This window comes from Capricornis sumatraensis, chromosome 2 (assembly GCF_032405125.1).
Source record: "Capricornis sumatraensis isolate serow.1 chromosome 2, serow.2, whole genome shotgun sequence".
Taxonomy (NCBI): Eukaryota; Metazoa; Chordata; class Mammalia; order Artiodactyla; family Bovidae; genus Capricornis; species Capricornis sumatraensis.
In genome coordinates, this window is record NC_091070.1 from 20,797,570 (window position 1) to 20,926,723 (window position 129,154).

Consider the following 129,154-nt stretch of genomic DNA (forward strand, 5'->3'; position numbering starts at 1 on the left):
CCATCTATGTTGCTGCAAATGGCATTGCTTCATTCTTTTTTATGGCCGAGTAATATCCCATTGTGTATATATATATACTACATCTTCTTTACCCACATCTCTCTTGATGAACATTTAGGCTACTTCCATGTCTTGGCTATTGTAAATAGTGCTGCAATGAACACTGAAGTGCATGTGTCTTTTCAAATTAGGGTTTTTTCCCAAAATATATGCCCAGGAATGGGCTTGCTGGATCATACATAGCTCTATTTTTAGTTTTTTAATGAACTCTGTACTGTTCTCCATAGTGTCTGTACCAATGTACATTTCTACCAACAGTGTAGGAGGATTCCCTTTTCTCTACACTGTCTCCAGCATTTACGGTTTGTAGATTTTTTTGATGATAACCATTGTGACCAGTGTGAAATTACACCTCATTGTAGTTTTGAGTTTTATTTCTCTAATAATTATTGATGTTTAGCATTTTTTCAGGGCTTCCCTTGTGGCTCAGGTGGTAAAGAATCCTCTTGCAGCGTGGGAGACTGGGTTCGACCCATGGGTTGGGAAGATTTGCCAGAGAAGGGAAAGGCCACCCACTCCAGTATTCTGGCCTGGAGAATTCCATACATGGGGTCACAAAGAGTCAGACATGACGGAGGGACTTTCACTTTTAGCATCATTTCATATGCTTTTTAGCCATTTGTATGTCTTCTTTAGAGAAGTATTTGTTTAGATCTTCCATTCATTTTTTATTGTTACTTTTTTTTATATTGAGCTGCCCTGAAGAAAAGTTATGACCAATCTAGATAACATATTCAAAAGCAGAGACATTACTTTGCCAACTAAGGTCCGTCTAGTCAAGGCTGTGGTTTTTTCTGTGGTCATGTATGGATGTGAGAGTTGGACTGTGAAGAAGGCTGAGCGCCGAAGAATTGATGCTTTTGAACTGTGGTGTTGGAGAAGACTCTTGAGAGTCCCTTGGACTGCAAGGAGATCCAACCAATCCATTCTGAAGGAGATCAGCCCTGAGATTTCTTTGGAAGGACTGATGTAGAAGCTGAAACTCCAGTACTTTGGCCAATTCATGCGAAGAGTTGACTCACTGGAAAATACTTTGATGCTGGTAGGGGTTGGGGGCAGGAGGAGAAGGGGGCGACAGAGGATGAGATGGCTGGATGGCATCACTGACTTGATGGACATGAATCTGAGTGAACTCCAGGAGTTGGTGATGGACAGGGAGGCCTGGCGTGCTGCAATTCATGGGGTCGCGAAGAGTCGGACACTACTGAGCGACTGAACTGAACTGAACTGAACTGAGGCTGAACAAACAACCTATGTCTTATTCTGCTCATCTTGAGAGCAGGGCATAGGAAAACTCTTCAAAGTATCTTTGTCATAATCCTTGTCCTCATTATTTCTAGGACCTCATAGACCCAAACTCCTAAAAGAACATTGTTAGGCAGGGTGGTCGGCTCAATGAGGTGCATAACAGCACCGGGGACCTGAGTCATGTTTCCTGTTTTCTTGAAGAACATTCCTTAACCAAATAAGGAAAGATTTCTATATGCGATAGCATAAGGAAGGCGTTGCATGAGCTCATTCTGCCTGTCCAATCAGGTATCGCCAAGTACCCTGTAACTGAGACAAACAGCTGACTGTATATAAACCGCCATACTGCTTTGTTCGGGGCTCTCATCTGATTCTGCTGTGTCGAATGAGGCTTGAGCCCTAGCACGCTAGAAATAAAAATTCCCTTCTTGCCTTTGCATTACCACGGTGGACTTGTTCACTCTCTCGGTTGGTTTGGAGATACGGGCTCGGTGCATAACATTTGGGGGCTCGTCCGGGATCTCTGGCCTACCGGGGAGGACAACTCTCCTGGTAGAAGGGAATAATCTTGTTAGGAGTTGAGAGCTCTGAGCACCGGTGCTAGCAGTGCAGAGGCCTAGATTAAGTCTGGGGCCCAGTATCGTAGTGGGGAGGCATCTAGGTGTAAGGTGAAGAGGCAAGCCCAGCGTAAGGCTGGGTCCCTGGTAGCAAACCGGGAGGGCAGCTGGCACTGAGGATGTCCTGACGGTAAGACACTTGCAAGTAGAGAAGGGGTCTCTAGTGCTATAAAGGAGACTGAAAGTAATATTGAGAGTTGAAATCTGTTTGTTGTGTCATTTTTGTGACTCTGTGTGCTGGCACTGTCTGTGTGAGTCTTGTTGTCATTGTCCGTGTTCTCTGTACCCATGGGGCAATCTACTTCTACTCTGCTGTCTCTGATGACTGACCATTTTTCTGATTTTAAGTCTAGAGCTCAGAATCTTTCGTTACTGGTAAAGAAGAGCAAACTGGTGACTTTCTGTTCCGCCAAGTGGCCCACCTTTGACGTCGGATGGCCACAAGAGGGAACCTTCAATCCCCAAATTATCCAGGCAGTTAAAGAGAGGGTGCTTACCCCTAGTCCTGCCGGGCACCCAGACCAGACTCCCTACATTCTGGTCTGGCAGGATCTAGTGAGAAACCCGCCGGAATGGCTTAAACCCTTTGTTCTCACTCCTTCTAAACCTCCTAAACCTCCCCGTCCCTCTTCCCCAACTCCAACCTCGCTAAACCCACAGGTGCTAGTCATGAAAGCTTCTGAAGAAAAAGAAGAAAAACAGGACGAAAAACGACCTAAGCCGGTGTTCCAGGAATCTTCTTCTCTGTATCCTAATCTGATTGACCTGGAAACTGAGTTGTTCCCACCCTGTACGCGGATCCACATCCGCCCTTGCTTCCACAGGTTCCACAAGTTTCATCGGGAGAAGCCCGGAGGAGGGCCGAGCCCTCAGCTCCTCCTAGAGAAGGGGGCCCCGCCCAGGGAACTCGGGGAAGAGCAAGGGAAATGGCCAGCGCAGCGGAAGAAGAAGGCCCGGAAATTCCCTCCTCCACTGTTCACGCGTTTCCGGTCCGGGCGGGGCCAGCCAGAGAGGGCGGGGAACGGACATATCAGTATTGGCCCTTTTCCACTAGTGATTTGTACAATTGGAAGACTCAGACTCCCTCCTTCTCTGAGAAACCGCAGGGTCTTATTGATCTTTTAGAATCTATCCTCTTTACTCACAATCCCACTTGGGATGATTGTCAGCAACTGTTACAGGTGCTTTTCACTACAGAAGAGCGTGAACGGATCCTGTCAGAAGCCTGGAAAAATGTGCCAGGGGTGGATGGGAGGCCCACCATACAGCCTCACCTCATTGAAGAGGGGTTCCCCTTGGTGCGACCCAACTGGGACTTCGAATGCGCTGAAGGTAGGGAGCGTCTCCGAGTGTACCGTCAGACTCTCATGGCTGGCCTTAGAGCGGCCACCAGAAAGCCAACTAATTTGGCCAAGGTAAATTCAGTGAGGCAAGAGCCAAATGAGAGCCCGGCAGCCTTCCTTGAAAGGATAATGGAAGCTTTTAGACAGTATACTCCTATGGACCCACAGGCAGATGAGTCTCAAGCAGCAGTTTGTGAATCAGGCAGCCCCCGATATTAGCAGAAAGTTACAAAAGGTAGAGAGGCTGGGTGACCGGTCCCTGCAAGATCTAGTGAGGGCGGCAGAGAGAGTTTTCAATCATAGAGAGACCCCAGAGGGGAGAGAGGACCGCATTAGAAGGGGAGAAAGAGAATTTAGAGCTGAAGAAAACCGTAAGAACCAACAAGAGCTGGCTCAGATATTTTTCGCTGGAATTGAAAACAAAAATAGGTTCCAAAAAGGGAAAAAGCTAGACTCAAAGACTGAGGAAAAACCTGCAAGGCGCAAGCTTGGAAAAAACCAATGTGCGTTTTGTAAGGAGATTGGACATTGGAAAGATAAATGCCCCAAGGAAAACCTAAAAGAGGGGCCCCAAAATCCCAAGAACGAGACTCCCTCTCCTGACAGTCATATCCTCTACGCGGGTGAGGATAGTGACTAGGGGGGTCAGGGCTCGACGCCCCTCCCCGAGTCCTGAGTAACTATAAATGTGGAGGGGAAACCGGTTGGCTTCATGGTGGATACAGGAGCTCAATACTCAGTCTTAAACCAAAGAGATGGACCCATGTCTAAGAAAAGTAGCTGGGTGCAGGGAGAAACCAGGACTAAGCGATATGGATGGACTACAAAACGGCATGTGAACTTGGGACCCACCAAGTGACCCATTCCTTTCTGGTGATACCTGAGTGTCCAGCGCCCTTGCTGGGAAGAGATTTACTGTCTAAAGCAAATGCCCAAATTCATTTCGACCACAGGCAAGTGTCAGTTTTAGATGGAACCGGGCATCCTCTTCAGGTCTTGTCTCTGGCATTAAAGGATGAATACAGACTGTACTTGCCAGAGGCCCCAGCGACAGTAAGTCCCGAAGTACAGCCACGGGTTCGGAGATACCCTCAGGCCTGGGCTGAAACAGCAGGAATGGGACTGGCCAAACAGAGGCCCCCTATTATTGTGGAACTGAAAGCCAGTGCCACACCGGTGAGAGTGTGGCAGTATCCCATGAGTCAAGAAGCTCGGCAAGGAATTACTCCTCACATACAACACCTCATAGACGCTGGGGTCTTGAGAAAGTGCTGGTGCCCATGGAACACTCCCCTGCTTCCCATAAAGAAGCCTGGGTTAACTGATTTTAGACTGGTTCAAGACCTACGAGAAGTCAACAAATGGGTGAGTGACATTCATCTATGGTTCCTAACCCTTATACATTGCTAAGCAGCTTGCCACCAAGCTACGTTTGGTACACTGTTTTAGATTTAAAAGATGCCTTTTTCAGTCTGCCTCTTGCCCTTGCAAGCCAAGAGATCTTCGCCTTCGAATGGCAGGAAGATGGTGGTCAGACTCCTGTGCAGCTGACGTGGACTCGCTTACCACAGGGTTTCAAAAACGGGTTTCAAAAACTCACCCACGTTGTTTAACAAGGCCTTGGATGAAGACCTCCATGAGTATCGGGTTGAACACCCTACCATTGTTTTATTACAATATGTTGATGACCTTATGCTGGCAGTGACTACAGAAAAAGAGTGCCAAGAGGCAACAGGTGACCTTCTCCAAACCTTGGGGACTTTAGGTTACAGGGCCAGTGCCAAAAAGGCCCCGATTGCCAAGCAAGAGGTTACATACCTCGGTTATAAGATAAAACAGGGCCAGAAGTGGCTAACACAGGCTATGAAAGAAACCATCCTCCAGATCCCTGAGCTGGCCAACCCTAGACAAGTGAGAGAATTTCTGGGAACTGTGGGATATTGCCGATTATGGATCTTGGGGTTTGCAGAAAAGGCCAGGCCCCTGTATGAAGGGACCAAAGAAAACAAAGACTGGAAATGGACTGAGTCAATGAAAACGGCCTTTCAGGAGCTCAGGCGTGCCTTGCTGGAAGCTCCTGCCCTTGCCCTTCCTGACCCATCTAAGCCTTTCCAATTATTTATAGATGAAAGGTGAGGGATAGAAAAGGGGTACTAACACAGAAGTGGGGACCTTGGAAGCGTCCCATAGCATACCTTTCCAAGAAACTGGACCCAGGGGCAGCCGGATGGCCACCTTGCCTCCGAATCATCGCGGCCACCACGCTCCTAGTCCATGATGCTGATAAACTGACTTATGGACAGAGACTCTTGGTCTACACTCCTCATGCTATAGAGAGAGTTCTGAAACAACCCCCGGGTAAATGGATTTCCAATGCCCACCTGACACACTACCACGCCCTGCTACTTGACACCTCACAGATTCATTTTCAAACGCTCTGCACTCTAAATCCGGCTATTCTTTTGCCCAATCCGGAGGGGGATAGCCCCCTCCACTATTGCGATGAGATACTGGCCAGAGTAATGGCAATACGGAAGGACTTAACAGATACGCCACTGGATGACAGTGAGCTAATATGGTTTACAGATGGAAGCAGTTATGTAAAAGATGGACAGAGACGGGCGGGGGCCGCAGTGGTAGATGATTCTGGACGGACGATATGGGCGGAGACTCTTTCCCCAGACACCTCAGCACAAAGAGCAGGGTTAATTGCCCTGATTCAAGCATTAGAGACAGCCAAAGGAAAAAGAATAACTATTTTTACTGACAGTCGCTATGCTTTTGGCACGGTACACATCCAGGGCCCGATATATTGGGAACGGGGGTTTTTGACAGCTGAAGGAAAAGAGATTAAAAACTTGCCAGAAATCCGTCGACTTCTGGAGGCTGTGCAGTTGCCTCGGGCTGTGTCAATAGTACATGTACCTGGACGTCAAAAAGGGGACAGCCCCACGGCACGAGGAAATCATGCCGCAGATCTGGCGGCTCGAAAAGCGGCTGATGAAGATTTCATCGCTCCGGTGTTGGTGCTCAGACTTCCACCCCCAGGTATGGGAACTTTGCCCCCAACCCCGGAGTATTCATCCACAGACCTTGCCTGGATCCAGAAACGTCCCTACCTCCAACAAGGAGAGGATGGATGGTACCGAGACTCCGATGGTTACTTGATACTCCCTGCTCAGTTGGGACGGCAACTGTGTGAGCATCTACACTCGTCTACTCATCTGGGAGAGAAAAAGACTCTGATGCTTTTTCAAACTGCGCACCTGCGATTTCCCTGGCACCAAACAACTGTGAAGAACATAGTACATGCTTGTAAGGCATGTCAACAGATGAGGCCAGGAAAGAGGCAACACGCAGGACTGAGGTATCGGGGAAAAAGGCCAGGGCAGCACTGGGAAATAGATTTCACCAAGGTAAGGCCAGGCAAGTATGGTTACCGGTACTTGTTAGTGTTGGTAGATACCTTCTCAGGGTGGGTAGAAGCTTTTCCTACTAAGGGAGAAACTGCAATGGTAGTGGCTAAAAAGATTTTAGAAGAAATAGTTCCCAGGTTTGGCCTGCCGGTGACTATTGGCTCTGATAATGGACCTGCTTTTGTGAGCCAAATAGTTCAGAACCTTGCCCGGGCTCTAGGGACCAAATGGAAATTACATTGTGAATACAGCCCACAGAGCTCAGGGCAAGTTGAAAGAATGAATCGGACCCTAAAAGAAACTTTAACTAAATTGGCTATAGAGACTGGCGGGGACTGGGTGACTCTCCTTCCCTTCACCCTCTTTCGCGCACGTAATACTCCTTATCAGCTTAATCTGACCCCATTTGAAATTCTGTATGGGCGACCTCCCCCTGTATGTCCAATATTTGAAGGAAAGAAACTTCCACCTCCTACTTTGGGGCAATTCCAGGAGGCTTTGATGGCTTTGGGCAAAGTGCATTCTCGCGTCTGGAAACTGCTCCGGGAAATACATGAGGGTCAAAACAAGGGGACTATCCCCTCACATAACATCGGCCCCGGAGATTGGGTGTGGGTCAAAAGGCACCACACCAAGGCACTAGAACCTAAATGGAAGGGTCCTTATGTTGTTCTTCTTACCACCCCAACTGCCCTAAAGGTCGACGGTATCGGGCCTTGGGTGCATTGCAACCACGTACGCCCAGCTACTTCAGCAGAGCAGGAAGACGCTAAAAAAGAATGGGAAGCGTCTCTGCACCCGTCCAACCCCGAGGCTGAAGCTCTGGCGTCGTCGACAGGACCAAGGCAACTCGTCTGGACCATCTTATGTATGACCATGTTACTCTGCTCCGAAGCTGCCAGCGTGAACCTGCACAAACCCGTCAAAATCTCCTGGAAACTGCAAAATGGACTAATACGTGAGATGGTTAATGTTAACTCCACCACCGCAATACATCCAGCAAATACTTGGTGGCCAGACTTACACTTTGACCTTAAGCCAGTGGTAAATGTACCTTGGAAAAGGGGCTACCTCCGGAATCATGCATTCTGGGCATGTCCAGGTGCACCCAGGCACAACTGGAAGATCTGTGGGGGGATACAGGACTCTTATTGTAAATCTTGGGACTGTGTAACTTCTAATGATGGGTCGGAGACTCCAGGGTATAGACGGTGGGATGTAGGAAATCGGGACTTGCTTAACTTCTCATTTGTAGGACCCGTACCTCCGTACTCCAATTGGGAAAAGGATCATAACTTTGCCCAGGTAAAAATAAGGTTTAACATTGACAAAGAAAAAAATAAAAAAAAGAGAAGACCTGGGTCAACGGGATATCATGGGGACTTCAGACCAGAAATGACCTGACTACTTATAACAGAATCATTGTTGTGAGTCAAGTTTTAGAACCGGTACAAATGTATAGTATTGGTCCAAACCCCGTTGAACAGGTCCATGCAACTCTCTACCCGACAACCTCCCTACCTACATCCCAGGGACCAACAAAAGACCTAGAGGCGGGCCCCCTTGCTAAACTTGGACAAACAGATCCACTATGGAAATTAGCAAAGGCAGCTTATGCTACCTTAAATCAAACCCATCCTGAGGCAACTAAATCCTGTTGGTTATGTTACAACTTAATTCTCCCTTATTACGAGGCAGTAGGCCTCAACGCCTCTTATGACCTGGCCAACAGCACTGATCCTCCCCAATGTCGATGGGGAGAATGAAGAGTAGGCCTTACAATGAGAGAAGTGTGGGGAAAGGGACTATGTATGGGCAAAGTGCCGCCAGACAGATCCTCAGTGTGTGCCCTTACTGTTGAACTCATGAGTCTGCCTGTAGCCAGGTGGTCAGTTCCACAGATGGGAGGATGGTGGGTGTGCTCTCACACTGGGTTGACTCCCTGTGTACATAGCTCCATTTTTGATCCTAAAAAAGAATTTTGTGTTATGGTGGCTGTGATACCAAAGATACTGTATCAACCAGAAGAAGCTGTATATGATTATTGGGCCCACAAATTGACTCTTAATCAACAAGAAAGAGCTTATAAAGTTAAGAGAGAGCCCATTACTGCCATAACCATAGCAACTATGTTCGGTCTGGGAATAGCCGGGGCCGGAACTGGAATAACAGCTTTGTCCATGCAAAGTCAAGGATTTAACTCTTTAAGAGCAGCCATAGATGAAGACTCGTATAGATAAGTATATGATCACTCGTATAGAACGGTCTATTAGTCATTTAGAGTCATCTTTAACTTCCCTGTCTGAAGTAGTTTTGCAAAATAGAAGAGGGCTAGATCTGCTATTTCTGTAACAGGGGGGACTTTGTGCCACCCTAGGAGAAGAATGTTGTTTTTATGCAGACCATACTGGAACAGTTAGGGAATCCATGGCCAAAGTGAGAGAGGGGCTAGCCCAGCGTAAACGAGAGTGTGAGGCTCAACAGGGATGGTTTGAGTCCTGGTTTCAACAATCCCCCTGGCTGACTACTTTAATCTCTACCCTGCTAGGACCCCTGATAATCCTAATAATGCTTACGTTTGGCCCTTGTATTATCAATAGACTTGTAGCCTTTGTAAAAGAGCGCATTAATACAGTACAGCTGTTCGTGCTTCGGCAGCAATATCAAACAGTATCTCAGGACCCAGAGGAGGATTCCTCTGTATGATCTAAGAATAGGGGGGAATGTTAGGCAGGGTGGTCGGCTCAATGAGGTGCATAACAGCACCGGGGACCTGAGTCATGTTTCCTGTTTTCTTGAAGAACATTCCTTAACCAAGTAAGGAAAGATTTCTATATGCGATAGCATAAGGAAGGCATTGCATGGGCTCATTCTGCCTGTCCAATCAGGTATCGCCAAGTACCCTGTAACTGAGACAAAGAGCTGACTGTATATAAACCGCCATACTGCTTTGTTCGGGGCTCTCGTCTGATTCCGCTGCGTCGAATGAGGCTTGAGCCCTAGCGCGCTAGAAATAAAAATTCCCTTCTTGCCTTTGCATTACCACGGTGGACTTGTTCACTCTCTCGGTTGGTTTGGAGATACGGGCTCAGTGCATAACAAACATCATTCTGAATGTTTAATACTGTGAAGTGGTGCCATTAAAAATCCATATTCTCTATTGGAAACTTGGAGTATACAATAGCCCTCCTCCATATATTTTTATCATCTCTTAATTTTTCCCCACAGCTATTTCAAATTTCTGAAAACCTTTACCTACCCATCACTTCTCTTACTCTATTAAGCTTGAATACACATTCTGTCACTGATTCATTAGAGTCATGAAGTCAATTAAATGGTTCTTGACATGAAGTTTTTATCTTTTAGAAAATTGAGTTAAAGTATCAGAGGACATGCCTAGAAGTTCCTTAGCAATTCATACGCGAATGATGCACAAATTTTGTGGGTATTTTTATATGTGTGGCCGCTGGTTCATAATACAAAATGAATTTCTTACTCCAGAACAGAGTGAAAAAAAATATTCATACTGATGCCAAATTCAAAGACAAAATGATTTTTAGGATTTTCACTGTTACAAACCTATATGAATGCATGCCCATTTCTTTTACTTCTCTACCCTACTCCATATTCCAGTCATATTGGAAGAGTGATCCTGCCTGAGATTCAGGTATTAGCCCTTATCTTCTATTCCAGATCATATCTCCTATCTACTAAAGCAGAGAGTCTATAAATTTTTCCTACTCTCAACTTTACTTTTTCCTATTTTCCTGTTCTTTACTAGCAACTTGGGTAATCAACTTATCTTGCTTTGCCCAGTACTATCTTGTTTATAAACTGAAAGTCCCACATCACAGCAACCCCCTCAGTCTTAGGCAAACCCTAGCTGCAACATAGCCCCACCTTCTCATGCTAAAGTCTCTCGCATCTTTTAAAAGGAAAAACACCCCAAGTTAAGAATCTTTACATTATTCGACATACTATTCTGATTACCAAATTATGCTTAGAGGCAAACTTGATAAATGACTTACCAACAGAAGTAACAGTAGCTTCCATGCTTTTTTTCTTTGAGATAATTTGTACCAGACTTATCAGTGAACCAAGATAGGTAGTTGAGACCTCACATAACAAAGGGAAACATAAGCTTTGCCGCTCTTGTCTCTCAGGTGACAAAATTCTAGATTTAGCTGCTTAGCAACAAGGATCTTTCACTCTTCCAGAAACAACTGGCTCTCAAGAATGTCTTGCTCTGGCCCCACCATTTCTATACAAATTTATGTCTGATTTCACTATAATTGAAATTAGATAGCCTCTTCACCTCCAATTTGTGTAGATTCATTTCTGCTTCATCGTTTTACCCATGCTGTTGTATTGGCCAGATTGTCTAATCACTTTTCACTGTTGGGTTACATTATACTAACATTGTAGGTCAAGATATTACATATTTTCTAAATAATATAGACAACATTGATATTCTATAATTCTCCTTATAATTACCATATTCAACATATTTTTAAATTATATAATTTATAACTTTGCTATTTCGTTTTGTATACAAGTTTTAAAAGTTGCATCTCCTCTTAAACTGTAATATTTTGATAAAAAAACACATTCAAAATGATTTGGTAGATAATTTAGAGTATAAAATTTGGCAAAATAGATCATCTCTAAAATGATTTCAACTCTATAAATATTGCATAGAAAAAACTGAGTCAATAAAATACTAAATCTGGGTAGATCCTATTTTAAGAGGATTATTGGCTAAATGAGTCTTGTCACCTCCTAATTTAACTGGATTCAGAGCTCTATGAAATAATTATCAATTAGAAGCATTTTTAATGACAGTCCCCTTCTGTTTACTCTCAGGAAAAGTTCTTTCTAGCCGTGCTGATTTCCTCAGAAATCTGTTTGAGATGTTTCTTTTCATAAAACTGTTTCATTCAACCACACAGAACTGGAGATATCCCTTTCTTAGGAAGGGAAGATTAAAAAAAAGAGTTTGTCTACAGCTAAACTCAGTGGATTAAGTCTGCTCCTATGCATGAGGTAATTAACAATGAAGAAAATATAACCAAGAGATAAGAAAAGTAGGAAACTATAGACAGTCAATCATGTTTTAGTAACAAACAAGTAGGACCTGTAAGCAGAGCAAAGAAATTCAACTCAGGAAAGAAGACTAGAGCACCTGCTTCAAATAGAAAATATCCCAGATTGAGAGGTGAGAAAGAATTCAAATCTCCCAAAGTAGTTTTGACTTGGTCTTGCTTGCTTTAACAGGGAGTAATGCATTTTAAAATAGTATTAAGGACTTCTGGTTCCAGAAAAGGTAGAATAAACACTTGTCTCCCTATTGCTTATGCTCAGTGCTGGTTAAAGCACTGTACTTTACATATAAAACATACATAAGAAGGTTCAGAAAGGTGGAGCAAAGATGATGGACCAGCTAGTAACGCTGGAACCCAAGAACAGCATGGTGATGATTTCTTTCTAGTTTTTTCTGCCCTCATTGTAGTGTGGAAAAGGCTGTTAGCGCTAGACTGCAATAGACACAAACTAACCAAAGGCCCAAGCAAGCCTGTTCTCTGTAGCCAAAGAAACAAGACATGAGCAGCCTGGAAAGACAGAAACCTTCCATTAATAGAAAATAACCATCCTACTCCAGCCAAATGTAATGGGAAAAGTTGTAGTCCCACATGAATCCTCATAAGCAAAGGCCAGGTGAGGAGATTAGATATCCAGTCTCACCCAGCTCATGACGTGCCTTAGCCACCGCCCCTCATTGGGGTGATGTCAGGGAAGGTCAAATAGACTTCTGGGACTTTCATTCTCACCATGTAGTAATGAGACTCTTATATTACAGTGCTTCTGGAGGCCACTTGGGCAGTGGAAGTCTTAAATTTCCCAGTCAGGGTGCTGTCAGCAGAGACCAAGAGGGGAAATTAATGTGCTCCATACTTTTAACAATATGAGGTTCCCCTTCTCCTCAGCACATCAACAGAAACAATGAAATACTTCTCTTCTTCTGCTAGTGCACTGTCAGAGGGGTCCGGGTATTTATAGAAGATATAAAGCCTCAAAATGTAACAGCCAAAATGTTCAGAATACAATGAAAATTCACCTGTCATATAAAGAAGTATAGAAGTTTCAACTTGAAGGAGAAAAGACGATCAACAGATGCCAACTCTGAGATGATGCAGATGTTGGTATTACCTGGTAAGAATTTTAAAGTAGCCAACATAAGAATGTTCCAATGAACAATGACAAGGATGATCAAAACAATTGGAAAAAGTAGAAAATTTCAGGAAAATAAAGTCCTACCAAAGAAGTGTAGGATATTTTTAAAAAGAAAATAATGGAAATTTATAACTGAAAAATACAAAATCTGAAGGCACAAAGTCAATGGATGGGCTGGAAAATAACAGAGGAAATAAGTAGTGAAACTGAATACAGAGAAAGAATTACTACTAAATCTGAAAAGCAGAGAGGAAAAAATAAAGTGGAAAAAAATGTGTAACCTCTAGGACTATAACAAAAGATATAAGATTCATGTTATCCAAGTTGCAGAAGGAGAGAAGAATAGGGCAGGGATTCCAAGTACTCAAATAATGACTGAAGATTTCTAAAAGTTGGCAAAAGTCATAGCCTACAGATTTAAGAAGCTCAGAATCACAAACAGGATATACCCAAGGAACATGCCGGGACACATCATAATCATATTGTGAAAACTAAAAGACAAAGAAAAAAATCTTGAAAGTACTTTGAGAGAAACTTTATATTGCCTAATCTTACTTCCCAGGGGGGGAAACAATTTGAAAAATAGCAGATTTCTTGTTAGAAACCGCATAGGCCAGAAGGAAATAGCAAAATATTTCACAAGAATTAAAGTATCAATACAGAATTTTATATCCACTGAAATTACTCATCAGGAATGCTAAGGAAACCAAGACATACTCAGATGAAGGAAAATTAAGAGAATTTGTCACTAGCAGACCTGCCTGAAACAATGGCTAAAGAAAATTTTTGAAATAGAACAGAAATTATAAAACAAGACATCTTTTAATATCAGGAAGGAAGAAGGATGATGGAAGAGTTAAAATATGGGTAAATACAATGGACTTTCTTTTTCCTCTTGAATTTTATAAATTATATTTAGTAGCTAAAGCAAATATAATATTGTCTAATGTAGTTCTCAATATACAGAGAAGAAATATTTAACACAATTATACAGTAAAGGGGATGGAAAATGGCTCAAGGGAACTAAGTTTTGTAGGTTTCATTTGAGTGAGAAAATTTTTCAGAATTAAAACCACAAAAGGCAAAACAGAACAAGAGCAATAAACAGAAAACATAAATATGGTAGATATTAACCAAATGTATCAATAATCACTTTAAATGTGAATATACATTTTAAAAGAAAGAAGCTATCAGAGTATATAAAATACAAGACTCAGCTATATGTTGTCTACAAGAAACATACTTTAAGACACTGATAAAGAGTAAAAGGATGAAGAATGATACTAAGCTAACACTAATCAAAACTATGCTGGAATAGCTATATGAATTTCAAACAAAGCAGAACTCAGAGCAGGGAAAATGATCAGGTATACAAAGGAGCACTAAATAATGATAGAGTGGTCAGTTCTCCAAAAGGCATGACAATCCTTAATGTGTATGTCCCTAATAACAGGGCAGCAAAATACTTAGATGAAAAAAATGATAAACCTGCAAGAAGAAACTGACAAATGCATTATTATATTTGGAGATGTCAACTCTCTATTAGTGATTGGTAAACCCAGCAAAAGACCCTCTTGATGAGGGTGAAGCAGGAGAATGAAAGATCCGGGTTAAGATTAAATATTAAAAAAAATTAAGATCATGGCATCTCTTCCCATTACTGCATGGCAGATTAAAGGAGAAAAGGTAGAAGCAGTGGCAGATTTCCTCTTCTTGGGCTCCAAAATCACTGCAGACAGTGACTGCATCCGTGAAATCAGAAGACAATTGCTTCTTGACAGAAAAGCTATGACAAATCTAGACAGTGTGTTGAAAAGCAGAGACATCACTCTTCCAACAAAGGTCCGTATAGTCAAGGCTGTGGTCTTCCCAGGGGTCACATATGGTTGTGAGAGCTGGACCATAAAGAAGGCAGAACACCAAAGAATTGATACCTTCGAACTGTGATGCTGGAGAAGACTCCGGAAAGTCCCTAGGACAGCAAAGAAATCAAACCAGGAAGGACTGATGCTGAAGCTGAAGCTCCAGTATTTTGGTCATCTGATGTGAACAGATGATTCATTGAAAAAGTCCCTGATTCTGGGAAAGACTGAGGTGTCAGAGGATGAGCTGGCTGGATGGTATCACCAAGGCAATGAATATGAACTTGGGCAAATTTGGGGAGATGGTGAGGGACAGGGAGGCCTGGCATGCTGCAGTCCATGGGGTCACAAAGAGTCAGACAGGACTGGGCAAGTGAACAACAACAACAGACCCAGCAAGCAGAAAATTAGTAAGGAAGGATATAGATGAACTCAACTCCATCAATCAACTGGATATAACTGACATTTATAAAATATTTCAACAACAGAACACATTCTTCCAAAACTCACATGTAACATTTACCAAATAGAACACATTCTGAAACATAACAAATTCCAAAGATGGAAATCCCACAGCTTTTCAAAATTAATGGGGTGCAGTGAAAGCAGTATTTAGTATTTACAAAAATTTATAACACTGACTGCATATATTAGAAAGAAGGTCTGTACTAATCTGCTACCTAATTTAACCCAAAGTGAGCAGAAGAGAAGAAATTAAAGCAGAAAATAATGAAACTGAAAATTAATAGAGAAAAATCAATGAAACCAAAGCTGGTTCTTTGAAAATATCAGTAAAACTTATAAACTTTCCACACTAAAAACAGAGAGATATGACACAAATTACTAATAAAGACAGAGAAAACAAAGCAGTCTTTCCCAGCTACAGTATGATGCTGTACATATTTTCGTTAAGGGATCACTTCTTAGTGTCCTTGCTATAGCATATGTGGCAGGAATATGTTGTCCTTTTCTCAACTGTAGAGTTAATAATTTCAAAGGAGACCACTGGTGTGCTCTCACTGTAGCTCATGAGTTAGGCTATGGTTTTTCCAGTGCTTTTGAACTGTGGTGTTGGAGAAGACTCTTCAGAGTCCCTTGGACTGCAAGGAGATCCAACCAGTCCATTCTAAAGGAGATCAGTCCAGGGTGTTCTTTGGAAGGAATGATGCTAAAGCTGAAACTCCAATACTTTGGCCACCTCATGGGAAGAGTTGACTCATTGGAAAAGACTCTGATACTGGGAGGGGTTGGGGGCAGGAGGAGAAGGGGATGACAGAGGATGAGATGGCTGGATGGCATCACCGACTCGACGGACTGAGTTTGAGTGAACCCCGGGAGTTGGTGATGGACAGGGAGGCCTGGCGTGCTGCGATTCATGGGGTCGCAAAGAGTCCAACACGACTGAGGGACTGAACTGAACTGAACCGAACTGGGTATGCAGCATGATGAAGAATTCTGTGTGGACAAAGTGTTTGCATCATGAATGCTATCAGGTTGCCAGCAGAGAGATTCACGAATTGTAGCTATGCAGAATATACAAAGACCACTTTAAACCAGGGATCATGTCTGCACAATCTGCCAATTCCAGGGGCAGTCTTCATGCTGAAGCACTGTGGGAATGGTGTGATTGAAGAAGAGCAGTGTGACTGTGGATCAATAAAGCAGTGTGAACAAGATCCCTGTTGTCTGTTGAACTGCACTCTAAGACCTGGGGCTGCTTGTGCTTTTGGGCTTTGTTGCAAAGACTGCAAGTTCACGCCATCAGGGGAGCTCTGTAGACCTCAGATCAATGAATGTGACCTTCCGGAATGGTGCAATGGGACATCTCATCAGTGCCCAGAAGATGTCCATGTGCAGGACGGGATTCCCTGTAGTGACAGTGCCTTTTGCTATCAGAAGAGCTGCAACAGCCATGATGGGCAGTGCAGGGAGATTTTTGGTGAAGGTGCAAAGAGCGCATCTCAGAGTTGCTGTACGGAGATCAATCCCCTGGAAAGCCATTCAACACAAGTGACCCTTATCTCCCGGAAAAGAAGAGAAAATGACCTGAGGTATAGATAGGATCCAAGAGTTCCAAACTTCTACATACTCATCACATACTCATCCAGAGCAAGTCTGTTACAATGTTATGACTCAGGGGGAAAGGACCATCCCAGAGGCCCTGGACTCTCTGAACTGGGAATCAGAGACCTTGCTGAGTTGACCAAGTTACTGCCCTTCTCTGGGCCTCAGTACCCTCATCCCTGAAGTAAGAGGCAGATCCACACAATGGGTTTTCACTTCCTATACTGTCCACTTAAACAAAGGAATTGTATTATACTTTAAGAACAATAGAAAATTTGTCCATTTGTTCATTCTATAAATTAAGCTTATTGCCTTTTAGAGGGCAGGCTAATGAATATCGTCATTTTACAGCAGTCATCCTTCAAAGATAAAAACACAAGATTGGTCCCAGCTGAAAGCTTTTCAGACATGTAGAAAATACATAATTTATGACTCCTTCCATGGTTTGCTGTTGTGGTATTTGACTACCTTGTAAACCATTGGTTAAACTATATTTCAGTTACGCTGTATATAAAAACAGCACTTTTGTATGTTTTTAATATTCTGTAACTGTAGGAATTACTTTATTGGTAAAATCCCACTGACATATCCAACTTAAGTGATTTTAGCAGTCAACAATTCTTGGTGACAGACAAGGCAATGGCACCCAACTCCAGTACTCTTGCCTGGAAAATCCCATGGATGGAGGAGCCTGGTGGGCTGCAGTCCATGGAGTTGCTAAGAGTCACTGAGGGTTGGACATGACTGAACGACTTCACTTTCACTTTTCACTATCATGCACTGAAGAAGGAAATGGCAAACCACTCCAGTGTTCTTGCCTTGAGAATCCCAGGGACAGGGGAGCCTGGTGGGCTGCCATCTATGAGTTGGACACGACTGAAGCAACTTAGCAGCAGCAGCAGCTCTTGGTGAATAAAGACTTATTGTTTTCTTTTGTGATTTTTTTTTTTTTGGTTATAAACATTTTTTCTGACCAGGTAGATTATTTGTGTTCTATTTTTCCTTTTTGGCAAAATGGGAATAAAAATATCAATATTCAAATGCTGTTAGTTTTTATTTGGAAAAAATGTGGGGGTCTATTAGGAGAAAGAGGCTATAATCACAACAGTTTTACTGGAATATTCAATATGTCTCATTACAACATCCTGTCATATATAAGGTGACACAGTGCCAAACTGTAAATGCTTTATATTATTCAACAAAATACCTTCCACTCTCTGATAACAAAGTAACTTCTCTTTTTCCTCCCTTGATTACCTTGGAAGTGGAAAAGAAAATATTTTTTAAAACTGTGGGTGACTTCCCATGACTGTAGTGGGTATGTGCCTGAGTCACTGCCAGTTTGGAAATCTGATGGGGGTGCGTCATGTTATGGCCTTGGGGTCTTCTCCCGCAGCATACTTCCTGCAGTGTTTTAACAAGGGCAGCCTCAACGTGTTATGCTGCCCTCGGGTGTCTAGCCCTTACATCACATCACCACGTACAGTGTTTTACCATATGTACACATGGGAAGTCAAGAATGAGAAATCCAAGAGGAAGATTCCACTGTTAATGGAAATGAACAAGTCATACAGATAATGGTTCTCTGAAAGACACTTCCCTGTGAGAGGAGTCTACACTGTAGGATCTTCAAGGTGCAATAAATTATGGGACACACACACATGTCTCTTTAAGCCATGCAGAGATACAAGGAGGATTCGGCAGCCAGCAACCCTAAAGACAGCGTGTGTCAGAACCCGAAACATGATGGCATCCTTATCTCAGACTTTTAAGTCTCCAGAACTTTATATCACTCAAAAATAAGTGAGATGCTACACTGGACATTAGGAGATCCTGACGGGAATAGGAAGAAAAGATGATTAAAACATGACATCAATCACATAATGGCCCAGATAAATTCAAACCACCTTCTGTCAAAGCCTCAATCTTTATCTTTCAACTATATATGGATATTCCTGAATAATTTTTTCTCGGCCACTCAGCGTGGCTTGTAGGATCTCATTTCCCTGATCAGGGATTGAACCCGGGTCACAGCGGTGAAAGCCTAGAATCCTAACCACTAGGCTACCAGGGAACTTCCTGAATAATTTTTGTAAAGAGTCACCAAAATTATATGCTTCAAAAATACAATGGTGGGACAGGCATAAGATAGACACTCCCATTCCAAAAGGGAGAAACGGGAGGGAAGAAAGGAGTGATGGTTTCCACATGTGTCTAAAATCTTAAAGCAACAGAATAATTAATCCTTTTTGGTTCCATGTTCTTTCCTCCCTCCAGGCACACTGGGGATTTTGTCCCACTCCCTGACCCACTGGAGTGGAGGTCTTGCCTTCCAGACACACTGGCGTGGCAGTTCTGGGTTGGACACCCACAACTCCTGGAGGCCTACCCCATCACTTTGCAGAGCGTAGCCTACACTGTAGGCTCATGGGCTACAGCCGAACGCCCGTGGCTGAGATAATGTGCAATGGTTCTACTAGTCTGGGGTTCTGAAGTGGCCTGCCCTCATGGCTCTGCTGGGCAGTGCCCTATTGTGTATTCTCTATGGAGCCCTGCTTCTCAAGGTAATGGGCCCTTGGCTCCAATAATCTCCATCCTTCAAAATCTGGGTGGAATTTGCACATCGATGGAGACTGCCCAGTGTGGACACTGCCAAAGCCAGCTGCCTGTACCTTACGGTAGGGCGGCTACTGGTGTCTGTCCTGCTGGGAGGGTGGAGGAGCCTAGGAGTGAGGCAACTCTGACAGGGCATGACAAGATCCTGCAGGCACTAGAGACCCCTCCTCTGAAACTGATGTAATGATCCCTGGATCACCTCTGAGTCATTCTAAAAAGTGCCTCCATGTTTCAGGGAATTGCCAAAGGGTGAGGCACCAGGTTGGTTCTGGTAATCTCTTTCTCTCCTATCTTTTCCTGCCCGAGTTGCATGGTATCTTGTCTCACAGTCTGTGCCTTAGCTGCACACTCAGGAGCCACCTCTCACTGTCTGACACGATTGTTGGGATAATCGGCCATTTGTGCCATTAGTCACATGGTGTCTCAGTTTCAGGGAGGGCTCCCTGGGACAAAAGGGATTCCTTTCTATGGCTGGTGACTCTCAGCACCCCCATTCTAGGGCATATAGGCTAAGAATGGGTTCTGGAGAGGCAGGGAGACTCCCTCAGACTCACCTCTCAGCTACATTCTGCTGCTGCTGGGGAACAGGAAAAAAATTTGATGCTGGAAACCTCAAAAAAAAAGGCTCATTTTCTTTCCCTAGCCCCAACACAAATTGAGAGGCCAAAGAAAAATGGCCTCTTACTGGCACACTAAACTCCTTCATGGCGGGAAGTCAGAGTCCAAACCTGAAAGACTCATGCTGTATGCGTCTTTCTATTGCTGCCTTATCTCCCCATCCCCTATTCTGTCTGTATCAGAAGCCTGAAAAAACTCTCTGAACATTCTAAAAAAATCTCCTTCTAACTTCTCCTACCTCTCAGGGCATGTGGTGAGGAAGGAAGGGAAACCAAGCTGCCCCCACTCCTGCACGTTTTCTTACTCCTTCCGATTCTTCTGATCAGACTAAGACCCCACCTCCCCAGAGGGTCAACCCTCCGGGGACAACATCTTATCAGTCAGTCTGCACCTGTCATCTGAACCAATTTCCGCACTTTCTGATTTAAATTTTAGCTATGAGGCTATGATGCAGAAAGAAAAAGACTGGTCATAATATTCTTCAGATTCTGGAGAAAACTGGCCAAAATGAAACCTTTTTGAAATTACAAAACCGGTTCTTTTTGCATGTGCAATTAGAGAAAGCTAGCTTGTTAAAATGCTTCTTTCAGGCTTGAGAAACATGCCTAGGGAAAAACCTGAAGTTAACTGTTATCACATCCTTGACATACACGGCCCACACTGCCTGAGACTTCAGCCTTGGACAGATTAGTAGAACTTTAAGCCAAGGAAGAAAATACAAGTGCAAAGAGACAAAATCTCAAGTGGAAACTATGAGATCTCTTTCTGTGTGGAGTAATCTACGTCTCAGTGTGTGTCTTTGTCTTTGAATCCTATTGCTGAGGTTAGTTTGTAAATGAGTTCTAATTTAACGGGCCTAAAGAAAAGTGCTTACAAATCAAACAATTCTAAATACTGCGGGGGACTGCCCGTGAAGGGTTAAGTCTTGGGAGCTGCTCGGCAGGTATGCAGAGCCTTAGGCATGTTCCTAAGCTCCCTGTCCCGCCCCCCTTGAAGAATTTTTACAGCCCTTGAGGTCAGGGTGTCCTGCAACATGTCATAGAAGATAGATTACTTATTATACTCTGTACACAATGGTAAGGGTCTAGTGATCGTATCCTGAGGTTAAAAAATAATCCTGTACATGTCTTAAGTCACGTACATTATCCTATAAATACTATAGCCTAATAAAGAAAGGCATCAGCCATTTGTGGTCTGATCCTCTCAACCCCATCTTTTGTCTCTCTCTTGTTTTTCTTAGCGGGGACGCTCCGTTCTCTCCCTGTGCAGGTGCAACTCTTGCTTGTGCTGGCCGCGGCAGGTGGCGCCCAACGTGGGGCAGTTCGACAGTTTTCCTCGCCACTACTCTTATTAAGCTGAAAAGAGTGAGTATATAAGTATACAAGTGATTTAAATTAAAGAGGAGTAGTAAGGTATATAGTTGAGAGTATAAATATGGGACAGACGCATAGTCGTCAATTGTTTGCACACGTTATCTGTAATGTTAAAACACCGGGGAATTACTATTTCCAAACCTAAATTAATCAATTTTCTTTCATTTATTGAGGAAGTTTGCCCTTGGTTCCCCAGAGAAGGCACAGTAAGTTTAGAGACGTGGAAAAAGGTAGGGGAACAAATTCGGACTCATTATACTTTACATGGCCCTGAAAAGGTTCCTGTAGAAACTTTATCCTTTTGGACACTAATTCATGATTGCCTGGACTTTGATAATGATGAATTAAAACGTTTAGGAAATTTATTAAAACAGGAAGAAAATCCTCTTCATGTTCCTGATTCGGAGCCCAAGTATGCTGTTCCCGAGGGAATTGAAGGTGACCCTCCCTTTTGTAATTTATCGCGTCCGCCAGATACTGATGATTCACTTTCCTCCACAGATGAGGCGGAATTAGACGAAGAGGCTGCTAAATACCATCAAGAAGATTGGGGTTTTTGGCACAAGAAAAGGGGGCGTCAACATCTAAAGATGATTTGGTTGAATGTTTAAAAAATCTCACTGTTGCTTTACAGAACTCAGGAATCAAGCTTCCTAGTAACAACTCAAAATCTCCTTCTGCTCCGCCTCTCCCCCCTGCCTATGCTCCTTCCGTAGTTGCTGGTCTCGATCCCCCTCCAGGGCCTCCTCCTCCGCCATCTGAAAATGTGTCTCCGCTACAAAAGGCATTGAGACAAGCACAACGACTTGCATCCTCACTGTATACAGGTGTCAGCTGATATATCCTATCCTCGAGTGACTATTTCTGGCATTGATGAAAAAACCAGAAAAAGATCGCACCGTGACGGAACTGGACCTCTCGACATTCCGTTTTGTGGCAAACATCTAAGCATCCGCATAGGAATAGACACTCCTTGGACTTTATGTCGAGCCCGGGTTGCGTTGGTGTATAACATCAACAATGCCAATACCACCTTTTTATGGGATTGGGCACCTGGGGGAAAACCTGATTTTCCTGAATATCGAGGACAGCATCCACCCATTCTCTCTGTAAACACTGCTCATATATATCAAACAGAACTGTGGAAACTTTTGGCTGCTTTTGGTCATGGCAATAGTCTATATTTACAACCCAATATCAGTGGGAGTAAATATGGTAATGTAGGAGTTACGGGGTTTTTATATCCCCGAGCTTGTGTCCCTTACCCATTTATGTTGATACAAGGCCATGTGGAAATAACATTGTCATTGAATATTTATCATTTAAATTGTTCTAATTGCATACTTACCAATTGCATAAGAGGTGTTGCAAAAGGAAAACAAGTTATAATAGTAAAACAACCTGCTTTTGTAATGTTACCAGTTGAAATAACGGAAGCTTGGTATGACGAGACTGCTTTAGAATTGCTACAACGCATTAACACGGCTCTTAACCGCACTAAAAGAAGTGTGAGCCTGATTGTTCTGGGTATAGTATCTTTAATCACCCTTATAGCAACTGCTGTTACCGCTTCTGTATCTCTAGCACAATCCATTCAAGCTGCTCATACTGTAGATTCCTTGTCATATAACGTTACTAAAGTAATGGGAACACAAGAAGATATAGATAGAAAAATAGAAGATAGATTATCAGCTTTATATGATGTGGTTAGAATTCTAGGAGAACAAGTTCAGAGCACTAGCTTTCGCATGAAAATTCAATGTCATGCTAATTATAAATGGATTTGTGTTACAAAAAAGGCTTATAATGCATCTGACTTTCCGTGGGATAAGGTGAAGAAACATCTACAAGGAATTTGGTTTAATACTAATGTTTCTCTAGACCTATTGCAATTACATAATGAAATTCTTAATATTGAAAATTCTCCTAAAGCTACTCTAAACATAGCTGATACTGTTGATAATTTTTTACAGAATTTATTTTCTAACTTCCCTAGCTTCCATTCACTGTGGCGAAGCATAATTGCTGTGGGCGCGGTTTTGATTGTTGTGATTATCGTGATTTGTATGGCTCCTTGTTTTATTCGTAGTATTGTTAAAGAATTCTTACACATGAAAATTCTGATACATAAAAACATGTTGCAACACTGACACCTTATGGAGCTTTTAAAAAAAAATAAAGAGAGGGGAGCTGCGGGGGACTGCCCGTGAAGGGTTAAGTCTTGGGAGCTGCTCGGCAGGTATGCAGAGCCTTAGGCATGTTCCTAAGCTCCCTGTCCCGCCCCCCTTGAAGAATTTTTACAGCCCTTGAGGTCAGGGTGTCCTGCAACATGTCATAGAAGATAGATTACTTATTATACTCTGTACACAATGGTAAGGGTCTAGTGATCGTATCCTGAAGTTGAAAAATAATCCTGTACATGTCTTAAGTCACGTACATTATCCTATAAATACTATAGCCTAATAAAGAAAGGCATCAGCCATTTGTGGTCTGATCCTCTCAACCCCATCTTTTGTCTCTCTCTTATTTTTCTTAGCGGGGACGCTCCGTTCTCTCCCTGTGCAGGTGCAACTCTTGCTTGTGCTGGCCGCGGCACAATTCTAAATACAGGGAAATTAAACTGAATGAATTTTAGGCTCACATGAACTGGGAAATATTCAATATTAAATTAAGACCTGCTATTAATGTTTGTTAATCTAATTAATATGAACTGGTCTTAAGAATCATCAACAATAAGTATAACATTCTTCTTACATATATTGCAAATTTGTCAACAGGGAAAGTCACTTTACGTGAAGAAACTTTTAAGGAAAAAAAATGAAAATAAAATGAAGAGCTCTGGGTGATTTATGTTTACCAACCTACAGAGTGCTAATATAAAGAACAGTTCGTGGTTGCTTAAGAAAAGTTGGGTGCATGGTACAGTTTTCTTAAGATGTTGACTGCCTTTGAAATCTTTCGTTACTTTGACTAAGTGAATAACTATTGTTATCACAGTGAATATAACCTGGTATCAGACTGGAATTTGGTTTTCTCTCTCCTAAGAGAAGAAAATTTTCTTGGAATGTGGCTTTTGATAACAGACTATGTGAATTTCCTTACCTTTAAGCCATTTATATTTGTTTTTAAAATCTTTTGTTACTTTGGTAAAGTAAATAAGCATTATTTCACAATGGTCTATGAAGACTATGGCACATGTGGATAAAGTTCATTCTGCTTCTACAAAAATCAAGACTTTAGTTGTATTGATGTCTTTAAAACATGGTGACAGTCTACTCCTAAGTCAGGAATTTTAAAATGGGTAAATCAAACAGTCAGGGCTATGGGAAATCTAAGACAGCTGCTTGGCTTTTCCCAGCTTCCTGATGAACCTCATTGTTTTTTTTGTTTTTTTGTTTTTAAATTTGCCTGCACAGGGTAAATGCCCTGACGCAGAAAAAATGTTTAACAATGTGTCTTCCACTTGGGATATGCTTTCTATAATTTCCAGTAAGCAAGGCACCTACTTCTCTGGACCAATCACACAAGCCTTAACACAAACTTTACAAACTTCTTTAGACTATCATCCTCAATTATCAGGCAAGGGCGACAGCTGCTGCTGGTGCTGCTGCTGCTGCTAAGTCGCTTCAGTCGTGTCTGACTCTGTGCGACCCCATAGACAGAACAAAGATTAATTACAGGGGATTAAATGAACTGCTAAATATGGTTGCAACTTTCATGACTTTTGTCTGACATTTTACTGGCTTCTAATCTTTGTGGGTTTCTCTTTTTCTTTCAGATATAAAGAAGCTCTTCTCCTCAAGTTACTTACGGTTTAAAACAATTTGGTATTTTACACCTATGGGTAAAATTCAAACATTTTCCTTTACTCTCAGCCTTGTCCCTCCAGAAACTGGAGACACTTGGGTTCTGAACAACCTCCTCAAATAAATAAAAAGACCATCTCCTAAAAAAATACAGATATCTCAAAATATTTGGGGGACCGATAAAAGAGAAAAATGTGATGGCAGGCCTTTGGCATGACCTTCTTGGCTTTCAGACGCCTTTGGGAATTTAGTCTGAGACTCCTGAAAAATTATGACAGAGTCAATACAAAAAAAGCCTATATGGTCAGTGGACCAAACTTATTTTAAGAACAAACTAGTCGGCTATGATTAATAAAAAGGCATAATTTTAGAAATAATTATGTTTCACTAAATATTAAATTCTAGTTTTATTAATTAAGGTCTGTGCTACTAAGACTCACTTCCCAGGCAGTCCTTTGCTGTTATGTTATACTGTTAACAAGATTTAACTAAATTATTAAAGGGATACTCTAAATCGTGGTTTCTTGTGTTTTTTTCCCTAAAGCCTAACTTCATCATCAACCTTCAGGTAAAAGCAGATGCTTCACGATTTACAACCAGGAGATTAAAACCAGGCTATAGTTACTTACGCCAAAGAATTGATGCTTTTGAACTGTGGTGTTGGAGAAGACTCTTGAGAGTCCCTTGGACTGCAAGGAGATCCAACCAGTCCATCCTAAAGGAGATCAGCCCTGGGTGTTCTTTGGAAGGACTGATGCTAAAGCTGAAACTCCAGTACTTTGGTCACCTCATGTAAAGAGTTGACTCACTGCAAAAGACTCTGATGCTGGGAGGGATTGGGGGCGGGAGAAAAAGGGGACAATGGAGGATGAGATGGATGGATGGCATCACCGACTCGATGGACATGGGTTTGAGTGAACTCCGGGAGATGGTGATGGACAGGGAAGCCTGGCATTCTGCGATTCATGGGGTCACAGAGTCGGACACGACTGAGTGACTGAACTGAACTGAACTGAATAGTTACTTAACAGACTAAGTTAGATGACCTAGGGTATCCTGGACTATACCTAATAAAATTCTTAAATTATTACTCCTTACCTTACTACTACTGCTAGCTCACTTATTTTTATTGCCTGTTTTGCAAAATTGTTGCTTGCACTACCAAGTGTGTGTGACTGAGCCTCTGATAAAATGATGATGTATATATATATATATATATATATATATATATATGTATATATATATGTATATATATATATAAACACATGGCTCAGTGGTAAAGAATCTGCCTGCCAGTGCAAGAGACAAGGGTTCAATTCCTGGTTGGGAAGTTCCCTGAGAAGGAAATATCAATCCATTGCAGTATTCCCACCTGGGAAACACCATAGACAGAGGGGCCTCTGGTGGGCACAGTCTATAAGGGTCACAAAAGAGTTGGGCACAACACAGGGATTAAACAATACACATGGGTCACTGATTGTAATCATGCGAGTGCAGACATGGGAAGCAGCAGCGGAGGGAACATCCTCTTGGGCCCTGAGAGGTCGCTGGTGAGGCAGGTATGGCCCAGAACTTGTGCTGCTCCCATGGCCTCCTCCGGGAACAGCACTCTGAGCTGCCTATCAGTGGGACCTCTGCCAAACCAGCAAATGCGCATTCCTAGCACCACAGGACAAAACGGCCATAAAACGCCCCCAACCATGGTCAAATTTTTGGCCATGAAGGGGCCCTGCCAACTGGAATCTGGCACGTGCTGTCTGCCTCTAAAAGAATTAAATCATAGCCACTGCAGCTGTTAACCTTCAGCACCTCCTGAAAGGAGCTCAAAGTGGAAATCAGAAATGAGGCAGTGTGCTCTAGAAAGAAAAAAAATAAACAAAACTGGCTAACAGGCCTTCAGATGATTAGACATTTTCAGGTAAAGATTTTCATGCATGTAACCCAAAGAACATTTTCCTTTCCACTGTGGGGGCAGGCGCATGTATGCTGAGCTCACACACATGGAAAAGAGGTCTTGAGATGGGGGTAAGCTGGCTCCATATGAGTCAGAGTGGAGTGTAATTCGGGGGTTGGTGTTACCGGCTACTGGGATTCCCAGCCGGACTCCACATGGATCAGAGGCTCCCAATTTGCCCCTGTGGATGCTGGCAACAGCATAGAATTTTAAAAAGTGGGTTTTTTTGGTCCCTAGACCAGTAATTGTGCAAGAAGTGAGGAGTGACCAGAGATATTTAGTGAGACCCATCCTGTAGAAATGAAAGTATTGTCAGTATCTATGATTAAAGAGGGGTTTGTCTGGCATCTGTATTTTGAAGACCAAAAAGCTGAGATATTTCGGAGGACTGGTCTTTTTGAGTTTAACTGCTGCTTGGATAGTCTGGTTGGTGCTCTTCCAATGCTGTTCACTCACCGGGGGAAAAGTCAAGATGAAAGTATGGTTGCATGGTTGGAGATGTTACCGACAGAATACCCCCATGGGTGACTGCCCTGAAAGGAGACGGGGTATATGAAAGCCTCGGTTAGGTTCATTAGGATGCTTCTGGGTTGTGGGGTTGACAGAATGACAGGAATAAAATTTAGGCATTCTTGTAGGACCTGAAGAAAGATAGACTCTATGTGATCTAACTTAAAGCTTGTGGTCCTAGAATCAAATGATGCATCTGGGTAAGCTGAGACATTGGACTGAGTTCCTACTGGCCAGAGTAATACTGTCTGAAGGCTAGTTCCAGAGATGCATAGCCAGTAGAAGGATGGGTTGTGGGCAGTAGCTAGGGTCTATAAATACTCCTCTGGGTCTAAGGAATGTTGGGAGGGTTTAGCTTGTGTGGTGGAACAGAGGAAGGGTAAGGTGAGAGTGAGAGTGAGCTTGTTGGTGTTCAGTTGCTCAGTCATGTCCAACTCTTTGGGACCCCATGGACTGCAGCACACCAGGCTTCCCTGTCCTTCACTATCTCCCAGAGTTTGCTCAAACTCACCTCACGTCCATTGAGCCAATGATGCCATCCAACCATCTCATCTCACCCTCTGTCACCCCTTTCTCCTCCTACCCTCAATCTTCCCCAGTATCAGGGTCTCTTCCAGTGAGTCGGCTCTTCATGTCAGGTGGCCAAAGTACTGGAGCTTCAGCTTCAGCATCCTTCCAGTGACTATTCAGGGTTGACTTCCTTTAGAACTGACTGGTCTGAACAAGGGACTCTCAAGAGTCTTCTCTAGCACCACAGTTCAGAAGCATCAGGTGTTCGGCGCTCAGCCTTCTTTATGTTTCATCTCTCACATCTGTACGTGACTGATGGAGTAACCATAGCTTTGACTATACAAACTTTTGTTGGCAAAGTGATGCCTCTGCTTTTTGATACACTGTCTAGGTTTGTCATAGCTTTTCTTCCAATAAGCAAGCGTCTTTTAATTTCATGGCTGCAGTCACCATCCTCAGTGATTCTGGAGCCCAAGAGTGAGTTTGAGGGGCATTTAGTCAAGAATGATGCCTGGTGTAGGCCTCTGGAAGACCGGACAACCAAGGGTAGGTACCACAAGTGTGAGATAGGATCATCCACAGGAGGGCACGAGACTGGAAGAAAGAAAGGACAATCATGATATGAGGAGCACAACATGGGCAGTTGATCATGGATCTTTTTAAAGAGTTCGATTGTTACTTATCTTTGGTCCTTTTGAAGAGAAATTTAAGGTCTTCAAGTGGTTCAGAGGTGTAGGATGCTGGAGTGCTTGAGTCTTCAGAGGGCAGTTTCCAAGGCTACCCCCTGAAGAGGTGAATCCAGCTGAAGATTCTTGAAACTTTGATGGCTGTAGGTGAGGAAAGAAAGACTGGAAGAAGTCCCTTTCAAATAGGAACCAGCTGGGACTTGGGAGAACTGTCCATCCAAGTTCTGTTAAGGACTCTATCCCCAAGTTGATATAGTATGGCTGAATGAGGGCTACGAGGGTTGGTTTCTGGGCCAAATTCCCTAAAGGCCTGTTAGAACACTGAGAGTTTGGTTACATACTACTGTAGCCCTAGGGCTTCCCTGTCCATAAGGAGGTCTGATGCTAGAAAGAATGTATATTGACTTAATCCGAGGGATCCTTTGGAGTTATTCTACTGCTAAGGAGGGCAATAGATAACAGGGTTACCCAAACTTGTCAAGTTTCCTGGATTTGTTTTTCGAGAATGTTTTTGAGAAAATGATTGGCTCTTTCTCCCTTTCCTGAGGATTGAGGCCTCCAGGAGTAATGCAGAGCAAAACTTTTGTCAAGGGCTTTGGCAATGGGCTTCCCTGACAGCTCAGTTGGTAGAGAATCCGCGTGCAATGCGGGAGACCTGGGTTCGATCCCTGGGTTGGGAAGATCCCCTTGCAGAAGGGAAAGGCTACCCACTCCAGTATTCTTGCCTGGAGAATTCCATGGACTGTATAGTCCACAGGGTCTCAAAGAGTCAGACATGACTGAGCGACTTTTCTGTCTGTACACCAACAAGAGCATTTCCTTATCCCGTATACAAAAATAAACTCTAAATGGACTAAAGACCTAAACCAGAAACAGAAACACTTAGAAGAGAACATGGGCATAACGCTTCTTGAAATATATCACAGCAGTATTCTTTTGAATCTGTCTCCTAAGGCAAAAGAAACAAAAGCACAAATAAGTAAATGGGGCCTAATTAAACTTAAACGCTTTTGCAGAGCGCAGTAAACTATTCACAAAACTAAAAGTCAGTCTACTGAGTGGGAAAAATTATTTGGAGATGCAATGATGGATAAGGGATTACTATGCAAAGTATATAATAACTCAACATCAAATAGGAAACAAAATGACCCAATCAGAAAAGGGCAGAAGGCCCGAATAGACATTTTTCCAAGAAAGACACACAAATGGCCAATATGCAGATGAAAAGGTATTGAACATCGCTAATCTAAGGAAATTTAAATCAAAACTACAATGAGATATGACTTCATGAACCTCTCAGAAGAGCTATCATCAAAAAGACCAGGAACAACAAGTGTTAGTGAGGATACAGACGAAAGGGAACCGTTGTGCACTGTTGTTAGGAATGTAAATCGGTACACTATGGAAAACAGTAGGGAGGATTACCAGAAAATTAAAAGTAAATTCACCACATGATCCAGAAACTCCACACCTGGGTATATAGAAGAAGAAAAGGAAAACACTAATTCAAACAGCCATCAGCTGACTTTTCTGTGGAAGCTTTGGTGCCAGAAGGGAGTGGCATCTGGCATTGGATATTTAAAGGCTAGCAACTTCCAATGAATACAATCCATAAAAATACTGAATCACTATGTTGTACACCTGAAAACAGTACGATATAATAAACCAATTACACTTCAGTTAAAAAATAGGAAGTTACCTGTTCTTTTCATGGTGAATTGACTTCAAGCTGAGTTCAAGCATACTTGTATCTGTTTGAATATTCCTGCTGCTGCTGCTGCTGCTGCTGCTAAGTCACTTCAGTCATGTCCGACTCTGTGCGACCCCATAGACGGCAGCCCACCAGGCTCCCCCATCCCTGGGATTCTCCAGGCAAGAACACTGGAGTGGGTTGCCATTTCCTTCTCCAATGCATGAAAGTGAAAAGTGAAAGTGAAGTCACTGAGTTGTATCCGACTCTTAGCGACCCCATGGACTGAAGCCTCCCAGGCTCCTCCATCCAATGGGATTTTCCAGGCAAGAGAGTGCACTAATTTTTAAAAAATCCTTCAGTGTTGCATATATCACATTTATGCAATAGGACATTCTTCTTTTCTAAATGTTAATGTCCTTATTACTGGTTCCAACTTAAAGATATGATCCACAAAAAGAGAAATCAGGCGAGATAAATTGCTCATGGTAACTTCCTTAGTTTGAGTTGAGTTCATTTACAGGCAATTCAATGCAGAAATGATTTTTGAAAGCAGAAAGATGCATGAAACAGTGATGATCAGATTATGATTCATTATTCTGTAAGGAACTAAAAAAAGCTCAAGTCAGAACTTTCTAAGTAAATCAACTTTTTGAGGTATACTCAGCATATACAATAAAATATTCAGATTTAATGACGCAGCTTGTTGACGTTTGACGTGTAAGTACCATTCAGTCTTAGGGTGTTGAGAATACTATATAATAAAATACCTTAGGCTGGGTGGTTAATAAACAAAAATATTTCTCATAGTTCTGAAGGCTAGTAAGACCAAGATCAAGACGCCAGCAAATTTAGTGTCTGGAGAACCCTTTCCTGGTTCACAGATGGCACCTTCTCACTGTAAACACAGAGGGCAGAAGGGTTGAAGGATCTCTCTGAGGCCTCTTTGTAAAAGCACCAATCACCTCCTAAAGACCCCAGCTGCTAATACCATCACCTGGGGTGGGGGGTCGGATTTCAACATGTGGACTCTGGAGGGAAACGTTCATCTTGAACACACCCCAATCAAGATTCAGAAGTCTCCCATCACTCCAGGAAGTTCCCTCCATCCCTCCATTCCCTCACATCAGGAAAGCACTGATTAAAATTCTATTCCCCGTACATTATTTTGGACTATTCCAGAACATCGTACAAAGGAAGTCCTATGTAAAGCTTCTTTGGTCTGCTCTCTTTCTGTTATCATATTATCCATGAGATACATCCATGATCGTACACATACCAGAAACTTGATCAGATTTACTGAGGATTTTCCCACTGAGTGAATAGGCCCTTTGTGTGTCATCCATCTGTCCAGTACTGTTTGCTTGTTCCCAGTCTGTGGAATAAATTCAAGCATAATGCTGTTATGAATATGTATATAGAATCACTGTGGTAACTTCCTATGGCTAGAATCACCAAGACACAGGGCAGGCATCATTTTAACTTCATAAGGAACTATTATTGTCCACCCTAACATTTCTACTCATGACACTATTGTTCTGTTCCACTCATCACCCCCAACATATCCCACGTTTGTAAAGTATGAAAGAATTTGATTCTCTCCTCAAAAGTCTGACTAAAAGAAGCTTCCACTCTCCTCTCCATTTCATATTTTCATTACAAATTGAAGCCTTGTCTCATTTTGGTTTGAGGGCAAAAAGTCAATCACTGTCTCAAAATTGCACCAAACCCCCTGATTCTTCCCCTGTGGCTTTTCCGAAGGACCATGGAACCACTCAGCCCAGATATGCACTCTGTTTTCCCTCATTCCTGCTGTGTTTCATCTTCCCTAACACCCCTGTGTTAGGACCCCTAGGACCACTTGGCCCAGCCCCTCCCCTTCATGAGGACACATTGTTATGTAAGAGCTTGCGCCCCTCCCCCACCTCTCTGGGGCTGTCCAGCCTCCAGTCTGCCTCTGCTCTCCTCAGGACCAGCCTGCTGTCTAAAAGTTGCTGCTCCAGGGATAGTCTTGCCTGCCTCCCACCGCAGTGCACTTTCCTTGGTCACGCACTTCCTCACTCATGGGCCGTGCCTGGACCCAGGCCCACCTGAGAGGTGATCTCTGGCTGCCTCTGCTCTGGCTTTTCCTGTCTCCAACCTGCTGTTCCCATGACCCACCAGGATGGCGCTTCACTTCTTCTGAAATTGTGATTCCCAGGAAGGTGTCCCACAGAGTGAGTGGAATTGAGAGACAAGGCCAGCTCTCCTACAAGATTCGCTTCAGCGGCCAAAGACATGTGGTTCACTTGAGAGTCAAGAAGAACTTGCTGCCCAGACATTTTCCTGTTATCACTGATAACGACCAAGGTGCCATGCAGGAGAACTACCCTTATATCCCCCGAGACTGTTACTACTTTAGCTACCTGGAAGGGGTTCCTGGGTCCATGGGCACCCTGGACACCTGCCATGGGGGTCTGCGTGGCATGCTGCAGCTGGACGACTTCACTTACGAAATCAAACCATTGGAGGCTTCTTCCAAATTTGAGCATCTGATTTCTCAGCTTGTGACACAGAAAACAGCAGCAGAGGATGAGAAATGTGAGGCTGAAGAGAAAAATACAAATCAAGAGTATGAGGAGGCAATGATTTCTGAAATGCCTAGAGCAGGCACTGTGTATTTGTGGTGGCCACACAGGAAAGCCTTAAAAGTTCACTACACAGTTTCAAACTCATTAGTTGTTCAGAACAATAATATGACACGTATAACAGAGAATGTAGTGATTTTGAATAACATAATTCACAGCATTTATTACCAGGGTCAACTTCAGGTTTTGATACGTGTTTTATGCATATGGGATGGCGTGGATAAGATGAATTTGTATGAATTTCAATCAGCTACAAAAGCAGTAACTGATTTTGGTTTATGGAAATATTGGGGATGGTATTATCAAATTCCTCATGATACTTCATTGCTTATAACAGGACATAAGATTGGTGGGGCCTCCTATAGTAGCAGCTTTGATGGAGTGTGCAATCCCAATTGGGGAGCATCATATGTATTTGCTGCAAGATACCACCTATTTTTAACTGCAACTATTGGAGCACATGCGATGGGTCATGTATTGGGTTGTAATCATGATGTTCCAGGTTGTCAGTGTTTTCGGAGACGACACTGTCTCATGAGTCCTAACCCTGGTCTTCTAGATATGATGAGCAATTGTACTTTTGAGAAAATTCACCGACGGTTACATATGTGGGATGGTTGTTTGAGTATTCCATATATACCATACAATAATTTTCCTTATATATCAAGACGATGTGGTGACAAGAAGGTAGATCCCAATGAAGAATGTGACTGTGGCACCTTCAAAGACTGTAGTGGGGATCGATGTTGCAATTCCAATTGTGTCCTCAGCCTTGGCAGTGATTGTGACTATGGAGGTTGCTGCAGAAACTGTAAATATGCTTATCCTGGGTATATTTGCAGAGATACTCTTGGTATTTGTGATCTACCAGAATACTGTAATGGGAAGACACATGATTGTCCAGCTGATACTTATATCCAGGATGGAACCCCGTGTTCACCATCAGCTGTTTGTATGAGGGGAAACTGTAGTGACCGTGATTTACAGTGTCAAGCCCTCTTTGGGTTTAAGATAAAATCGGCTGCGTCATCATGCTACGAGGTATTGAATCTCAGGGGTGACCGATTTGGAAACTGTGGTGTGAGGGTGACTAAAGGAGGAGGAAGACCTGTTCCATGTGAACGTGATGATGTTAAGTGTGGAATGCTGCACTGTAGCAGCGTGAAGGAAATTCCTGGTGGTGGGGAGCACACTACGTTTCATCAAATAATAGTACATGATGTTACACCACAAACCTGCTTTGGGTATGATGCTCACTTCGGGACAGACGTGCCAGAAATGGGGCTTGTAGTGGATGGTGCAACATGTGGCCCAGGAGCATACTGTAAGGACCAAAACTGTACTTTTTTTCAAGACCTGGGTTTTGACTGCGATGTCAAGAAATGCAATTACAGAGGGGTGTGCAACAGCCAGAAACATTGTCACTGTCAGCGAGGTTGGAAACCACCAAATTGTACTGAGAGAGGACCAGGTGGCAGTGTAGATAGTGGTCCTCCACCTGACACAGAACTAGGCATTCGAGCCAGTCTAAGGCTGAGTCTAAACGGAGCATTAGCTCTGCTGCTTCTTCGCCTTTGCCTTCTTTCCCTTTCAGCATTTATGGGTGCCACTTTCTATGTAAAAGATAAACTTGAAGAGGGAGATGGAAGTGTTGAGGAATAATCCCTTGAACCCAAGTAAATAAAACTAGAGTTCACAAAGTGGAGAAAATCACATTGGCACTTACTGGGAGAAATGGTCAATAATCACACTAATTCCCAAGTTGTTATCTTCAAATAAAATGACTTGGCAATTTAAAAGGAGTCTGTGTGGTTAAATGCATTTACTATTTTATATCTGGTCTTAGTCTTACCACTCCTCTCAATGATAATGGGAACTGTTAGATTCCAACCAACAAGAGGACCTCTACTTATTTATGTTGTGGTTACTAATGTTTCATGGATGTGCCTGTAGCACATCTTGTTAGAACTGGTATGCATGTGTTTAGTAGTTTATTAGGATTTTGCTTAGTTGATTATGTACTAGGTTTTTGTTACCGGTTCATGTATTTGCTAGCGTTAAATAAACCTAACTTGAAGATAGCATAAAAGATACCTTAACTGATGCTGTAGGAAGATAAAAAATTCCATGTTACAGGCATGTGAATATCAACAGCAGTTCAACACTCTGCTAAGTATGATCTTGCTCAAAGCCACAGGCTTTAAGAGGATCAAGGTTATATATGACATTTTACACTGAAAGATGAAATGTACCTTTCTGGAGTTTTGTGATGGTCCAAAGAAGGGACCTAAGAGGGGCCTGGAATATGTTACCCACTTAGTAAATGCTGTGTCTGCCATTCTCATTGTTCTCTTGGGTTGTGCGAAAACAGAAGTATTCAAAGTATAATGACTTTGGCATTTGCTATCTTTAATTTAAAACCAACACACAAGGAGCCATTGATCACTGCTCTATCACTACTTGTGGTCCCCAGTTATTAATGTCATAGCATCTCATACTTAAAATCATAGGAACTGCCTAAGCACAACCTGTTTATAAAGTACAGGTGTAACTGAGTGCCTTTTGTATGTACAGATACAAAATTTACACAGAAGGAGACAGGAAGCAATGGCTTCATAAGAGATTGTTAGAAGCGGGTCTCATAAGTGATATATGTTATATTCACGGTATTTAAATGTCTCAGTCCTTGGGGAAAATCCATTTCTATAAATATAAAGTTCAGATGAGGGTAACTACCTAAGGGAAGAGGATGGATGTAGCAGTAGAGAATCAACAGGGTAGCCACCCTATGACATTTTGATTTGTCCAAATTTTTCTTTTTTTATTGAAATATAATTTTTTCATGCTGTGTTAATTATTGCTATCTGTGGAAAGCTACAGGTTCCACAGGTGAGGAGCCCTGCACCATGGTCATCGGGACGTGACTGAGTCACATAGCAAACTTTGCAAGAGCTCTCCTGATGTAAACCAGCCAGCCCTCTGACCCCATAATAGACAAAAATACCCATCCTGAGCAATTCTCTAATGCCACCCTTCTGGCAGGAATTTTCTCTGTCTTGAGACTATGACAATTGGCTACTAACCCACGAAAAGCGTTAACTTTCCCTGGTCTGGCAGGAGGCCACCCGGTGTGCTTGCAGCACCCTCGTTTTCTCTGCTCTTTTTCTTAACGAACTCATTCCTTTCTAAAATACTCTGTATTTGGAATTTTTTTTCCAGCCCAGGCACAGATCACAACATTGAGTGGCCCATATGGGGATTCTCAGGGGAGTTTTCCCCTACTCTCCTTTCTTCTCTCATTTCTTTTTCTTCAAACCCCTTGTGAATAGGCCAGTGTCTGTGGAAGCAATTGAGGAACTCTGGCCAGGGGTACTCTCTGGCATGTTCCAAAGGCCCCAAGTCCACTATGCCCCAGTAACTGCCACCTAAAAGGGTGAGGGCCCTCCTTTCCTCCTTTCCGCATTCTCCCTTAAGCTGAGGACCAGGCCAATTAAAACTGCAAGCACAGGTCAGGCACTTAAAAGCCATTAGTGCACCTGCCACTTGAATACTCCCATGACAAGATAAGGGGGTCACAAATAGACAAGGCTACTAGGACATCTGCCCCCAGATAGACAGTTTCTGTGCAATGTCAGGCACATATGGGTTCAAGCAAAACACTGAGCCCATTCACCCCTGACTGCTGCCTTCCTGGCACAGCCACAAAGCAGATTCCTCAGCCTGTCCTCCCTGTTACTTTCACTTTTCCTCCCTTGGTCTGGATTGATACACAGGAGTCTGGGAGTTGCCTCTGAGTCATTCTAAAAAGTGCCTCCATGTTTCAGGGAATTGCCAAAGGGTGAGGCACCAGGTTGGTTCTGGTAATCTCTTTCTCTCCTATCTTTTCCTGCCCGAGTTGCATGGTATCTTGTCTCACAGTCTGTGCCTTAGCTGCACACTCAGGAGCTACCTCTCACTGTCTGACACGATTGTTGGGATAATCGGCCATTTGTGCCATTAGTCACATGGTGTCTCAGTTTCAGGGAGGGCTCCCTGGGACAAAAGGGATTCCTTTCTATGGCTGGTGACTCTCAGCACCCCCATTCTATGGCATATAGGCTAAGAATGGGTTTTGGAGAGGCAGGGAGACTCCCTCAGACTCACCTCTCAGCTACATTCTGCTGCTGCTGGGGAACAGGAAAAAAATTTGATGCTGGAAACCTCAAAAAGAAAAGGCTCATTTTCTTTTCCTAGCCCCAACACAAATTGAGAGGCCAAAGAAAAATGGCCTCTTACTGGCACAATAAACTCCTTCATGGCGGGAAGTCTGAGTCCAAACCTGAAAGACTCATGCTGTATGCGTCTTTCTATTGCTGCCTTATCTCCCCATCCCCTATTCTGTCTGTATCAGAAGCCTGAAAAAACTCTCTGAACATTCTAAAAAAATCTCCTTCTAACTTCTCCTACCTCTCAGGGCATGTGGTGAGGAAGGAAGGGAAACCAAGCTGCCCCCATTCCTGCACGTTTTCTTACTCCTTCCAATTCTTCTGATCAGACTAAGACCCCACCTCCCCAGAGGGTCAACCCTCCGGGGACAACATCTTATCAGTCAGTCTGCACCTGTCATCTGAACCAATTTCCGCACTTTCTGATTTAAATTTTAGCTATGAGGCTATGATGCAGAAAGAAAAAGACTGGTCATAATATTCTTCAGACTCTGGAGAAAACTGGCCAAAATGAAACCTTTTTGAAATTACAAAACCGGTTCTTTTTGCATGTACAATTAGAGAAAGATAGCTTGTTAAAATACTTCTTTCAGACTTGAGAAACATGCCTAGGGAAAAACCTGAAGTTAACTGTTATCACATCCTTGACATACACGGCCCACACTGCCTGAGACTTCAGCCTTGGACAGATTAGTAGAACTTTAAGCCAAGGAAGAAAATACAAGTGCAAAGAGACAAAATCTCAAGTGGAAACTATGAGATCTCTTTCTGTGTGGAGTAATCTACGTCTCAATGTGTGTCTTTGTCTTTGAATCCTATTGCTGAGGTTAGTTTGTAAATGAGTTCTAATTTAACGGGCCTAAAGAAAAGTGCTTACAAATCAAACAATTCTAAATACAGGGAAATTAAACTGAATGAATTTTAGGCTCACATGAACTGAGAAATATTCAATATTAAATTAAGACCTGCTATTAATGTTTGTTAATCTAATTAATATGAACTGGTCTTAAGAATCATCAACAATAAGTATAACATTCTTCTTACATATATTGCAAATTTGTCAACAGGGAAAGTCACTTTACGTGAAGAAACTTTTAAGGAAAAAAAATGAAAATAAAATGAAGAGCTCTGGGTGATTTATGTTTACCAACTACAGAGTGCTAATATAAAGAACAGTTCATGGTTGCTTAAGAAAAGTTGGGTGCATGGTACAGTTTTCTTAAGATGTTGACTGCCTTTGAAATCTTTTGTTACTTTGACTAAGTGAATAACTATTGTTATCACAGTGAATATAACCTGGTATCAGACTGGAATTTGGTTTTCTCTCTCCTAAGAGAAGAAAATTTTCTTGGAATGTGGCTTTTGATAACAGACTATGTGAATTTCCTTACCTTTAAGCCATTTATATTTATTTTTAAAATCTTTTGTTACTTTGGTAAAGTAAATAAGCATTATTTCACAATGGTCTATGAAGACTATGGCACATGTGGATAAAGTTCATTCTGCTTCTACAAAAATCAAGACTTTAGCTGTATTGATGTCTTTAAAACATGGTGACAGTCTACTCCTAAGTCAGGAATTTTAAAATGGGTAAATCAAACAGTCAGGGCTATGGGAAATCTAAGACAGCTGCTTGGCTTTTCCCAGCTTCCTGATGAACCTCATTGTCTTTTTTGTTTTTAAATTTGCCTGCACAGGGTAAATGCCCTGATGCAGAAAAAATGTTTAACAATGTGTCTTCCACTTGGGATATGCTTTCTATAATTTCCAGTAAGCAAGGCACCTACTTCTCTGGACCAATCACACAAGCCTTAACACAAACTTTACAAACTTCTTTAGACTATCATCCTCAATTATCAGGCAAGGGCGACAGCTGCTGCTGGTGCTGCTGCTGCTGCTAAGTCGCTTCAGTCGTGTCTGACTCTGTGCGACCCCATAGACAGAACAAAGATTAATTACAGGGGATTAAATGAACTGCTAAATATGGTTGCAACTTTCATGACTTTTGTCTGACATTTTACTGGCTTCTAATCTTTGTGGGTTTCTCTTTTTCTTTCAGATATAAAGAAGCTCTTCTCCTCAAGTTACTTATGGTTTAAAACAATTTGGTATTTTACACCTATGGGTAAAATTCAAACATTTTCCTTTACTCTCAGCCTTGTCCCTCCAGAAACTGGAGACACTTGGGTTCTGAACAACCTCCTCAAATAAATAAAAAGACCATCTCCTAAAAAAATACAGATATCTCAAAATATTTGGGGGACCGATAAAAGAGAAAAATGTGATGGCAGGCCTTTGGCATGACCTTCTTGGCATTCAGACGCCTTTGGGAATTTAGTCTGAGACTCCTGAAAAATTATGACAGAGTCAATACAAAAAGAGCCTATATGGTCAGTGGACCAAACTTATTTTAACAACAAACTAGTCGGCTATGATTAATAAAAAAGCATAATTTTAGAAATAGTTACGTTTCACTAAATATTAAATTCTAGTTTTATTAATTAAGGTCTGTGCTACTAAGACTCACTTCCCAGGCAGTCCTTTGCTGTTATGTTATACTGTTAACAAGACTTAACTAAATTATTAAAGGGATACTCTAAGTCATGGTTTCTTGTGTTTTTTTCCCTAAAGCCTAACTTCATCATCAACCTTCAGGTAAAAGCAGATGCTTCACGATTTACAACCAGGAGATTAACACCAGGCTATAGTTACTTACGCCAAAGAATTGATGCTTTTGAACTGTGGTGTTGGAGAAGACTCTTGAGAGTCCCTTGGACTGCAAGGAGATCCAACCAGTCCATCCTAAAGGAGATCAGCCCTGGGTGTTCTTTGGAAGGACTGATGCTAAAGCTGAAACTCCAGTACTTTGGTCACCTCATGTAAAGAGTTGACTCACTGCAAAAGACTCTGACGCTGGGAGGGATTGGGGGCGGGAGAAAAAGGGGACAATGGAGGATGAGATGGCTGGATGGCATCACCGACTCGATGGACATGGGTTTGAGTGAACTCCGGGAGATGGTGATGGACAGGGAGGCCTGGCGTTCTGCGATTCATGGGGTCGCAGAGTTGGACACGACTGAGTGACTGAATTGAACTGAACTGAATAGTTACTTAACAGACTAAGTTAGATGACCTAGGGTATCCTGGACTATACCTAATAAAATTCTTAAATTATTACTTCTTACCTTACTACTACTGCTAGCTCACTTCTTTTTATTGCCTGTTTTGCAAAATTGTTGCCTGCACTACCAAGTGTGTGTGACTGAGCCTCTGATAAAATGATGATGTATATATAGATAGATATATATATAAACACATGGCTCAGTGGTAAAGAATCTGCCTGCCAGTGCAAGAGACAAGGGTTCAATTCCTGGTTGGGAAGTTCCCTGAGAAGGAAATATCAATCCATTGCAGTATTCCCACCTGGGAAACGCCATAGACAGAGGGGCCTCTGGTGGGCACAGTCTATAAGGGTCACAAAAGAGTTGGGCACAACACAGGGATTAAACAATACACATGGGTCACTGGTCGTAATAATGCGAGTGCAGACACGGGAAGCAGCAGCGGAGGGAGCGCCTTCTCGGGCCCTGAGAGGTCGGTGGTGAGGCAGGTATGGCCCAGAACTTGTGCTGCTCCCATGGCCTCCTCCGGGAACAGCACTCTGAGCTGCCTATCAGTGGGACCTCTGCCAAACCAGCAAATGCGCATTCCTAGCACCACAGGACAAAACGGCCATAAAACGCCCCCAACCATGGTCAAATTTTTGGCCATGAAGGGGCCCTGCCAACTGGAATCTGGCACGTGCTGTCTGCCTCTAAAAGAATTAAATCATAGCCACTGCAGCTGTTAACCTTCAGCACCTCCTGAAAGGAGCTCAAAGTGGAAATCAGAAATGAGGCAGTGTGCTCCAGAAAGAAAAAAAAAAACCAAAACTGGCTAACAGGCCTTCAGATGATTAGACATTTTCAGGTAAAGATTTTCACGCACGTAACCCAGGGAACATTTTCCTTTCCACTGTGGGGGCAGGCGCGTGTATGCTGAGCTCACACACATGGAAAAGAGGTCTTGAGATGGGGGTAAGCTGGCTCCATATGAGTCAGAGTGGAGTGTAATTCGGGGGTTGGTGTTACCGGCTACTGGGACTCCCAGCCGGACTCCACATGGATCAGAGGCTCCCAATTTGCCCCTGTGGATGCTGGCAACAGCATAGAATTTCAAAAAGTGGGGTTCTTTTGGTCCCTAGACCAGTAATTGTGCAAGAAGTGAGGAGTGACCAGAGATATTTAGTGAGACCCATCCTGTAGAAATGAAAGTATTGTCAGTATCTATGATTAAAGAGGGGTTTGTCTGGCATCTGTATTTTGAAGACCAAAAAGCTGAGATATTTCGGAGGACTGGTCTTTTTGAGTTTAACTGCTGCTTGGATAGTCTGGTTGGTGCTCTTCCAATGCTGTTCACTCACCGGGGGAAAAGTCAAGATGAAAGTATGGTTGCATGGTTGGAGATGTTACCGACAGAATACCCCCATGGGTGACTGCCCTGAAAGGAGACGGGGTATATGAAAGCCTCGGTTAGGTTCATTAGGATGCTTCTGGGTTGTGGGGTTGACAGAATGACAGGAATAAAATTTAGGCATTCTTGTAGGACCTGAAGAAAGATAGACTCTATGTGATCTAACTTAAAGCTTGTGGTCCTAGAATCAAATGATGCATCTGGGTAAGCTGAGACATTGGACTGAGTTCCTATTGGCCAGAGTAATACTGTCTGAAGGCTAGTTCCAGAGATGCATAGCCAGTAGAAGGATGGGTTGTGGGCAGTAGCTAGGGTCTATAAATACTCCTCTGGGTCTAAGGAATGTTGGGAGGGTTTAGCTTGTGTGGTGGAACAGAGGAAGGGTAAGGTGAGAGTGAGAGTGAGCTTGTTGGTGTTCAGTCGCTCAGCCATGTCCAACTCTTTGGGACCCCATGGACTGCAGCACACCAGGCTTCCCTGTCCTTCACTATCTCCCAGAGTTTGCTCAAACTCACCTCACGTCCATTGAGCCAATGATGCCATCCAACCATCTCATCTCACCCTCTGTCACCCCTTTCTCCTCCTACCCTCAATCTTCCCCAGTATCAGGGTCTTTTCCAGTGACTCGGCTCTTCATGTCAGGTGGCCAAAGGATGCTTCAGCTTCAGCATCCTTCCAGTGACTATTCAGGGTTGACTTCCTTTAGAACTGACTGGTCTGAACAAGGGACTCTCAAGAGTCTTCTCTAGCACCACAGTTCAGAAGCATCAGGCGTTCGGCGCTCAGCCTTCTTTATGTTTCATCTCTCACATCTGTACGTGACTGATGGAGTAACCATAGCTTTGACTATACAAACTTTTGTTGGCAAAGTGATGCCTCTGCTTTTTGATACACTGTCTAGGTTTGTCATAGCTTTTCTTCCAATAAGCAAGCGTCTTTTAATTTCATGGCTGCAGTCACCATCCTCAGTGATTCTGGAGCCCAAGAGTGAGTTTAAGGGGCATTTAGTCAAGAATGATGCCTGGTGCAGGCCTCTGGAAGACCGGACAACCAAGGTTAGGTACCACAGGTGTGAGACAGGATCATCCACAGGAGGGCACGAGACTGGAAGAAAGAAAGGACAAAACGATATGAGGAGCACAACATGGGCAGTTGATCATGGATCTTTTTAAAGAGTTCGATTGTTACTTATCTTTGGTCCTTTTGAAGAGAAATTTAAGGTCTTCAAGTGGTTCAGAGGTGTAGGATGCTGGGTGCTTGAGTCTTCAGAGGGCAGTTTCCAAGGCTCCCCCCTGAAGAGGTGAATCCAGCTGGAGATTCTTGAAACTTTGATGGCTGTAGGTGAGGAAAGGAAGACTGGAAGAAGTCCCTTTCAAATAGGAACCAGCTGGGACTTGGGAGAACTGTCCATCCAAGTTCTGTTAAGGACTCTATCCCCAAGTTGATATAGTATGGCTGAATGAGGGCTACGAGGGTTGGTTTCTGGGCCAAATTCCCTAAAGGCCTGTTAGAACACTGAGAGTTTGGTTACATACTACTGTAGCCCTAGGGCTTCCCTGTCCATAAGGAGGTCTGATGCTAGAAAGAATGTATATGGACTTAATCCGAGGGATCCTTTGGAGTTATTCTACTGCTAAGGAGGGCAATAGATAACAGGGTTACCCAAACTTGTCAAGTTTCCTGGATTTGTTTTTCGAGAATGTTTTTGAGAAAATGATTGGCTCTTTCTCCCTTTCCTGAGGATTGGGGCCTCCAGGAGTAATGCAGAGCAAAACTTTTGTCAAGGGCTTTGGCAATGGGCTTCCCTGACAGCTCAGTTGGTAGAGAATCCACGTGCAATGTGGGAGACCTGGGTTCGATCCCTGGGTTGGGAAGATCCCCTTGCAGAAGGGGAAGGCTACCCACTCCAGTATTCTTGCCTGGAGAATTCCATGGACTGTATAGTCCACAGGGTCTCAAAGAGTCAGACATGACTGAGCGACTTTTCTGTCTGTACACCAACAAGAGCATTTCCTTATCCTGTATACAAAAATAAACTCTAAATGGACTAAAGACCTAAACCAGAAACAGAAACACTTAGAAGAGAACATGGGCATAACGCTTCTTGAAATATATCACAGCAGTATTCTTTTGAATCTGTCTCCTAAGGCAAAAGAAACAAAAGCACAAATAAGTAAATGGGGCCTAATTAAACTTAAACGCTTTTGCAGAGCGCAGTAAACTATTCACAAAACTAAAAGTCAGTCTACTGAGTGGGAAAAATTATTTGGAGATGCAATGATGGATAAGGGATTACTATGCAAAGTATATAATAACTCAACATCAAATAGGAAACAAAATGACCCAATCAGAAAATGGGCAGAAGGCCCGAATAGACATTTTTCCAAGAAAGACACACAAATGGCCAATATGCAGATGAAAAGGTATTGAACATCGCTAATCTAAGGAAATTTAAATCAAAACTACAATGAGATATGACTTCATGAACCTCTCAGAAGAGCTATCATCAAAAAGACCAGGAACAACAAGTGTTAGTGAGGATACAGACGAAAGGGAACCGTTGTGCACTGTTGTTAGGAATGTAAATCGGTACACTATGGAAAACAGTAGGGAGGATTACCAGAAAATTAAAAGTAAATTCACCACATGATCCAGAAACTCCACACCTGGGTATATAGAAGAAGAAAAGGAAAACACTAATTCAAACGGCCATCAGCTGACTTTTCTGTGGAAGCTTTGGTGCCAGAAGGGAGTGGCATCTGGCATTGGATATTTAAAGGGTAGCAACTTCCAGTGAATACAATCCATAAAAATACTGAATCACTATGTTGTACACCTGAAAACAGTACGATATAATAAACCAATTACACTTCAGTTAAAAAATAGGAAGTTACCTATCCTTTTCATGGTGAATTGACTTCAAGCTGAGTTCAAGCATACTTGTATCTTTTTGAATATTCCTGCTGCTGCTGCTGCTGCTGCTAAGTCACTTCAGTCGTGTCCGACTCTGTGCGACCCCATAGACGGCAGCCCACCAGGCTCCCCCGTCCCTGGGATTCTCCAGGCAAGAACACTGGAGTGGGTTGCCATTTCCTTCTCCAATGCATGAAAGTGAAAAGTGAAAGTGAAGTCACTCAGTCGTATCCGACTCTTAGCGACCCCATGGACTGAAGCCTACCAGGCTCCTCCATCCAATGGGATTTTCCAGGCAAGAGAGTGCACTAATTTTTAAAAAATCCTTCAGTGTTGCATATATCACATTTATGCAATAGGACATTCTTCTTTTCTAAATGTTAATGTCCTTATTACTGGTTCCAACTTAAAGATATGATCCACAAAAAGAGAAATCAGGCGAGATAAATTGCTCATGGTAACTTCCTTAGTTTGAGTTGAGTTCATTTACAGGCAATTCAATGCAGAAATGATTTTTGAAAGCAGAAAGATGTATGAAACAGTGATGATCAGATTATGATTCATTATTCTGTAAGGAACTAAAAAAAGCTCAAGTCAGAACTTTCTAAGTAAATCAACTTTTTGAGGTATACTCAGCATATACAATAAAATATTCAGATTTAATGACGCAGCTTGTTGACGTTTGACTTGTAAGTACCATCCAGTCTTAGGGTGTTGAGAATACTATATAATAAAATACCTTAGGCTGGGTGGTTAATAAACAAAAATATTTCTCATAGTTCTGAAGGCTAGTAAGACCAAGATCAAGACGCCAGCAAATTTAGTGTCTGGAGAACCCTTTCCTGGTTCACAGATGGCACCTTCTCACTGTAAACACAGAGGGCAGAAGGGTTGAAGGATCTCTCTGAGGCCTCTTTGTAAAAGCACCAATCACCTCCTAAAGACCCCAGCTGCTAATACCATCACCTGGGGTGGGGGGTCGGATTTCAACATGTGGACTCTGGAGGGAAACGTTCATCTTGAACACACCCCAATCAAGATTCAGAAGTCTCCCATCACTCCAGGAAGTTCCCTCCATCCCTCCATTCCCTCACATCAGGAAAGCACTGATTAAAATTCTATTCCCCGTACATTATTTTGGACTATTCCAGAACATCGTACAAAGGAAGTCCTATGTAAAGCTTCTTTGGTCTGCTCTCTTTCTGTTATCATATTATCCATGAGATACATCCATGATCGTACACATACCAGAAACTTGATCAGATTTACTGAGGATTTTCCCACTGAGTGAATAGGCCCTTTGTGTGTCATCCATCTGTCCAGTACTGTTTGCTTGTTCCCAGTCTGTGGAATAAATTCAAGCATAATGCTGTTATGAATATGTATATAGAATCATTGTGGTAACTTCCTATGGCTAGAATCACCAAGACACAGAGCAGGCATCATTTTAACTTTATAAGGAACTATTATTGTCCACCCTAACATTTCTACTCATGACACTATTGTTCTGTTCCACTCATCACCCCCAACATATCCCACGTTTGTAAAGTATGAAAGAATTTGATTCTCCCCTCAAAAGTCTGACTAAAAGAAGCTTCCACTCTCTTCTCCATTTCATATTTTCATTACAGATTGAAGCCTTGTCTCATTTTGGTTTGAGGGCAAAAAGTCAATCACTGTCTCAAAATTGCACCAAACCCCCTGACTCTTCCCCTGTGGCTTTTCCGAAGGACCATGGAACCACTCAGCCCAGATATGCACTCTGTTTTCCCTCATTCCTGCTGTGTTTCATCTTCCCTAACACCCCTGTGTTAGGACCCCTAGGACCACTTGGCCCAGCCCCTCCCCTTCATGAGGACACATTGTTATGTAAGAGCTTGCGCCCCTCCCCCACCTCTCTGGGGCTGTCCAGCCTCCAGTCTGCCTCTGCTCTCCTCAGGACCAGCCTGCTGTCTAAAAGTTGCTGCTCCGGAGAGGAGCATAAAGATGGCGGAGGAATAGGACGGGAAGACCACTTTCTCCCTCACAAATTCCTCAAAAGAACATTTCAACGCTGAGCAAACTCCACAAAACAACTTCTGTAGGCTGGCAGAGGACATCAGGCAACCAGAAAAGCAGACCATTGTCTTCAAAAACAGGTAGGAAAAAATATAAAAGACGAAAAAGGAGACAAAGGAGGTTGGGGAGGGAGCTCCGTCCCGGGAAGGGAAGCCCGTCCCAGGAAGGGAATTTTAAGAAGAGAGGTTTCCAAACACCAGGAAACACTCTCCCTGCCGAGTCTGTGGCGAGTCTTGGAAACACAGAGGGCAACATAACAGGAAGGAAAAATAAAGAAATAATTAAAACCAAGAGATTACAAGCCCAACAGTAACTCCCCCAGCGGAAAAGCAGCACAGACGCCTGCATCCGCCATTGGGAAGTGGGGGCAGGGCAGGGACGCGCGGGAGGCGCGGGCTGCAGTGCTTTGTAAGAATCGGGCAGGAACGACCCACGCGCAACCAGAATGATCTAACTTGGGCTAGCAAACCAGACTGTGTGATAGCTACAGCACGAAAAGCTCGAACATAAGACACCGCCAGGACCGAGCACAGAACAAAGGACAGAATGGAAAAAGCCGGCTGCAGACCATCCCCTGCCGGGGACAGGCAGCCAGAGCCGTAAGGACTGGAAAGGGGCAATTGCAGACCCGGAGAGACTTTACTTACCTAACTGCAAGCAGGCTTCTTTGCTAAGACTTCTGGGGGTGCTGGACAGTCACAATCTGCCTCACGGGGGACGCCAGCGGTCCACCCAGAAAGCTGAGCAGCAGCGGCAGAAAAGGTGACAAGCCGCGGTGATCACACTCGCCAAACTCCTGAGCTACTCGGACCTGGGAAGGGCACAAAGCGCAGTCCCAGCCGAATCTGTGCCTCTGAGGGCTGCCTGAGCGCCAAACCTGAGCGGCTTGGACAGGGGAAGTGCACGCAGCCTAGGGCCGGCCCCAGACGGTTCCCGGCTGTGCATCATAGAGCCGGAGTGGTTTGTGCGCCGCGAGAAGGGACAGGTCAAGCGGGGCTGAGACACTGTGAGCACACGACAGTGCTATTTGTTTGCAGCATCCCCCCTCCCCACAGCGCGACTGAACTAGTGAGCCTGAAAAACCAGCAAACGGAAGAAGTTAAACAGAGGGAACCACCTTGGAAGTGATCCCACACGGCCCAAAACATCAGAGAAGGGCCAGATATATTTTTACTATTTTTAAAATCATTCCTTTTTTTTTTTCTTTTTTTTTTTTCTAACTTTTTTTAAATTGTTAAGTCTTCTATTTCTCCTCTAATTTTTTTTACTATAACCTATTATTACTATTTTTAAAAAAAAGACTTTTTTTTTTTTTAAGGCAAACACCATATATAGCCTTTGGATGGTTGTTGGTGGGTTTTTTTTGTTTGTTTTGTTTTTTTTTGTTTGTTTGTTTTTTTAATAATTCTTGTTTTTCTTTCTTTCTTTCTTTCCTCCTTTTTCCTTCTGCTTCTTTTCTTTAATATTGTATTTTTGAAAATCCAACCTCTACTCTAGATTTTTAACCTTTGCTCTTAGGTTTTTGTTGTCAATTTTGTTCATTTAAAAACCCAAACTTCACTACCCAAGTTTACCTGAGAGCGAGATTACTGGCTTGACCACTCTCTTCTCCTATGGACTCTCCTTTTTCTCCACCAGGTGGCCTCTGTCTCTTTTCTCCCCCATCTCTTCTCTATCCAACTCTGTGAATCTCTGTGTGTTCCAGACGGTGGAGAACACCTAAGGAACTGGTTACTGGCAGGATTTGTCTCTCTCCTTCTCATTCCTCTCTCTTATCCTCCTGGTCACCTCTGTCTACTTCCTCCCTCTCCTCTTCCCCGTATAACTCCGTAAATACCTCTGAGTGGGCCAGACTATAGAGCGCACATAAGGAAGTGACTACTGGCTAGCTTGCTCTCTCCTCTTTTGATCTCACCGCATCTCATTCCAGTTACCTCTAACTACCCCCTCCATCTTCTCTTCTCCTTGTAACTCAGTGAACCTCTCTGAGTGTCCCTCAATGTGGAGAAACTTTTCATCTTTAACCTAGATGTTTTATCATCGGTGCTGTATAGATGGAGAAGTCTAGAGGCTACTGTAAAAACAAAACTGAAGACCAGAAGCAGGAGGCTTAAATCCAAAGCCTGAAAACATTAGAGAACTCTTGAATTCAGGGAACATTAAGCAATAGGAGCCCATCAAATGCCTTCATACCTACACTGAAACCAAGTTCCACCCAAGGGCCAACAAGTTCCAAAACAAGACATATCACTCAAATTCTCCAGCAACACAGGAACACTCCCCTGAGCTTCAATATACAGGCAGCTCAAAATTATTCTAAAACCTTTGATGTCTCATAACCCATCACTGGTCACTCCACTGCACTCCAGTGAGAAGAAACCCAGCTCCACCCACCAGAACTCCAACACAAGCCTCCCTAACCAGGAAACCTTGACAAGCCACTGATAGAACCCCACCCACAGTGAGGAAGCTCCATAATAAAGAGAACTCCACAAATTACCAGAATATAAAAAGACCACCCCAAACGCAGCAATATAACCAAGATGAAGAGACAGAGGAATACTCAGCAGGTAAAGGAACAGGAGAGTTGCCCACCAAACCAAACAAAAGAGGAAGAAGTAGGGAATCTACCTGAGAAGGAATTCCGAATATTGATAGTGAAAATGATCCAAAATCTTGAAATCAAAATGGAATCGCAGATAAATAGCCTAGAGACAAGGATTGAGAAGATGCAAGAAAGGTTTAACAAGGACCTAGAAGAAATAAAAAAGAGTCAAAATATAATGAATAACGCAATAAATGAGATAAGAAACACTCTGGAGGCAACAAATAGTAGAATAACGGAGGCAGAAGATAGGATTAGTGAAATAGAAGATAGAATGGTAGAAATAAATGAATCAGAGAGGAAACAAGAAAAATGAATTAAAAGAAACGAGGACAATCTCAGAGACCTCCAGGACAATATGAAACGCTCCAACATTCGAATTATATAGGAGTCCCAGAAGAAGAAGACAGAAAGAAAGATCATGAGAAAATCCTTGAGGAGATAATAGTTGAAAACTTCCCTAAAATGGGGAAGGAAATAATCACCCAAGTCCAAGAAACACAGAGAGTTCCAAATAGGATAAACCCAAGGCGAAACACCCCAAGACACATATTAATTAAATTAACAAAGATCAAACACAAAGAACAAATATTAAAAGCAGCAAGGGAAAAACAACAAATAACACACAAGGGGATTCCCATAAGGATAACAGCTGATCTGTCAATAGAAACTCTTCAGGCCAGGAGGGAATGGCAAGACATACTTAAAGTGATGAAAGACAATAACCTACAGCCCAGATTACTGTACCCAGCAAGGATCTCATTCAAATACGAAGGAGAAATCAAAAACTTTACAGACAAGCAAAAGCTGAGAGAATTCAGCACCACCAAACCAGCTCTCCAACAAATTCTAAAGGATATTCTCTAGACAGGAAACACGAAAAGGGTGTATAAACCCGAACCCAAAACAATAAAGTAAATGGTAACTGGATCATACTTATCAATAATTACCTTAAACGTAAATGGGTTGAACGCCCCAACCAAAAGGCAAAGACTGGCCGAATGGATACAAAAACAAGACCCCTCTATATGCTGCTTACAAGAGACCCACCTCAAAACAAGGGACACATACAGACTGAAAGTGAAGGGCTGGAAAAAGATATACCACGCAAATAGAGACCAAAAGAAAGCAGGAGTGGCAATACTCATATCTGATAAAATAGACTTTAAAACAAAGGCTGTGAAAAGAGACAAAGAAGGCCATTACATAATGATCAAAGGATCAATCCAAGAAGAAGATATAACAATTATAAATATATATGCACCCAATATAGGAGCACCGCAATATGTAAGACAAATGCTAACAAGTATGAAAGGGGAAATCAACAATAACACAATAATAGTGGGAGACTTTAATACCCCACTCACACCTATGGACAGATCAACTAAACAGAAAATTAACAAAGAAATGCAAACTTTAAATGATACATTAGATCAATTAGACCTAATTGATATCTATAGGACATTTCACCCCAAAACAATGAATTTCACCTTTTTTTCAAGTGCTCATGGAACCTTCTCCAGGATAGATCACATCCTGGGCCATAAATCTAAACTTGATAAATTCAAAAAAATCGAAATCATTCCAAGCATCTTTTCTGACCATAATGCAGTAAGATTAGATCTCAATTACAGGAGAAAAACTACTAAAAATTCCAACATATGGAGGTTGAACAACACACTTCTGAATAACCAACAAATCACAGAAGAAATCAAAAAAGAAATCAAAATATGCATAGAAACTAATGAAAATGAAAACACAACAACCCAAAACCTGTGGGACACTATAAAAGCAGTGCTAAGAGGAAAGTTCATAGCAATACAGGCATACCTCAAGAAACAAGAAAAAAAGTCAAATAAATAACCTAACTCTACAACTAAAGCAACTAGAAAAGGAAGAATTGGAGAACCCCAGAGTTAGTAGAAGGAAAGAAATCTTAAAAATTAGGGCAGAAATAAATGCTAAAGAAACAAAAGAGACCATAGCAAAAATCAACAAGGCCAAAAGCTGGTTCTTTGAAAGGATAAATAAAATTGACAAACCACTAGCCAGACTCATCAAGAAGCAAAGAGAGAAAAATCAAATCAATAAAATTAGAAATGAAAATGGAGAGATCACAACAGACAACACGGAAATACAAAGGATCATAAGAGACTACTATCAGCAGTTGTATGCCAATAAAATGGACAACGTGGAAGAAATGGACAAATTCTTAGAAAAGTACAATTTTCCAAAACTGAACCAGGAAGAAATAGAAAATCTTAACAGACCCATCACAAGCACGGAAATTGAAACTGTAATCAGAAATCTTCCAGCAAACAAAAGCCCAGGTCCAGACGGCTTCACAGCTGAATTCTACCAAAAATTTAGAGAAGAGCTAACACCTATCCTACTCAAACTCTTCCAGAAAATTGCAGAGGAAAGTAAACTTCCAAACTCATTCTATGAGGCCACCATCACCCTAATACCAAAACCTGACAAAGATGTCACAAAAAAAGAAAACTACAGGCCAATATCACTGATGAACATAGATGCAAAAATCCTTAACAAAATTCTAGCAAACAGTATCCAACAACATATTACAAAGATCATACATCATGACCAAGTGGGCTTTATCCCAGGGATGTAAGGATTCTTCAATATCCGCAAATCAATCAATGTAATTCACCACATTAACAAATTGAAAAATAAAAACCATATGATTATCTCAATAGATGCAGAGAAGGCCTTTGACAAAATTCAACATCCATTTATGATAAAAACTCTCCAGAAAGCAGGAATAGAAGGAACATACCTCAACATAATAAAAGCTATATATGACAAACCCACAGCAAACATTATCCTCAATGGTGAAAAATTGAAAGCATTTCCCCTAAAGTCAGGAACAAGACAAGGGTGTCCACTTTCACTGCTACTATTCAACATAGTTCTGGAAGTTTTGGCCACAGCAATCAGAGCAGAGAAAGAAATAAAAGGAATCCAAACTGGAAAAGAAGAAGTAAAACTCTCACTGTTTGCAGATGACATGATCCTCTACATGGAAAACCCTAAAGACTCCACCAGAAAATTACTAGAGCTCATCAATGAATATAGTAAAGTTGCAGGATATAAAATCAACACACAGAAATCCCTTGCATTCCTATACACTAATAATGAGAAAGTAGAAAAAGAAATTAAGGAAACAATTCCATTCACCATTGCAACGAAAAGAATAAAATACTTAGGAATATATCTACCCAAAGAAACTAAAGACCTATATATAGAAAACTATAAAACACTGATGAAAGAAATCAAAGAGGACACTAATAGATGGAGAAATATACCATGTTCATGGGTTGGAAGAATCAATATAGTGAAAATGAGTATACTACCCAAAGCAATTTACAAATTCAATGCAATCCCTATCAAGCTACCAGCCATATTTTTCACAGAACTAGAACAAATAATTTCAAGATTTGTATGGAAATACAAAAAACCTCGAATTGCCAAAGCAATCTTGAGAAAGAAGAATGGAACTGGAGGAATCAACTTGCCTGACTTCAGGCTCTACTACAAAGCCACAGTCATCAAAACAGTATGGTACTGGCACAAAGACAGACATATAGATCAATGGAACAAAATAGAAAGCCCAGAGATAAATCCACACACATATGGACACCTTATCTTTGACAAAGGAGGCAAGAATATACAATGGAATAAAGACAATCTCTTTAACAAGTGGTGCTGGGAAAACTGGTCAACCACTTGTAAAAGAATGAAACTAGGTCACTTTCTAACACCGCACACAAAAATAAACTCAAAATGGATTAAAGATCTAAATGTAAGACCAGAAACTATAAAACTCCTAGAGGAGAACATAGGCAAAACACTCTCCGACATAAATCACAGCAGGATCCTCTATGATCCACCTCCCAGAATTCTGGAAATAAAAGCAAAAATAAACAAATGGGATCTAATTAAAATTAAAAGCTTCTGCACAACAAAGGAAAATATACGCAAGGTGAAAAGACAGCCTTCTGAATGGGAGAAAATAATAGCAAATGAAGCAACTGACAAACAACTAATCTCAAAAATATACAAGCAACTTATGCAGCTCAATTCCAGAAAAATAAACAACCCAATCAAAAAATGGGCCAAAGAACTAAATAGACATTTCTCCAAAGAAGACATACGGATGGCTAACAAACACATGAAAAGATGCTCATTATCAGAGAAATGCAAATCAAAACCACAATGAGGTACCACTTCACACCAGTCAGAATGGCTGCGATCCAAAAATCTGCAAGCAATAAATGCTGGAGAGGGTGTGGAGAAAAGGGAACCCTCCTACACTGTTGGTGGGAATGCAAACTAGTACAGCCACTATGGAGAACAGTGTGGAGATTCCTTAAAAAATTGCAAATAGAACTACCTTATGACCCAGCAATCCCACTGCTGGGCATACACACTGAGGAAACCAGAATTGAAAGAGACACATGTACCCCAATGTTCATCGCAGCACTGTTTATAATAGCCAGGACATGGAAACAACCTAGATGTCCATCAGCAGATGAATGGATAAGAAAGCTTTGGTACATGTACACAATGGAGTATTACTCAGCCGTTAAAAAGAATTCATTTGAATCAGTTCTGATGAGATGGATGAAACTGGAGCCGATTATACAGAGTGAAGTAAGCCAGAAAGAAAAACACCAATACAGTATACTAACACATATATATGGAATTTAGAAAGATAGCAATGACGACCCTGTATGACACATATATATGGAATTTAGAAAGATAGCAATGACGACCCTGTATGCAAAGACACAGCTGTGTATAACGGACTTTTGGACTCAGAGGGAGAGGGAGAGGGTGGGATGATTTGGGAGAATGGCATTCTATCATGTATACTATCATGTAAGAATTGAATCGCCAGTCTATGTCTGACACAGGATACAGCATGCTTGGGGCTGGCGCATGGGGATGACCCACAGAGATGTTATGGGGAGGGAGGTGGGAGGGGGGTTCATGTTTGGGAACACATGTAAGAATTAAAGATTTTAAAATTAAAAAAAAAATCTAAAATAAAATAAAATAAAATAAAAATAAAAGTTGCTGCTCCAGGGATAGTCTTGCCTGCCTCCCACCGCAGTGCACTTTCCTTGGTCACGTACTTCCTCACTCATGGGCCGTGCCTGGACCCAGGCCCACCTGAGAGGTGATCTCTGGCTGCCTCTGCTCTGGCTTTTCCTGTCTCCAACCTGCTGTTCCCATGACCCACCAGGATGGCGCTTCACTTCTTCTGAAATTGTGATTCCCAGGAAGGTGTCCCACAGAGTGAGTGGAATTGAGAGACAAGGCCAGCTCTCCTACAAGATTCGCTTCAGCGGCCAAAGACATGTGGTTCACTTGAGAGTCAAGAAGAACTTGCTGCCCAGACATTTTCCTGTTATCACCGATAACGACCAAGGTGCCATGCAGGAGAACTACCCTTATATCCCCCGAGACTGTTACTACTTTAGCTATCTGGAAGGGGTTCCTGGGTCCATGGGCACCCTGGACACCTGCCATGGGGGTCTGTGTGGCATGCTGCAGCTGGACGACTTCACTTACGAAATCAAACCATTGGAGGCTTCTTCCAAATTTGAGCATCTGATTTCTCAGCTTGTGACACAGAAAACAGCAGCAGAGCATGAGAAATGTGAGGCTGAAGAGAAAGATACAAATCAAGAGTATGAGGAGGCAATGATTTCTGAAATGCCTAGAGCAGGCGCTGTGTATTTGTGGTGGCCACACAGGAAAGCCTTAAAAGTTCACTACACAGTTTCAAACTCATTAGTTGTTCAGAAGAGTAATGAGACACGTGTAATAAGAGAATATAATGATTATAAACAACATATTGCACACCATTTATTACCAGGGTCAACTTCAGGTTTTCAATGTGCTCTGTGCATATGCAGTCAGAGGGATCAGATGAACCTCCAAAGGTTTAGAAGCACTGCAGAGGCAAAGAATCAGTTTGGTTTATGGAACTCTCAGAATTTTTATGCAAATGTACCACATGATACTCGTTGCTTTCAACAGGACATAAGATCACTGGGACCTCCTATTATAGCAGCCATAATGGAATATGCAACCCCAATTGGCGAGCATCATATTTATATGTTGTAAGATATCACATATTTTTAGCTGCTACTGTTGGAGCACATGCAATAGGTCTTATGGGTGCATTTCATGATGTTCCAGGTTGTCGGTGTTTTCGAAGATTTCAGTGCCTCATGGCTCCTAATCCTGGTCTTCTAGATATGATGAGCAATTGTACTTTTGAGGCTATTCATCAGTGGTTGCATATGTGGGATCCTTGTTTGAGCTCACTGAATATAGCATATAATAATTTTCCTTATGTAGCTAGACGGTGTGGTGACAAGATAATAGAAAATTTTGAAGAATGTGACTGTGGCACCTTAAAAGACTGTAGTAAGGTTTCATGTTGCAAAACCAGTTGTATCCTCAGCCTTGGCAGTGGTTGTGATCATGGAAATTGCTGCATGAAGTGTAAATATGCTCAACCTGGATATATGTACAGAGATACTCTTGGTATTTGTGATCTACCAGAATACTGTAATGGGAAGACACATGATTGTCCAGCTGACACTTATATACAGGAAGGAACAGCATCAGCTGTTTGTGTGAGGGGAAACTGTAGTGACTGTGATTTACACTGTCAAGCCCTCCTTTGGCTATGACATAAAAGATGCTGTCCCAGCATGCTATGACGTATTGAATGTCAGGGGTGACCAGTTCGGAAACTGTGGTGTGAGGGTGATTTGAGAAGGAGGAAAACCTGTACAATGTGAACAAGATGATGTTCTGTGTGGACTGCTACACTGTAGCAATGTGAAGGAAATTCCTGGTGGTGGGGAGCACACTGCATTTCATCAAATAATAGTAAAGGATGCTGCTGCTGCAGTCGTGTCCAACTCTGTATGACCCCATAGACGGCAGCCCACTAGGCTCCTCTGTCCCTGGGATTCTCCAGGTAAGAACACTGCAGTGGGTTGCCATTTCCTTCTCCAATGCATGAAAGTGAAAAGCGAAAGTGAAGTCTTAGCGACCCCATGGACTGCAGCCTACCAGGCTCCTCCATCTATGGGATTTTCCAGGCGAAAGTACTGGAGTGGGGTGCCATCGCCTTCTCCGATAGTAAAGGATGTTACACCACAAACCTGCTTTGGGTATGATGCTCACTTCGGGACAGACATGCCAGAAATGGGGCTTGTAGTGGATAGTGCAACATGTGGCCCAGGAGCATACTGTAAGGACCAAAACTGTGCTTTTTTTCAAGACCAGGGTTTTGACTGTGATGTCAAGAAATGCAATTACAGAGGGGTGTGCAACAGCCAAAAACATTGTCACTGTCAGCAAGGTTGGAAACCACCAAATTGTACTGAGAGAGGACCAGGCAGCAGTGTAGATAGTGGCCCTCCACCTGACACAAAACTACGTATTCGAGCCTTGGAACTACAGACTGTAAACTTAATAGATGTTCTATTGCTTTTACGCATGTTTCTTTTTTATTTTTTGCTTACAGCATTTATAGGTGTCCTTTACTATGTAAAAGATATTTTGAAAGGAGAAACTGAAGAATAAACTGTTGGAAAAATAATCCCTTGAAGCCAAATAAATACAGACTAGAGGACACAAAATGGAGAAACTCACATTGGCACCTACTAGAAGAAATGAACGATAATCACTCTAATAGTTACAAAATCCTGTAACTTTACTGAAGTTATTATTTTAAAATAAAATGACTTGGCAATTTAAAAGGGGTCTGTGTGGTTATATGCATTTAATATTTTATATCTGGTCATACTCTTACTATCCCAGTCAATGATAGTGGGAACTGTTAGAATCACCGACAAGAGGTCCTGCGCTTATTTATGTTGTGGTTGCTAATGTTTCATGGATGTGCCTGTAGCACATCTTGTTTGAACTGGTATGCACTTTTGTTTAGTAGTTTATTAGACTTTTCCTTAGTTGATTATGTACAAATTTTTGTTACTGGTTTATGTTTTTGATAGTGTTAAACAAGCCAAACATAAAAGATACCAATAAAAGACACACTGATGCAGTAGGAAGATCAAAAATTCCGTGTCATTGGCATATGAATATCAACAGCAGTTCAACAGCCTGCTAAGTAGATAATTATGCTCGTTTATTTTTGTCTGTGCTGGGTCTCCATTGCTTCACGGGCTTTTCTTGAGGTGCCGAGAGTGGGGGCTACACTCTAGCTGTGGTGCACAGGCTTCTCATTGCCGTGGCTTCTCTTGTGGTGGAGCACAGAGCGCATGGGGTCAGCAGCAGCAGCGTCAGGGCTCTATTAGAGCACAGGCTCAATAGTTTTAGTGCAAGGGCTTACGTGCTCCATGTCATGTGGGATCCTGCTAGATTAGGGATGGCACCCGGGTCTCCTGCACTGACATGCAGATTCTTTAACACTGAGCCACCACGGGAGCCCTAAGTATTTGATCTTGCCCAAAGTCATAGGCTTTCAGAGGATCAAGGTTATATCTGACATTTTACACTGAGAGGTGAAATGTACTTTCCTGGAGTTTTGTGATGGTCCAAAGAAAGGACCTAAGTGGGGCCTGGAATATGTTAGGCACTTAAAAAATGCTGACACTATCATTCTCATTGTTCTCTTGGGTTGTGCTAAAACAGAAGTGTTTCAAGTATAATGACTTCGGCATTTGATATCTCTTATTGTAAAACCATCAACCAAGAAGCCACTGATCACTGGAGAAGGAAATGGCAACCCACTCCAGTATTCTTGCCTGAAGAATCCCATGGATAGAGGAGCCCGGCAGACTCCAGTCCACAGGGTCACAAAGAGTCGGACACGACTGAGCGACTTCACACACTGTAAAACCATCAACCAAGAAGCCATTGATCACTGCTCTGTTACTTCTTGCAGCCCCTAGTTATTAATGTCATAGCATCTCACATTAAATCATAGGACTTGGCTAAGCATGACCTGTCTAAAAAGTACAGGTAGAACTGAGTGCCTGATGTATATACAGAAACAAAAATTTACATAAAAGGAAATAGGATGCAATTGCTTCATAAGAGGCTGTTAGAAGCAGGTCTCATAAGTGAGATGTGTTACATTCATGCTATTTATATATCTCAGATCTTATATCAAATCCCTTTCTGAAAATATCTGGCATCCAGATGATGTAGCTACCTAGGGGTAGAGGAAGGATGGATATAGCAGTAGAGAATCAATGGGATAGCCACCCTGTGACACTTTCATTTATCCACTTTTTTCCATTTAATTGAAGTATAGCTGATCTACAATGCTGTGTTAATTACTGCCATACAGCAAAGTGATTCAGTAATATATATACATATATATATTCTTTTAAAATATTTTTTCCATTAGGACTCATCACAGGATACTGAATATAGCTCTCTATACTATACATAGGACATTGTTGTTTAAGCATAATTTGCCAAACTTTTACAGAGTTCTCTTAGGCAGCACTTCTCATCCACAAGGTTCATCTGGTAGAGAAATCTGGATTTTAATCCATGACAGATCTGAGAATCAGTTTACTATACCCTTGTCAAACATGTGTTTGCATTTGTTCTTTGCACAGATATCTATTAAAATTGAGTTGGATAACGGTTTGCTAACCTGGTAACTTCTTGTTGATCCAAAGACACTTGATGAAAATAGGTGGGCTGGGGGTAAGCGTGTGGACAGGGTGATGTTGTTTGTAATTAGCAGTCCATTTGCCAAAACATAGTTCATCAGGCGCTCTATCTATCAGATCTAGGCCCTTAAATCTATTTCTCACTTCCACTGTATAATCATACGGGATTTGATTTAGGTCATACCTGAATGGTCTAGTGGTTTTCCCTATTTTCTTCAATTTGAGTCTGAATTTGGTAATAAGGAGTTCATGATCTGAGCCACAGTCAGCTCTTGGTCTTGTTTTTGTTGACTGTATAGAGCTTCTCCATCTTTGGCTGCAAAGAATATAATCAATCTGATTTCGGTGTTGACCATCTGGTGATGTCCATGTGTAGAGTCTTCTCTTGTGTTGTTGGAAGAGGGTGTTTGCTATGACCAGTGCATTTTCTTGGCAAAATTCTATTAGTCTTTGCCCTGCTTCATTCCGCATTCCAAGGCCAAATTTGCCTGTTACTCCAGGTGTTTCTTGACTTCCTACTTTTGCATTCCAGTCCCCTATAATGAAAAGGACATCCTTTTGGGGTGTTAGTTCTAAAAGGTCTTGTAGGTCTTCATAGAACCGCTCAACTTCAGTTTCTTCAGCGTTACTGGTTGGGGCATAGAGTTGGATAACTGTGATATTGAATGGTTTGTCTTGGAGACGAACAGAGATCATTCTGTCGTTTTTGAGATTGCATCCAAGAACTGCATTTGGGACTCTTTTGTTGACCATGATGGCTACTCCATTTCTTCTGAGGGATTCCTGCCCGCAGTAGTAGATATAATGGTCATCTGAGTTAAATTCACCCATTCTAGTCCATTTGGAGAAGGAAACGGCAACCCACTCCAGTGTTCTTGCCTGGAGAATCCCAGGGGCAGGGGAGCCTGGTGGGCTGCCGTCTATGGGGTCTCACAGAGTCAGACACAACTGAAGTGATATAGCAGCAGCAGCAGCAGCAGTCCATTTTAGTTCGCTGATTCCTAGAATGTTGAAGTTCACCCTTGCCATCTCTTGTTTGACCACCTCCAATTTGTCTTGATTCATGGACCTGACATTCCAGGTTCCTATGTAATATTGCTCTTTATAGCATCGGATCTTGCTTCTATCACCAGTCACATACACAACTGGGTACTGTTTTTGCTTTGGCTCCATCCCTTCACTGGAGACAGGGATCAAGACCATCCCCATGGAAAAGAAATGCAAAAAAGCAAAATGGCTGTCTGGGGAGGCCTTACAAATAGCTGTGAAAAGAAGAGAAGCAAAAAGCAAAGGAGAAAAGGAAAGATATAATCACCTGAATGCAGAGTTCCAGAGAATAGCAAGAAGAGATAAGAAAGCCTTCTTCAGTGATCAATGCAAAGAAATAGAGGAAAACAACAGAATGGGAAAGACTAAAGATCTCTTTAAGAAAATTAGAGATACCAAGGGAACATTTCATGCAAAGATGGGCTCGATAAAGGACAGAAATGGTATGGACCTAACAGAAGCAGAAGATATTAAGAAGAGGTGGCAAGAATACACAGAAGAACTGCAGAAAAAAGATCTTCACAATCCAGATAATCACGATGGTGTGATCACTCACCTAGAGCCAGACATCCTGGAATGTGAAGTCAAGTGGGCCTTAGAAAGCATCACTACGAACAAAGCTAGTGGAGGTGATGGAATTCCAGTTGAGCTGTTTCAAATCCTGAAAGATGATGCTGTGAAAGTGCTGCACTCAATATGTCAGCAAATTTGGAAAACTCAGCAGTGGCCACAGGACTGGAAAAGGTCAGTTTTCATTCCAATTCCAAAGAAAGGCAATGCAAAAGAATGCTCAAACTACCACACAATTGCACTCATCTCACATGCTAGTAAAGTAATGCTCAAAATTCTCCAAGATAGGTTTCAGCAATACGTGAACCGTGAACTTCTGGATGTTCAAGCTGGCTTTAGAAAAGGCAGAGGAACCAGAGATCAAATTGCCAACATCCACTGGATCATGGAAAAAGCAAGAGAGTTCCAGAAAAACATCTATTTCTGCTTTATTGACTATGCTAAAGCCTTTGACTGTGTGGATCACAAGAAACTGTGGAAAATTCCGAAAGAGATGGGAATACCAGACCACCTGACCTGCCTCTTGAGAAATCTGTATGCAAGTCAGGAAGCAACAGTTAGAACTGGACATGGAACAACAGACTGGTTCCAAATAGGAAAAGGAGTATGTCAAGGCTGTATATTGTCACCCTGCTTATTTAACTTATATGCAGAGTACATCATGAGAAACGCTGGGCTGGAAGAAATACAAGCTGGAATCAAGATTGCCGGGAGAAATACCAATAACCTCAGATATGCAGATGACACCACCCTTACGGCAGAAAGTGAAGAGGAACTAAAAAGCCTCTTAATGAAAGTGAAAGAGGAGAGTGAAAAATTTGGCTTAAAGCTCAACATTCAGAAAACTAAGATCGTGGTCTCTGGTCCCATCACTTCATGGGAAATAGATGGGGAAACAGTAGAAACAGTGTCAGACTTTATTTTGGGGGGCTCCAAAAAATCAAGAGATTTACAGCCCCCCAACTCCAAATTATAAACAAACAAACACACCAAAAAAGAAACAAGCAAAAAAATGAGAACAGGAGGAGGACTTACCTCCACACCAAAAAGAAAAAAATAGGGGTTTTTGACTGGTTCTGTTTTTTTAATTTAACTTTTTAAATTGAAGGATAATTGCTTTACAGAATTTTGTGGTTTTCTGTCATACATCAACAAGAACCAGCCATAGATACACCAATGTCCCCTACATCCCGAACCCCCCTCCCATCTCCTTCCCCATCCCACCCTTCTAGATTGTCACAGAGTCCCTGTTTGAGTTCCCTAAGTCATACAGTGAGTTCCCACAGGCTCTTTATTTTACATATGGTATTGTAAATTTCCATGTTAGTCTCTCCAAACATCTCATCCTCTCCCTCTTCCCCTCCCTCCGTGTCCATTGGTCTGTTCTCTATGTCTATTTCTCCATTGCTGCCCTGAAAATAAATTCATCAGTACTATCTTTTATGGTATATAAAATATTTCACATATATTCCACCATTCTATATATATGTGTGTGTCAGTATACGACATTTACATTTCTCTTTCTGACTTACTTCACTGTGTATAATAGGCTCTAGGTTTGTCCACCTCACTTGAACTGATTCAAATGTCTTCCTTTTATGGCTAAGTAGTATTCCATTGTACATATTTATCACAGCTTCTTTATCCATTATCTGTCAATGGACATCTAGGTTGCTTCCATGTTCTAGCTATAGTAAATAGTGCTGCAACAAACAATCGAGTACATGTGTCTTTTTCAGTTTTGGTTTCCTCAGGGTGTATGTCTAGGAGTGGAATTGCTAGATCATATGGTGGTTTTACTCCTAGCTTTTAAAGGAATCTCCACAGTGGCTGTATCAGTTTACATTCCCACCAGCAATGCAAGAGAGTTCCCTTTTCTCCATACCCTCTCTGGCATTTATTGTTTGTAGACTTTTTTTTTTTAATAGACTTTTTGATGATGACCATTCTGACTGGTGTGAGGTGGTATCTCACTGTAGTTTTGATTTGCATTTCTCTAATAATGAATGATGTTGAGCATCTTTTCATGTGTTTGTTACCCATCTGTATGTCTTCTTTGGAGAAATGTCTTTTTAGGTCTTTTTCTCACTTTTGATTGGGCTATTTGTTTTTCTGGTGTTGAGTTGTATGACCTGCTTCTATATTTTGGAAATTAATTCTTTGTCAGTTGTTTCATTTGCTATTATTTTCTCCCATTCTGAGGGTTGTTTTTTCATTTTATTTGTAGTTTCCTTTGCTGTGCAAAAGCTTTTAAGTTTAATTAGGTCCCACTTCTTTGTTTTTATTACTATTACTCTATGAGGTGGGTTATAGAAGATCTTGCTTTGATTTACATCATTAAGTGTTCTGCCTATGCTTTCCTCTAAGAGTTTTATAGTTTCTGGTCTTTCATTTAGGTCTTTAATCCATTTGGAGTTTATCTTTGTATATGGTATTAGGAAGTGTTCTAATTTCATTCTTTTGCATGTAGCTGTCCAGTTTTACCAGCACCACTTTTGAAATGACAATCTATGCCCCATTCTATATTCTTGCCTCCTTTGTCAAAAGTAAGGTACCCACAGGTGTATGGGTTTATCTCAGGGTTCTCTATCTTGTTCCATTGGTCTATGTTTCTGTTTTTGTGCCAGTACCAAACTGTCTTGATGACTGTAGCTTTGTGGTTTAACCTGAAGTCAGGAAGATTAATTCCTCCAGGTCCATTCTTTCTCAAGAAGGCTTTGGCTATTCAGGGTCTTCTGTGTTTCCATATGAACTGTGAAATTTTTTGTTCTAGTTCTGTGAAAAATGGTAGTTTGATGGGGATTTGATTGAATATATACATTGCATTTGATAGTATAATCATTTCACAATATTAATTCTTCCTACCCAGGAACATGGACTATCTCTCCATCTGTTTGTGTCATCTTTGATTTCATTCATCGGTGTCTTATAATTTTCTGTATACAAGTCTTTTGTACTGGTTCTGTTTTTGACCCTACTAGGCAGTGTTGGAAATTTTTCTACTTCTTCCAAACAATGGAATCAAAAATTTTTAAAGATTTCTGTGACTCCAACAGATGGTAAAGACTTCATTGTGTTGAGGTGTATCACAGAACATATGCAGACCAGGTCACTTTCCAGATGAAACAGGGTCAGGTTTTTGGAAGAGGAAGAATTGGAATAGCAGTTCTATGTTTAAACTTTAGCCACAGTTTCTCTTTTAACAAAAACTAATGCATGAGGCTGTTTCCTATTATCCCATACCTTGGAGGAGTCCTGATAAGCAATATAACACTACTGCTGAGAACTGTTTCTGCCAACCTTTTAGTAGTTTTAGATACCCACGGGGTATGTGTATAAGAAAGGAGAAAGTAGAGGGAGCAGAGTAGAATATATGGTGAAAAAACACAGGACTCTCCATATTGTTTGTTTAAAAATTTTGCATCTTTATCCTCAGGATTCTGAGACCCCTCAGGTGAAGATTGCTGCACAAGTCCAGTCACACCATTCCCCAAGCAAGGGAGCTCCAGGAGTCTGGCAAATGTATTACCTAGGTTCTACAGGTAATCTTCCAAGCCTCTACTGAGGATTAGTAGCCTTAACTCCCATGCTACTCAGGGTCAATGACTCCATCCAAAATGGTGACTCCTCCTCCTACAGACTAGGCTTTTACGGCACTACCTTGCAGTTCCATGGCACTCATGCTGTGTCTCTGGCAAAAGTACATTTTCTGTGGCCCACGGACTTCCTAAAGCCCTGGAGAACACCCAGTTGCTGGGAGGACAAGTAGAAAAACAACCAGTGGCTCACTAAGAGTTATGTTAAGGAGGGCCACCCAACTTCTATTCCTTGCTTTCTGATCTCATATATTCCTCATAATGGATATACAGTACCATAGGGCAGTCTTTGATTTAGTATAGACACTGTACCCTGAAGGATGGCACTCATCCTTCCAGGATATTGTTTCTGAGCTGGTTTTTCTGCTGTGTCTTCTGTAGGTTGTTGCACCACACTGTGCATGTGGTTGCTAGTGAATATTTGATACGTGATGCAAACAATGGATGCTATTGGGATGGACCTATTTCTGTGCCTCAGTCATGGAAGTCATGAAATTGTTTACATGCTAAGACACGTGGGATTTCATGGTTAAAGATCATACATTTCTAAGCAAGCCCTTAGTACAGATGTTGGCTGTGACTCTGCAGGCACAAAAGGCCACTTATCACAACTAGAATAGCTATCTATTCTTGCAAGGACCAAATGCTGGCCCTTCCAGATTAAAGGGCCCCAGAGCAGTTGACTTTCCATGGATCAGTTGCCAGGTCTTCTTGAGAAACAGTGACTTCTCAGGATCTCAGCAATGATCTCTGTTGTTGGCAAGTTGGACATTTAGAGACTGGACTTTCTTGGCAAATGAGAGTCCATGCGATTGAGCCCAGTGTAGCCACTACTTCTGCCAGCATGGCCACTCTGTTCTTGTACCCACTGTGCCAGTTCCATGATGGTCACTGGTAAAGTTTGCCTAATGTTGACTGGCCAAATCCTTTTGCCTACTTGGTTGTTCATGCCTTTTCCAGGATGGATGCTTCTTGACAAGCATGAACCTCTGCTGCAAAAATCCAACAAAAAAATGGGCAGAACACCTATATGAACATTTTTTCAAATAAGACATACTGATGGCCAACAGGCCCATGAAGAGATGCTCAGTGTCACTAAGTACTGGAGTAATGGAAATCAAAACTGCAAAAAGGTTTCACTTCACAACTGTCAAAATGGCTATCATCAGATTGTCCACAAATGATAAATGCTAGAGAAGAGGCAAGGAAAAGGGAGCCCCTGTACACTGTAAGTGGTTGCACCCACCATGGAATATACTATGAAGGTTCCTTTAAAAACTGAAATTAGAACTACCACATGATTCAGTAATTCCACCACTGGGTATTCAAACAAACACTAATTTGAAAAGATACATGCACCCCAGTGTCCATAGCAGTACTATTTTCAGTAGCCAAGACATCGAAACAACCCATGTGCTCATCAACAGATGACTGGTTTAAGAAGACATGGTAGGAGCTTAGCTCAAGCTGGTAGGGTAGAAGGATGCAGGATAATCCCCTTCTTATGAAAGCACCAAATCACAATTAATAGCTGAACAACCATCAACAAAAAAAATACTGGAACATACTAATAAAGGATACCCTATATCCAAAGACAAAGAGAGACAATAAGAAGGGCTCAATTGTGATAAACTTAAATTCCAGGACCCACAAACTGGAAAACAATTATACCACAGAAGTTTTCCCACTGGAGTGAAATTTCTAAGCCCCACATCTGGTTTCTCAGGCTAGCAGCAGGAGGAGGAGTCCCCAGAGAATCTACTTTTGAAGCCCAGCGGGTTTTGATCACAGGACACTCCCAGGACTGGGGTAAATAGAGACTCCATTCTTGGAGGGGGAGGACACAAACTCTCATGTGCGCTAGATCCCAGGGGGGAAAAGGAGTGACCCCCTTAAGAGACTCGGCCAGACCTACTTGCTAGTATTGAAGGATCTCCTGTAGAGGTGGGGATGACTAGGGCTCAGTGTGTGGTCAAGGACACTCACTGGAAGCAGCAGTTCTGGGAAGTATCCATTGGCATGAGCCCTCCCAAGAGCCTGCCATTAACCCCACCAAACAGCCTTTGGCTCCAGTGCTGAGTTGCTTTAAGTCAACCAACTAATAGGGTGGGAACACAGCCTCACCCATTAGCAGACAAGCAGATTAAAGTTTTACTGAGCACAACCCTGTCCACTAGAGGGACAAGACCCATCTCCACTCAACACTAGTCCCTCCCATTAGAAAGCCTTCACAAGCCTCTTAGATAGCCTCATTCCACCAGAATGCAGACAGCAGAAGCAAGAAAAACTACAATCCTGTAGCCTGCAGAATGGAATCCACAGTCAAAGAAAGTCAGACAGAATGAAATGGCAGGAGTATATGTCCCAGAAGAAGGAACAAGATAAAACCCCAGAAAACAAAACAAAACACTATGTTAAGTGGAGATAGGCAATCTTCCGGAAAAAGATTTCAAAATAATGACAGTGGAGATGATCCAGGATCTTGGAAAAAGAATGGAGGCAAGGACTGAGAAGATGCAAGAAATGTTTAACAAAGACCTAGAATAACTAAAGAACAAAAAGAGATGAGCAAAATAATAACTGAAAAGAAAAAATACACTGAAAGGAATCAATAGGTTCTGAGGCAGAAGATCTGATGAGTAACCAGGAAAATAGAATGGTAGAAATCATTGCCCCAGAACAGAATGAAGAAAAAGAGTGAAAAGATGAGAAGACAGTCTAAGAGACTTTTGGAACAACATTATATGCACCAACATTTCCACTATAAGGGTTCCAGATAGAGAAGAAAGAAAGAAAGGACCTGAGAAAATATTTGGAGAGATAATTGCTGGAAACTTCTATAACATGGGACAGGAAACAATCACCCAATTTCAGGAAATACAGAGAGTCCCAGGTAGGATAAATTTGTGCTGAGACAAACAGAAATCAAATTAACAAAAATTAAAGACAAAGAAAAAATATTAAAAGCAACAAGGGAAAAAATAACAAAGAACATAAAAGGGACCTCCCATAAGGTTATCAGCTGATTTTTCAGCAGAAACTCTGCACATCAGAAGAAAGTGGCACGATATTTAAAGTGATGAAAGGGAAGAATTTCCAACCAAAAATACTCTTCCCAGCAATGGTCTCATTCACATTTGATGGAGAAATCAAAAGCTTTCCAAACAAGCAAAATGTAAGAGAATTCAGCACCACCAAATCAGCTTTAGAACAAATGCTAAAAGGACTTCTCTACACAGAGAACACAAGAGAAGGAAAAGACCTACAAAACAAACCCAAAACAATTAAGAAAATGCCACTAGGAACATATACCAATTATTACTCTAAATGCAAATGGATTAAACATTCCAAGCAAAAGACACAGACTGGATGAATGGATACAAAAATAAGACCACCTGTGTATATGCTGTCTACAAGAGACCCACTTCAGACCTAGAGACACATACAGACTGAAAGAGAGGGGATGGAAAATGATATTCCATGAAAATGGGAATAAAAAGAAACCTGAAGGAACAATACTCATATCAGGCAAAATAGAATTTAAAATAAAGTTTTTCACAAGAGACAAGACAAAAAAAGGACACTGCATAATGGTCAAGGGATCTACTGAAGAAGGTAAAACAATTGTAAACATATATGTACCCAATGCTGGAGCACAACAATATACAAGGCAAATACTAATAGCCATAAAGGGAAAAACCAACAGTAAAACAGTAAGAGTAGGGGACTTTATTTTATTTATTATTATTATTTTTTTTTTAGAGTAGGGGACTTTAACACTGCACTTACATCAATGGACAGATCATCCAGACAGAAAATCAGTAAGGAAACACAGGCCTTAAATGACACATCAGACCAGATGGACTTAATTGATATTTATAGAGCATTCCATCCAAAAGGAGCAGAATACACACTCTCCTCATGTATACATGGAACATTCTTCAGGATTGATCACATGCTGGTCCACAAAGCAAGTTTCAGCACATTAAAAAAAACTGAAATCACATCAGGTATCTTTTCTAACCAAAATGCTATATGAGATTGGAAATCAACTGCAAGAAAAAAACTATTAAAAAAAACACAAAAACATGAAGAAAAAACAGTATGTTTCCAAACAGCCAATGGATCAATGAAGAAAACAAAGGAACTGAAAAACACCTAGAGACAAATGAAAACAAAAGCACAATGATCCAAGACAGTACATTAAAAGGATGAGACACCATGATCAAGTGAGATTTATCCCAGGAATGCAAGGGTTTTTCAATATTCACAAATTAATCAGTGTGATATACCACATCAACAAAATGAAGAACAGAAACCATATGATCATCTCAATAGAGAAAAAACTTGAAATTAATCAATACCTATTTATGATAAAAACTCTGCAGACAGTGGGCAGAGGCAACACACCTCAGCATAGTAAAGTCCATATATTACAAACCTACAGCTAATATCACACTCAATGGTGAAAACCTGAAAACATTTCCTCTAAGATCTGGAACAAGACAGAAAGAGTCCACTGTTGCCACTTTTATTCAATGTAATTTTGGAAATCTTAGCTATGGGTAATCAGGGAAGAAAAATAAATAAAAGGAATCCAAGTTTGAAAATAAAAAATTAAGCTGTCACTATTTGCAGATGACTTGGTGGCTCAGATGGTAAAGTGTCTGTCTACAATGTGGGAGACCTGGGTTCGATCCCTGGGTCGGGAAGATCTGCTGGAGAAGGAAACGGCAATCCACTCCAGTGCTATTGCCTGGAAAATCCCATGGACAGAGGAGCCTGATAGGTTACAGTCCATGGGGTCACAAAGAGTCGGACACGACTGAGCGACTTTACTTTACTTTGATACCATTCATAGAAAATTCTAAACACAGATAGAATTCTCTTTGACATAAATCACAGCAAAATCCTCTTTGACTGCCTCCTAGAGTATGGAAACAAAAATAAACAAATGGGAGCTAATTAAACTTAAAAGCTTTTGGACAGCAAAGGAAACTACAATATGAAAAGACAATCCTCAGAATGAAAGAAAATACTTGCAAATGAAGCAAGTGACAAAGGATTAATCTCTGAAGGATATAAGCAGTTCATGCAGCTCAGTATCAAAAAAAATAAGAAGCCATTCAAAAAATGAGCAGAAGACCTAAATAGATATTTCTCCAAAGAATACATACAAATGGCTAAGAAACACATGAAAAGATACTCCACGTCACTCATTATTAAAGAAATGCAAGTCAAAAGTACAATGAGGTATCACATCACACCAGTCAGAATGGCCACCATCAAAAAAATCTACAAACAATAAATGCTGCAGAGGATGTGGAAAAAAGCGAACCCTCTTGCACTGTTGGTGGGAATGTGAATTGATACAGCCTCTATGGAGAACAGTATGGAGAATTCTTAAAAAACTAGGAATAAAACTATAATATGACTTAACAATCCCACTTCTGGGCTTATACCCTGAGAAAACCATAATTCAAAAATACATATATCCCAATGTTAATAGCAGAACTATAGCCAGGACATGGAAGCAGCATAGATATCCATTGACAGATGAATGGATAAAGAAGTTATGAACATACATACAATTAAATATTACTCAGCCATAAACTGCAATGAATTTGAGTCAGTTGTAATGAGCTGGATGAACCTAGAGCCTATTATACAGAGTGAAGTAAGTCAGAAAGAGAAAATCAAATATAATCTATTAATACACATATATGGAATCTAGAAAATAGTATTGATGAACCTGCAGGGCAGGAGTAGAGACACATACATAGAGAAGGGACTTGTGGACACAGTGGGGGAAGGAGAGGGGGCGACAAACTGAGAGAGTAGCACTGACACATACACACTCCCATGTGTAAAACCGACAGCTAGCAGGGAGCAGCTGCGTAGCACGGGGACCAGCTCATCGCTCTCTTCAAAAGGGAGGGGATATATGGACACTGATACCAGACTCATGTTGTACATCAAAAACTAACACAACACTGTAAAGAAATTATCCTGCAATTAAAAATAAATTTTAATGTCAATGTATGGCAAAACCAATTCAGTATTGTAAAGTAAAATAAAGTAAAAATTAAAATTAAAAAAAAATAAAAATTGCATCATAGCACTGTATTTTTCAATCCATCTCTTTGTTTAATCGAAATAAAAACAAAAATAAGCAAGTGGAACCTAATTAAACTCAGAGGTTTTTGTACAACAAAGGGAACCATAAATAAAACAAAAAGACAACCCACAGACTGGGAGAAAATATTTGCCAATTGTGTGATGGACAAGGGGCTTAGTCTCCAAGATATACAAACAATGCTGAATGCAACGTGGTATCTTCAAAAAAACAAAAACAATCCAGTGAAAAGACAGGCAGAAAAGCTAACTGACATTTCTCCAAAGAAGACATACAGATGGCCATGAAAAACTGTTTAAAATTGCTAATTATTAGAGAGATGCAAATCAAAACTACAATGAGATACCTCTTCACACCAGTCAGCATGACTATCATAAAAAGAAAAAAATCCACAAATAATAAATGCTGGAATGGTTGTGGAGGGAAGGGAACCCTCCTACACTGTTGATGAAGCTGTAAGTTGGTATAGCCACTACAGAAAACAGTATGGAGGCTCCTTAAAAAACTGAAGATAGAGCTATCATATGATCCTAAAATCCAACTCTTGGGCACATACCTGGAGAAAAACATGGTACAAAGGATACATGCACTTCAGTGTTCATTGCAGCACTGTTTATTATAGTCAAGACATGGAAGCAACAGAAATGTCCATCAACAGAAGAACAGATGAAGAAGAGATGGTAAGTATATACAACAGAATTTTACTCAGCCTTTGAAAAGAAGAAACAGTGCCACTTTCAGCTACATGGATGGATCTGGAGATTGTCATACTGAGTGAAGTAAGTCAGACAGAGAAAGAGAAAGATCGTATGATATCACTTATATGCAGAATCTTTAAAAAATGATAGTCATGAGCTTATTTACAAAATAGAAACAGACTCATAGACTTAGAGAATGAATTTATAGTTGCCAGGGGCGAATGATAGGGAGGAAGAGATAGTTAGGGAGTATGGGATTGACAAGTACACAGGACATACTGCATGGCACAGGGAACTCTGCTCAATATTCCGTAACAACCTAACGGAGAAAAGAATTTGAAAAAGGATAGATACATGTATACATATAACTGAATAACTTTGCTGTATACCTAAAACTAACACAATATTGTTAATCAATTATACTCCAATATAAAATAAAAAGCTTTAAAACAAAGACGTGGTATATATACATACACTAGAATAGTACTCAGTCATAAAAGAGGAATTGTTGCCATTTGTAACAACATGGATGGAAATAAAGAATATCATACCAAATGATATTATGTAATATCTTGGCCACCTGAAATAGTCTAATTAGGGACTTTCCACATAGGGTAGACAATCAACATTACTAGCCATAAAACTGCCCGAGAATATGATTTTTTGTTATTTCTCTCCTTTTAGAATCATCTCTGAAGAGGAATATTATGCAGTAATCTTGCATGTTCGGTTTGAACTCAGATACCAAGCCTACCCATTCATATACCAAAGTCAGGCATTTTATTCCTCCTTTTGCTGACTGAGCAAACCCCACACATGGGAAGCTGAGTGAAGTGCACTGGTGTAACAATGATGAGTGGTATGATGACTTCAAATACCTGCTCATACAATTTACAGATGTCTTCTCTTGTGTGAGTTTGAGACTGGATGTTCCGTTTCGAGTTTTCTGTGAATTGCTGCCAGAACCTTTTGATTTCGTAAGTTAACACACCCAAAGAAACCTAGCTGATACTCAATGATTCAGTATATGTGCTCATATGGAGCCACATGGACCAAACTCCCATTTTGCCTGGGATCCACTATCACACTAAGAGCTATTTCTTCACAGGCAGAGGACACGGCCTTGTTTCAAACCCCAGGGCCTATATAGTGATTCTTTTCGGGGCTGCTTGTCATAGATTTCACATCATATCTACCACTACCACCAGTTTCCAACAGGGTCAAAGACATCAGCTGTGCCATACTTGACAGCTCTAATTATGGCTTCAGGTTTTCAATGGGCAAGGAAGAAACCAGGACCTTTTCTGGCCTTGCATTCTTCCTCAAAATTGGCCACTTTTATTATCATCCAGCATCATATTCACAGGTGTGAAATGTTTGCTTCAATAACCCAAAGAAGCATATATCAGACATCACCTTCTTTGTGGTAGGGAAGGCATCGTGAAGCAATTTGCCTTTACTCTTCGGCTATTTCCCAACATGAGCTACATCCTGTAATCTGAAGTACTCCAATAATACGAATTGTCCCTGAATCTTTGTAAGGTTTGTCTCCTAACCTTAGAATGTATATCTCCTCATAAGACCTCCAATGAACTAACCAACTCACGTTTGCCTGGGCCCATCCTCATGATGCTGTAGATATAATGATTCAGTTCAATGTCTTCTGCAATGTCCAGACAGTCTAAACCTGTTCAGATAATATGCCAGATGCAGGAAGGTGAACACGACTCTGGAGGCAAATATACAAAATATACATGGTTATCCATGACATATGAATGCTACACTCTTTTTGGATGCTCTTTTCTGATCAAAATAGAAATTAACAAGTTTAGCAAATCAATGACTGATGCACCTGATGCCACCATGCACCTGATACCATTTAATATCCTCTGGCAATGGCAACCCACTTCAGTACTCTTGCCTGGAAAATCCCATGGACGGAGGAGCCTGGTAGGCTGCAGTCCATGGGGTCACTAAGAGTCGGGCATGACTGAGCGACTTCACTTTCACACATTGAAGAAGGAAATGGCAACCCACTCCAGTGTTCTTGCCTGGAGAATCCCAGGGACGGTGGAGCCTGGTGGGCTGCCGTCTATGGGGTCACACAGAGTCGGACACGACTGAAGCAACTTAGCAGCAGCAGCAGCAATAAGACATTCTGAGAGTTGGTTATCTACAATCACTCACTAGGATCAATACAGTTTCTGTAACGGCTGGATTGGTGATTTCTATGGAGATGTGATAAATACAACTGCTGCTGTTTCTTTTAGGCTTGAATAGTGCACTTGTGTCTACCTTCTCACCATGAACATAGTATTGACTTTGATTCACTATCCTGGCCAGAGGCAGAGGCATCCACCTGCATAGTAATGATGATAGCTCTTATTCCACATGCCAACTTTATATGGACATTATTCCCACTACTTAAGATACCAATCCCAATTACATACCTGAGGACTCAGACATGTAACCACTAGGTTGGCCTGCAGGGCACAGAACCCATTGTAAAACGTATGCCAGCTAGAACTCCACTTTTTTCCTGATGTCATAAGCTCCCACTATTTCAGGGTCCACAATAATGCTTTGGAATCTGAGCATCAATATCAATGCAGGTACTGTGTCCAATAATCTTCTCAATTCTACTCATTTCTCTATCCCTACCACAGTGTCTCCTAAGGAAATGGTTTTAGGTTTCTTGGGTAAAGGACTGAGAGAATCACTACATGATATATTTGTCATAATGTTGATATATCCTTCCTCCTAGGGACCCAGCAGTCTCTTTATTCAACAGATTCTGTATTTGAAAATCTGCTTTGCTCTAAGAACTGAATAGGCATCATGACTTTTTTTTGAGTGCAACCTTTCTCAGTTTCCTGCTCCTCCAGTTTTGCCTTCTTCTGATTGTAGATGCTAAGTAGCACTCTTTTGGGATATTCATCTGTTTTCCTTCAGTTCAGTTCAGTCACTCAGTCGTGTCCGACTCTTTGCAACCCCATGGATTGCAACACGCCAGGCCTCCCTGTCCATCACCATCTCCCAGAGTTCACTCAAACTCACGTCCGAGTCAGTGATGCCATCCAGCCATCTCATCCTCGGTCATCCCCTTCTCCTCCTGCCCCCAATCCCTCCCAGCATCAGAGTCTTTTCCAATGAGTCAACTCTTCGCATGAGGTGGCCAAAGTATTGGAGTTTCAGCTTGAGCATCAATCCTTCCAAAGAACACCCAAGGCTGAAATCCTTTAGAATGGACTGGTTGGATCTCCTTGTAGTCCAAGGGACTCTCAAGAGCCTTCTCCAACACCACAGTTCAAAAGCATCAATTCTTCAGTGCTCAGCTTTCTTCACAGTCCAACTCTCACATCCATACATGACCACTGGAAAGACCATAGCCTTGACTAGATGGACCTTTGTTGGCAAAGTAATATCTCTGCTTTTCAATATGCTATCTAGGCTGGTCATAACTTTTCTTCCAAGGAGTAAGCGTCTTTTAATTTCATGGCTGCAGTCACCATCTGCAGTGATTTTGAAGCCCAGAAAAATAAAGTCTGACACTGTTTCCACTGTTTCCCCATCTATTTCCCATGAAGTGATGGGACCGGATGCCATGATATTAGTTTCTGAATGTTGAGCTTTAAGCCAACTTTTTCACTCTCCTCTTTCACTTTCATCAAGAGGCTTTTGAGTTCCTCTTCACTTTCTGCCATAAGGGTGGTGTCATCTGCATATCTGAGGTGATTGATATTTCTCCTGGCAATCTTGATTCCAGCTTGTGCTTCTTCCAGCCCAGCGTTTCTCATGATGTACTCTGCACAGAAGTTAAATAAGCAGGGTGACAATATACAGCCTTGACGTACTCCTTTTCCTATTTGGAATCAGTCTGTTGTTCCATGTCCAGTTCTAACTATTGCTTCCTGACCTGCATATTGGTTTCTTAAGAGGCAGGTCAGGTGGTCTGGTATTCCCATCTTTTTCAGAATTTTCCACAGTTTATTGTGATCCACACTGTCAGCGATACCATTATCTGTTAACACCTCAAAATCCTTAGGTAAAAGGTAAATCCCTTCAGTCATCTCTCCAGCCTTGGCAATTTTGATGCTAATTCTGATCCCCTAGATTCTGGTTCTTACATTCAGCCCCTGACCTCTGTTACTTGAGAGAACTCATTATCCTCACAGCTCTTAAGAAACACTGGTCTGTAACAATGTGTCATCAAACTGTTTTATAGATGAAAGACACAACTGAACTTAGAGATGATATTGACCCTTGTACCAGCAGCATATTTTAAATAATTTTTATTGATGCATAATTGACATATAACAGTCTATTAGTTTCAGGTGTATAACATCATTAATCATTCAGTTCAGTTCAGTTCAGTCGCTCAGTCGTGTCCAACTCTTTGCGACCCCATGAATCGCAGCATGCCAGGCCTCCCTGTCCATCACCAACTCCCGGAGTTCACTCAGACTCACGTCCATCAAGTCAGTGATGCCATCCAGCCATCTCATCCTCTGTCGTCCCCTTCTCCTCCTGCCCCCAATCCCTCCCAGCATCAGAGTCTTTTCCAATGAGTCAACTCTTTGCACGAGGTGGCCAAAGTACTGGAGTTTCAGCTTTAGCATCATTCCTTCCAAAGAAATCCCAGGTATCATTAGGGATATTCAAATCAAACCCTCAATGAGATATCACCTCACATTTGTCAGAATGGCTGTCATCAAAAAGACAACAAATAACAAGTGTTGGCAGGATGTGGAGAAAAGGGAACACTTATGCATTGTTGGGAATGTATTAATAAATTGGTGCATCCACAAGGAAAACATTATAGTGGTTCTTCAAAAAATTAAAAATAAAACTACCAAACAACTCAGCAGTTCCTTTCCTGAGTACTTATCCAAAGAAAGAAAATGAAAATACTAATTGAAAAGATATATGCAAAAAAAAAAAAAGAAAAGAAAAGATATATGCACTTCAGTGTTCACTGCAGCATTATTTACAACAGCCAAGATATGGGCGCAACCTGAGTCCATCCATAGATGAATAGTTAAAGAAGATGTGGTATGTATATATGGTGATATATATATATATACCACCTATATGTATGTTGTATATATATTGTATCCATATATATATAATACAATATAGCTATAAACTAAAATATTACTCAGCCATAAAAAAAGGACATCTTGTCATTTGTGGCAACATGAATGGGCCTAGAGAGTATTATGCTAAGTGAAATAAGTCAGATAGGGAAATACAAATACTATATGATTTCACTTTTATGTGAAATCTAAAAATCAAGACAAATGAACAAACATAACAAAACAGAAACATCATCATGTATACAGAGATCAAACAGATTGTTGCGAGAGGGGAGGTAAGAAAGAAGTGATTATGAAGTGGAAACTTCCAGTTACAAAATAAATGAGTCATGGGTATGACACGCATGGAGTATCTAGTCAACAGCCATGTAATGTCTTTGTATGGTGACAGATGGTAAGTAGACTTAACAGGTTGATCATATAGAACAGCACAGACATTCAGAATCACTGTGCTGTACACCAGGAACTAATATTGTGTGTTGGTCAACTATACCTCAAAACAGACAAACTCATAGAAAAAAAGAGATCAGATTTGTGGTTAACAGAAGTATGGTTTGGGGGAGGGATGAAGGTAGTTAAAAGGTACAAATTTCCAGTTTTACAGTAAATAAAAACAGAGATGCAATGTACAACAGGATAAATATAATTAGCATTGCTGTGTGGTTTATATGGAAGTTGTTAGATAAATCCTAAGAGTTCCTATCACAAGCAAAATATATCTTTTTCTGATTGTCTAATTTTGTATCTTAACACAATGGATGTTTACTAAACCTATTGTGGTAATCATTTCTTGATGTGTACATGTTACATCATTATGCTATACACTTATACAGTACTGTAAGTCAAATATATCTCTTTAAAACTACAAGAAAATTTTTCATTGAAAAAAATACAAAGTCAGATTTCCCTGGTGGCCCAGTGGTTAAGACCCTTATCAAGAGGCTCTTTAGTTCCTCTTCACTTTCTGCCACTAGAATGGTATCAATCTGCATACTTGTGGTTGTTGATATATTTTTCCTAGCAATCTTGATTCCAGCTTGTCAGTCATCCATCCCTGCATTTCTCAAGATGTACTCTGAATATAAGTTAAATATGTAGGATGACAGTATATGACCCCTTACAGGAGCCCTATTTGCCCTCTTAAAAACATCCAGTCTAATTATATGATTCCACTTCAACTCAACTTCAGCCTGTCATACTCCTTTTCAAATTTTGAATCAGTCAGTTGTTTCATATCCAGTTCTGATTGTTGCTTCTTAACCAGCATACAGGTTTCTCAGGAGACAGGAAAGCTGATCTGGTATTTCCATCTAAGAATTTTCCACATTTTATTGTGATCCATACAGTCAAAGACTTTAACATAGTCAATGAAGCAGAAATACATGTTTTTCTGGAATTCCCTTGCTATCTCCATGATCCAATGAATGTTGGCAATTTGATCACTGGTTCTTCTGTCTTTTCTAAACCTAATGTTTTTGCTGCCAATAAAGCGTTTTGTGCTTTTCCTTAATTCATAGGTGATACACACAAAAACTGATCAGTGACAAACCATTAGTGAGACTCATCAAGAAACAAAGGGAGAAGAATCAAATCAACAAAATTAGAAATGAAAATGGAGAAATCACAACAGACAACACAGAAATACAAAGGATCATAAGAGACTACTATCAGCAACTAAATGTCAACAAAATGGACAACTTGGAAGAAATGGACAAATTCTTAGAAAAGTATAACTTTCCAAAACTGAATCAGAAAGCAATAGAAGATCTTAACAGACCCATCACAAGCACGGAAATCGAAAGTGTAATCAGAAATCTTCCAGTAAACAAAAGCCCAGGACCAGACGGCCTCACAGCTGAATTCTACCAAAACTTTAGAGAGGAGCTAACACCTATCTTACTCAAACCCTTCCAGAAAATTGCAGAAGAAGATAAACTTCCAGACTCATTCTATGAGGCCACCATCACCCCAATACCAAAACCAGACAAAGATGCCACAAAAAAAAGAAAACTACAGGCCAATATCACTGATAAACATAGATGCAAAAATCCTTAACAAAATTCTAGCAAACAGTATCCAACAACATATTACAAAGATCATACATCATGACCAAGTGGGCTTTATCCCAGGAATTCAGGGATTCTTTAGTATCTGCAAATCAATCAATGTAATACACCACATTAACAAATTGAAAGATAAAAACCATATGATTATTTCAATACATGCAGATAAAGCCTTTGACAAAATTCAACATCCATGTATGATAAAAACCCTCCAGAAAGCAGGAATAGAAGGAACATACCTCAACATAATAAAAGCTATATATGACAAACCCACAGCAAACATTATCCTCAATGGTGAAAAGTTGAAAGCATTTTCCCTATAGTCAGCAATGAGACAAGGGTGCCCACTCTCACCACTACTATTCAACATAGTTTTGGAAGTTTTGGCCATAGCAATTAGAGCAGAAAAAGAAATAAAAGGAATCCAGATTGGAAAGGAAGAAGTCAAACTCTCACCGTTTCCAGATGACATAATCCTCTACATAGAAAACCCTAAAGACTCTACTAGAAAATTACTAGAGCTAATCAATGAATATAGTAAAGCTGCAGGATATAAAATTAACATTCAGAAATCCCTTGCATTCCTATACACTAATAATGAGAAAACAGAAAGAGAAATTAAGGAAACAATGCCATTCGCCATTGCAATGAAAAGAATAAAATACTTAGGAATATATCTACCTAAAGAAACTAAAGACCTATATGTAGAAAACTATAAAACACTGGTGAAGGAAATCAAAGAGGACACAAATAAACAGAGAAATATACCATGTTCATGGATTGGAAGAATCAATATAGTGAAAATGAGTATACTACCCAAAGCAATTTACAAATTCAATGCAATCCCTATCAAGCTACCAGCGATATTTTTCACAGAACTAGAACAAATAATTTCAAGATTTGTATGGAAATACAAAAAACCTCAAACAGCCAAAGCAAACTTGAGAAAGAAGAATGGAACTGGAGGAATCAACTTGCCTGACTTCAGGCTCTACTACAAAGCCACAGTCATCAAGAGAGTACAGTACTGGCACAAAGACAGAAATATAGATCAATGGAACAAAATAGAAAGCACAGAGATAAATGGACACCTTATCTTTGACAAAGGAGGCAAGAATATATAATGGAGAAAAGACAATCTCTTTAACAAGTGGTGCTGGGAAAACTGGTCAACCACTTGTAAAAGAATGAAACTAGAACACTTTCTAACACCATACAAAAAAAAAATAAACTCAAAATGGATTAAAGATCTAAACATAAGACCAGAAACTATAAAACTCCTAGAGGAAAACATAGGCAAAACACTCTCTGACATACATCACAGCAAGATCCTCTATGACCCACCTCCCAGAGTAATGGAAATAAAAGCAAAAATAAACAAATGGGACATAATTAAACTTAAAAGCTTTTGCACAACGAAGGAAACTATCAGCAAAGTGAAAACACAGCCTTCAGAATGGGAGAAAATAATAGCAAATGAAGCAACTGACAAAGAATTAATCTCAAAAATATACAAACAACTCCTGCAGCTCAATTCCAGAAAAATAAATGACCCAATCAAGAAATGGGCCAAAGAACTAAATAGACATTTCTCCAAAGAAAACATACAGATGGCTAACAAACACATGAAAAGATGCTCAACATCACTCATTATCAGAGAAATGCAAATCAAAACCACAATGAGGTACCATCTCACGCTGGTCAGAATGGCTGCTATCCAAAAATCTACAAACAATAAATGTTGGAGAGGGTGTGGAGAAAAGGGAACCCTCTTACACTGTTGGTGGGAATGCAAACTAGTACAGCCACTATGGAGAACAGTGTGGAGATTCCTTAAAAAACTGGAAATAGAACTGCCTTATGACCCAGCAATCCCACTGCTGGGCATACACACCGAGGAAACCAGAATGGAAAGAGACATGTGTACCCCAATGTTCATCACAGCACTGTTTATAATAGCCAGGACATGGAAGCAACCTAGATATCCAACAGCCAACGAATGGATAAGAAAGCTGTGGTACATATACACAATGGAATATTACTCAGCCATTAAAAAGAATATATTTTAATCAGTTCTAATGAGGTGGATGAAACTGGAACCTATTAGACAGAGTGAAGTAAGCCAGAAAGAAAAACACCAATACAGTATACTAACACATATATATTGAATTTGGAAAGATGGTAACGATAACCCTATGTGTGAGAGAGCAAAAGAGACACAGATGTATAGAACAGTCTTTTGGACTCTGTGGAAGACGGTGAGGGTGGGATGATCTGAGAGAATACCATTGAAACATGTATATTATCATATATGAAACAGATCACCAGTTCAGGTTTGGTGCACGAGACGGGGTGCTCAGGGCTCATGCACTGGATGACCCAGAGGGATGGTATGTGGAGGGAGGTGGGAGGGGGGTTCAGGATGGGGAACACATGTAAACCCATAGCTGATTCATATGAATGTATGGCAAAACCACTACAATATTGTAAAGTAATTAGCCTCCAACTAAAATAAATTAAAAAAAAAAAACTGATCTGTGATTACTTTGCAAAATTCCCAAAGTTGGGGACCGTATTTCAGTCCACCTCATCCTGAGCAGCCTCAGATTGAATGTTTCCATTGCTAGCACCTTTTCCTTCACAGAACTTATACTTCCGCTGTAACCTTGTGCCTATCAGGAGGCTGGTCCCCAGCACCAGGTGTGATTCTGTGCCCTGCAATGCACCACAGAACCAAGCTGAGCAGAAGGGCTGGAACCTGAATTTAAATCTCACGTCTGTAAGTTGGGAGCATCCCTGGTGGCTCAGGCTACTGTTCATGACAGTTGAGAGAATAAATAGTCACAGGACTTTGATTTCACTAGGTATGGACTGGGATATGAAATGAAATAAATAGCCAGCTAGGTGCTAAAAATTTAAACAGCCCACAGGTTATTTCAAGATTGTCTCATCAGCTACAAGCAGTGCAAAATTGAAACCTCCAGCTTTTTTCCAAGTTCTCATTCCTTATGAACAGAGGAGAGAGAGACGGGTCTTGGGATTTGGGAGTGGAGCCAGACGCACTGGATGTTAAGAGGTAGGAATGCTCCTTTTCTAACCAATACAATTTTCAGCAAGAGACTCTCCCCACTCCTCCACATACACACACAAAAGAGTACAGTGTCACAAGACCACGAGACACGTCAGTAAAATGAAATCCATTCTGTCCTTGAGGTCTGTGATCTGACACAGATCTGAGATAATCCCTAGAGATCTAATCTAGTAGTCATTTAATGTTCAGGAAGATAATAAAATGGAGCCCCAGGAGGGTAAGGCTAATCCTAGGATCACAGACTGGACTCCCCGCACACCTGGTGCTCACAGACGTCACTTACCCACAGATACGCTCTCCCTCACCCAGGCCTTGTACTCAGGGGACAAATACACTCCCTAACATTAATGTGTCCCTGGCTTGTCTGTTTTTGTTGAGTCATAGATAATATTGTACATATGGCCGCTCCCCTTCTTGTTCACACACATCCATCTATTCATTTGATAAGCATTCTAAGCACATATTCACCTCGCATTGTTACAAATGTCAAAAACACTGTACCAGCTCTCAGAGGCTTGTTTCCTCATCTACATTCATAAATAGACACACGCAGAGTTTATCACCCTTAGGAAAAACTAATGGTTCCCATTCACCCTTTAAACTGAAAGTAAACAGAAGGACTGTCTTTAACTGGAAGGGTAACTGGATTTCAGTCCAGAATCTTCCACTAACCAGCTATGTGACATTGGGCATGTCGCCTTTCTTCTCTAGCCTCATCTATCCTTTTTGTAAAATGACGATCTTAGTCAAAGATGGGTGGTCTTAAGCTTGTCAGCTTCACATTCTCTAACTCTCTGTGAGCCTGCTTGCTCAGTCGCTTCAGCCGTGTCCTACTCTTTGCAACCACATGGACTGTTTCCTGCCAGACTCCTCTGTACCTGGAATTTTCCTAGCAAGAATACTGGAGTGGATTGCCATGCTCTCCTTCAGGGGATTTTCCTGACCCAGGAATTGAATTCATGTCTCCTGTCTCCTGCATTGTAGGTGGATTCTTTTCACCACTGAGCCACCAGGGAAGCTCTCTGACATTTTAGTAAACATAGGCCCTATAACAGTTGTCAGAAAAGCTAAAGTTATTAGCTGTGCAAATTGATGAAGAGTCTGAATCTTTTTTTCTTCTAGTATATGATAGGAGATAATATATTCTGGAGCTGCATCAGAATCAGTGGCTGAAGACTGTGGGATGGTATTGTTTGGCTATCTGTAAAGGCCTCTCTGGCCTTCACATTCTAGAACTTCAGAGAAAGTTCATGGTAAAAAGCAACTAACAGAGCACAGCAAAGGAAAAAGGGGGAAAGTGTGACAACTGTGGTAGCTTCTTGCCCTTCTTTGATGGGGAAGGATGGGGGAGGCAGCAGAAAGGGAGCAAAAGCTGCCCTTGGAGCCTTCTCAGAGTTGTAATATCCAAAGGATTGGTTAGGAGTAAACACCTGTACAAGGATTTTGTCAAGATTTTTTTCTGTGTGTTTGGAAGTGTCACACTCCAATTATTCTGCTCACTCAGGCCTCCTCCAATTAAGAAATAAAAATCACCAAATAAGCCTTAATGAACCTCACTGCTGAACCTTTGCTGGTGAAGTGCTGCAGTTTCTCCAAGTCGTGCGTCTTTTCTCAGTGTTCAATGACACAGTTCAGTTTAGTCCCTCAGTCATGTCCGACTTTTTGCGACCCCATGGACTGCAGCACGCCAGGCCTCCCTGTCCATCACCAACTCCTGGAGTTTACCCAAACTCATGTCCATTGAGTCAGTGATGCCGTCCAACCACCTCATCCTCTGTTGTCCCCTTCTGCTCCTGCCCTCAATCTTTCCCAGCATCAGGGTCTTTTCAAATGAGTCAGTTCTTCACATCAGGTGGCCAAAGGACTGGAGTTTCAGCTTCATTAAGGCTTATTTGATTTTTTTTTTTTAATGGGAGGAGGCCTGAGTGGCAAGGAAAAAGAAGATGAGAAGGGGTAGGAGAAAGGTGAGCACAAAGTGTGAAGGCAAAAGGATATAGATGAAGAGAGAGAGTAAAGCCCAGTTCAGAAAGCGGTAATGGGCAGCTCCTAGAAGCACGGGATGTGGAAGCTGTTGTCCTCTATAGTTTCTTTGATCTCTTCTTTGTGGAGCCCAGAATTTACGCGGCTCTCCTGGGCTGCAGGCATCAGCTCTGCACAAGGAGGACGTAGTAGCTAAAGTAGCCAAGGCAATTTCACCCAGTCTGGTATCTCCTGGTCTCACAATATGTAAAGGGAGACTGCAGAGAGAACAAACCAGAACTGAAGGCTAGGGGCCGTGTAGAGAGTGCATCCTCACCAGAGCTGGGCTTTACTTAAGAGTGTGTGTGCAGTGCTAAGTCTCTTTAGTCATGTCCAATTCTGTGACTCTATGGACTGTAGATCAGGCTCTCCTGTTCATGGCATTTTCCAGTCAAGAATACTGCAGTGGGTTGCCATGCTCTCTTCCCGTGGGTCTTCCCGACCTAGGGATCAAACCTGTGTCTCTGTTTCCTGCATTGGTAGCTGACTTCTTTGCCACTAGCGCCATCTAGGAAGCACCCTTAATTAAGAGGTGAACCCCCAAATTCAGTGTTGTGTGGTCTTAGCACACCCTCCACTGGTAATAGGCAGTGACTCCAAGGCTTTCCCACACCAGGATGATTTCTGTTGGAAATACCACAGACCAGTTATGCCTCTCAGCACTTTTTTTGTCCTCAAAGTCTCGTCTCCACCCTCCCAATCTAGAGGAAATAAAAAATCCCATTTCAGAAAACTTTTTTCCACTTGCCTTCTATCATTTGGTGATGCTTCCAGCCAGTTAAATACTATTTAAGGGTCAAAAGGCAGAAAACAAACTAGAGAAATTTTTAAAAAAGAGAATTACTGGAAGCAGTAATTTAGGACAGAATATCTGTCATCTGTAAAGACTATTTTTTAACCTCCTAGTCAATAGTAGTAGCCACTCTTTTTATCACCTATGTTTCCTTGCCTGAGTTCTATACATATTTCACTTAGGTTAACTGACATCAACAACAAAACCTCAATTCACAGACAAAGCAATGGAGTCTCAAGGGGGTTATACAATTTGCATAAGATTACATAGTTTGTAATCTGACAAACTGACAGAGCCAAGATTCCAATTTAGGTCTATCAGTTTGCATTCTTTCCCACTGAACTTTGCTGTCTACAGAGGAGATAAGATTATTTAGATATAATCTTTTCATTAAAAAAATTTCCTTCTAAACTTTTATTTCAACAATCAATTTTAGTATAAAATACATATTACACGAAACAAGATTTCAGGAAAAAAACAGCAAAGAAACATAAGCTTAACTGCTATTAACAGAATGCTGAGCAATGCTATTAAAATACTATCTATGCTGTGACTTTTAAAATTTTTAATTGAAGGATAATTACAGTTTTTTGTTGATTTCTGCCATCCATCAACATGGATCAGCCATAGGTATACATATGTCCCCTCCCTCTTGAGTCTCTCTCCTACCTCTCATCCCATCCCAGCCCTCTAGGTTGTCAGAGAGCCCTGGTTAGATTTCCCTGAGTCATACAGCAAATTCCCACTGGCTCTCTATTTTATATATGTGAGTGTGTATGTTTCCATGCTACTCTCTCCATTTGTCCCACCCCGCATTTCCATAAGTCTGTTCTGTATGTATGTTTCTCCACTGCTGCCCTGCAAACAGGTTGATCAGGATCATCTTTTTAGATTCCACATATATGCGTTAATATACGATATTTGTTTTTCTGACTTACTTCACTCTGTATAATAGGTTCTAGTTTCATTCACCTCATTAGCACTGACTCAAATGCATTTCTTTTTATGGCTGAGTAATATTCCATTGTATATATGTATCATAGCTTCTTTTCCCATTCATCTCTTGAAGGACATCTAGGTTGCTTCCACATCCTAGCTGTTGTAAATAGTGCTGCAGTGAACACTGGGGTACATATGGCTTTTTCAATTATGATTTTCACAGGGTATATCCCCAGTAGTGGGATTGTTAGGTCACTTGGTAGTTTCATTCCTAGTTTTTTATGGAATCTCCATACTGTCTTCCATAGTGGCTGTATCAGTTTACATTCCCATCAACAGTGCAAGAGGGTTCCCTTTTCTCCACACCCTCTCCAGCATTTATTGTTTGTAGACTTTTTGATGATGGCCATTCTGACTGGTGTGAGGTGATATCTCACTGTAGTTTTGATTTGTGTTTCTCTAATAATGAGCAAAGTTGAGCCTTGTATAGAGCCTTGTATACCAGTCCAGATATACCTGGGATAAATCCCACTTGGTTGTGGTATATAATTGTTTTTATACATTGTTGGATTTGTCTTCCTAATAGTTTATTTAGGACTTTTGCATCCATCTTCATGAGGGATGTTGGTCTATGGTTTTTCTTTCTTGTTGTATCTTTCTTTGCCTTTGGTATTACGATAATGTAGACCTCAAAGGATGAGTTAGGAAGTATTTCCTCTGCTTCTGTTTCCTAGAAGTTGCAGAGAACTGGTATAAGTTCTCCCTTAAATATTTGGTAGCATTCACCACTGAATTCATCTGTGTTTGGTGTCTTCTGTCTTAGAACATTAATGATTGATTCAATTTGTTTAAAAGATGTGGCCTTATTCAGAATACCTATTTCTTCTTGTGTTTTAGCAGACTGAGTCTTTCAAGGAAATGAAATGTCAAGGAATTGAAAGGAAATGTAATTGATTCATCTAGATGATCAAATTTGGGGGCATAAAGTTGTTCATAATATTTATTATTCTTTAATATCTATAGGGCCAATACTGATGGCCTATTTTTTCATTTCTAGTAATTTGTCTTTTTTTTTTTTCTGTTTGACTAGAGGTTTATCAATTGTATTGATCTTTCTAAAGAACCAGCTATTGGTTTTGTTGGTTTTCTCAATAGATTTCTGCTCTAATTTATTATTTCTTTTCTTCTGCTTGCTTTGAATTTAGTTTGCTCTTCTTTTTCATTAGATTAATAGATTTTTTAATACACACATTCAATGATACTAATTTCCTTCAAAACTCTGCTTTTGCTATATCCAACTAATTTTGGTTAAGTTGTATTTCAGCTTCGTTTACTTCAAAATATTTTAAGTTTCTCTTTAGACTTCTGTGACATGTGTTATGTAGAAGTGATAGCTCACGGTGAACAATGTCAGTTTTGTGATCTCTGAAGAAGATTTAGCTTCGGGTCCAGGGACCAGGCTTGATCACTCAAGAACTTTTGTGTAGCAGAGTTTTATTAAAGTAAGAAAAGGGACAGAGAAATCTTCTGATATAGACATCATAAGGGGGACAGAGAATGGCCCCCTAGCTAGTCTTATGAAGGCCTTATATACTTTTTTCAGACCCACTCCCACAACATACATCTTAAATTAACAAGATTAGAATGAATAGAAATATCTTACCAGACCCACTCCCATAAAATACACTTTAAGATGACAGGATAAGTCAGAAGGTTCTTGCTAAGGAGAAACACATCCTCAGGGTACACTGTTATACTGACTAAGACAAAGCAACATAGAAAAGAATGTCCTTTTCTCTTTGAGAGCCCCAGATCCCTTTTTCCTTCTCGAGGACTCTGGACTGCTTTCTCCTCCTTGGGAACCCTGGACTTATCATCAACCTACCTAGGAATTGACTCTCAGAAGTGTATTAATTCATCTCCAAGTATTTGATTTTCCAAGTAGCTTTCTGTTACTGATTTCTAACTTAATTTCACTGTGGTTTAGAGCATGCTTTGTATAACTTCTTTTAAATTTTTTAACATGCGGTTTGTGACCAAGAATGTTGTCTTGATAAATGTCATGTATGTTTGAGAAGAATGTATTCCACTGTTGTTGGAAGAAGTATTCTAGAGATTTCAATTAGACCAGTTGATTGATGGTACTGTTGAGCTTACGTAGGTTCTTACTGATTTCCTGACTGCTGGACGTGTCCATTTCTGACAGAAGGCAGTTGAAGTCCCCAACAAAAATAGTGGAATTCATCTATTACTCTTTGCAATTCTGTCAGTTTTTCCTCCATGTATTTTGTTGCTTTGTCATTAGGTACAAACACATTAAAGATTGTTCTTTTTGGAGAACTGACTCATTTATTACTATGTAGTGCTCCCTGATTCATCCCTGGTAATTTTCCTTGCTTTAAAGTCTACTTGCCTGAATTATGTAGCTACTCCAGCTTTGTCCAGATTAGTGTTAATATGGTATATGGATCCTAACCCTCCTTTTCACTCCTTCCCTCCTCAATCCTGTCTACTCTGTTGATGACTCCATCTAAGCATTCATTAATAGCATTTTTGATTTCTAGAATTTCCTTTTGATTTCCTAGAACGTTCATCTCTCTGCTTATTATCCAACTGCATGTTGTATACTTTTTTCATTAGCACTCTAAACATACTAACCATAGTCATTTTAAATTCTCCAATCCTTGCCATATATGTATCTGAATTTCATGCTTGGTTTGTCTTTTAGAACTGTGCCTTCTGTCGTTTAGTATGCTGTGTAGTTTTTGTTGTTGCTGTTCAAAGTTGGTCATGATATCCAGTTGGACTGGGTAAAACAAAGTCCATTGAGTAGGCCTCGGATGATGTGGCAGTAATGTGGGATGGCAACAGTCTAGTCTTTTGATTAGGTCTATTACCAATCATGAGATCTTGGTATGTAACCTTCACAACTGCTTCTCAGTCTTACTCCCTGCTCCTCTCCCCCCATTTAGGTGAGAAAGAAAGGCTGGTAGGGGCTAGAGTTGGGTATTTCTCTTACCCCAGTTGGTTATGCTCTGGTAAAATCCAGTGTAATTAGGCTCTACCAAGAGTTAGTTCCCTTTGACACCAGGATTTTGTTAAGACAATTTGGGGGGCATATTTCAAAATGGTTACTTTCCCTCCCCTTGTTAGAAGAACAAGATTTTTCTCCAACATTCACTGTGAAAAGCTGGTGGGGCTTCTGGAAGTCAAAGTTTGTTCCTGTCCTGATCTCCAGGAGTTTTTAACTCTCAAGTTAGTCCATGCTCAGTCTCTAGTAATTAGTCAATTTCCCTTTAGGTATTTTTATCTGATGCTGGGCCCAGCAGGGGTTTCCAGGTGGTTTCTCCTCCAGGAAAACTGGAGGAGATTCTCTATATTTGTCTGTATCTCAAGTTTTCAGATGATGGTTTTATCCTGTACCTCTGTTCTCATGGATCGAAGAACATCAATTTTCAGTTTTTCAATTTTTTTTTGTATATTAGGTGGAAGTTAAGACCTCATTATTTTTCCTTTAACTTGCGACAATATATGTTTCTTAACACATTTTAATGGTATCAATACAATCATCAGGTGATGCCTCGGAGACTGATAAGCATGTCATGTGAGGTATTAAAATTAAAACCAAGAATCTCACCACACTGATCATTTTCCACACAGGTCTAATATAAAATTCTGCTTGACATTACTGTTAAAATTTGGATCTAGACCAACTATTGTCAAGCAGGAATCCTACTTGCTGGTGGAAAAGAAATATGGGCGGGGGTGGGGGGGCGGGGAGGGGGTAGTCTTCCCAGATGGCACTAGTGGTAAAGAACCTGCCTGCCAATGCAGAGACCTAAGAGATGTGGGTTCAGCCCCTGAGTTGGGAAGATCCTCTGGAGGAGGGCATGGCAACCTATTCCAGTATTCTTGCCTGGAGAATCCCATAGGCAGAGGATGCTGGTGGGCTATCATCTTTAGGCTTGCAAAGAGTCAGACATGACTGAAGCGACTTAGCATGCATGCATGTTGGGAGTAGAATAAAGGACACTCTTTAAGTAGCAATATTCACATTTATTGAGCAGTAAAATATATATGGTCAACATTGTTACTTTCATTTGCATATGGAAGAGTTGGGCCTTATACAAACCTGTACTTGACTTTTTATCAAGAGTACTTGTCATCAAATTACTCATATCTAGGCTTCTGCAGGTCTGGAATTTTCTCTCCATTGGATAGGAGTATATGGTTGGAATTCCAGTTGATAACATTTTTATTTAAAATTTGAAAAGTAAAAACAGAATCAACATGGTCAAGTTGTCTTATTAGTCTTAAGGATTTCTGGATTTCGTCCTTGGAGGAGATCAGGATCTTCCCAAGGCCTGGGTCCTCGAACATTTTTCCAGTCATCAAAGGTGGAATCCTTTATTTTCTACAGAGCCACAAAAATTAGAGCATAAATATTAGTATAGGAGCCCTGTGAGTTTGGCTAGGACCTAACTGAATAAATGAGTAGAAAGAATTCAATAGGCCCCCACTTATAATTCTAGTAAACAAATCAACTGCATGTCAAGCTTAATAATTAAAGAAATACTATATTTCTTTATAGGATCTGGAATTTTTCTTGCTATTGAAATTACTGCCTATCTTTCCCCTCATCAGAATAAAACTATTAAAAAAGGAACAGAATCTACATGTTTTTTAAAAAATTTTTATTTTGTTGAATTACAGTTGATTTACAATGTTGTGTTAATTTTCGCTATGGCAAAAGTTCTGCAGTTATACATATATATGTATACATACACACACATATTCTTTTTCATATTCTTTTCCATGATGGATTATCACAGAATATGGAATATACGTTCCTGTGCATATACAGTAGGATCTTATTGTTTACACAGTCTGTATATAATACTTTGTATCTGCTAATCTCAAACTCTCAATCCTTCCATCCTCCACCTGCCCCCACCTTGGCAAGCCAAAAGTCTGTTCTCTATATCAGAGTGTGTTTCTATTTTGTCGATATGTTCATTTGTGTCATATGTTAGATTCCACATATAGGTGATACCATATGGCATCTGTCTTTCTCTTTCTGACTTACTTCCCATAGTATGATGATCTCCAGATCCATCCATGTTACTGCAAATGGTGTCATTCTTTTTTTATGGCTGAGCAGTATTTCATTGTACATATGTACCACATTGTCTTTACCCATTCATTTGTCAATAGTCATTTAAGTTATTTCCATGTCTTGCCTATTGTGAATAGTACAACTATGAACATAGGGGTACATATATTTTTCTGAATTATAGTTTTCTCCAGATACATATTCAGGAGTGGGATTGCTGAATCATATGGGAACTCTATTTTTAGTTTTTTGAAGAACCTCCATATTGTTTTCCATAGTAGCTGCACCAATTTACAATCCCACCAACAGTGCAGGAGGGTTATCTTTTCTCTAAACCAGATTCGGCATTTATCTGTAGATTATTTTTTAATGATTGCCATTCTGATCTATGTGAGGTGGTTCCTCTTTGTTCCAAGTCATTCTGACTTATATTTCTTGAATAATTTACATGTTTTATTTCTGAGAGCACAAAGGGAAGAAGCTGAGAAAACGAAATTCCACCTCAACACTGATCCAGAAGAGTAATGATTAGCACAGGTACTGGCAGTAAATGAAAGGAAGAGACCAAAGGTGGAGACTGTACAGAGTCTGCTAGAAGGGAGAGATATCACAATGATTTGCTCCACACCTTAGAAATGAGCCTGGCCTTAAGAATGAAAAGCAATTCCCTATAGCGGCTGTGAGCAAAGCCCTTCTGGGGCAATAAAAACTAGTTTCACGTAGAGTTTGCATCACCGTATCTTTAGTTAGCTGTACCTCTGGAGCACAGGAATGAAAACAGGAAAAAAGGGAAGAACATAAACATTTCTTTATCCTCTCACACCACTCTGACAGTAACTTTCATATATGTGCTTTGGTTATTCTGGAATAATTAACTGAACAAGATAGAAAAAGAAACACAGAGAACACAGGACAGCTTACATCCAGTGACAGAGGAAATGATATAAATTGACCTTGACACTTGGATACTAAACATTACTCTTTTACCAATAAGCTATATAACCCTGTGCAAGTGATTTGAGTTATCTGGGCACTAATTTTCTCATAAGTAATAATGAAAAGACAAGACCAAACGGTCTGCATGACTTCTTCAGCTCTCACATTCTATGGTTTCTAAAAGAGCTATAGGGAACATCTACTTCCAGACAAACCCTTCATAGCCCATATACTGCTTATATACTGAGAGGTACCAAGTTAGAAGTTTAAGAGAAAATGATGGGGAAATAGTGAATAATGATTCTCTAAATTTCTCTTAGAGCTTTACCAAAAGTTTAAATCTACAAAGGTGAACAAATTTCTACTAATTCAAGAAGAGAGTAAGTTATCTTCAAGTATAGTTATGAAATGCCCCAAAGTTAAAGAAAGGTTTTAAGAAAGAACAATGGCCTTCACTCAGATAATGTAAGACATATGTGCTCAAAAGAATTTAAGAATAACTGTTAGATGGGATGCAAGGCTGACTGAATTACTTCACACAAAAGTGGTCCAGTTTCAAACTAAACTAAAACAAAAATAGCAAACGACACAGTGGTCCAGTCTTTAGCTCTGACAAGATCCTCTCAGGAAAACAATTCAGAGGAGTCCCACAAAGTTCAGGGGATTTAGGAAACCTCAAAGCCTTTCCACAGATCCTCCCTTACAGAGTGTAAAATCAAGCTCAAAATGACCAGCCAATAACTGGACTGCTAAAATGAGAATCAACTGCTCTTCACAAGTCTCTTCAATATTTACTATTCCCAATGCCTACATTTCAATAAAAAAGGACCACACATAAAAAGAAAAGGGAAAATATGATAAGAGATAGAGAATGTCCTCCTTCCCAACATCCTATAATTAAACATGCTATTAACTCCTTGATTTTGTTAATCAGATAGCTGGAAAAATGACACTTCATTATAATGTTAATTAACATTCCTATTATAAGTTGAGCATCTCTTTATATGTTTTAAAAATGCTATTTATTTCCTTGTCTCTGAACTCATTACATGTTTTGCCCATGTTTCCACTGCCAACTGAGTTGTTGAAATTGTATACTGATTTGCTCTTTATATTTAAATTAATCAATTCATCATGATAAGGATAGACAATATTTTTAGGATTTCTCATCTACCTACTGACTTTATATTACACATTTTTTTTTAGGTGGTACCTTTGAATATTTACTTTTAAAGCATCTCTATTTCTCATCACATTTAAATAGGCTTTTCTGACTCAAGAACACAAAAAAGAAATTTCATTTTTAGCCTTTTGGGTTTTTTTATTTTTAAATTCTTGATCCATCCAGAATTTATTCATAATATATGAAAAATAGATCCATGTTTATTGCCTTCTCAAACAACCACATAGTTGTTCCAATAATGTATATTTAAGGTAATTTTTTTTCTGTACTGGTAATAATTTGAATTTACCTTAAGGCAGATAGAACCAGTCACAGACTAGGAATGTTGCTACATTAGCACACTATACCTCGTATTCTGATTCCAATGACACTTTATTCATTTTCAGCTTTTTTTCTAACTCAGGATCAATCTGTAGAAAAATAAAAGTAGCCATAAGTTACTTCAGTTTGTTAAGATTCCATTTGCAATTTAAAAAGTTAATATAAGCATGGCTCAGATGGCATGGCAGATTACAAAAATGTGGGAAAATCCCCACAATCTATCAAATTGTATGACAACTAATATCTCAATAGTACTATAACCACTACTACAACTAATAGCAGCCAAAAATTTACCAAGCACCTGCTATATGCCACATATTTTGACATTTATTATTTCCTATAACTCACAAAAAAGTATATGACCTAAGTATTATTTGATTAAAGCAAGGATAATGGAACACAGGGAGTTTGAATGACTTGTCAAAGAGGCACAACTTGGCTTCGAAGCTTGGCCCTCTGCCTCCAGTTGCTGTTGTTCAGTCACTAAGTCATGTCTGACTCTTTGCAACCCCATGGACTACAGCACGCCAGGTTTCCTTGTCCTTCACTATCTCCTGCAGTTTGCTCAAACTGATGTCCATTGATTCAGTGATGCCATCCAACCACCTCATCCACTGTTGCCCCCTTCTCCTCCTGCCTTCAATCTTTCCCACCATCAGGGTCTTTTTCAATGAGTCAGCTCTTCATGTAAGGTGGCCAAACTGCTGGAGCTTTGTTTTCAGCATCAGTCCTTCCATGAATATTCAAAGTTAATATCCTTTATGACTGACTGGTTTGATCTCCTTGCTGTCCAAGGGACTCTCAAGAGTCTTCCCCAGCACCACAGTTAAAAAGCATCTATTCTTAACAGCTCAGCTTTTTTATGATCCAACTCTCACATCTGTACATGACTACTGGATGAACCACAGCTTTGACTATATGGACCTTTGTTGGCAAAGTAATGCTTCTCCATTTTAATATGCTATCCAGGTTTGTTATAGTTTTTCTTCCAAACAGTAAGCATCTTTTAATTTCATTGCTGCAGTCACCATCTGCAGTGATTTTGGAGCCCAAGAAAATAAAATCTGCCACTGCTTCCATTTTTTTCCCCATCTACTTGCCATGAAGTGATGGGACCAGATGCCATGGTCTTAGTTTTTTGAATGTTGAGTTTTAAGCAAGCTCTTTCACCTTCACCAAGGTCTTTAGTTCCTCTTCACTTTCTGCTATTAGGGTGGTATCATCTGCATATCGAGGTTATCAATATTTCTCCTGGCAATCTTGATTCCAGCTTGTGCTTCATCCAGCCTAGGATTTCACATGATATACTCTGCATTTAAGCTAAACAAGCAGGGTGACAACATACAGTTTTGATCTACTCCTTTCCCAATTTTGAACCAGTCCACTGTTTCATGTCAGTTCTAACTGATGCTTCTTGAGCTGCACACAGGTTTTTCAGGAGGCAGGTAAGGTGGTCTGGTATTCCCATCTCTTTAAGAATTTTCCCTCTTGACTCTCCCTTAATCTCAGCCTCTCAACCCTTGTAATTCCTGTCAACCTCAACCAATCTTCTCAATTCCTCTCAAAGTTAGTCCACCTTACCCTCTCAACCTTGTTTGAACTCAACCTTACCCAAACACTGACTCTCAACTTCACCAGAGTCTGACTTCTCAGTATCAACCAACCTGGACCTCTCACTCTCAGTAGGTCTTATCCTCTGATCCTGCTCAGCTAATCTTTGTCCTCTCAGCCTCCTTCCACAGACCTTGACCAATCTCATCCTCTTAATCAACCTCATTTCTCTCAATTTTGTTCTGTTTACTCTGACCCCATCCTCTAGACCTCTTCTGTTATTGCAATCTCCCTCATTCTCCCTTGCTGTGAAACTTTACCCAGTCCTTAAAACCAAAGCCTCAAGTCATTCCATATTTATTTAGATCTTAATACTGTATATATCACTATCAACTTGCTGCTACAAATTCTTTTAGAATCCATTCATTTCTATTGTCATTGCCAATGTTTTACTTCAGATTCCAGTACTGTTCATCTATATTACTGCCAAAGTATCTTAACAGGTCTCTCTATCTCCAGCTGAAACACTCTCTTCCCTCCTATCTTGCTCCCCTAATCTCCATCCATCCTGTACTCTTGCCAGAGAGTTCTAAACTGAAAATCTGACCATATGCCCAATAGTCCCTCTATGTTATATAATACTAATCATTTTCATCATTTAGCTATCATTTAACTCTTATCATTCTTAAAGCCTTAATTCAAAGGTTGATACCTCTAGCAGACCTCTGGTATCCCTTTCCCAAATCTAAACTATATATCTCTCCTTGAAGTTCTAGCAATGTGTTATGTAAAATTCTAATCTAGCATTTCACTAGGCATTGTTATATTGTATGTTTGGATACATTTTTATATTAGAAGTCTCCCAACCTTGCTTATGGGGCTTTCTGGGTAGCTCAGCTGGTAAAGAATCCGCCTGCAATGCAGAAGACCCCAGTTTGATCCCTGGGTCAAAAGTTCCCCTGGAGAAAGGATAGCCTACCCACTCCAGTATTCTTGCTGAGAGAATCCCAATGGACAGAGGAGCCTGGTGGGCTGCAGTCCATGGGGTCGCAAAGAGTCAGACATGACAGGGTGACTAAGTATAGCACAGCACAGCCTTGATTATGCTATAAGCTTTATTAAGAACCAGTTTCTTGAATCTTTATCAGTAGGATATAAGACATGATAAACTCATGACAAAGATGCAATTATTTTTCAAATACGTTTATGACATCCCATTTCCAAAAGTCAGATTACTATAACTTTCATCTTAGAGCAAAAGGGCAAAAAGTCCTTAATAAAATAATTGGGATGGTAACAGAAACTTTAAAACTCAGTTGATAACTGGTCTATTCCCTCACAGAAACCATATATTCCTTTTTAATTTAATATTTATTCTAATACTGTCTTTAACACTAGCTAAATTGGTATTTCTCTTAAACCATAAGATTAATTGAAAAAACTGAATAAGCTTTCAATACTCTACTTACCCACCAACATTACTGAGGTCTGCTAATGAAATACAGCTGACTCTTGAACAACACGAGTTTGTTCTTTGAGAGTCCACTTATACAAGGATTTTCCTCAATAAATATACACCTTGGCCTGCCATGTCTGTGGGTTCCACATGCATGGATTCAGCCAGCTGCAGATTGTAAAGTACTGTAGTATTTATTGAAAAAAGTCCATGGTACCAGTGGAGCAGCACAGTCTAAACCTCTGTTGTTCCAGAGTTAACTGTACTTGGGAAAAAAACAAGTATCAGATGTGTGCCACAAACTAAAGCTATATACTTCTGAATGAATTAACCAGAATTCTTCTGTAACAACAGACCTGAATTTGGTAGTAATTACACAAACTAGTAAATGTAACAAAAAAGCAGCAGACTCCCAAATACAGCAAACAAACTAGTCCTACAATGAAAGCAAACTATGAAAAAGGCCCCTATAAATCCATTATCTATGTCTCTTTCTCCACATATTCGTACAAATACCATGTATTCATGGAATCTAAAAAAAACACAACAAACTAGTAAATATAACAAAAAGGAACAGTGAAAGAAAGTGAAGTTGCTCAGCTGTGTCCAACTCTGCGACCCCATGGACTGTACCCCACCAGGCTCCTCTGTCCATGGAATTTTTCAGGCAAGAGTATTGGGAGTGGGTTGCCATTTCCTTCTCCAGGAGATCTTCCCGACCTGGGGATCAAAACTGGGTCTCACGCATTGCAGGCAGATGCTTTACCATCTGAGCCACCAGGGAAGCCCAACAAAAAAGATGCAGACGCACAAATACAGAAAGAAACTAGTGGTTACCAGTAGGGGCAGGGGACAGGCAATACAGGGGTAAAGTGGTGGAAAGTATAAACTACTGGGTGTACGAAAGGCTCAAGGATATATTGCACATCATGGGGAATATAGCTAATATTCTGTAATAACTCTCAATGGAAAGTCATCTTTAAAAATTGCATAGGACTTCCCTGGTGGTCCAGTGGTTAAGAATCCGCCTGCCAAAGCAGAGGACGCAGGTTCAATCCTTGGTCCAGGAAGATTCCACATGCTGTGGAGCAACTAAGGCCATGTGCCACACATACTCTAGAACCCGTGCTCCTCAACAACAGAAACCGTGCACCACAACTGGAGAGCAGCACCTGCTCACTGCAACTAGTGAAAGTCCCTGCACAGCAATGAAGACACAGCACAATCAAAATGAATACATACATAAAAATTTTAAATATATATATATATATAAAACTTTTAAAGAATTGTTTTATAAAAGAGCCCAAAGATCATTCATCAGACTGAAAAAGCAAGATAAGGACATCTCTCGTGGTCCAGTGACTCCACACTCCCAATGCAGGGGCCCTGGGTTCAATCCGTGCTCAGGGAAATAGATCCCATATATTGCAACTAAGACTCGGTGCAGCCAAATAAATAAATATTTTTTTAAAAAGTGAGATAAAAATTCAGACAGCTTAGTATTTTAAGTATCCATGTCTCATAAACCAAAATATACAAATATACATGTCAAACTCCAATGAGAGTTCTTACTTTAATCTTCACAGCATCATAACGAATTTGAGAAAACTCACGAAGACCAAAAGAACCTCCAACAATCAGCAACTGAAACAAAACAGAGAAACAATTAAAATAGAAGGGCAGAATTCAGCATATCTATATATTACTTATCTAAATGCCAAGGGTGGCAGATTATACAAAATCCTATAGATTATTTTTCCTGGTGAGTTACCATTCATTTTTTCAGAGCAAATGTAGTATAAACTATAACTGGGAAACATTTTAGCATATTAGCAAATACCAAAATCACTAATTTATACCTGTACTTGATCCTATGATTTAAATACCAGATCACAATCATTGTATCAGTTAATTCTTATAAAAGACCTATGAACTAAGGGAAGACTATACACTTAGTATATGAGAAAGTAAAAGCACACCAACTAAATGGCAATCTTGATTCCAGCCTGTGCTTCATCCAACCCAGCATTTCGCATAACGTACTCTGCATATAAGTGAAATAAGCAGGGTGACAATATAGTGTCGATGCACTCCTTTCCCAATTTGGAACCAATCTGCTGTTCAATGTCTGGTTCTGACTGTTCCTTCTTGACCTCCATACAGACTTCTCAGGGGGCAGGTAAGGTGATCTGGTATTCCTACCTCTTGAAGAATTTTCCACAGTTTGTAGTGATCCACACAGTCAAAGGCTTTGGTGTAGTCAACAAAGCAGAAGTAAATGCTTTTCTGGAACCCTCCTGCTTTTTCAATGATCCTACAAATGTTGGCAATTTGATCTCTGCTTTCTCTGTCTTTTCTAAATCCAGCTTGGACAGCTATTAGTTCTCGGTTTATGTACTGTTGAAGCCTCACTTAGAGAATTTTGAGCATTACTTAGCTAGCCTGTGAGATGAGCGCAATGGTGCGACAGTTTGAACATTCTTTGGCATTGCCTTTCTTTGGGACTGGAATGAAAACTGACCTTTCCCAGTCTTGTGGCCACTGCTGAGTTTTCCATACTTGCTGGCATACTGAGTGCAGCACTTTCACAGCATCATCTTTAAGGACTTGAAATAGTTCACCCATGTTGCTGGCATCCAAAATAAAGCAACATTTCCTTTCCACTAACTTTACTTTTTTATTGGCTTTTGAGCTGCAAGCAGCCAGATCCTACTTTTGGTTACATATACATATGAACAGAATGGTCCAAGTGCCAATAGCTGTGTGTAAGTTCAGGAGATTTCTGAGAAGAGCCTTCCTACACACTCAACAATGGCTAACTTTGAGGCTCTGAGCAAATAAGTAAAACTTTAAGGCAGAGTTGTAACCTGCCTGAGTATTGAAGGAATGCCCTAGCACACAGAGCCCCTTGACAAAGACTGAATCCAGGTGTTTAAAGAAACCTCTGCCCAATATAAAGAAAAACACATTCTCTTAAAAATGGGCAAAAAACTTGAATAGACAGTTCCTCAAAGATATACAGATAACCAATAATCAATCGTAAGAAAGGATGTCCTGTATCATTAGTCATTGTGCTCTGCTTAGTTGCTCAGTTGTGTCTGACTCTTTGCAACCCCATGGACTATAGCCTGCCAGGCTCCTCTGTCCATGAGGATTCTCCAGGCAAGAATACTGGAGTGGGTTGCCATGCCCTCCTCCAGGGGATCTTCCCAAACCAGGGATCGAACTCAGGTCTCCCACATTGCAGGTAGATTTTCTACTGTCTGAGCCATCAGGGAAGCCCAAGAATATTGGAGAGGGTAGGCTATCCCTTCTTCAGGGATCTTCCCAATCCAGGAATCAAACCAGGGTCTCCTGCATTGCAGGCAGATTCTTCACCAGCTGAGCTACCAGGAGAGAAATGCAAATCAAAACCACTTCACATCTCCCTGTAAGGGTTTAATTATTTTTAAAAAGTGGACACTGACAACTGTTTATAAGAATGTGGAAAAATCAGAAGCCTCATATGTTGCTGGGGGGAATGTAAAATGATGCACTTTTTGAGAAACAGTTTGACAGTTCCTCAAAATGCTAAACATGGAGCTATCATATGATGCAGCAATTCTACTAGTAGGCATTTATCCAAGAGAAATGAAAACACATCCATATAAAAATCTGTATATGAATGTTCATAGCACCATTATTCATAATAGCCAAGAAATGAAAAAAAAAAACCTAATGCTTATCAATGGACAATATTCCAACTGATGGAATACTATCTAGTCACTAAAAGGGTATGACACTTTGATACCCGTTAGATGAATGAACCTTGAAAACATTATGCTAAGTGAACAAAGTCACTCACAAAAGACCACAGATTGTACTATTCTATTACATCTATAAACAGATGATTAGTGGTTACCTAAGACGGAAGAGTAGAGAACAGGAAGTGGCTACAAGTGAGTTTGGTGATTCCTTTGAAGTGAAGTGAATTCACTCAGTCGTGTCCGACTTTTTGTGACCTCATGGACAGTAGCCAACCAGGCTCCTCCGTCCATGAAATTTTCCAGGCAAGAATACTGGAGTGGGTTGCCATTTCCTTCTCCAGGGGATCTTCCCGACCCAGGAATCGAACCCGGGTCTCCCGCACTGTAGGCAGATGCTTTACCATCTGAGCCACCAGGGAACTGGGTGATGAAAATGTTTTAAAATTAGAGTGTGATGATAGTTTCCAAACAATGAATATACTAAAATCATCTTCAGACATTAAATGGTCGGAATTTTAGTATGCAGAAACCAGTAATGACTGGTCAGATTAGAAAGGTAAATTCTGGGGACTAAATGGGCAGTGCACAAATTGAAACAACAAATATATTCTCTTTTCCAAGTGGTTTGGGAAAGAAGGGAAGGAGAGTACTGTTAGCCTATACCTGGTACTCTAAGTCTTCTTCTGTTTGTTGTTGAATAAATATTCTTGTGAAGCAAGCACTAACATTTATGTAAGAGATTAAAAAAAAGAGAGAGAGAGTAAAACAGCTGGCTTAAAATTCAACATTCAAAAAACTAAGATAATGGCACCCGGTCCCATCACTGCATGGCACATAGATGGGGAGAAAATGGAAACAGTAACAGACTTTATTTTCTTGGGCTCCAAAATCACTGTGGACAGTGACTGCAGTCATGAAATTAAAAGACCCTTGCTCCTCGGGAGAAAAGCAATGACAAACCTAGACAACATATTAAGAAGCAAAGAAATCACTTTGCTGACAAAGGTCCACTTAGTCAAAACTATGGTTTTTCCAGCAGTCATGTATGGATGTGAGAGTTGGACCATAAAGAAGGCTGAGCATTAAAGAATTAATGCTTTCAAACTGTGGTGCTAGAGAAGACTCCTGAGAGTCCCTTGTCCAGCAAGGAGACCAAACCAGTCAATTTTAAAAGAAATCAACCCTGAAATATTCATTGGAAGGACTGATGCTGAAGCTGAATTTCCAATACTGTGGCCACCCAATGTGAAGAGCCAACTCATTGGAAAAAAAACCCTGCTGCTGGGAAAGACTGAAGGCAGAAAAAGGGATTGACAGAAGACAAGACAGTTGGATGGCATCAGTGACTCAATGGACATGAATTTGAATAAGCTCCAAGAGATGGAGAAGGACAGGGAAGCCTGGCATGCTGCAGTTCACGGGGTTACAAAGAGTCAGACACGACTGAGCAAATGAACAATGACAACAAAGAGAGAAAATAATTTCAACTTTAAGTATAGTAGTATGCTATAGTAATATAGTAAATATGGAATATCCAACTGATATATGATGAAGACCATGCATCATCTGAGCTCTTTCTAGTATTGTTGGGTTTTAGAGAACTGAGTTCAACATTTTCCCCTACAGAATTAGTTACTTGTCTAGGACCCTTTGTGTGGATCACAACAAACTGTGGAAAATTCTTCAAGAGATGGGAATACCAGACCACCTTACCTGCCCCCTGAGAAATCTGTATGCAGATCAAGAAGCAACAGTTAGAACTGGACATGGAACAACAGACTGGTTCCAAATTGGGAAATGAGTATGTCAAGGCTGTATACTGTCACCCTGCTTATTCAACTTATATGCAGAGTACATCATGCAAAATGCCGGGCTGGAAGAAGCACAAGCTGGAATCAAGATATTCCAATGAGACTTTTCCATCAAGGTTATTCCAATATCAATAACTTCAGATATGCAGTTGACACCACTCTTATACCAGAAAGCGAAGAAGAACTAAAGAGCCTCTTGATGAAGGTGAAAACGGAGAGTGAATAAACTGGCTCAAAACACATCGTTCAAAAAACGAAGATCATGGCATTTGGTCCCATCCTTTAATGGCAAATAGATGGGGAAACAATGGAAACAGTGACAGACATTTTCATGGGCTCCAAAAATCACTGTTGATGGTAACTGCAGCCCTGAAATTAAAAAATGCTTGCTCCTTGGTAGAAAAGCTACGACAAACATAGACAATGTACTAAAAAGCAAAGAGATCACTTTGTGGACAAAGGTCCATATAGTCAACAGAGGACCCACATTTTGAAACCGTATAGACCTAGGTCCAGTGTAGTACAGATTCAGTATAGACACAGTATAGACCAGAATAGAAAAATACACTTAGGAAGAAGTCTACTGTGGTAGTCTTGTCTTATAAAACAAATGAGGGAATCCCTAGAAGGTACTTTTATACTTTAATACTAGTGGTTTTAAGAGCTTAGCTTTGACGATTTTGAAAGATAACAAACAAAACTAAACTATCTTCCAGTGGGACATGCAGGTGACCTCAACTTGCACTGACAATCACGCTTCTGAATGGACCTATTTTGTGGAAGGGGAATCCACAAGGAGGATAGTTTTTACACAGTCCCTGTTGGCTACGCAAATATAATTCTGCGTTGTCTTATAAATGATTTTGTTTAAACGTTTAAAAAGATTAAAAGGGGTTTTTAAAGATTAAAAAGAAATCCACATTCATCAAAAAAGAACTAAAAAAAACACATTACTTTTCTAAGGTCGCTACTTTCCTTTAGTCCTGGTTAAATGCAAAATCTGGTTACTTTTCCTGTACCAAATTCTCATAAAAGCAATAAACTATTTAAAAACTGTTCACCTGCTTTATTTAAATTATTTCATTTACTATGACATCAAGGCTTGTTGAAACAAACTACCTTGCCAAGGTCAAACAGAAAAGAAAGTGTGGTTTCACTGGATTCCAACTCCGGTTGGTGTTAAGTATTAAGCATTAACTTGAATCCGCAAGACGAACAGGATCTTCTGAGAACTCCATGTAGGAGTGGATACAAACAAAGAAACGCCAAAACTACTTGCAAGGTGCTTTAAAAATATCAACCATAATGCAGCGACTATCTTTGCAGGGCTGCTACACTGTGCTACATTTAACTCACAAGGATTTTTTTTTTTTAACTCATAACAACCCTGGAAGAATTAAGCCAATTCACACTAGTAAACTGAAACCTGAGGATGCCCAAAACTGTAGTTAAATTAAGTGAATATAACTAGTTTCAATGATCAGAGTTATATTCAAGCTGTAGCGTGGCAGACGGGAGGTTGGGGTCGGGGAATGAGAGTTTAGTAATCATCCAGGCTCTAGCTAAGGCCTGGTTCGGGTTAAAAACTGGTTCAGAAGCACATCCAGGTTAACTACCAAAGGTCAGACAAGGACCTGAGATCGAACTACCAACGCGGGGAGTGACTAGGAAAGTAGGACTGCCTAAAGGCCAGCCACAGTCTAGCGCAGGCTGCGGTTCCTCGCCTCACACACTACAGGTTCACCGCACTCACGTCCCAGCCAATCCTGAGGTCCCACCCTCTCGGAATCCCTCCTCCCCACCCGCCTCCAACACACACTTCACCCTCCGCTGCGCTCACCAACATGGGAACTCCGTAGCGAAGGGTCTTATTCTTGCGCAGGGCGCGCCTCACCGCGTAGGCGAACATGACTGAACTGTCCGAGTCGTTTAGATGCCAAACAAGCTCAGCGTGGCCTTCCGAATCTCAGTAGCTCCGCTACGAAGACGTCCTTGACTCACCTCTTTTCCTTGGCCTCCCAGTGCCGGTTCTTTCTAAGATCGACCTGCGGCAGGCAAAAGCAATAGATCCGTAGTAACACACTCTAGCTTCCCCCCGGAAATTCGAGTGCGAGGCATTTAGTTCCGGCAAGCTGGTGTCCCCTTGGGACTTGAGACTGGTTGTGTGTCCGTGCTTTGTCGCTCAGGCTCAGTCGTGTCCGACTCTTTGGACGTCATGGACTGTAGCTAGACAGGTTCTTCTGTCCATGGGGATTCTCCATGCAAGAATACTGGAGTGGGTTGCCATGCCATTCTTCAGGGGATCTTCCCAACCCAGGGATGAACCCAGGTCTCCTACAGTTGCAGGCAGATTCTTTACCGCTTGAGCCACCAGGGAAGCCCAGTCATGTTTGTACTAATTGTCAAAGGATGTGGAACCTGTATTTATCTCCCATGTTCTGGGTCTCTTCTTAGAACACTTCCTGGCACATAAAATCAGCTCAATAAAAGTGGGTTTAAAAAACCTACTTTAAAGCCAGTACTCTAACCTCTGCAGTAATTTGCGGAGTTGTTCATTTTCTCAGTCATGTCCCGATTTTGCAACCCCATGAACTGCAGCACACCAGTCTTCCCTGTCCTTCATCATCTCCTGGAGCTTGCTCAAAGTCATGTCCATTGAGTCGGTGATGCTGTCCAACCATCCCATCCTCTGTCATCCCCTTCTCCTCCTGCCTTCAGTCTTTCCCAGCATCAGGGTCTTTTTCCAGTGAGTCAGTTCTTCATATCAGGTGGCCAAAGTATTGGGAGTTTCAGCTTCATCATCAGTCCTTCCAATGAATATTCAGGACTGATTTCCTTTAGGATTGACTGGTTTGATCTCCTTGCAGTCCAAGGGACTCTCAAGAGTCTTCTCCAACACTGCAGTTTGAAAGCATCTGTTCTTTGGCACTCAGCCTTTTTTATAGTCCAACTCTCACATCTGTACATGACTACTGGAAAACCATTGCTTTGACTATATGGACTTTTGTCAGCAGAGTAATGTCTCTACTTTTTAATCCACTGCCTAGGTTTGTCATAGCTTTTCTTCCAAGGAGCAAGTGTCTTTTAATTACATGGCTGCAGTGATGGGTATTGTCACCCTGCTTATTTAACTTATATGCAGAGTACATCATGAGAAATGCTGGGCTGGAAGAAGCACATGCTGGAATCAAGATTGCCAGGAGAAATATCAATAACCTCAGATATGCAGATGACATCACCCTTATGCCAGAAACTGAAGAGGAACTAAAAATCCTCTTCATGAAAGTGAAAGAGAAGAGTGAAAAAGTTGGCTTAAAGCTCAACATTCAGAAAACAAAGATCATGGCATTTGGTCCCAACCCTTCATGGCAAATAGATGGGGAAACAGTGGAAACAGTGTCAGACTTTATTTGGGGGGGGGCCTCCAAAATCACTGCAGAGGGGATTGCAGCCATGAAATTAAAAGACGCTTACTCCTTGGAAGGAAAGTTATGACCAACCTAGATAGCATATTCAACAGCAGAGACATTACTTTGCCAACAAAGGTCCATCTAGTCAAGGCTATGGTTTTTCCAATGGTCATGTATGGATGTGAGAGTTGGACTGTGAAGAAAGCTGAGCGCCGAAGAATTGATGCTTTTGAATTGTGGTGTTGGAGAAGACTCTTGAGAGTCCCTTGGACTGAGGAGATCCAACCAGTCCATCCTAAAGGAGACCAGTCCTGGCTGTTCTTTGGAAGGACTGATGCTGAGGCAGAAACTCCAATACTTTGGCCACCTGAAGCAAAGAGTTGACTCACTGGAAAAGACCCTGATGCTGGGAGGGGTTGGGGGCAGGAGGAGAAGGGGATGACAGAGGATGAGATGGCTGGATGGCATCACCGACTCGATGCATGTGAGTTTGGGTGAACTCCAGGAGTTGGTGATGGACAGGGAGGCCTGGCATGCTGCGATTCATGGAGTCGCAAAGAGTCAGACACGACTGAGCGACTGAACTGAACTGAACTGAGTGATGGGTAGCTTAATAAAAATGAGGATTAAAAGTGCCATGAAAATTCAGGTTGAATGCTAATTGGTGTTGTGTCTTGCTATCTGTGAATCTTTAATACTCGTGCTTTTACTGCCAGATATTGTGCAGTCATCAGTTGTTTATGAATGTCTAGTTTCCACTCATTCTACAACCATCCAGTACACCTTTTAGGGAGTCATTAGAAGGCTCGAAAAACACAGAGATGAAAATATATGCTCCCTGCCTTAAAGAAGCTGGCATACTAATAGGCACACATGAACCGTCTAGCTTGGGAAACAGCCCCTCACGTGTGCTGTTTGCATTGATGAGTCAGGGAAAGCCTCACCTATTATCACCTCAAACTGCACTTGACTGGTGAGACTTTTCTAGGTGACCTATAGAGGTCAGCAGGGACTTGGTTCCCTGGTGGCTCAGACAGTAAATAATCTGCCTGCAGTGTGGGAGACCCGGGTTCTATCCCTAGGTCAGGAAGATCCCCTGGAGGAGGGCATGGCAACCCACTCCAGTATTCTTGCCTTGAGAATCCCATGGACAGAGGAGCCTGGTGGGTCCCAAAGAGTCAGACATGACTGAAGCAACTACGCACAAGGCCATGCAGAGTTAGAGAGTGTAAAACTGAGAAAAAAGCTTAAGATCACCCATGTTTGACTGAGATCCTCCTTTTACAAAAAGGATAAATGAGGCCAGAGAAGAAAGGCGACATGCCCAAGGTCACACAGCTGGTTAGTGGAAGATTCTGGACTGAAATCCAGTTACTCTGACCACCAGCTAAAGACAGTCCTTCTGTTTACTTTCAGTTTTAAGGGTGAGTGGGAACCATTATTTTTTCCCAAGTGTGATAAACTCTGCATGTCTCTGTGAGCATAGGTGAGGAAACAAGCCTCTGAGAGTTCGCATTTGTAACAAATGTTAAAAACAGTGTTTTTGGCATTTGTAACAATGCAAGGTGAATACCTACGAAGAATGCTTATTGAATGAACAGATGGATGTGTGTGAACAAGGAGAAGGGGAGTGGCCATATGTACAATATTATCTATGACTCAACACAAACAGACAAGCTAGGGACACATTAATGTTAGGACACATTGATGTTTGTCCCCTGAGTACAAAGCCTGGGTGAGGGAGAGTGGATCTGTGGGTAAGAGATGTCTGTAAGTACCAGGTGTGTAGGGAGTCCAGTCTGTGATCCCAGGATTAGCCTTACCCTCCTGGGGCTCCATTTCATTATCTTCCTGAACATTAAATAACTAGATTAGATCTCTAAGGATTATCTCAGATCTGTGTCAGATCACAGACCTCAAGGAGGGAATGGATTTCATTTCACTGACATGTCTCATGGTCTTGTGACACTGTACCCTTTGGTGTATGTGGGAGCCAGGGGCGAGGGAGGGGGGCTCTCTTGCCAAAAATTGATTTGGGTAGAAAAGGAGCATTCCTACCTCTTAACATCCAGTGCGTCTGGCTCCACTCCCAAATCCCAAGGCCCATTTCTCTCCTCTGTTCATGAGAAATGAGAACTTGGAAAAAAGCTAAAGGGTTCAGTTTTGAACTGCCTGTAGCTGATGAGACACTCTTGAAATAACCTGTGGGCTGTTTAAATTTTTAGCACCTAGCTGGCCATTTATTTCATTTCCCAGTCCATATCTAGTGAAATCAAAGTCCTGTGACTATTTACTCTCTCAACTGTCATGAAGTGGCCCCCTCCCCCAGATGGAGCTGATTTCTTTGATTACATTTCACACTGCCATTCTGAGGACACCTGCCACTATTCAGGACTAGATCTGCACCCAAGCTTCCGTGCTGCTGCGTCAGGCAGACAATGAGGCACAGGGGAGGGGAGTGGAAAAAGAATACCAGTGGAGAACAGTTCATCTCTTTTGGAATCTAGTTTCTGGCACTTGACAAGTCAGTTAAGGAGAGTAAGTGACTAAAGGTTTGCTGGACAAATTCTGCTACCTGCCTCCAACATTTGAGAGCAGGCTTAGCTGCTCTAGCTGGATCTGTGATCCTTAGCACAAGGAACTATAATACCATGACTGGAGGGCATCCTTGGTGCTGAGTTAAATTACAACTTGTTTCCTGAGAAATGAGAATTAACCTGAGCTTAATTCCTATCTGTAGAAAGTAAAAATCAGATTAATTAAAAGGTTATACACCCTGACTCCCCATGACTTCACTGACATTCTTGTAGGGAATGGGCTCATTTAAGTTCATCTTGATCTCATCAACTAATGGATTGTTGTTGTTGTGTAGTCTCTCAGTCGTGTCCTATTCCTTGCGACCCCATGGACTGTAGCCCGCCAGGCTCCTCTGTCTATGGGATTCTCCAGCCAAAAATACTGGAGTGGGTTGCCATTTCCTTCTCCAGGGGGTCTTCCCAATCCAGGGATCAAACCCATCTCCTGCATTGATATGTGGATTCTTTACCACTGAGCCACCAGGGATGCTCCCAACTTATGGACGTGAGATTTAAATTCAGGTTCCAGCCCTTCTGCTCAGCTTGGTTCTGTGGTGCATTGCAGGGCACAGAATCACACCCGGTGCTGGGGACCAGCCTCCTGATAGGCACAAGGTTACAGTGGGAATGTAAGTTCTGTGAAGAAAAAGGTGCTAGCAATGGAAACATTCAGTCTGAGGCTGCTCAGGATGAGGTGGACTGAAATACGGTCCCCAACTTTGGGAACTTGGCAAAGCAATCACTGATCAGTTTTTGTGTGTATCACCTATGAGTTAAGGAAAGGCACAAAACGCACTTCATTGGCAGCAGAAACATTAGAGATCCTGGACTGATAAAATGTTAGGAAGTCACCAGTCAGGCAGACCAGCGGGTTTCTTCTTTGGACAAATTCCAGCAGAAAAGGAGATGGAAAGGATTAATTCATGTGCCGATTCACTGAGTGATTGTAAAGAACAATACTGCATAGGAATCTGGAATGTCAGGTACGTGAATCAGGGTAAATTGGAAGTGGTCAAACAGGAGATGGCAAGAGGGAACATTGACATCTTAGCAGTCAGTGAACTAAAATGAATGGAAATGGCAAATTTAATTCGGATGACCATTATATCTACTACTGTGGGCAAGAATCCCTTAGAAGAAACGTAGTAGCCCTCATAGTCAACAGAAGAGTCTGAAATGCAGTACTTGAGTGCAGTCTCAAAAAGGACAGAATGATGTCGGCTGATTACCATTCAAGATCACTCTAACACAAGTCTATGCCCCAAGCAATAATGCCGAAGAAAGCTTAAATTGATGAGTTCTATGAAGACCTACAAGACCTTATAGAGCTAACACCAAAGAAGGTGTCCTTTTCATCATGGGGGGATTGGAATGCAAAAGTAGGAAATCAACAGTTACCTGGAGTAACAGGCAAGTTTGGCCTTGGAGTACAAAATGAAGCAGGAAAAAGGCTAACAGAGTTTTGCCAAGAGAACACACTGGTCATAGCAAACACCCTCTTCCAACAACACAAGAGGTGACTCTATACATGGACATCACCAGATGGGCAAGACCAAAATCAGGTTAGTTATATTCTTTGCAGCCAAAGATGGAGAAGCTCTATCCAGTTAGCAAAAACAAGACAAAGAGATGACTGTGGCTCAGATCATGAACTCCTTATTGCAAAACTGAGGCTTATATTGAAGAAATACAGAAAACCAGTTGGCCATTCAGGTATGACCTATATCAAATCCCTTGTGAATATACAGTGGAAGTGACAAATAAATGCTCTTCCATATGATCTGCTCTGTTTCCAGTGATTACTAATGCATTCTTCATTTTATATACTGAGTTCTTCGGCAGCCAAATTTATGTTTGGTTCTTTTTTAGAGTTTCAATATCCTTGTTAAAGTATTCTGTTCATTAATTTTATTGCTAAACCAATTGAACTGGGTTCCTGAGTTTTCTTGTACCTCGTTGAGTTTCTTTGTGACAGCTATTTTGAATTCTTTATCAATTAGATTGGTGGTTCATTATTAAAGAATCCGCCTTCCAATGCAGGAGACAGGTTTAATCCCTGGATTGTGAAGATCCACTGGAGAAGGAAATAGTAACGTGCTCCACTATTCTTACTTGGGAAATCCCATGCAGAAAGGAGCCTGTTGGGCTACAGTACATGGCATCACAAAAGAGTTGGCCATGACCTAGCAACTAAAAACAACAATCAGATAGATTGCAGTAACCCATGATTTTAGGTTTGGTTTCTGGAAAACCATCATTTTCTTTCTGTGGAACAGTGTCACTGTGGGTATTTGTAGTGCTTGATAAGTTGTTCATCTACTGATGCATTTCAAGTAACAAATACCCTTCTACTTGATTCTAATGATTCAATTCATTAGAAATTAAAGGCTTTTATTCTGTTTTCCTGTTGCTGTTGTTGTTCATCCCTCATTTCTGTCCAACTCTTTGTGACCCCATGGACTTGGGAAGATCCCCTGGAAGAAGAAATGGCAAACCACTCCAGTATTCTTGCCTGGAGAATCCCATGGACAGAGGAGCCTGGTGGGCCACAGTCCATAGGGTTGCAAAGAGTTGGACATGACTGAAGCGACTTAGCACACACACACACTTATGCAACAAGAGCCCCCTCAATTTTTAGGGCAAGATTTCCCCTAGTATCAGTTCAGGAGCTCAGCCATGTCCGACTCTCTGTGACCCCATGGACTGTAACACTCCAGACTTTCCTGTCCTTCACCGTCTCTCAGAACTTGCTCAAACTCACGTCCATCAAGTCAGTGATGCCATCCAACCATCTCATCCTCTGTCATCCCTTTCTCCTCCTGCCATCAATCTTTCCCAGCGTCGGGGTCTTTCCAATGAGTCAGTTCGTCACATCAGGTGGCCAAAGTATTGGCGTTTTAGCATCAGTCCATCCAGTGAATATTCAGGACTGATTTCATTTAGGATTGACTGGTTTGATCTCTTCACAGTGTAAGGGACTCTGAAAAGTCTTCTTCAACACTACAGTTCAAAAGCATCAGTCCTTCAGCACTCAGCTTTCTTTATGGTCCAACTCTCACATCCATACATGACCACTGGAAAAAACCATAGCTTTGACTATATGGACCTTTGTTGACAAAGTAATGTCTCTGCTTTTTAATATGCTGTCTAGATTGGTCATAGCTTTTCTTCCAAGGAGCAAATGTCTTTTAATTTCATGGCTTCAGTCACCATCTGCAGTGATTTTGGAGCCCCCCAAAATAGAGTCTGATGCTGTTTCCACTGTTTCCCCATTTATTTCCCATGAAGTGATGGGACCGGATGCCATGATCTTCGTTTTCTGAATGTTGAGCTTTAAGTCAACTTTTTCACTCTCCACTTTCACTTTCATCAAGAGGCTTTTTAGTTCCTCTTCACTTTCTGCCATAAGGGTGGTGTCATCTGCATATCTGAGGTTATTCATATTTCTCCCAGCAATCTGGATTCCAGCTTGTGTTTCTTGCAGTCCAGCGTTTCTCATGATGTACTTTGCATATAAGTTAAATAAGCAGGGTGACAATATACAGCCTTGACGTACTCCTTTTCCTATTTGGAACCAGTGTGTTTGTTGTTCCATGTCCAGTTCTAACTGTTGTTTCCTGACCTGCATACAGGTTTCTCAAGAGGCAGGTTAGGTGGTCTGGTATTCCCATCTCTTTCAGAATTTTCCACAGTTTATTGTGATCCACACAGTCAAAGGCTTTGGCATAGTCAATAAAGCAGAAATAGATGTTTTTCTGGAACTCTCTTGCTTTTTCCATGATCCAGCAGATGTTGGCAATTTGATCTCTGGTTCCTCTGCCTTTTCTAAAACCAGCTTGAACATCAGGAAGTTCACGGTTCACGTATTGCTGAAGCCTGGCTTGGAGAGTTTTGAGCATTACTTTACTAGCATGTGAGATGAGTGCAATTGTGCAGTAGTTTTCCCCCAAAAGAACAATAATATTAGTAAATTAGTCTCAACTTTTTTTCTGTTCTTTTTCAAGAATCAAGGTTTTCCCCCTATGAGTGTCACTTCCTTCTCCTCTCAGTATTTTGTAAAAACACACATGACTGCTATACACAAAAACATATTCTTAGATCAGGTAACTACTGCAGGCAAAATGGCAGGTCTATGCAGTTCCTCACCTTAGTACGTGGACTTTTATAAAGAAGAGAATGATTTGGCTTCTCAGGTTTTATTGCTAATCAAAAAATAGAGAATGAGGTATCATCCCTAAAATTTAGATGCTACATGGATCTTGGTTTACTGGGTTTTTGCTAGAATTCTTAAGCAGATTTGCCAGTACTCTAGTGCCCTTTTTCCTGAACATCAACTAATAACTTTTATTGTTTATTTTTTATTGCTATCTTCATGTTGCCTTTTGCTATTGAAGGAACATTCGTACTGCATGCTTGAATTTATATTAGTAGGTAACCAAGTGCAATTTTGAATGTAACACAGACTTTGGAATTATTGGGGTGGGTGTTCTCTTAATGTAGCCCAGGGCCAGAGAAAGAAGATGCCTCATACTCTAGTTAACTTCAGTTTGCTATAATGGCAATGGCACCCCACTCCAGCACTCTTGCCTGGAAAATCCCATGGACGGAGGAGCCTGGTAGGCTGCAGTCCATGGGGTCGCAAAGAGTTGGACATGACTGAGTGACTTCACTTTCATTTTTCACTCTCATGCACTGGAGAAGGAAATGGCGACCCACTCCAGTGTTCTTGCCTGGAGAATCCCAGGGATGGGGGAGCCTGGTGGGCTGCCATCTGTGGGGTTGCACAGAGTTGGACACGACTGAAGCGACTCAGCAGTTGGATTACTAGACGGTTTCAGTCAAAGAGTGCCACTCCTAAATCTGTCCACCTCCAAGGTAACCCTGCTTTCCACAGGTAATTACATATAACTCTAGACACATGTGTATCCCTCAGCATTCTTGCAGCATATAGTGCTTTCCAAACCGTGTCCCATTTTATGCCTTTTGGTAATATCTGTGCACTACTTTACCATCGACATTGGTTTTCTATTGTTGGGGTAACAAATTATCACAAACTTAGTGGCTTAAATTTTTTTTTTCTAATTTCACAGTTCTGGAGGTCTGAGTCTGATGTGGGTCTCAGTGGGCTAAAATCAGGGTGTTGTCAGGGTTGTATTCCTTTCTGCAGGCCCTAAGAGAGACTCTCTCTCCTTGCCTTCCCTGGCTTCTGGAGGCCACTCACTTTCATAGGCTTTTGGCCACTTCCATTACCTGCAAAGCCAACCATGGAAGTTAAGCCCTTCTCACATCTTGTTGCATCACTCTGACCTTTTCTTCTGCCTCCCCTTTCCACTTTTAAAGACCCAGGTGATTACACTAGGGCCACTAGATCATCAAGGATAATTTTCCTATTACAGCTGTTTACTATCTAAATTCCACCTCTTAATTCCTTTTTGCTGCATAAGATAACATATTCACAGTTTCCAGTGATTAGAATGTGGACATCTCTGGGCAGAGGGGAAGTGGGTGAGAAGAGGAATTATTTTTCCACAAGAATATTTTTATTATTTTGGAGAAGTCTGAGCATACCTATTCTGAGCACACCACCAATAGGATAGGGAAAAGGTAGAAATATCTCACAAATACTGCTCATCATCATTAAAATCTTCCATTAAGAAGTAAGGCCTCTTAGCTCTTGGACTCAGATCTAGGTTGCATTAACATGGCAAAACGCACCAAGAAGGTCGGAATTGTGGGCAAATACAGGACCTGTTAAGGTGCCTCCCTCAGGAAAACAGTGAAGAAAATTGAAATCAGCCAGCATGCCAAGTATACCTGCTCCTTCTGTGGCAACACCAAGATGAAGAGATGAGCTGTGGGCATTTGGAACTGTGGTTCCTGCATGAAAACTGTAGCTGGTGGGGCCTGGACCTACACACCACTTCTGGTGTCACAGTAAAGTCTGCCATCAGAAGACTGAAGGAATTGAAGGACCAGGTGAAGCACCACCATTTGATAATGTTGCCAGCCTATAATAAATGGGTTAATTTATACAACAACAACAAAAAGAAGGCTTCTTAAATATGTATGAATGATAAATGACACACAATTGATATGTATCAATTCACTGAAACAGAAACTGATATTAAGTATTTAATATCATATTTGTAAACCATCTATAGTTCAGTTCAGTTGCTCAGTCATGTCCGACTCTGCGACCCCATGAACTGCAGCACACCAGGCCTCCCTGTCCATCACCAACTCCCGGAGTTCACTGAAACCTATGTCACTGTGTCAGTGATGTCATCCAACCATCTCATCCTCTGTTGTCCCCTTCTCCTCCTGCCCTCAATCTCTCCCAGCATTAGTGTCTTTTCAAATGAGTCAGATCTTCGCATCAGGTGGCCAAAGTATTGAAGTATCAGCTTCAGCATTAGTCCCTCCAGTGAACACCCAGGACTGATCTCCTTTACAATGGACTGGTTGGATCTCCTTGCAGTCCAAGGGACTCTCAAGAGTCTTCTCCAACACCACAGTTCAAAAGCATCAATTTTTCGATGCTCATCTTTCTTTATAGTTCAACTCTCACATCCATACATGACTACCAGAAAAACCATAGCCTTGACTAGACAGACCTTTGTTGGCAAAGTAATGTCTCTGCTTTTTAATATGCTGTCTAGGCTGGTTATAACTTTCCTTCCAAGGAGTAAGCGTCTTTTAATTTCATGGCTGCAATCACCATCTGCAGTGATTTTGGAGCCCAGAAAAGTAGTCAGCCACTCTTTCCACTGTTTCCCCATCTATTTCCCATGAAGTGATGGGACTGGATGCCATGATCTTTGTTTTCTGAATGTTGAGCTTCAAGCCAACTTTTTCACTCTCCTCTTTCACTTTCATCAAGAGGCTCTTTAGTTCTTTTTCATTTTTTGCCATAAGGGTGGTGTCATCTGAATACCTGAGGTTATTGATATTTCTCCTGGCAATCTTGATTCCAGCTTGTGCTTCATCCAGTCCAGCATTTCTCATGATGTACTCTGCATGTAACTTAAATAAGCAGGTTGACAATATACAGCCTTGATGTACTCCTTTTCCTATTTGGAACCAGTCTGTTGTTCCATGTCCAGTTCTAACTGTTGCTTCCTGACCTGCATATAGGTTTCTCAAGAGGCAGGTCAGGTGGTCTGGTATTCCCATCTCTTTCAGAATTTTCCACAGTTTCTTGTGATCCACACAGTCAAAGGCTTTGGCATAGTCAATAAAGCAGAAATCGATGTTTTTCTGGAACTCTCTCGCTTTTTGCATGATCCAGCGGATGTTGGCAATTTGATCTCTGGTTCCTCTGCCTTTTCTAAAACCAGCTTAAACATCTGGAAGTTCACGGTTCATGTATTGCTGAAACCTGGCTTGGAGAATTTTGAGCATTACTTTACTAGCATGTGAGATAAGTGCAATTGTGCGGTAGTTTAAGCATTCTTTGGCATTGCCTTTCTTTGGGATTGGAATGAAAACTGACCTTTTCTAGTCCTGTGGCCACTGCTGAGTTTTCCAAATTTGCTGACATCTACAAGTTACCACTTAACATTAAAATTTTTTTCAACCTTAATAGCATCCAAAGAAATATGAATCAGCGAGATTTATTTATTTATTTATTTATTTATTTTTGCTATGCCAGGTCTTTAGTTGTGGCATGCAAACTCTTAGCTGTGGCATCTGGGTTCTAGTTCCTAGACCAGAGATCAAACCCTAGCTCCCTGCATTGGGAGTGTGGAGTCTTCACCACTGGATCAACAGGAAGTCCCTCAATGAGATCTTAAATAGTATTCTGTAGCTAGCTATAAAGATTAAAACATTATGATCACCCACAAAGTTAGTGAGCAGTATGAAAAGGCAAAAAGATATGACACTGATAGATGAACTCTCCAAGTCGGTAGGTGCCCAACAAGCTACTGGAGGAGAGTGGAGATGTAGCTCCAGAAAGAATGAAGAGGCTGAGCCAAAGCAAATACAAAGCCCAGCTGTGGATGTCACTGGTGATGGAAGTAAAGTCCAATGCTATAAAGAACAATACTGCACAGGAACTTGGAATCTTAGGTCCATGAATCAAGGTAAATTGAAAGTGGTCAAATAGGCGATGACAAGAGTAAACATCGACATCTTAGGAATTAGTGAACTAAAATGGACTGGAATGGGTGAATTTAACTCAGATGACCATTATACCTACTACTGTGGGCAAGAATCCCTTAGAAGAAATGGAGTAGCCCTCATAGTCAACAAAAGAGTCTGAAACGCAGTACTTGGAAGCAATCTCAAAAATAACACAATGATATCTGTTCATTTCTAAGGCAATCTATTCAATATCACAGTAATCCAAGGCTATGCCTCAATCAGTAATGCTGAAGAAGCTGAAGCTGAATGATTCTTTTCATCATAGGGGAATGGAATGCAAAAGTAGGAAGTCAAGAAATATACGGAGTAACAGGCAAGTTTGGCCTTGGAGTACAGAACGAAGCAGGGTAAAGGCTAGTAGAGTTTTGCCAAGAGAATGCACTGGTCATAGCAAACAGCCTCTTCCAACAACACAAGAGATGACTACACATGGACATCACCAGATGGTCAACCAAAATCAGACTGATTATATTCTTTGCAGCCAAAGATGGAGAAGCTCTATACAGTCAGCAAAAAAGACTGGGAGCTAACTGTGGCTCAGACATGAACTCCTTATAGCCAAATTCAGGCTTAAATTGAAGAAAGTAGGGAAAACCACCAGACCATTAAGGTTTGGTCTAAATCAAATCCCTATGATTATACAGTGGAAGTGACAAATAGATTCAAGGGATTAGATCTGGCAGACAGAGTGCCTGAAGAACTATGGATGGAGGTTCATAACACTGTACAGGAGGCAGTGATCAAAACCATCCTCCAGAAAAAGAAATGCAAAAAGGTAAAATGGTTGTCTGAGGAGGCCTTACAAATAGCTGTGAAAAGAAGAGAAGTGAAAGGCAAAGAAACAGGAAAGATATACCCATCTGAATGCAGAGTTCCAAAGAATATCAGGGAGAGATAAGAAAGCCTTCCTCAGTGATCAATACAAAGAAATAGAGGAAAATAATACAATGGGAAAAACTAGAGATCTCTTTAAGAAAATTAGAGATACCAAGGGAACATTTCATGCAAAGATAGGCACAATAAAGGACAGAAATGGTACAGACCTAACAGAAGCAGAAGACAGTAAGAAGAGGTGGCAAGAATACACAGAAGAACTATACAAAAAAGACCTTAATAACCCAGATAACCATGATGGTGTGATCATTCACCTAGAATCAGACATCCTGGAGTGCAAAGTCACATGGGCCTTAGGAAGGATCACTACAAACAAAGCTAGTGGAGGTGATAGAATTCCAGCTGAGTTATTTCAAATCCTAAAAGATGATGCTGTGAAAGTGCTGCACTCAATATGCCAGCAAATTTGGAAAACTCAGCAGTGGCCCAGGACTGGAAAAGATCAGTTTTCATTCCAATCGCAAAGAAAGGCAATGCCAAAGAATATTAAAACTATCACACAATTGCAGTCATCTCACATGCTACCAAACTAATGCTCAAAATTCTCCAAGCTAGGCTTCAAAAGTACATGAACCGAGAATGTCCAGATGTTCAAGCTGGATTTAGAAAAGGCAGAGGAACCAGAGATCAAAATGCCAACATCTGCTGGATCATAGAAAAAGCAAGAGAATTCCAGAAAAACATCTACTTCTGCTTTGTCGACTACGTTAAAGACTTTGACTGTGTAGATCACAACAAACTATGGAAAATTCTTCAAGAGGTAGGTCAAGAGGCAACAGGTAGAACTGGACATGGAACAACGGACTGGTTCCAAATTGAGAAAGAAGTCCGTCAAGGCTGTACATTGTCACCTTGCTTATTTAACTTATATGCAGAGTACATCATGTGAAATCCCAGGCTGGATGAAGCCCAGGCTGGAATCAAGACTGCTGGGAAAAATATCAACAACCTCAGATATGCAGATGATACCACCCTTAGAGCACAAAGTGAAGAAGAACTCAAGAGCCTCTTGATGAAAGTGAAAGAGATGAGTGAAAAGCTAGCTTAAAACTCAACAGTCACAAAACTAAGATCATGGCATCAGTCCCATCACTTCATGGCAAATAGATGGGGAAAGAATGGAAATAGTGACAGACTGTATTTCCTTGGGCTCCAAAATCACTGCAGATGGTGACTGCAGCTGTGAAATTAAAAGATGCTTGCTCCTTGGAAGAAAAGATATGACTGAGCTAGAGAGCATATTTAAAAGCAAAGACATTACTTTGCCAACAAAGGTTGAAATAATCAAAGCTATGGTTTTTCCAGTAATCATGTATGGATATGAGAGTTGGACCATAAATAAAGCTGAGCACCGAATCACTGAAGCTTTTAAACAGTGGTGTTGGAGAATACTCTTGAGAGTAGCCTGGACTGCAAGGAGATCAAAACGAGTCAATCCTAAAGGAAATCAATCCTGAGTAATTATTGTAAGAACTGATGATGATGCTGAAGCTTCAATATTTTGGTCACCTGATGCAAAGAGCTGAGTCACTGGAAAAGCCCCGATGCTGGGAAAGATTTAAGGCAAGAGAAGAAGGGGACAACTGAGGATGAGATGGTTGGATGGTATCAGTTACTCAACGGACATGAGTTTGAGCAAGCTCCAGTAGTTGGTGTTGGACAGGGAAGCCTGTCGTGCTGCAGTTCATGTGATCGCAAAGAGCTGGAAAAAACTGAGCAACTGAACTGAACTGAAGAGAATGAAGATAGTGAAAATGTACAGAAACAGATGCTCATTCACATAATTAAGTTATGAATTAACTTAATGGGAATTCAATAAACTTATCAAAATTTAAATGAATATCCCTTTTGACTTAACATTTGGACCTCTGCAAATTAATAGATGTTCTTTATGATATTATCTGTAATTTTGAAGAAAAGAAAGAGACAACCTGTATGTAAAGAAAAAGCACTGATGTTTATAACTCATGATATATCTACATATTAGGCTAATACCCATCCCTTTAAAAATGTATGGGTAGAGGACTTCTAGTTCTGGCCAATATGGAGTAACTTCATCCCATCCAAGTACTTACTCTTATCAAATAGAGGAAGACTTTAAAGCGGAAAGATAACAGACTGCTTAGTGAAATGAACTCGCTCAGTCATGTCCGACTCTTTGCGACCCCGTGGACTGTAGCCCGCCAGGCTCCTCTGTCCATGGGAGTCTCCAGGCAAGAATACTGGAGTGGGTTGTCATTTCCTTCTAGGGACCCTATATATAAGAAATGAGATGAAGCAGTCACTTGGATTCTGGATAGTCCTTCATTTCCTGTTGCATAGAAATCTTTTGGTATATATTAATAGCAAAGTGTATTTAAAAACAAAGTCTTTTGTGGCACAGACAGATTATCCCAGTCCTCTACAGAGTTACTCCTTGGTTTTGGATCTGATATACTTGTGGACAGGATGACTGAGAACCAGATGATATTCCTGGAGGAGTACCATGCTTCTGAAGAAGCATTCTTACTATAAAAATTATATCTATGTAAGTGGATGAGAAATATAATCCTTTTTATTAACAAGTTTCTTGTTCTACTTGAAAGTCATTCACGTAGAAGCTGTTGGGACACGCGGACCACATAGCAGCTACTGAAGAAATCCTTTTGAACAGCAGTGGAATTTAAATGGCCTGGAGGATGATGACATTTTTGAAAGAGTGAAAAAAGACTAAATTCCCTTATCAATTCTTTCACAAGATCAGGTTTCTCCAAAATTTACCATGTCCATTCCTGCACTCTCTTGCTCAGCTTTGCCTGCTCGTCCCTACTGCCATCCCTTTTCCTGTTGGTCTTCCTGTTTAGCAGTAGCAACAGCCCTACTTCCTCAGGAGCGGCTCTAGAATGTAGCTTTATTGGTATCAGTAATACATGCGCAGTGCATGGGCCCGTCAGCAACAATGGCCTGTCTGCCTTAGACCATTTGTGGACCTAAGTTTGCTCCAGCTTCACTGTTACTGTGGTTGGCTCTCTGGCTTTCCCAGATTTTGTGAGCAGCTTTAATTACTCAGCATCCATTCCATACTTGAAAGCAAGAACTTAAGACTTGCATAACATTTATAAAATATGCACTAGATGATAGGATCTGGTACTACAGAAATGAACAAGACACACAGCCCTTTTTGTCAAAGAATTCACAGTAGAGTTGGGAAGAACTGACAACTAAAGAAATAACTAAAGGACTTCTACTACCAATAGTGATAGACTAGGTAATTCAGATCAAACTCTGAGAAAACTAGATCATCTAGATAGAATGTATAGTAAGAAATCTACTTTAAGGCATAAAATATGTAACAAGATAGAGAATGATTATCAGACTGAGAACAGAGAGAAGAAAGGAATTCCAAGGTGAGCATGGCATTTAGTGTTGTTTTTCCTTGAGAGTATTTCTGCCATGAGCTCAATGTTTGTAACTCCTCCAAATTCATCTGGAAACCTAATCCCTATTGCAATGGATTTTGGAGGTGGTTTTTGGAGTTGATTAGTCATGAAAGTGGAGCCCTCATGAATGGAATTACTGCCTTTGTATGGGATGCTCAAGAGAGCCCTCTTGTTCCTTCTTGCCACGTGAGGTTATAGCTAGAAAACTCTGTGAGCCAGGAACTGGGGTCTTACCAGACACTGAATCTGCTTGCACTATGGTCTTGGACTTCTCAGCTCAGAACTGTAAGAAATAAATTACTGTGGTAAATAAGCCACCCAGTGTATGGTATTTGGTTATAGCAGCCAGAATGGACTAAATCAATTTCTGCTTTTAAAAGTGCAGCTGACTGACACTTATAGGAACTTCAGCCAAAATCCATTCACTTCGTAAACCAGTTGCAAATTCCTTAAAATATGAAACATAGAGTTGCCATATGACTCAGCAATTCATATACCCAAGAGAAATGAAAACATCCACACAAACCTAGTACATACGTATGCAGAGCAGCAATATTTACAATAACCAAAGTGGAAATAATCCAAATGCCATTAACTGATAAATAAACAAAAATGGTATATCCATTTGATGGAATACTATTAACAATAAGAAAGAATAAAGTATTGACACACGCTACCTCACAATGAAGCTTGAAAATATGCTAATTGAAGGAATCTAGTCACAAAAGACCACATACTGTGCTATTGCTTTTTCTAGACTTTTCATAAAAAGAATAGTACAGTATGTGGTCTTTTGTGACTAGATTCGGAGAAGGTAATGGCAAGCCACTCTAGTACTCTTACCTAGAAAATCCAATGGATGGAGGAGCCTGGTAGGCTGCAGTCCATGGGGTCACTAAGAGTCGGGCATGACATCGACTTCACTTTTGCTTTTCACTTTCACGCAATGGAGAAGGAAATGGCAACTCACTCCAGTGTTCTTGCCTGGAGAATCCCAGGGACAGCGCAGCCTGGTGGGCTGCCATCTATGGGGTTGCACAGAGTCGGACACAACTGAAGTGACTTAGCAGCAGCAGAGTACTCTTGCCTGGAAAATCCCATGGACAGAGGAGCCTGGTAGGCTGCAGTCTGTGGGGTCACTAAGAGTCGGGCACGACAGCGACTTCACTTTCGCTTTTCACTTTCATGCATTGGAGAAGGAAATGGCAACCTACTCCAGTATTCTTGCCTGGAGAATCCCAGAGACAGAGGAGCCTAGTGGGCTGCTGTCTATGGGGTCACACAGAGTCGGACACGACTGAAGCGACTTAGCAGCAGCAGGAGCAGAGTTGGGAAGGGAGTGAGGAGTGAGTACTACTTGGAACAGGATTTCTTTACAGCATAAAGTTGTTTGGATAAAATTGTTCTATAATTAGATTATGGTGAAAGTTGCAGAACTCTACAAGTATACTAAAACTCTTGAACTATAAGTATGCTTTAAACAGGTGAATTTTATGGCATGTAATTATATCTCATTGTTTTTTAAAAATCTAATTATTTCAATCCCTGAATTTGGATCAAAATATTTTGGATTGCTATTGCCTCTGGGCACTGGCAGAAGGAAAAAAAGGGAAATGCTCTCTGGATAATGAAAATATCATCTTGGGCCAGAAATTAATTCTGATTCTACAATATAGAGTATTCAATAAAAATTTTTATATAGCTAGGAACACAAAGAGATAAGGTAATATAAATAAGAACTGGCAGAAAGAACAAATATTAGATCTGTGGGGACTCCAGCTATTAGAGCTAGCTAATTATTATATTAGGCATAGACTTAGAAAACTATGCTTAATAGATTTAAGATAAAAGACAAGATTTTAAGTTTTGGCAAAGAACTGGAAGCTATAAAAGACACAGTAAGTTTGAAAAAGAAACAAACAGAATTCTAATATGAAAAATATAATGACAAGTGTTTAAGATTCAGTAGATAAAAACAGTAAGAAATGAAACACAACTGAATAGAGAATTACTAAACTGAAAGAAAGTTCTGAAAAAAAAAATCCAGAATAAAACATGGAGACATGAAAGGATTAAGACAGTAATGAGAGGGTTAAATAAAGAGACAGTGATGAGAGGGTTAAATATAAAGAGGTGGTGGTTTAGTTGCTAAGTCCTGTCTGGCTCTTGCGATCCCATGGACTGTAGCCTGCCAGACTCCTCTTCTCCAGACGAGAACACTGGAGTGGGTTGCTATTTCCTTCTCCAGAGGATCTGCCCGACCCAGGAATCGAACCTGCATTGCAGGCAGATTCTTTACCCACTGAACTATGAGGGAAGCCCAAATAAAAAGAGGATGCTGTGAGAAAATCTAACTTACATACAATTGAAGTTCTATAACACAAATAAAAAATGAATGGAACAAAAGCAACATCTGAACAAAACAATGGTGAGAATTTGCCAAATCTCATGAAAGATAAGCTGCAAACTCAAAAATGCTACAAGCTACACACAGAATAGACATAGCTGTGGTAGTAGTAGTAATAATAATAATAATAACAACAATAACATAAATACACATCATAGAAAATTTGCCAAAAGCAGTGAAAAGGAAAATAACCATGAAAGCAATCAGGGGAAATTTTTTAGGTCACCTCACTTACTAATAGTGTTAGGGGAGGCACACTGATTGAAACCGCCCATCCTGGCCAGACACCATAGTAACCATTTGCATGAGTTGTTTTATGACAGGAGACCCTGATAAGGAATACGGAACTAATAAGCCACCACCAACCGGAAGAGTTCAGGAAAGGTCGAAAGGAGACACCGCGTGTCCGTCCACTTCCCAGAATCCCTCTTGCTAGCATCCATCTTGGCTGAGTGATGTGTGCACCACCAGGAAAGACTCTGAATTAGAATGATTGGCCAAAGACCACCCAGAAACTAATCCCATCACCATAAAACCTGATACTGTGAGCCACGTGGCAGAGCAGTTCTCCTGGGTTCCCTTACCCTACGGCTCTCCACCTGGATGCCCTTTCCCAATAAAATCTCTTGCTTTGTCAGCACATGTGTCTCCTCAGACAATTCATTTCTGAGTGTTAGACAAGAGCCCAGTTTCGGGCCCTGGAAGGGGTCCCCCTTCCTGCAACAATAGTACTAAAAATGGAGGGGGAATTTTTTATTTTGATTCAAGATTATAGAAATCCTATCCAAAAAATGTCAGGCTTAATGGTGAAATGCTGAAATCATTCCCTTTAAGATCAGATCAAGGATTTTCACAGAATTCTTACTCTTACCACTTCTATTCAACAATGTACCAGAAGTCCTAGCCAATCCAGTAAGGCAAGAAAATGAAAACAACTGGTGAAAGATTGGAAAGAAAATTTTAATTGTGATTGTTTGTATGAAAAATCCAAAAGCCTTCACAAATGAGTTATTAGAATTGATAAATTAGTTTAACAAGTTTGTAAGATGTAAGGTCAACAAAGATCAATTGTATTTCTATATACCAGGGTAAAAAAATTGAAAGTTTCAGAAACAATTTATAATAGCTTAAAAGTGTCCAAGTTTTACATTAAATAAAGGTATTCAAGAATATTTCACAGAAAAAAAACAATATTTTCTGAGGTTAAAGTGACTGAAAATAAATGTAATGATAATCCGTGTCATGGGTTACAGGATTCAGAATCATAAAGGTATAATCTTGCTCCAGCTTGGTGTAAAAAATTAATGCAACCCAATCAAAGTTTCAACAGCCATTTTGTAAAACCTGAGATGATTCTCAAGTTTATGCTGGAAGTTTAAAGGGCCAAGATTTACTCAAGATCCTAATTAAGGTATGTGTGTAAGGACAGGGCTTCCCAGGTAGCGTGAGCCGTAAAGAACCTGTCTGCCAAAGGAGGACACAGAAGAAATGTGGGTTTGACCCCTGGGTTGAGAAGATCTCCTATTCTTGCCTGGAAAATCCCATGGACAGAGGAGCCTATTGGGCTACAGTCCATAGGGTCGAAAAGAGTTGGACACGATTGAAGCAACTTAGCGTGCACACAAGCATGTATAAGGATAACAGACAAAATTTTAAATAATAGTCCAGAAAAGAAACATACAGAGGTTAACACCAAATTTGCTCAATAAATAAATGAGTAAATAAATTTTTTTAAAAGGCACAAAGTAAAGGAATATCTTATAAATATGTAGTGCTGGGACAAAGAAATAATAACACAGCAAAAAAGTAAAATCTTGACTGCTAGTCTACACATGTAAAATCAACATTCCATTAGCTGTACATCTACATGTAAAATTTTTTTAGCTTTAGATAACATGTTAATTCAGAGCAGAAAAATAATTCTCAGGTGGGACATATTGTTTGGCCTCACTGTGCATCAGGCACACGTACTTGCATTCGGAAACAACATGACTCCCCTGATTCCACAGATTTTCTTAATTGTTTTCTCTTAATGGAAACTCCCATTTTCTCTGTTTTCTGCCTTCCTGCATATTAAGGTTTCCTTGTTATTCTTCTTTTTTTTTTAGACAGCATGGCTCTTTTCAGTTTATTACGTGAAGGAATTACACTGACATACTTCTGAACACATGTGAAGCCCCAGCACAATTACACAATCCATGAGAACTCCTGTTATGTCTCCCCATTTCACTGTGAGTTGTATTTTTTTCTTTCCCCCAACTGAACTGGGTCTTCATTTCAGCACTCAGGCTTTCCCTAGTTGCAGTGCATGGGCTCTAGAGCACATGTGCTCAGTAGTTCCAGTGCATGGGCCAAGTTGCTTCTCAGCCTGTGGGATCCTAGTTCCCCAACCAGGGATCATACACGGATGTCCCCTGATTTGAAAAGCGGATTCCCAACCATGGGACAACCAGAGAAATAGCACAGTGAGCTCTTTGAAGGCTATGCATGTGTGTGTGCTAAGTCACTTCAGTTGTGCCCAACTCTGGCTCCTCTGTCCGTGGAATTTTTCAGGCAAGAATACTGGAGTGGGTTGCCATTTCCCACTCCAAAATTAAACTAGTCCAAGTTAAAAGCAGACCCCAAATGGTTATATTAATACAAGTTGTGAGGTTTTTAAACTTGTGACAAGGTACAGAAAGGAAATTCTACTCATTGCAAGGAAATTCTCACTTTAGCTTCAGTGAGCCAAAAGCACTTAAAATTCATGAATCTTCAGCTGGTCATCCTTAGCCAGTCCAACCCCTATGAAGAACTAGCATATGTTCTTGCATTGGTCACTCTGTAGCTGAAATATAAAGTTTCTTCATTCTTAAAAATTATATTTACATTAATATATAAAGGGAATTTAAATGCTTTATCTGTCCCTCCACTTATTGCCAACGAAATGAAGTGACAGTCTCTCAGTCGTGTCCAACTCTTTGGGATCCCAAGGACTGTAGCCTGTCTGGCTTCTCTTTCCATGGAATTCTCAAGCAAGAATACTGGGGTGCTTTGCCATTCCCTTCTCCAGGGGATCTTCCCAACCCAAGGATCAAACCCAGGTCTCTGGCATTGCAGGCAGATTCTTTACCATCAGTACTTATTCAGTTTATTTGGTGACCCTTCTTCTTGTATAGTTCCTTATATTTCTTTTGAAGCTGAGTGCTTAGGTGAAAAGGGCAATCTTCGCAAGTACAGAATAGTGATTCCCCCTACCACCATGCAGTCTATAAGAAACTTCTTTTTTTCTCAAAATTTCTTCACTGATGACTTTCTTGATTTTCTTTTCCAATTTCAATTTGATCTCTTCTCTCTTGGCATTTCAATGTCATCTACTTACCTTTTTTTTCACTTATCATACTTTTTTTTCATTATGATCACTTTACTCATTCAACTAACATGTGTTAACCAGGGCCACAAGTTGAGAATGGCATGAATCTGAGTTTGAAGTCGAGAAGTCATTTTTAAAAATTTTCATCTCATTTACTTTTTTCAAAAACATTTTAAAGATCTGTTATTTTGCCCTTTTTAAGACGGGGAAAACATAACTGGGAGATATTAAGTTATCTGATGAAAGCCAGACAACTGGAAGAAGATGGAGCTGAAACTTGAGACCAGGACTTCTAACATCACCTCCTGTGTTCTTTCCACTACTCCATATTAACTTCTCTCAAGACTGTCAAATAAAAGGCCTTCCTGCTGAATCTGCCTCTTTCTTGTTTTGTTTGATAAACACAGTAGCTTCTGCTTTGAGAAACAACCTGAAGTTAAGCCACTGGGACTGGTGGAAGAATGAAAAGTGCAATTCCAATTAAGGCATTCCAATTCAGATTAATAATCAAACCTGAAACTACTCTGTTTACTGGTCTTATTGTAGTGACTTAAAAGAAAAAAAAAAAGACTGAATCTTCCCTCTCACCAACAGGGAGAGAGACCTTTACCCCTCTCCCCTTCCATAGAGAATTTTCTTGAACAAACTTGTAATTAAAATCTTTCTTCTGTCTCTCTTACATGTATGCAAGTCTTTAAAAGGCTAAACGAGCCTCTTATCAGGTAGAATGGGCAAGACTAGAGATCTCTTGAAGAATATTATAAATACTAAGGGAATATTTCATGGAAAGTTGGGCATAATAAAGGACAGAAACGGTATGAACCTAACAGAAGAGGAAGATATTAAGATAAGGTGGCAAAAATACACAGAAGAACTATACAAAAAAAAAGATCTCAATGACCCAGATAACCACCATGGTGTGATCACTCACCTACAGCCAGACATCCTGGACTGCAAGGTCAAGTGGGCCTTAGGAAGCATCACTATAAACAAAGCTAGTGGAGGTGATGAAATTCCAGGTGAGCTATTTCATATCCTAAAAGATGATGCTGTGAAAGTGCTGCACTCAATATGCCAGCAAATTTGGAAAACTCAGCAGTGGCCACAGGACTGGAAAAGGTCAGTTTTCATTCCAACCCCAAAGAAAGACAATGCCAAAGAATGTTCAAACTGCTGCACAATTGCACTCATCTCTCACCCTAGCAAAGTAATGCTCAAAATTCTCCAAGCTGGGCTTCAACAGTACATGAATCGTGAACTTCCAGATGTTCAAGTTGGATTTAGAAAAGGCAGAAGAACCAGAGATCAAATTGCCAACATTCATTGGATCATAGAAAAAGCAAAAAAAAAAAAGAAAAAGCAAGAGAATTTGAGAAAAAATATCTACTTCTGCTTTATTGACTACACCAAAGCCTTTGATTGTGTGGATCACAACAAACTGTGGCAAATTCTTCAAGAGATGGGAATACCAGACCACCTGACCTGCCTCTTGAGAAACCTATATGCAGGTCAGGAAGCAACAGAACTGGACATGGAACAACAGACTGGTTCCAAATTGGGAAAAGGGTAGGTCAAGGCTGTATATTGTCACCCTGCTTATTTAACTTATATGCAGAGTACATCATGCAAAATGCCAGGCTGGATGAAGCATAAGCTGGAATCAAGATTGCTGGGAGAAATATCAATAACCTCAGATATGCAGATGACACCACCCTTATGGCAGAAAGTGAAGAGGAACTAAAGAGCCTCTTGATGAAAGTGAAAGAGGAGAATAAAAAACTGGCTTAAAATTCATCATTCAAAAACCAAGATCATGGTGTCTGGTCCTATCACTTCATGGGAAATAGATGGGGAAAGAATGGAAACAGTGACAGACTTTATTTTCTCAGGCTCCAAAATCACTGTAGATGGTGACTGCAGCTGTGAAATTAAAAGACGCTTGCTCCTTGGAAGAAAAGCTATGACCAACCTAGACAGCATATTTAAAAGCAGAGACATTACTTTGCCAACAAAGGTCTGTCTAGTCAAGGCTATGGTTTTTCCCAGATAATCATGATGATGTGATCACTAGTCTAGAGCCAGACATCGTGGAAAGTGAAGTCAAGTAGGCCTTAGAAAGCATCACTATGAGCAAAGCTAGCAGAGGTGATGGAATTCCAGTTGAGCTGTTTCAAATCCTGAAAGATGATGCTGTGAAAGTGCTGCACTCAATATGCCAGCAAATTTGGAAAACTCAGCAGTGGCCACAGGACTAGAAAAGGTCAGTTTTCATTCCAATCCCAAAGAAAGGCAATGCCAAAGAATGCTCAAACTACCACACAATTGCACTCATCTCACATGCTAGTAAAGTAATGTTTAAAACTCTCCAAGCCAGGCTTCAGCAATACGTGAACCATGAACTTCCTGATGTTCAAGCTGGTTTTAGAAAAGGCAGAGGAACCAGAGATCAAATTGCCAACATCCGCTGGATCATGGGAAAAGCAAGAGAGTTCCAGAAAAACATCTATTTCTGCTTTATTGACTATGCCAAAGCCTTTGACTGTGTGGATCACAATAAACTGTGGAAAATTCTGAAAGAGATGGGAATACCAGACCACCTGACCTGCCTCTTGAGAAATCTGTATGCAGGTCAGGAAGCAACAGTTAGAACTGGACATGGAACAACAGACTGGTTCCAAATAGGAAAAGGAGTACATCAAGGCTGTATATTGTCACCCTGCTTATTTAACTTCTATGCAGAGTACATCATGAGAAACGCTGGACTGGAAGAAACACAAGCTGGAATCAAGATTGCCGAGAGAAATATCAATAACCTCAGATATGCAGATGACACCACCCTTATGGCAGAAAGTGAAGAGGAGCTAAAAAGCCTCTTGATGAAAGTGAAAGAGGAGAGTGAAAAAGTTGGCTTAAAGCTCAACATTCAGAAAACAAAGATCATGGCATCCTGTCCCATCACTTCATGGGAAATAGATGGGGAAACAGTGGAAACAGTGTCAGACTTTATTTTGGGGAGCTCCAAAATCACTGCAGATGGTGATTGCAGCCATGAAATTAAAAGACGCTTACTCCTTGGAAGAAAAGTTATGAGCGACCTAGATAGCATATTCAAAAACAGAGACATTACTTTGCTGACTAAGGTCCATCTAGTCAAGGCTATGGTTTTTCCTGTGGTCATGTATGGATGTGAAAGTTGGACTGTGAAGAAGGCTGAGGGCCAAAGAATTGATGCTTTTGAACTGTGGTGTTGGAGAAGACTCTTGAGAGTCCCTTGGACTGCAAGGAGATTCAGCCAGTCCATTCTGAAGGAGATCCACCCTGGGATTTCTTTGGAGGGAATGATGCTAAAGCTGAAGCTCCAGTACTTTGGCCACCTCATGCGAAGAGTTGAGTCATTGGAAAAGACTCTGATGCTGGGAGGGATTGGGGGCAGGAGGAGAAGGGGACGACAGAGGATGAGATGGCTGGATGGTACCACGGACTCGATGGATGTGAGTCTGAGTGAACTCTGGGAGATGGTGATGGACAGGGAGGCCTGGCGTGCTGTGATTCATGGGGTCGCAA

General features: G+C 41.0%; 4 protein-coding genes and 3 pseudogenes across 4 annotated transcripts in view; 5 read left to right on the plus strand and 2 right to left on the minus strand.

Annotated features, from left to right (window-relative positions):
* Positions 1-2,765, minus strand: part of ADAM21 (ADAM metallopeptidase domain 21) — a 14,624-nt gene extending 11,859 nt beyond the window's left edge. Inside the window, exons 1-3 of the mRNA XM_068966476.1 lie at positions 2,720-2,765; positions 2,460-2,604; positions 1,752-1,857 (exon numbers count right to left, since the gene is read on the minus strand). Coding sequence (XP_068822577.1) covers positions 1,752-1,857; positions 2,460-2,604; positions 2,720-2,765 — 297 coding nt within the window. The remainder of the gene's footprint in view (positions 1-1,751; positions 1,858-2,459; positions 2,605-2,719) is intronic.
* A 6,048-nt stretch (positions 2,766-8,813) lies between these two features.
* On the plus strand, positions 8,814-16,838 carry LOC138074352 (disintegrin and metalloproteinase domain-containing protein 21-like; annotated as a pseudogene).
* Positions 16,839-32,667: 15,829 nt separating this feature from the next.
* On the plus strand, positions 32,668-34,893 carry LOC138074354 (disintegrin and metalloproteinase domain-containing protein 20-like). Its single transcript, XM_068966483.1, has one exon. The coding sequence runs from the start codon at positions 32,668-32,670 to the stop codon at positions 34,891-34,893; it is 2,226 nt and encodes a 741-aa protein (XP_068822584.1).
* Positions 34,894-54,690: 19,797 nt separating this feature from the next.
* LOC138074355 (disintegrin and metalloproteinase domain-containing protein 20-like) lies at positions 54,691-55,677 on the plus strand. The gene is made up of 2 exons (XM_068966484.1): positions 54,691-55,248; positions 55,591-55,677. The coding sequence occupies exons 1-2, from the start codon at positions 54,691-54,693 to the stop codon at positions 55,675-55,677; spliced, it is 645 nt and encodes a 214-aa protein (XP_068822585.1).
* A 50-nt stretch (positions 55,678-55,727) lies between these two features.
* On the plus strand, positions 55,728-71,985 carry LOC138074357 (disintegrin and metalloproteinase domain-containing protein 29-like; annotated as a pseudogene).
* Positions 71,986-89,353: 17,368 nt separating this feature from the next.
* On the minus strand, positions 89,354-103,432 carry COX16 (cytochrome c oxidase assembly factor COX16). The gene is made up of 4 exons (XM_068965975.1): positions 103,228-103,432; positions 97,403-97,474; positions 92,850-92,912; positions 89,354-89,684 (listed from the first exon to the last, which is right to left on the minus strand). Exons 1-4 carry the CDS (start codon positions 103,294-103,296, stop codon positions 89,565-89,567), a joined length of 324 nt encoding a protein of 107 aa, XP_068822076.1. The 5' UTR covers positions 103,297-103,432; the 3' UTR covers positions 89,354-89,564.
* Positions 103,433-113,074: 9,642 nt separating this feature from the next.
* Positions 113,075-113,433, plus strand: LOC138074358 (large ribosomal subunit protein eL43-like; annotated as a pseudogene).
* The last annotated feature ends 15,721 nt before the right edge of the window (positions 113,434-129,154 follow it).

What these genes read in the sequence shown, in the direction of transcription:
- LOC138074354 (XM_068966483.1), top strand. Translation starts at nt 32,668, where the DNA reads ATGGGCCGTGCCTGGACCCAGGCCCACCTGAGAGGTGATCTCTGGCTG.
- LOC138074355 (XM_068966484.1), top strand. Translation starts at nt 54,691, where the DNA reads ATGGGCCGTGCCTGGACCCAGGCCCACCTGAGAGGTGATCTCTGGCTG. An exon ending in CAAATCAAGAGTATGAGGAG is followed by an intron (nt 55,249 to 55,590) that starts GCAATGATTTCT and finishes TGCTTTCAACAG; the next exon opens with GACATAAGATCACTGGGACC.
- COX16 (XM_068965975.1), bottom strand. Translation starts at nt 103,296, where the DNA reads ATGTTCGCCTACGCGGTGAGGCGCGCCCTGCGCAAGAATAAGACCCTT. An exon ending in ATGATGCTGTGAAGATTAAA is followed by an intron (nt 92,913 to 97,402) that starts GTAAGAACTCTC and finishes ATTTTTCTACAG; the next exon opens with ATTGATCCTGAGTTAGAAAA. An exon ending in CATTGGAATCAGAATACGAG is followed by an intron (nt 89,685 to 92,849) that starts GTATAGTGTGCT and finishes GTGGCTCTGTAG; the next exon opens with AAAATAAAGGATTCCACCTT.